The 142832-nt window shown below is 45.4% G+C and overlaps 4 protein-coding genes and 1 long non-coding RNA gene across 11 annotated transcripts; 3 read left to right on the forward strand and 2 right to left on the reverse strand.

Moving 5' to 3' along the window:
* Positions 1 to 16419: 16419 nt before the first annotated feature.
* On the reverse strand, positions 16420 to 24670 carry CKB (creatine kinase B). Of its 2 annotated transcripts, none has more exons than XM_080396088.1 (8): positions 24533 to 24670; positions 23444 to 23656; positions 22158 to 22312; positions 21131 to 21263; positions 20046 to 20217; positions 18284 to 18407; positions 17371 to 17560; positions 16420 to 16786 (listed from the first exon to the last, which is right to left on the reverse strand). In XM_080396088.1, exons 2-8 carry the CDS (start codon positions 23634 to 23636, stop codon positions 16608 to 16610), a joined length of 1146 nt encoding a protein of 381 aa, XP_080252214.1. In that variant the 5' UTR covers positions 23637 to 23656; positions 24533 to 24670; the 3' UTR covers positions 16420 to 16607. The 2 variants fall into 2 exon arrangements, with proteins under 2 accessions (XP_080252214.1, XP_080252215.1); XM_080396089.1 differs by lacking the exon at positions 23444 to 23656 and adding an exon at positions 22790 to 22977 and having other exon boundaries at positions 24533 to 24664.
* Positions 24671 to 28756: 4086 nt separating this feature from the next.
* TRMT61A (tRNA methyltransferase 61A) lies at positions 28757 to 56895 on the forward strand. Of its 6 annotated transcripts, XR_013929566.1 has the most exons (6): positions 28757 to 29108; positions 31766 to 32130; positions 41798 to 42064; positions 51274 to 51392; positions 54298 to 55918; positions 56399 to 56895. XR_013929566.1 is itself a non-coding variant. In XM_080396094.1 (5 exons), exons 2-5 carry the CDS (start codon positions 31800 to 31802, stop codon positions 54313 to 54315), a joined length of 735 nt encoding a protein of 244 aa, XP_080252220.1. In that variant the 5' UTR covers positions 28757 to 29108; positions 31766 to 31799; the 3' UTR covers positions 54316 to 56895. The 6 variants fall into 6 exon arrangements, 5 of the variants coding, with proteins under 5 accessions (XP_080252220.1, XP_080252221.1, XP_080252222.1 ...); XM_080396094.1 differs by having other exon boundaries at positions 54298 to 56895; XM_080396095.1 differs by lacking the exons at positions 54298 to 55918; positions 56399 to 56895 and adding an exon at positions 45036 to 45100 and having other exon boundaries at positions 51274 to 51409.
* Positions 56896 to 95126: 38231 nt separating this feature from the next.
* Positions 95127 to 121977, forward strand: LOC308066919. Its single transcript, XR_013929368.1, has 2 exons — positions 95127 to 110259; positions 116683 to 121977. It is a non-coding gene; the product is annotated as an uncharacterized lncRNA (long non-coding RNA).
* BAG5 (BAG cochaperone 5) lies at positions 119502 to 124894 on the reverse strand. Its single transcript, XM_080394864.1, has 2 exons — positions 124734 to 124894; positions 119502 to 123985 (listed from the first exon to the last, which is right to left on the reverse strand). The coding sequence occupies exon 2, from the start codon at positions 123955 to 123957 to the stop codon at positions 122605 to 122607; it is 1353 nt and encodes a 450-aa protein (XP_080250990.1). The 5' UTR covers positions 123958 to 123985; positions 124734 to 124894; the 3' UTR covers positions 119502 to 122604.
* Positions 124895 to 124922: 28 nt separating this feature from the next.
* On the forward strand, positions 124923 to 133277 carry COA8 (cytochrome c oxidase assembly factor 8). The gene is made up of 5 exons (XM_080394876.1): positions 124923 to 125094; positions 125769 to 125966; positions 127235 to 127298; positions 129207 to 129297; positions 131959 to 133277. The coding sequence occupies exons 1-5, from the start codon at positions 124972 to 124974 to the stop codon at positions 132062 to 132064; spliced, it is 582 nt and encodes a 193-aa protein (XP_080251002.1). The 5' UTR covers positions 124923 to 124971; the 3' UTR covers positions 132065 to 133277.
* The last annotated feature ends 9555 nt before the right edge of the window (positions 133278 to 142832 follow it).

The raw sequence follows: 142832 nt of genomic DNA on the forward strand, positions 1-142832 counted from the left end.
CAGTGCATGGCTACATAAGGCTTGTTTCTCTGGGAAACCAGCCTAAAACCATGACAGTTCACAGCAGGGACCAGATCTGCCCATCAAGAGGCAGCTGTCCTTAAAAGGTCACTTTTAAGTTGGAGCCACACTTGGGGTGAATCCTGATGGAATAGGGGTGAATTCTGCTCGGCACAAAGGAGAGCTGGGCTCTAGTTTGTGCACCTAATAGCTTGGGTAATTTAAAAGACCAAAGATAGTTCTCCGATTTTCTTTCTGTTCCTGACATTATTAGCTTGGTCTGCCAGGGTGAGTGTTGCATGATGTAAGACACATTTTTTTTTTTCTTTCTTGACTATTTCACATCTGTTTGATTTCGCTGAAGAAGCAGGGAAATGTGGAACCACCTTTGCAAAGCAGTAAAAGTAAAGGCAGTGACAAAAGCATTTGTCAAGGATAAAAGTAAAGCAGAGGGATGAGAGCCAAGGTTTATGGGGAGGCATGCTGTTTGTTTAACCAGCAGCCAGTATCTCTCATTAACTTACTGTTACCTCTACCTTACCCTCCCCTTCTGTCCTACAACAACATGTGAGAAAAAAGAATGTTTCATCCTTGCCTTGTTTTGTCACTTGGATGATGCCTTTTCCCAGTTTTCTGTCTTGGAAGCAGTAGCATTCAGCATCTCACTGCAAAGCTGAGTTACATTGATTTAGCAGCTGAGTTCAGGGAAGGCAGGCGATGGAAACACATCCTAAATTTGGACTGAACCAAAGATAGACATGCTGCTAAATGGAAGACCAAAATCCTGGGAGGTAAAGCTCTGGATCAGCATGGTATTGCATTGAAATTTGTGGTTATGCTAATTGCTCGCTGCTGTAACAGGCCCTTTTGTCTTTACTTACGGCAAGTGCAAGTGTCCTGGCTGGGGATGTGGAACGTGGTGGCAGTCACCTCTTCTGCAGGATCAGCTGGTTGCAGAAAATGGGGGTTTATGCTACTCAATTCACTGGTGATAGAGTAACCTCGTGGGCAGGGTACTGCAGACTTTGTGGGCTCGATTCTGGCCTCTGAAGGGGTCTGATTCCCCCCTACTGACTCTCAAGGGCTGTGCGGGACACTGCTGGGACTCTGCTCCTGCCAGCAGGGCTCAACCTTCGCAGCTTATTAGAGCAAGGATTATATGTGCCTGGAGACAGAAAATGGTAGTTTCTTGCCTTTATTTAGCAAGTCTAAGCTACACTGGCCTGCTCCAGCCAGAGCTCTGGAGAGATCCACTTCTACACGGCTTTAACCTGCAGAAGCCCCATGGCCTGAGAGGTGGGAGACCTTGATTCAGTTCGAAAGTGGCTTCCCACCAAATACAGGAAGAGAACTAAGGAAGGAGGGGCAGGGGGGAAGCTGTGCTGGGCCATCTCTGTTAGGAGTTCAGTATCGCTTTTCCAACAGCTCAAACCTTTTTACCAACATCTGCTCAAATTCGTGTGTACTTTTGGTATGACATCCAAACGTTTATTGAACCCCGGTGGTGGGGCTGGGATACCTGAAGCCCTGGCCTCTACCCAGCCTAAGCACCCTGCAGCCTGCCAGGGTGGCAGATCCTGGAGCTTCCACTTCTCCATGTCCACAGCAATGTCTTGGAAGCAATAGTGTCAGTCAGTCTTTTCAAATGAAATTACTTTAGTGCTGGAGACAGCTCTGAAAATTACAGCAAACTGAGCCATGCACCACCAATGCTCATTGCTGTAACTTGCCTTTTCTTTAATCACCATGTAGACAGGCGTGCTGATTGAGGACATCTCCAACATGTGGGTCATGCTGGCAAGGACCTCTTGTGCAGTATTGGCCATGTTGAACTTGCTGTGCCAGAGGATTTTCTGGATACCTCCTATGCTATAAAGCTAGGCTCTACAGTTGTGTAAGTGCAGTGCAAGAGAGGAGGCATCACCAGTCCTGGTGGTGACTGCCTGTGCTGGAGTACCTGACATTCATGCTTGTACCGAGATGAGAGGAGACCCAAGCCTCAGCCTTTTTTCCAAGGGGTACCTGACACCCACCCTGGCTGCAGAGCACCCTCCAGCTTGGCTTCTGGTGCAAGAGCAAAGGGCTGAGGCATGAGCAGCCACTTTGTGCAGCTTAAGAGGACCTCTGCCAGCTCTCTGGTGTGCTGAGGAACTGGTGTGCTGATGAGCAGCTTGTGCCCATTTAGAAATCGGCATATGCACGAAGAAAACGCAGTCACCAACAACTCTGAGCTCCCAAACCAGTTCTTCAGTTTGTAGCACGGCAAACTGCCTGTGCTTGCATGGTGCTGTACAATTTGCTGTTGAGCCTAAAGGGCACGTAGCCTCCTTTCCCCACCTTTCTGGGGCAGACAGCAAAGGAAATGAGGTGTTAAACCCAGTAGAAGCTAGAACGCAGCCCTGCTCAGCCTTGATGCCATCGGAGACAAAAAGGCCTGCCAGCAATCCCACTCACCAGCTGCCGTGTGGAAAATCCCGGAGTGGGCTGAGAATCAGGAAAAGGTACTAAAATCTGTCTTTGTGGGTGTCGGGGCTCCCTAACTAGGCCATCTCCCAAAGCAGGAGGCCGGGCAGAAGTGGAGCAGAGTCCAGAAGAGGGAAAGGCTGGAGCGATCTGATCTCTGCCTCTATTCTGTGTTCAGGTAGTTATGATAGATCAATGGATTTTAAAATGTTCTAGCAGCAGTTCCTTCCCTCGACACCCTCCTACCAGGCAGTGCTGGAGGATTGGGTCAGATTTTAGGACAGTTGCTTGTTCCACATCCCTGTCTAGTGCTTGCAACAGCCCCCCCCCCCCTCATGCTGCACCCAGCTGGGGCAATCCCTGTGCAACCAGTGCATGGCCACCGGTGGTCACTGCTGCTTGCCCGCAGCAAGGGTCCGGCCTGGGATGTGTGGGGGAGTACCCAAAGAAATAAGATCATCCAGTGGCACGTCCTTCTCTAGTAATGGTTCTCCACAAAAGAACACCCTGGTCCGCTGCTGTCTTACCCTACATCGCAGTAGCTGTGGCTGGCAGGGCAGATGCTGCCCCAGGACAAAGGCAAGGTGGCGGGTGAAGGACAAGCTGCTGCCTAATCATAACAAAAAGCCTCTTCCTATCTCGGCTGCTTTCATTTCTCTGTTCTGGCCTGAATCCAGGCTGGGTTGGGGCTGGGATGCTTCCTAGCCCTGGTTTCTTGTCTAGCTGCTAGATCAACTTCTCCTTTGCCTGGCTGGGGGCTCTTCTGGCCACTCCTCAGAAGGACCTTCCCTGCGTCCCAGCCTAGACCCTGTGCGAAAGAGGAAGGGAAGGGAAGGTCCTGGCCTCACACGCGGGGAGTGGTGCAGCTTGTGCAAGTGTCTGTCACAAGGCAGGAAGAGTAGGAGTCAGACTTTCCCAAGTCTCAAGTTAGATCTCTTCCTGGCCGCCGCAATGAGTGTGGGTAGGCTGACGTGTAGGACAACAAAAGCTCTCTGTTGGTAGATGTAAGCAGAGTAGTTTGAGAAAGTCCCAAATTTTTTTCTCAGCAAAGCAATAATTTTTCAGTGTTTTGTGAACTTTGCTGAAACTTTCCCTCCTGGAGAAGGCAAAGGGAAGGGGTTCACAGCATCCAAGGACACTATCAGGAGGACCTTCAAGCTTGTATTATAGTCATACAGCTCAGCAAAGAACTAGGAGGAGGCACAACACATCAATTCCATTGTTATTTGTCTGTGTACAAGATGCTGCTATCCTTTCTGGATGTCATAAATATTCAGAGTCAACTCAGGAAGATGGTCTGCCAGTGATGTCTCTGGGGACCCAGAGAGCCTCTCGGATCCTCACTGTGAGGAACTGGTATCTGTTTGAAGCAGTGCTGAAAAAGGCTGTCCAGCTCACTGACAGCCCTGGCTATGGCCAAAGCGTGGCCACCTGTGCCAGCTGGACCAGAGATGTCCTGTGCACATCCCAGGGAGGGAGCTGGGGGATGTACGCTGAAGCCTCCCTGGCTGGATAACTGTGACCATCTCACCGCCACCGCTGAAGGAAGCAGCAAGCTGGTTTGTGAATCTCTTAGCCTGCTCAACCCAGGAAAACCTCGAGCACTGGCGCTTGCTTAGACTGTCATACGCTTGAATTCCAGCAAAGTTTTCTCCCTTGGCAGAGGAGTGAAGCCACCCTCTGGTTCGGTGCTACCCAGGAGCTGAACTTTCCCTCCTGCCCCAGCCCAAGTGGTTCCTGGACTGGCCACCTATGGGCCGTGCCTCCTACCATGGCCCCTGCCAGGGTCCTGCTCCCTTAGGCAGCTCCTCCCCACGTAAGACATGCTGCAGATGACGTCCCAGGAGGATCCAAGGGTAGGAGCACTCCCTACCAGGAAGGACAGGTCTCTCAGATGCCTTTTGAAACCTCTGAGCCCCAGGAGCAGGCAGGGCTGAAGTAATGTGTTCCCAGAACAGGAACATGTCGGAAGTCTGGAGGAAAAACTGTTATGGAAATAACAACAGTGACAATCAGATCAGATGGGATTGAGCTCAACACAATGACAGTGCGTCGGCTGAAGCAGTCCTCTGTTTCCGTGGAAAAAGTAATCTGCTGCTGTGATGAGCCTGTGCCTCTCCTTGCCTTTGAGGAGCTGGGAGGAGAAGACAGGAGGGACAGAAGTGGCTCAGCATGCTGGCAGCCAGACCTGCCCATGTCTGAGCTAAAGGCAAAGCTCAATGCCCTGTTGTGCATGTAGGAAAAAGCAAGGGAGCTCTTTTCCCTGCTGACTGCTCCTGGACGATGTCAGCTATGGCTTTTGTGAACCTGTGGGCCAAGATGAACCTCAGTAGGGTGAACATGTCAGCAGAAACCCTAATGCTTTGCAGGAAACATCATGTCAGGTTTGGCCCCATTCAGCGTGGTCAGCTCTGAAGTGATGCTAAGGACAATCTGTGGTTTAAAACGGGTCAGCCCCAAACCACAGCAACCTGTGGTAGCCCTGGGTTTGTAGCCTGCAGATGGATGGGCTGGAAATACAGCTCCAAAGGTGAGTGGAGACCCCTCTGCACACCACCGCTGTGGACTCAGCCTGGGTTTGGAGGACAACGGCGTTGGAAGTAACCAAATCCTGGACAGAGGGCTGTGCCTGGCCTGCTGGCAGCATTCGGTCATGGCTAATGGTGGTGGCAGCCTTCACCACCTGCTAGGCTAAGTGTCCCTGAGCCTAGCCCAAATCCAGCCGGCTGCTGGCGTTCCCGGTGGTAGGTGCACTTGTGTGCTGTGACCCTGCTCACTGCAAGCAGCGCAGTCCCCTGCTGCCAGCTCCTTGTGTCTGGTGGGTGCTCACTTGACCTGTCCATCCTCCGTGGTGGAGGTTGTCCAGCAGGACCTCAAGGGGCTGCTGCCATGTCCCCCTTTCCTGGGCTTGAAAGCCCCCACCAGTGGGGGGCTGCCCCGCGGAAGCACCACCCAAGCACTGGGAGGGGGGCTCAGTCCCCAGGACCCATCAGCTCTGCAGCAACACCCTGCTGCAGTTCAGAGCTGCACCCTTCACAAAAACACGAGCATCCCGAAACAGACCTGAGGTCCCAATGATATTTGCCAAGGATTTCTGCTGGGCTGCAGCTTCCAGCTTGCATGAACATCAGCCCAGCTGGAGATTAAACAATATCCTTTAATAGAACAGACAGGCACCTGTTTCTAGCACAGGGAGAAAAGAGCTTTCCCCATTCAGAGCTCACGCGCAGGTGGTGCAAGGCTGGGGGGGGACCGAGATGCCCTGATTTGGAAGTCTCTTGCTCAACCCGACTACTCGAAAAGCGGCTATTTCCTGCGGTTGGGCCAAGGGAGGTTTTTTTTAGAAGATTCCTTGCCTGCTCAGCACAGAGGGGAAGTCAGAAGACACCAGCTCTCACTCCTGGCCTCTGCCGAGTGTGACTTAGACCTGCAACAGATACAGGAGTTAATACCGGCTCGTCAGAAGCTCCTCGGCACGCGGGCTGGGGCTTGCCAGCACTGCCATTCATGGGGCTCCGGCCATCACCCTGATTAGATAGCGCTTGCCCAGGGCAGGGGCACCCTCCCTCCTATGCCGCCCCATTGCCTCGCTCCTCGAAGGCCACCCAGGGGTCCTGCCGGGGGGAGCCCCCAGGAAGGGGGCTGCTGAAACGCTCGCCAACATAAACAGGAGCCGCCCTTAAAAATAAACGAAGAAAACAGCCAAGCTGGAGGGCATCGCTCCTGTTTCCATGAGAACAAGGGAATGCAGCCTGCCAGGCTTCCCAGCCCCGGTTTTACCCTGCAAGGAGATTTCTCCCTGACTCTTCCCTGCTTTTACCCCCTTTCCTTGTTTGGGCTCCTTCGGGTGGACCCTCGCTGTGGTCCCTGCTCTCTGCAATGCCTCCTGCTGCCCCACAAGCCCTCCGAGCCTACCTGGGGTGGCACAGACCCATCCTGCATCCCAGGGCGTAGGGCACAAGGCGGCCCACACTCCAAATTGGCCAAAACTTGGGGGGCAAAGCTTGGCACAAGGAGTTGTGGGGCTGAGGACCAGGAGCTGGCCACATCTGCTGCAGGGGTTTATTGCTGCCAGAGGCTGGGTTGGCACAAGGGTCTGCCCTGAGCTGGGTTGGAAGGTGATGTCCCCTTTGGTGCCCTCCCCACACTGGTGGGAGGTGACCCGTAGTGGGGAGCAGGGTCTCCGGCTGCAAGTGGACCATTGGAATCTTTACCTCCATTCATGTGCTTTTTACAGCCTTTTCCATTCCCAAGAGAAATTCTGCAGGAATTTTCTGTTTGTGCAGGAGAGGCAGCAGGGAGAGGAAAGGTTGAGCTCTTGAGACCTTTGTACTTTATTTTTACTTTTGTTGTTGTGGTGGTTTCTTTAATCTTGAGGAAGGAACAGACTAAAAGGGGCATAAATACAATCCAGCTAGCTGGGACAAAAATACTTGGTTGAAATCCTTGCTCAGGGCAGTGAGTGAGTTTGTATGTGAGAGAGAACTCAGCTAAGGGAGGAATCTGCACCTCAAACCAGGGGTTTTTTTTCTTCCTATATTCCATTTGGAGAAGAAGAGTGACCAGGCTAACCCTCATCTCTGGGGAGGGTGAGTGGGAAGGCAGAGGGCTACGTCCAAGAGCCACCTTGGCCACCCTGTCCCCAGCCTCAGCAAAGCTGCTTCCTCCATGCTGTAAAATGGGGCTAATGATAAAAGCCTGCATGATGCTTTGCTAAATGCAACATCGTACAAGTGCAAAGTAGTGTTAGCACAAACCCGGAGTAAGCTGAAGGAGTGATCCTGTTTCCTTTTCCAAATCAGAGTCTGGGGTTTCACTGTTGTTGGAGCCCCCAAAGCCCAGCCCTGGAGGTTTTCTTCTGCCAGCTTAGCATCGTGTTCCCTTGCCTGAGGGGTGGCAGGAGGCTTTTCTGCTTTGGAAAGGAAAGAAAATACTGCCAAGCTTTTAGCTGTTTCTAAAATATGATTAAGCTGCACGCTTCATGCAGAGTGTAAGTGCCATTGCTTAAAATAAATATATGTCTTTAATTTCCTTGTCTTATTTTCCAAGGATCCCACAGTCTTAGTGCAGCTTGATAATAGTCTCTCACCACCAGTTACCTTTCCCGAGAGGCTCATTTCCAAGTCCCAAAATATCTCCCACAACAGCTCGTTTGGAAACTGCAGCCCCTCGGCCACAGCCACCGTGTCCCGGTGGGAGCACAGGCTGGCCGCTGCCGGCAGCTGGCTGCTGCTGCCCACAGGTACCCCTGCCGGCACGCCAGGGCTTTTCTCAGTGGGGTGGAACGACAAGAAAGAACACGCTGAGAAACAGCAAACAGAGAATTATGTGCCAAGTTCAAAGATTAGTGGTTGTCTTATTAGGTTTTCCCCTCAGCTCAGTATTAAGTAATGCGAAATGACCCACACAGAAAACAGAAGGGAGGATTAATAAAGGTTTAATGGTGGATGTTTGTGTTTGAAAGTGTCATGGGACTAAGAGAACTGGCAAACAACAAAGTGTTTCCCCCCTCACAGGTACCCATGTGGAGATGTTTCTTAGTATCTTAAATTTTTTTGTATCTTAAAAATTTTTGCCTTGCTTCCTAGTTTTGCGAGTCTTTTTAGTAACTGTTCCTACGCCCATTCAGCCTCCAATAGCTCTTGCATTTATAAATGTATTTCACTGTTTCTCTATTTCTTTTTCGATGTGTTTATTCCAAATCCCTTTTAGGTAATCTGTGTAATCTCGCTCAAGGCTGGCTTTAGCCGAAGGTGAATAAACTGAGCCGAAAGGCCCATCAGCCGGGTGTTTAAACAACTCCTATATGAGATGATGTCTCTCTAGAGTTCTTGCTCTTGATGGAGGCTTCACTCTTGAACTAAGTTGAATGAAGAATCCCAATGTGGCCACATCAATGGCAAGTGAAATGGAAATGATCTCAAAAAAGATGGATGGTGTACAGGTACACAGGAAAGTAAAGGCTGAAAGGGCACATAGACTAACCACAAAGACATGCCATTGCTGGCTTTGACGGTGATTATATAAAAGTATTTGGAAAAGATACACTGGCCATCTGCTGTCTTATAGCTCTTCGGGGGCTCCCGCTGACCCACCGCTTGGTGTCATTGCTCATAAATACCGCTCAAGGGCCTCTTATTCCTTGTGAGGAAAAACAAAATAGAACTTTTGTCTGCTTTTAAAACTGTCTTTTAGCCTACGTGCAAGGGTCTTCCCAGCCACGCCTTCAGGGCTGCCATGTCCAGGCATCAGGACCACCCAAATCAATGCAAAGGCATTTTGAGGGGAGCAGGAAGGGGCTGCAGGGAGGGGTGCTCAGCCCCTGGAGACATCCTGGTCCCCCCAGGAAAGGAGTGGGACGTGGCATCTCTCAGCATTGGGTAGCAGCCCAGGGCTAGATCCTGAAACATGCAATCCTGTTGCTTGTGTGAGGACACAAGTAACCACCCGGATGAAAAGCTGCCAAGCATCTGCGACTGCTGGGTGGGGAAGAGGCTGGATGCTCTAGGGGCAGCTGCTGGGGCCAGACTGGCAATTCCCCACTGGGACTGGGGCCTGGTTTTATCCAAAATTTGTGTTTCAGCTGGGAAGTGAGGCACAGGCACCAAGGCAGAGCTCTGTGCTGCCTCACGGATCCTTTCCCTGTGACATACTTGGAAACCAGCCCCCATGCTGAGGGGTGCTGCCCCACAGCAGCAAGTGGCAGGTCCAGTGGAGACAGACCTTCTCTGTCCCCTTGTTGTCCTCATCACCTTGTTCTGGCTCTGCAGTGACACAGGCTGTTGCCTGCAAACCGAAGCAGGCAGCTCCCCCCGTGTTAAGCTGCACAGTCTCCACCCTGCTGACAAGTCTCTTTGCAAACCACAGGGCTCACTGAAAATGGAAACCACCAAAAAAAAAAAAAAAAAAAGAGCTCCAAAAAAAGCCAAACCACCAAGTCACAGAAAATAAAGCTTACAACTCTATTGGTCTGTCCCCCGCTTGCTGGCTGTGAGGTTAGCTCAGCCTTTTGCCTAGATAAGCCCTCAGCCCTGCCCCACTTCATAGCACCCCACAGAATGAGTAAGTCAGAGCGAGCGCTTTGGTAAGATAACTAGTGGGCAGTTCAGCTGTTGCACAAGGTTGGCTGATGCTCAGATGCAAGGTGCGATACACACCAGCTGCTGCAGTAGGTGCTTCTCACACAGCCCTGCGGAGAGCCAGCTGGTGCAACCCCTACTTTCTCACCTCCAAGATGCTATCAACCTGACTCTCTTCCACGTTAATGCAATCAGGAGGTGCCTTGCAGTGAGAAATGGTCTGTATGGTCACCGGTGGCCAGGGACACTGCCAGGACACGGCCCTTTGGGACATCACTGCGGTGGGGAAGCGTACACTTCCCCAGAACTTACCTCCTGCTGCTGGGATGAAGCGTCACAAGGGTTTGATAGAGGTGAAGGATGGACCTTCTGGGATGCTGTGAGAGCCAGTGCAGGCTGGGGATCAGCCTCCAGAGAGCCACAGGCAGAATGGGGACGTGCCCAGAGCACCCGGTGGACTCTGAGGCTGAGTGCCAGGGGCAGATGGGTACATGGAAGCACTTGCACATGCATTCGTGCATGCCTGGCCTTGCATTCCCTCCTCTGCTTTCCTCTGGCCTCCAGGACAGCTGTAAGAAATACTCAAGCCTCTCCTGAGGCTTTCAGCAGTGGGAGTAGCTGAGCTGTTGATTTCTCATGGTCCTTTCCACCCTCTAGGTAGATGCAAGTTTTGGGGCACTGCTGGGGCCCCACCAATTACCCTTCCATGGGAGCAGAGAGCACCCCGTGCCACCCACTAGACAGAGGAAAGGAAGCGGTGCTGGCATCAGTGTGTCCCCTTGGCCGGGCAGAGGCCACATCCCAGAGGCAGAGGGAAGGGAGTAAGGAATTTATTCCATTATTCCAGCTCCTGAGGAAAGAGCATCCTCAAGATGCTCAGCGATGCTTTGCCTTAAAACAATGACTTATAAAAAAACCCAGCCATTCATCACTCTTCCATGGCAAGGAGCTGACGCTCTGGGGGCCTGGAGTACTCCCGTCCATGGCAATCCTCTTCTTGTGCATGAGAGAAGTTCCCACGGGTATCCCTGGAGCCGTCTCTCCCCAGACAAGTCCCAACTCGGAGGCTGTTACAGCAGCGATCCGATCCGATGGTATCCTGATGCCCTTTGCTGAAGATAGCCCACTCATGGAGCAGCATGGTCCCACAGACCTCCTGGTGTCCATTCCCACCGGAGTCCTTGCCTCTCATGCCCACCTGGACATGTTCAGTCACTCACTCTTGGCATGGCCCTCTGGTTTGGCACCACCAGCACAGCACAGGACGGCTCTGCTGGCTTCCCGGCAATGGCAGGCGTGCTCTGCCCAGCAGCCCGGGAACATCAGCAGCCTGAGCGGTGAGTAGTGATGATTCAGGGCATTTCACCACAGCCGTGGAGGGAGACCAGCCAGTTTCTGCAGGCAGGCAGCAAGGACACAGCCTGGCCCACGCTTACTGAAACACCAGCTTTCCTGCCCAAGATGACTTCACCACCCAGTGCCCTAAAGCCATCTCATTTGTGTCTCACTGTTGTGGTCACCTCCAGCTTGTCCCTGGCCAGCTGGGGCAGTGAAGCAGGAGAAATCCCCTCTGTGCTGAAGCTGGTGCACAGCCTCCGTCAGTTCCCATGGGCAGGGCTGGCACCAGCACTGAACCTGCTCTTGGTTTTCCCTCCAGTTTCACCATGCTTTGAACGTGCAGCAGCATTTGAACTGCAAACAGCCACTATTTACATGCAAAACCCCCTGTCCTCGATGTATGCACTAACTGCTCTGCCCGACCAGGCTAAAGAACATGGTGTTTTAGTTGAGTTAATTCACTTATTTTCCAGTGTCACTCATTCCCAAGTAATCCAGGAAAGCTTTGCTGTGCTCGAGTACTACCATCAAACACCATCATGATAAGTCACTGCAAAATTATAAGCTGACACTTCCAAGGTCTCCTCAGCACAGGTTATTCTGTTTTACTCTCTCGTCATCAATAATGGATGTGGAAAGAGCAATTGGACAGCACTAAACACAGTGAGAAGCCGAGGTCTTTACATAGATCTGGGGCTTGCACATGTGCCTGTCAAATTAATCTTCAATTCTGGTTTTATTCTGTAATTGCACCATAGAAAGCTTGGGGTTGCCCATTCCATATTTTTAGCTAAAGCTTTTGACATTCACTAAAAACCTCAACATTCACATTTTTCTAAGTGTTACCCTTTCTATCCATTTTTTCAGGTGTTGAGCATGAGACATTTTGCCCTTTGAAAGTTTGTATTCATACACACACACACACACACTTTTATATATAAAAACAAACATTATATATAAATATACACATGTATATGTATTATATGGTTTCTCATAGTCTTACTTACTGTCTGGGGGAGGAAAACAAAAATCTTTTGTAGGTTTGGATGCATCTCTCTTTATTTTTACCCTGTCTGGTAATGCAGATTTTCCCCGTTAATTGTCAATCCCAGTGGGAGCCCATGCTGCCAACCGAATTACTAGACCCACGCTGTGGGTGTACTAGATACAGCTTCTCACCTGGCACACTCAACCTGGCTCCGTGCAGGAGGACAGGACAAAAAAAAGCGATGGTTTTTCAAAAGGCAGGGGAAACCCAGTGCCTTCACCTATGAATGCTTCTGCAGCCCAAGGACACCCCTGACCACCAGTTTTCCCATGTGGTGGCCAGCAGCTCGCAGCCCATGAGGCAGAGGTGCCGTGGGGCCAGGAACCCAGGGCAAGCAGGCCATGGCTTGGAACGGAGCTGATCAGGAGTGTAATTTCTGTGTAAGAAAATAGATCCTAACGCATTAAAACCAGTGGGAAAGGGGCAAGCGATGCAAGAGAACTGGTCCTGATTAACCTCTCATCTAAGCATCTCGGGCTATGGGGTGTCCTCCTCCATCACTGGGCTTGGCTCCCCCTTCGCTGGGAGGGACGGACAAATAAAATCTGACAGAGGTGGAGGGCTGGGCCAGGCGGTCACCCGGGCTATTTCCAGCTTTGTAACTATGATTTTTTTAGGAGAGGTGGGAAGGCAGACTAGCCGGAGAAACGTGGAGCAGCCAAAGGAGCCTGCTGGCAGGCTGCTTCCCCAGGGGAAAAAGCAAAGCAAACAGGAGATGAAAAGGCTGTGATGCCGTCTCCCTTCTCCGAAGCATGCCCGCCCACCACGCTACCGCAGTTTTTGTGTGTGGGTGGGTGGGTGGAGCAAAAACAAACAACACCAAAAAAAACGCAAAAAAAAAAATCACTCAAACTCTCCTGCTCAAGCTATTTCATGTTGCGCAAAAAATATGGTAATGTTCACCTGAGGACAGGCTGGAGCCTAAACCTCCTCCCTCCCAGATAGGTGCCGGAGACATTAGGCAATAGCACCTTCCTTTTTCTTCTTGGCCGAGTGATGGATGAATTGTGGTAGGCAAGGTGGAAAGCCGGTGGACGGCATTGCCCTGCCCTGGGCCGAGCCGAGCCGAGCGAGGTGAGGATCCCCGGTGGACAGCAGGACTGGAGCAGCAGCCTCCCACGCCCCGGGCAGCACTCTCACCGGGCAGCCAGCAGGCAAAGCCACTTTGCTCCACACTTTGTTTTCATGAGAGACGAATCGCAGGGTTTGGCCACATCATCCCGGGAAGCAGGAGCCTCCCTGGTGCAGCCAGACCTCCTCGGGAAGCAGCTGCCCCATCCTCTTGCCTGGCTGGGGGTGCAAGGGGGTGTATGGGGAGCTTGACCACTTCACTCAGGCCGGGGAGCTTCCCACGGTGTGGCGGGGTGCCCAGGGTCCGCGCCATAACGCTGGGCTTACCACCAGCCTTTGTGTGGCTTAGTCTGCAAGCGGGTGAAAGACCATGAATAATTTCCCAGCTGACAGCACGGAAGTGGAACGAGGAGCATTTACGGGCAGTCTGTTGCTGGTTAAGTGTAATGCGAGAGCCAAAAGGTTTCACAAGAATCTTGGTTTCTTGACTAAGGACACCAGGGTCCCAGCAAGCAGGGCGATGCCTGTGCCACAAGGGAAGGGGACCGGGCTGGCTGGGTGCTGCTGACACGGGCATGGCCCCACACGGGCATCGCACGCAGGCTGGGGCCAGGTGGCTGCTCCCCGGAGGAAAGCAGAAATGTTCAGAACACAAAGACAAAAAGAAATTCCCCTTGAAAATGTTATAAGGACAGAGCGTGTTTTGAGTGACAAGCCGGCAGCCGGGGAACAGCATGGCGGCTGCGGAGGCAGGGTGCGCAGAGGTGGCCACCACCACAAGGCCCACATACGGCCAGCAGAGCTCGGCTGCTCTCCCTGCCCGAGCAGCGGCCATCATTGCTCCTGAACCTCTGCGTGACTGAAATGTAGAGGCTGAAATGTCGCTGGAAAGCCCAGAGATGCAACACGCTCCGCTTGGCCTGAAGGGCTTCCCGACCTCTCTCCTCCCCCAGCCTGCACCCACCATCAGCACCCTCGGCCGATGGAGAGGCCCATGCACCGCTCCTGGCCCGGGCAGCAGCACCGTCACCACTGGGTGTGATGCAGCACATGAAGTCACCCACCCAGAAGGCTCCTCTGGCCGTGCCAGCTCCCGCATCCTTCCCAGAAGCTACGTGACACGGGTGGCTCTGCTGGCAAGGCTAATTGCTGTGCCCCTGTATAAAGCACAGCAGCGGCTGACGGCCTCCGGGTCGTCCCTTCAGTTTAAGGCTGAGGCACCCCGGAGCCACGGCGGCTCGCCATTGCCCAGCACCACCCCAGGCGCCCAAGGCATGAGCGAGCAGCTGGTCCACGCAAGCTACCTCGTGTGGCCGCAGTATCTGAGTGACCTGCGGTGCCCAGGGCGCGACGGTAAGTAACGCTGAGAATCAAACCAAAGCTTTTGAGGCAAGCGGATCGGAGGTTTAATTTCTCTCTCGATCACAGGTTTTTAACAAGTCCCAGCTGGGGTAGGTGGCTGTGTCCAGCCTTTTGCCGTGACAGGTTCATTCTCTGAAATATTTTCAATTGCTTTGTACAAGATGAAGCAAAAGCACAGTCGTGTTATTCCTTGTGGCAGCAACAGGCGGGAACATAGCAAAGGTGGTGGCTGGGAAGGGAAACCAATTAAAAAGAAATATTTTCTAGATGGATGCAAGCATTAAAGACTAGCTTGCTGCTTTGACCGTAATTTTTTGGCCAGCTGCAGGTCCTGCCTCAGACTGCAGGGACCCAGGGGCTAAAACAACACAGATGTAGCTCTGATGTGCTAAGTACACAGGAGAAACAAGATGCATAGGGAAAGAGATGTTTTTATTAGTTCAGCTGATATAGCTCAAAAAAATAGGTAAGTTTTCAGGAATCTCCTTCCATTAATTGCTGTGAGTGCAGTAATGACGCCGTGTTGAGGAAAGGCACCACTAAATGAACATTCTCTGATTACAAGATGCAGCACCAGCTATTTGCCAAGCGTCTGTGAACAGTGACACAAAGCACAGCAAGGGGGATCTAAAGAATATACAGAACCAACCGGTTGCCTCTTGCACCGTTTTCCCTTCCCTGCTCTCACAAGCCTCATGAAGAAAAATCCCTGTGCTGATTAACTCAAGTACAGGAACATCATTCAGCACAGAACAAAACTCTTACATGTGATCTCCTCTCTCCCACCCAGTTAAATCTGAATCATATAGAAAGCTACATTAAAAAAAAAAAATATCTGATTGGAGATGTTCACTCAGCTTTTCCCTCTCCAAAATTTAATTAGCTTACCCCAACTAGAATCATCACTTCAGCTAAGTGACAGCCTGCAATCACAGCCTTAGAAATATCACAGCCTCTACAAAAGAAAGCTTCAGTTATCTGCTCAAACCTATATAAAGCTACACGCTGTGAAGCTATGTATCAGCCTCTCATTGTGCTCCCTCCATAAAAGCCAGGTTTTAGCAGCGGGTAGAGCTGTTGACCAGGTGCTGTTTCCCAGGTTGCACGAGCTGCAGAAGGTGTTGTTACTAAGGGTCTGATGTTCCTAGCTATCAATATTTCTGGAAAACATTGCTCTTGTAGGTTAATAATGTAATGCTTCCATACAGCAAACACACGTGTACGCTGACTACAGCCGTTCTGGAGAACAGACTCGCTTGATACAACCCCGTAAGCTCACACCCAGAGAACAGCTTGAGCTTGCAAGCCAGACCCAGTGTGGAAAAAAAACCCTAACTACTTTGCATGTTTTAATTGACTACACTGCTTCTTTTCAGGTTCACAGGACAACTGGTACATGGGCCAAGGGCCAGCTGAAGAAAGCTCGTTATCTGGTATTTTCCTGTAACTGGCAGCTTACAGCCCTCATCTCTTCCCTGGCTGAGCTGAAACCCACTTAGAGAGAAGCATGGATTTAATTGGTTTCACTTCACTCCTTACCCCCAGAAGAGCAATTAGTTGTTTACACCAACTAGCTACACATCTCCAGATTAGAGATGTGATCTTCTCCACACAAACTAGCTTAGTGTCAGTATTATTATGGGCAGAAATCTAACCTCAGAGCATTGCCCTGCAGCCCCAGGATGACCCATCTGAGAACAGTCATCCTTTGCACCCAGATCTGTCTCCCCTCCCTGTACAGGAGTCAGCCTGGTTTGCTGTAGTCAGGATAATGACAGTTTACAGTTGCCATGAGCAGATGCACAAGTCAAAGCCTTGCAGGTAGGGCATGTGTGCAGTGACTCATATTTAACACTACTTCTCAGGTTTACAGCAACTGCAATCAAGTTAAAGGTTCACTTTTGACACTGCTTTAACCACACAAACTCAAGCAGACTACAGCAGCACGGGCAGGAAGATGGGTTGGTTTTGTCCACTACCACTTCTAGCATAACAAAGAAAAAAAAAAACCTCAAGTCACTTAAATCTCAAAGACATTCAGTTAACACATCTAAGACATCTCAGGCCAAAACAATAGTTTATTTCATTTTCAGCAACATCTCAGCCATCAAAAAAATAAACTCTAACACAGATGGATGGAAGACTTCTCTACAGTGTAACTAAGTGGGCTCTGACCCCAGGGGCTTGAATTGGAGTGACATTTTATTATTCATCCAATAAGTTAGGAAGCATGAGAATAAAGTGCTTTATTTCTGAGCTGGTATGAGGTCATCAATGGACTGGCCTTTTTCAAGGCGTTTTTCCATTTCAATGAGCAGCTTCACACCATCCACCACCATCTGCACCAGCTCCACCTCTGAGAAGCCAAGACGATCAGCATTGGAGACATCAAACACTCCTCCAACAGCAGCTGTGTCCACACCACCTGGAGCAAGAGATTTAGTTAGTACATTGACCACTGCTGGAGCAGGTCAGCCTACCTTTCTTCCCTCACTAGCCTGAGGTGGGAACGCAGCAAGACAATTCTCTACAAGTTGCCACTGCTGCCTCCTCCTACATGTAGGGCGATAAAGCTGCACGTGGTTGCCAACACGAGCTACTGAGGATGGCATTAGGCCAGCTCTTTATTCTTTTAACCCATGAGCAATCTAACCCATGGTCAGAAGCACCTGCTGTAGCTATTTTCTAGCCAGAAGCTGAATCAGGATTCCCATCCCTGCTTACAACAGGAACAGCTGCCACCAGGTCTACCTTATCTGGCACTCAAAATACCACATAGGACACATGTAGATATCCAGATACAGTAAGGTATAAGCAGAGCGCTGGCATCCTCAGCTCCTCCAGGATATGATTTTAAGGCTTGGTTCTTTCCATGTGCTTTACAAGGGTACCCTTGGGATGGTCTGACAGGCCCTGCACCATGTGAACCAGACATGGCTCTGGCTATAGCCAGGCATCTGCTGGTGTCTTAGGGCAGGCTGACTAGGGCATCACTGTATCATCTCTCACCTGTGCCTCGTTTCTGCAGCCGAAGCCTCTTGAGGACTTCTCCAAACTTCTCATGCTTCCCAAGGTTTGGTAGCTTGATGTGCACACCAGCACGGAGCCCTGTTCCAAGGTTGGATGGGCAGGTCAGGATGTAGCCCAAGTGTGGATTCCACATGAACTCATAGTTTTTAGACTTGAAGAGAGTTTCTATCTATAAATAGAGAGAATGGATGTTTAGAGATTGTTCTCTGCCTGAAGGATGTAGGTCATCCATTAGTACTCATTTACAGCTTCAGTTACGTAGCAACAGGCACAACAGTTTGAACAGCTATTTAAGTCAGTCACATAAGTCCCCTCCCTTTAGGAAAAAAGGGCCACTAACAAGGGGCTTTTAAGGCCTTAAATTTAGCCTGTCTGACTGCTAGGAGCAAGATTAAGCTACACTACAAAATATGAAGTCACTATCTGTTGGGAAGCTTGATTTAGTACATGTCGAGCTGGCACGTCCATTAGGATTAAGGAAGGGGCTGGTAAGGCTCAAGTTCATATCAAGACTAGAAGGTGAGGAAAAGCATTCAACCTAGAAACTTCAGTCCAGCTTTGCCCATCTACATTTGAGCAACTTCTCCTCCCACCCAGGGTATCACAGTGCTTGATTTATAGAACCATGCAGAAATCCTTTAAGTACAGTTTAGACTCTTGGATAAAGGTGCCACATCAGAGGATTTTTCTAGATTTCACAGCCACAATGCTTTGCCAGTATAGCTGTTTCAGAACCTTCACAAGCTCTGGACCTCATCAGAGTATTCCCAGAGACCCAGGCTATGAAGCTCCACTATGCAGGACTCCAGAGGGGCATGAAAGTTTGCATTCTCAGCTCTAACCAGAGAAATATGTGCCATGTGAACCTACAGCTCAGGCGATATTGATTTACCTGTGTTAGCCCAGTACAGAAGCGGGTAAATACTTCCTTCATGTTGCCACCTTTCTGCATGGAAATAACTCTAAGGTGATCCTCCTCATTGATCCAGACAAGGAAAGTCTTGTTATCATTGTGCCTAGGAGACAAGATACACAACTTGCTGTCTGTCCCACCTGACATTTTCAAGATAATTGTAATAGCACCAAATTACTCATCACTGAAGCTTTTATTTCAAGAGGCTCACTTAGTTGCTTCTTCAAAGCAATTAATCTTACTTCTTTTGTCCACACAGGACCTAATAGAGTTCAACTAGTAGTCTCTACCTTGCTCTTTTCAAGCGGTAGTTTGAATTGGCCTGCATCTAAACAGGTCAGAAGTAGTAATAACATGACATTAGCCAGCCTTACAGCATTGAACTGTAAAATCCAGTCATCCCCCTAGCTCACTTGTGGCCCAAGTTTACAAATTTAAGAGATTTCATCTGTTCGACAGAGTTTGCAGAAGGAGTGATTGGTACAGACTTCAAAGCAGCCCTGTACAGTGATGTTCATAATGACACCAAGCTGACAATGTACAGCAAAGCCTTTTATCAGAATTTTGTCAGATTTTGTTAAACCATACATTGTACCTTAGAGAACTAAGTTGAGTTTTCACTATTAATTTTAGATCAATCAGGCTTTTCAGAGATGCTGTAAAAATCTCTGAACACCAATGAGCCCCTCTTGTCCTAGCTTGCAGCTGGTGGCAAGTACTATCACCAATATTTGTCATGCTGATAATTTCTCAGCTTGATTAGGATCAAAAATTAACCAGTACCTGAGGAAAGTTATTTATGCAGGCAACACCGAGACTTTACACTTCAAGCCTGTAGATTAGTCATGCTCATATGACAGCGCTATCTAGTGCTGGCAATCTGCAGGTAAATGATGCAATCTTAAAGGTGACCTACAGAAACAAAGCATGCTTCCTCTGGGCTGTATTGAAGCAGCTGCAGTAATAAGATTGGAGTATACCAGCTGATAAAAACCTAGCCCTTAGCTTACAAGGGAGCAAGTTAAATATGCTACAGAAGCTCCTGAGATGCAGCATTTTATACAGGGGACCTACATCTGACAAGCAGAATCCTTCTATTCCACATGTCTGCATCAGTCAACTCATGTCACCTAGTCTCTGAGGGCAGGGGGCGAAAATCTTATCACTAGTACAGGTGAAGCCATACTAGTCCAGCATCAGTGAGTTTCTGCAAGCAGAAGTGTTGAGACTACAAGGGAGCAGCTATGCATCCAGTATCCAGCTTGAGCTAAGCCAGTGTTGTAGCGTTGTGTGTGGGTTTTTTGTGTTTTGGTGTTTTTTTTTTGTTTTTGGGGTTTGTGGGGGTTTTTTGTTTGGTTTTTTTATTTATTTACAGGTTACACTAAGCTCCCAAGACAAGAGCTGAATGTAGTGGCACAACTAGTCCTTCAGAAGTGATCTACTTTCATAAGCTGATTCAATTATTGTCTGGTGCTTCGCTAACCTGTGCTGGATGGGTAGCCTCTGGTTACAGGCTAGCCAAACTGGCTTGATCCTCCTACCAGCCCTATGTGGTGCATGGTAACACTTGTCCAAGTTATGCTGGTTTAGATGCAACTTCCCCAGAGGATATCACACAAGTTTCTCATTAGATTCAATAATATGAATTCAATAGCTGCCATTCTGCCCAACAGTACAAGCCAAAACTACAAGATTTTTTTGCAGGCATTTCATATGATTCCTCACTTCCAGACATACTTACCAGATACCTCTGGCATCAGGCCAATCTCGTGCCATCCCAGATGCCAACAGAAGAGGAGAAACTGGCTTGTCAAACAAGAAGTGATCATCAATCAGCTGCTGCTGCTCTGCATCAGTCATGTTCCTCAGAGCATAATACTTCCCCTTGAGATCACCTTCCAGACTACCCAGAGCTGAAAGAGAGAGTCACTTTTTAGGATGGGACCAAAGGGGCTAGACATTCCCAGCACTTTAGAGACCACACACAAAGTACAGCAATGTCTGATCTGCTGGGTTTGGTTCCTCCCTTGCTTTCATCTGCAATGGCAATGCCTTTGTGGCATTGCAGAACTTAAGGCAGTATCAGATGATTTGTCTGCACCTTCCAGGCTTATACAAGTAGCCTTTGTTCCCTTACATGCAGTATAGAATCATTAGTGCTGCTTAACTGTAGAAGTTGAGTGCTTTCTTCCAAGGAGAATCAAGGTCATGAATGTAACAAACAGTATTATTCTACTCAAGGGCAAGGTAACAGTCCTTGACAGGTTTTGGAACCACACTCTATAAAGTCCGCAGAACTGCACCTTGAGTGTATCCTTTCCTTTCACTTGATGAATTTGGGAGGCAATAAAAAAAAACCCCGCAGCTGAGGAGTTCCACTGAAAACTAAATCTCACTCTAGTCAACTGCACATTTGGAGCAAGACTACACCTCTAAGCTGAACATTAATGAAAGTCAATTAAAAAACAGCCACAAAATACTGCAACCATGACTCAAGCCCTGAAGTTGCTACATACCTGTTACATTTCAGGTTCAAAATATGATGAACCAACCTCTTTCCCCACACACATATGAAGAAGCTTTCAAGATGAGCAAAGGTCAACTTAATGCAGTCCAGCTTCCCTCTGACACGCGCTCTTGCTCTCAGCTACAAACTGCAGTGCTGAGGCAGCTGTAACGTAATGAGCCTTTTTCAGGGAAGGCTCCATGTTCAGACCAAGTCTTGAGGGAGGCAGCTTTTACCAGCTGCCTCCATTTTCAAACTGCAAAGAACAGCGCTTGCGCAAAGGACTTCAGTTCCCCAAAGGCACCAAGTTCTCACTTTACCTTCAACAGAGAGCTTTTCAATAGCCCGCCTCTCTCCTCGACTACAGTGCGGGGGGAGACAGAATCCACGGATGCTTCTACCCGTTCTGACACGGGAACTTAGCACGTAATTGGGATCCAGGTCGTCACCTCCCTAAAAATTAGGAAACCAGTGAGTACAACACTGTTGCCAAGATACCTACTCTGAATACATATAGCTCCCATACATTTCAGTGTGCACCTTATACTTTGATATTGACTACTTGGTCTGTAAGCCAGTACTGGTCTTACTCCAGGACTACTTTCTTCAGCAGTAGCTCAAGTACCTGTGTAACACAACCCTTGTTTTGAGGCTAAGGCTACTAAGTAGTGCTAGAAAACAGGGGTACCACCTGACCATCAGTTTTCTGTTCACTTCAGAGTACGGTCTGGGCTTCTGTTACCCCTTCCAATCTGCAATCTAGAGGTATTAACACAAGGCAAGTGCTTGTTTTTCAGGTAGGTGTTTACTCTTGCAAATTAGAATTATTCACTACTGTCATCTAGAGTCTCTTATTTTCAAGACAAGCTATGCCTAGCCAATCAACATGGCATTAGGAATTCCTAGAGTCTACAGTAACATTTGCAATCCACGAAATATGCAGAACCCCCTACTCCTAGCCATAACAATGCCTATTCTATAGTACGATACCACCAACTGATATTTAAGGTCAAAGATCAGATAGTAGAAACCGTTAAGTTTATGACAGTCCTTCACTCCTAGGACAGCATTGTTCAGCTTTACTACTACAACCTACAGCTCATGGCCCACGTTGCAGCAGCAGCACACGGAGCAAGCTCCTCCTGGGTGCCAGCTGCCCTGTTCTATCCAGGCACTAACACCCTACAGCAGCAAGCTCAAGCCTGATTGCACTGGACACACAGCCCATGTATCTGTGCCGTGTGCAAGTGAAGGGGCCAGAGCCTGAGCAATCAGTTTAGGCAGCTGTCAACAACTTTACCCACTCCTCAGACCAGTAGGCATCAGTAATTGATGAAGAGTTTGTACCTGCAGGTTATCAGCATTCAGGTCGGTCTTATGCTCATCAGTTGGTTTGTAGCCACCATGCCTGTCTTCAATAACTGGATCAAAGAGTTCTTTAAACACATCATAGGATTCTTCATCACCGGCTACGCATCCTACTGTCATTATGAAGGGATGGCCTGGAGTGGTAATAAAGTCAGAAGAGCTAAGTTTGGGTGATGTTTGGCTGTACTCCAGCACAGCACTAACCAAGCAAGTTCTCCAGTGGTAGGTCTAGTCACTTAGAAATGCATTCTTACATAAAAAGATTTGGAAAGACCCTACATTTTACACTTCATCCAGTTAGTCAAATGCAGTACTATGGAAACCCACAGCTGTTGCCATTAAACCACACTCATTTGTCAGGCTTTGTTTAGGACAGATCTGCACAGCACATCCAACTTCACTAGCTAATTTAGACCACCAGATAAAACTATGTCTAAACAATCATGCTTTGCTGTAAGCAAGCATGCTTCACTTTTTGTTCCTTCTGCTACAGAGCTGCATTGCTGTAGCGTGCTCAAATACCACCTCCACACGATTAGTTTTAAGTCACTGTATTCAAAAGCACCAGTTACTTCAGCTGGCTCACACAGAATATTCTCAACGCATTTTACCAGGATTATCAACCCCAGTCTGAATGACATCATCCAGGGTGAAGCCACTGGGCGTGACTCTGTCTCTCAGTTTCTTGTATAAATCCAGGGTTAGAACTTTAGCCATGTGGTTGTTGTGGGTGCTCAGGTCCGGGTACTCCTCATCAGGAGGCAGTCTCTGATTATTTAGTTGGGCCATTTTGATATTGCTAGAGTAAAAATAAATACTGTAATGTTAACATGTAAACACATCTGCTCCCCCTTTTTTCATAGAAGTGCTACAGAACATCACATAACCAGTTTGGAATAGGAATAGACCAGAACAGCCAGGTAAGCCAACATTATATTTTTTTTCCCCCCCGGTTGTGTTATAATTAGAATGCATTTGGTTTGGGTTTTTTTTACCCCCTCTTTTTTTTTTTTTAGACTGAAAGTATTTAGCAGAGCAGTTACATAATTGAAGCGTCTGGGAATTGATATGTCAGATCACAGCACGGAACATGGCTTGATAGAACCAGGCCTCTTTTTACAGTCACACATTCAGAGCCGTCTCTCAATGCTTTATGAGATTTGCCTCTCAGCAGCTCAAGAGCTTTGGGTGCCATTGTCAAGAAGCACTTCCAGGAAGGAGGGAGAACAGATTGTCACGCACATCTAACGGTCCCCAGCCATTACCTGGGTTGTCTACCCCAGTCTGGATGACATCATCCAGCGTAAATCCACTGGAAGTCTGTTTATCCCTCAGCTTCTTGTACAGGTCCAGGGTCAGCACCTTGGCCATGTGATTGTTGTGAACACTCAGGTCAGGGAACTCATCATCAGCAGAGTACTTCATCTTCAGGAGGTTGTGGCTGTTTGAGAAGGGCATGTCTGACCCTACCGCAGTCACTAGGGGAGAAAGAGGGGAAGCCTATCACTGGGGGCTCCGCAGGCCTCCACACCGTTCGGGGGAAAGCCAGGCACCCAGGCAAGGTCACCTTGGCTGTCGTTCCACCCGTGCCTTTCACACCTCTGCTGCTACACCACCTCCCACACGAGCCAGGAAGGAGGAAAGAAAAGAGTTCTTCACCTCCACCAGCCTTGCCCCATCCTTAAACATCCCCGCCGCAAGGGCAGGGGCTCTCCCCGCTCCTCCGCGGCACCGCCCGGATGAAGGGACGCGCCCAAGGTCGCACGGAGCGGCCGTGGCAGCGCCGGGCAGACCCCGCCGGCGGCTCTGGGGCGGGGGGGGCGGCCGGGGGGGGGGGGACCCCGGGCCGGGTGGCAGGTGAGCGGGGCGGCACCGCGATGCCCTCGGTATGCTGTCGCGCCTTCTCCCGCCGCTGCCGTGCCAGGGCTAGGGGTGCCCCGCCTCGGCCCCAGCAGCGGTAGCGCCCGGCGCCCTCCGCGCCCGCGGAGCCCCGGCTGCTCCCAGACTTAGGAATGGAGGGGTGGGAAGCATCCAACAAGCCATTACACAACAGACGGCTCCCTCAGGGGACCTGGTTGGGGGGAGCATATGTAACTACCCTGCTAAATACCGGGTTAATCTGGTTTTAGAGCGGGGCCCTCTCCAGCTGGGGGCAAGCCTGGTAAGCACCTGCACCCCGTCCCCCGCTCCGGCTGCACGCCGGGCGCCCCTGCCCCGCACCGCCCCCCCCCCACCGCACCCCCGCTCCCCCTCCTCAGCCGGACCGGCTCCACCCCACGTAGCAGAAAAATAATAATAACAAAAAAATAATCTTATTGAAAGCTGCAGGAAGGCTCGGCTGCCCCGGGACTTACCGAGGGCTCCGCAGCTAAAGCAAGGACCTCCGCGCCCGCTCAGCGACCCGCTGCTGCCCTAGCCGGAGTGGAGCCGCGGCACTCCTGCCGCGCCTCTTTTATATAGACCGCGACCCGCCGCCCCATTGGCCGCTATTTATAGGCCATTCATTCCATTGGGCCAGGCGCGGGAGGGCGGGGCGAGCGCCCCGCCGCCGGCCGGGCCGAGACTTGCCGCCATTTTGCTTGGCCTCGGGGAGGCAGGACGGCGTGGCGCTCCGCCGGGGCAGCCCCCTGCAGCCGAGCGGCGACGGCGACCTCGGTGGCTTCATTGAACGTGGACATGCGTGCGGAAATACGTCCCTGCGTGCCATAGGCCAAGGCCTGTCCACAGGTGGCGGTGCCTTTGCAGAGTGACGCAGGTGCGCGGCCTGGTGCCATTCAGGCATCGCACCTTGGATGAGGAGTCAGTAACGGGAGCAATAACCAGCCGTCCTGAAAATAAGGGCTTTGTGTTGTTGGAGCTGGCACACCCTGAGTTGCGTGAGCGATTAACTGTCCTCGAGTTGGCTCAGCAGAAGCCACCGACATGGCTGTGGATCAGGTGCTTGGGCCCCGGCACCAGAGAGCGGCGCCTTGTTCGGCAGAGGAGGGGCCGGCCCCTCGCCCTGTGCCTCGCCTCCAGCGCCTGGGAAGCCACGAGCTCAATTTACAGTTTAATTTGAAAGGACATAGGGTGGTTGAGTAAGGCACAGTGAGTCTCCTCCTCATGAGCCAAAAAAAAAAGTTTTTAGGAGTGGAGAGTGGCCAATTTCTCCCTGACGACAAAAGCAGGAAGGTTGGGATCTGACCCATTTAAAGCTCACCTGCAATTCACGAAAACAGTGACTTCCACTGGTCTCTTTGTATGGATGAGCTGGGGTTGTCACAAAGCTAAGATGCAGCTGAGAATCCCATTGTTTGCAGAAATAAATACATTAACGACGTGACTATCTTGATCTGACTTTCACCTTTACATAATGGTTTCTTTATCTTTCTCTGACGTGTATTTCTCACAACAGAACCCAAGTTTATCCTCCTGTCCAAACACTGTACTTACCCGTGTGGACACAGATCTGAGTCACAGGGTTGCTCTCTTTGACACCAGTCATGAATGTCAGGAGACATCGGTTGAAACTCCCACCACAACTCTTTCAGCACCACAACCAGTACCCTTACCCCAACAACGAGAAGTGTATGCACTTTACAGAACTGCTTAGGATTTAAAAAAAGTAAAATAGATATAGAGGAAATAAATAATTAGAAAATAAAAAGCACAGGCTGCTTCAAATAAAAATGTGTTGTGTTTGGCTGCCATCCAGATTTCCAAGTTATTCCAGGTCTGATAGTCTGAGATGCTGAGTACACAGATCTTCAGTAGAAGCCACGGGCTCGGCATCTGTGCAAGTCCGGTCTCTTAGCTCCCGGATCAAAGAACAAATCCTCTCTCTAGGTCTCTTTTGCCTTTTTAACCTCACAAAATCTTCCCATACGTTTTACTGGCTTCACACAATGCTCTTGCTTCAGAACAGTGTAAACTGCAAATAATGGCATCACTAAGCAAGTATTAAATGAATGGAAGTGTAAAATCATACCCAGAGTCCTCAAAATACACGTAATATTGCTGGATGACCTCAGATGCAAACAGAGTTCTGGTTTGGGGGTTTTTTAAATGCAAAACATTCAGGTTTTATTTTTAATTTAGAACAATAGAAAGAAAACTTAGAGCATTTGCTTATATTACACTATACTTTTGTGGTGTTTTTCTTCACAAAAAAAAAAAAAAAAGCAAATCAGGGTCAGTACTGAAGGCTCCTTTTGTCTTATTTCATAATCTATTGCCACACAAACACAGAAGCAACCAACTGCTCTGTAATATAATTGTTCTGTAAATTCACGGAGTCAAGGTCACGTCAAAAACCAAAATCCAAGGATCTATTTCTATTCATTGGATATGCTCTTTCCCTCCCAGTCTTGCAGAACAGGGAATACCAGTCATTATTATAAGCTGGTAGTAGTCTCAATGTGCCATTCATTACAGCACTTCCGACACAAACAGACACCTCTTCTTCACAAAACTTTTTTCTGAAAAGAAGACATGGAAAGAGAGACACAGGCTCAAAACCAAAATACATCCAATTTACATGTTTAATAAACAGTGGACCCACTACCCCCTTTTCCTTACCACTATTTGACAAATTTCTAGCATGCAGTAAGTCAGAAGTGGCTATTACCTCACTGAGTTTTATTCAGACAGCATTTTAAGGTTTGCTGAAAGCTGTGTAGATTGGATCCTACCTTTGTTACAGCATCCCATCCCAGCTTCCTTAGTGACTTAATTATAGATGCTGTGCTGTGTGTCAACTGCCTCTGATCAACTGTTTTATCTAGCTCATCTGCTGAGAGAATATTTTCTTTGGATAAGCCTGTATGGCCTGTTAGACTGTGATAAAGGCACCAGTACTTATTTTCCGTGCTGGGATGACATCTTAGTGCATACTGACATACGCTATATTGCTGTTCTGCAGCTCAGGATGGAAAGGTGGGGTGATTACTCCAGAGATCTCTGCACTGAGCTTTAACAATAACGAATTAAGGGAAGTTAATCATGGGCCATGCAGCTATCTTCCTAAGAGGCTTAATTATAAATGTTGTGCAGTGTACAACTGCAAGAGGAGATGGGTGTTAGCTAGTGAATGTGTCTTCTGAAATTACCTGCGTGAACCTAAGATGAACCTGAAGAATTAGGGGATAAACATCTTCTTGAAAATCTAGAAGAATATTCCAAATTAGGAAACAGCAAGAGAAAGTGGTGTGCTACAAACAACTGAATTGTTTCCAGTTCCTAACTGCTAACTAAACGGCACTTGAAAATTAAATGTAACACTCATGGTTGCAACTGCATCTGCTTAACTTAAATGCTCAAATGAAACTTCTCTTCCCATTTACATTTATCACTTAAAATATATTTGCCTAGTTATTATCCTTGGTATATTTTTTCAGGCTGCTTGGGTAGTCTGTTGAAAATTACTGATCATTGCCAGTGAGCTGAGTGCCTGTGGAAACTAGGAGTTGCTAAGTGTCTTGGTCTCGCATACAGTCAGCCCAGTGATCCGAACAGCAGTTCATCATGGGAAAGAAAGGACGCAAGAACATAAACAATGATAAATATAACCAATGACACTAAAAATGACAGAGAAAAAACAAGGTAGGTGCAAATATAAAGGCACAGTAGAGCCATGATTGCCAGTCAGAAAAACAGCTGAGTAGGAGTTCGCCGTTTAAGAAACCTCTGAAACTGCATACATTATGTTTAGATTAGATGGAGAGGAGTTTCATAACTAAATAACAAAGACTACTGCAATTACAATATGGGCAGGTCAACAGCATAACAAAAAATATGTTCTTACTGAAGAGAATGAGCAAAAATTCCCTTATACTTGATGGAATCACATTCATTTAAAAAATCACAAATTGTCACCTAAACGGCACTCCATTATGTTCTTGATTGTGGAAGGAAGACTTTTCCTCCACTACTGTGCCTTACAAGTTACCGGTGAACACAGCACGGTACAGAGTGTTATCTGATTTAGCTGGGAACGTTACCTGCACGTCCAGGGTGATTCACATGCTCTCTGCTATGCCCATACCCCTCCCATGCCAGGTGGCTTGGGCTTGTTGCAAGCAGAAGATGAAGCGATACTCTCCTCCTTGCCTCCTAACTACATCCCCCATACCACCAGGACACACAAGGCTCTCCACATCACTTCAATCCTAAACATGAGACAGAAGTAGGAGTTAGTACCATGCTATTTGGGGTTTAGATAACGATTCTGCTGCTTCTGAGCCCACATTGTGGTTTCTCCTACAGCCTTACGAAACCCATATGAAGAACTTGGTCTGCCTTGAGCTGCCTCTCCCCCGAGCAGGCTGCCCTGGGGGAGGGCAGGCAGAGCTTTCTGGAAGCCACCTGAGGTGAGGCCCAGCTCCAAAGGCAGAGCTATTCCCAGGGGAATGGGCTCACCCCTGCTGGCAGTGGCCCTCAAGACTAGCCACAGGCACACTCGATGGGTGATGATGAGCTCCCACTGGGCCCATCAGTCCCCATCACAGCTGACCACGGCGACCCGCCACCCACTGGGCCCCCTCAGGTTTCACTGAGGGTGACTGCCCCACCGCCCCCTTCCCCCCCCCCGGCAGGACCACCCCGGCCGGCTCGGCTCGGTGCCCGGAGAGCAGCCGAGGGCGGTCGGTGACCGTTCCCCTCCCCGGGGACCCAGCAAGGAGCGCGGAGAGGACGCGCAGCGGGGCGGCGGGCTGCGGGGCCCGGCGCCTTGGTGGGTTGCGGGGCCTGAGGGGCCGGGCGGCGGCTGCTGGGGCTGACCGCGCCGGGCACGGGCGGCGGCGACAAGCCGGCTCCCGGCAGGGCTGGCGGGGGCGGAGGCGGGAGCGTCAGCAGCTTGCGACCGGGGCGGAAGGAGGCGCTGGGCGGGCACCGCGTGTGAGGAGAGCCGGGCCGGGCCGGGCCGGGCCTGCTGGCGGGGCTCAGCCCCGGGAGGTAACGGCTGTGGGGACGGGGGGACGCGAGGCCCTGAGGAGCGGCGGGCGCTCCGGGGCGAGGGCGCTGCCGCTGCCGCTGCCTGGGGAGCCGCCGCCCGCACCCGTCACGGGTTAATGCTGCTCTCCGGCGGGCTAATCCCTCCTCTGACCCCGCGGCGGGCTCTGTCCCCTTCCCTGCCGGGTCCGTGCTTTTCCACCCCCACGCCAGCAAATACCGAAGGAAATCAATCAGCCGTGGGGCCGGCCCGGGCAGCCGTTGGGTTGCCGGGTCCGCAGCGGTGGGCTCGGGCGCGGCCCGGGCGCGGCGGGAAGCGGCCCGCGGAGGGGGGGTACCCGCCACCGGGGGCGGCCCTTCTGCTGGCCAGGTAGCCGGTTCACCAGCCTCCGTGTTACCGGGGGGCTTGTGCAGGCTGTGCCTGCCGCCTCCTCCTCCTTCTCCGCCTCGGGAGGTTTCCCCTGCTGCCGCCTCAGGCAGCCGGGCCTCTGGAGAGGGGAGAGGCAGCCTGCCAGGTCTGTGTGGAAGCCGCTCGGGAGAGGCACAGGCGTTTCTGGGGTTTGGTGAAGGGAACACGGAATCCTTGTTGTGGTTTGAATTTGGGAGGCTGCGAGGGGGTTACCCGTGTCATTGAGCGTAGGTCGCTGCCGTCCGGGCAAGCCCATGGAAAAGCCCTGACCCCTGGCCAGCGGGCACTGCCTCGCCTTCCCCTCCCGCTCCACAGCACCCTGTGGCAGGCGCCATGCTGGGCCCGGACACCTACGTGCTGCCCAGAGGGTGAAGGAGAGACATGTAACAGCAGTGCGTGAGGCGCTGCGTTGGCAGGGAATGGGAAAATGATTGAAAATTATGGCAAATGAATGCAAATGAGTGTGGATCGCTGTGCTCCTTGCCGTAGGGAGACATGGAGAAACTAGCCAGGCTCCTCACAGACCCCAAGTTTACCCCAAGTGTATGAATATAACGTGCCAGGTGAGATCCGAGCCTGGAAGATTCGTCACTTGGGATGTCAGTGTACACAGTGGTGACAATTAGCTGTGGTAAGTGGAGAGGCTCAAAGGAAGGCAAAGAAACGAAAAGCCAGTTTGTGTAATCAAATGGAGAATAGTTTTCTCCATGTCCCTGCAGACATGCTGCAGGAATGTTGCTTTTGCACAGGAATGTAACTACAGTGTAAATACTGTGAAAGAAATGGATTACAGCTGATGTCCTTTCCCATGCTACTGTTCTAAGAGCTGAAAACTGCATTGCATTATTAGTATCCAGAATGAGAACTACTGTTGTCATTTATGAAAGATTAAAATGTGAATATAATTGGAAGGTGCAAGCTGTAAAACACGGTTAAGCATTTGTACTATCTCACAAAGTCCAGTACGTATACATTCCTGAATTCATGGGATGCCCTTCCTACTATTTCATCATATGTCCAGACAGGCCTATTCTGCTTTGGCATCTGAATACCTTATGCAATAAGCATGTCATAATCTTTGGAAGTTTTGGCCACAAGCACATCTGTTTATCAGTCTCAGTGACTGCAGTGGAAAACATAAGTCTAGCAGGTTGACAGCAAATTGAACTACAGCAAGTTTTGGTCAACAAAAACAGACTAGAATTTGAGAGCTAAAAGTTTTTAATTACAATTATGAAGTAGGACCAAGCTGTTATACATTGAATACAAAAACACCGGAATCAAATGAATATTCTGAAACTGAAAGTAAAATTGCTTTTAATTCTCTCAGGGAAGAAGTACCAGAAATCTGACTTTCAGAGCCTTCTGTGTAGGCTTTCATTTCTAACTTTGGGGTGACTGTTACTTCATTGAACAATTCCTTCCATGAACCTGCAGCTTAGGTAGTTAGCTGCCTTATCTGAAAGGCAATGCCAGATTTCATTGTAAGCTGCCCTCTAATTTCTAGATTGTCTTCTCAAAGACAACAAAATTTAATTATAATTCTCTAAACGGTTCTGAGACCATGGGGCTAAAGTAATACAACTGTTTGCATTAGCTCACAAATGGTTGTTTACATTTCGTTACAGCACAGATCACTTCCCAGACAATTACTTTGCACCTTCAATGGCAAATTAAAGGTCATGATAGTTTTTTTTCCTTGTAGTTAGTCAAATTTATACATAAATTAATGCAGATACTATCTTTATCCTATCTCTAAACCTTCATTTGGAAAACTTTCAAATAAACTTTTGTAGCGGACCTAGTAATTAATATCCAGGCAAGTAACAGTTGTCATATATTGTAGATCACCAGGGATAAGCCAGTAGTTACTACATAACAACATACGCTGAGAGCTTGTGAACTGGAATTGAACAGAGTGCTGAAATTGGTACTAACTTGCAGGTTTTCAGTAGTGTTGTAGAGCAGGTTGAGTAAATTATAATGAATTTCCTAAATTTTCTTTAAAATGTATCATAAAATGGGAAAAATACTGGTTATATTCAAATATGTGGGATCGTTCCATTGATTTTACTTGAGTGCAGGGCGGGGGTAGGTCCCTGAACTTCATGGAATTCTCTTGCTAACATCTTATTTGCATAGCGTGGTTTTGTTCTGTACTGGGGAAAATAAAGTTACTTGGTTTTGTGTTTGTAGTTTCAGCTCCATTGTGATCCTGCAAAGCTCTCTTAATGTATTTATTCTCTTCTAGGTGACAACTATCAGCCAACTGCAAGACTGTCACAATGAGTTTTGTTGAGTATGAAGATACAATAAAGGATGGTGACACAGCTATTGTGTTCCTGGGCCATGAATCCATGTTTCCTGTGAAAGTCCAGCATGGCACGGTAACTCAGACTAAGTACGGGGTCATCAGGCATTCCACGGATCTCATAGGCAAGAAGTACGGCTCTAAAGTGACCTGCAGTAAAGGGGGATGGGTGTTTATTCTTCATCCAACTCCAGAACTATGGACCATGAATCTTCCACACAGGACGCAGATTCTGTATTCCACTGACATCTCTATAATCACCATGATGTTAGAACTGAAGCCAGGCTCCATAGTATGTGAATCAGGTAATAATTAATATGTTGAAATCCTTTATTAAAAACTAACATCAACACTTTCATGAAAAAACAGGCTTATCTTTACATTTTGCGAAAACTTTTTTTTTCATTATGATACAATTTTCCCAGCCTGCACATCAAGTAATTCTATTTCATGTGCACATGTTATCAGCTGCTCTTTCTTCAACAAGTGATGTTACCTTGGTACGCTGGCCTCACGTATGGGTATACCTTTGCGTATGTGTTTGATTAACTTATCTTCTTAGAAAAAATATATACATGTTTTTCTTTCCCTTTTCTAAATCTGTTGTTAAGTACTTCAAAAATACTCTTAACTACATGATTTCAGTCAAAATTCAGGCTGTGAATTTTCAGTTTCAGAAAACATAGTTGACATAACCCAGTGAAAGAGACTGATGATAGGGTGTTGAACTAACAATGGAAGTAAGTAGATATAAATAAATAGATATAAATGTAAATAACATTGTACCATGTAAGTACATATACTTTGTCTTTCTCTTCCAAAGTGTGATCCACTTGTAGCACTGCAACTGCATGCAAAATGACTGTAGCTGTATAATACAGTGCTTGATGTGTTCATCACAGGGCTGTGTTTTTCTAAACTTGGTTTAATTTATTACAGCTTCTATGATTTTGCTTCATTTGCAAGTAAGGAGTGAATTTTTATATTAATAAATGTTTTCCTGATTAAATACGGTTTATAATAATGCCTTCATGACTTTATTACTGCAGGCAGTATGAGGCTTGCTTGATTTGAGTGCATCTCGGTGATTTGGAAAAAACCAAACTGAAATAGTTTGTCTTTGTTTTTTCTGGCTATTTCCTTTGAGTGTTTTTGTGAAGCAGTTTCATACACTTCCCTCTCAAGCATAGATATGGCAAAGGATCGACATGGTGGGGTTGTGCTGCACTGTATTTTCTTACATTTAACATTTCCACATCCCATCCAAGCATAATTTGGGGCAGCTTTTCAGGCATAATGACCGCTTTCCAACACAACTGAAACACCACTTATCTCAGCATCCAGTTGCACCGTTCAAGGAACAGGTGGTATATGGTGCTGCTTGCTGTATGGCAGCACTTGAAACAGCCAAAGCCATATGCAGAAGTACTGCTAAAATGGTTGGGTCCTGTGAGTTTATAATTTGATCTGTAGGATGATCAGGCATTTTTAGGTTTGTCATGGGAAGTAGCTGTAGTATTCATTGGGCAGCTTTTCCCTGCTATGTTTAGGCAGGATGGGAAAAATAAACACAGCAAATTACTCAGGGTAGAGGAGATTTTAATTGCTCCATGCTCTGCCGCACTTGGAACAGGCAAATAAAGCTACACATAAAATGTTTTCAGTAACATCAAAGGTACCTAGAAAGGGTGAAAATGTTCAAAAGCTCATTTGTCTAAACTGCTAAGAAATGGAAACACTTGATGAGGTAACCTGTTCAGATTCCCAAAAATGCTATGAGTCAAAAGTCCTAGCCACAAATAATCCTTTTTGCTAATGGGAAACCATTCCCAAGTTTATTTTACTGTCTATGCTGTCAAAGTATTATAACTTCAGCTTTCCAGGAAAAGTAAATGGTATTACTGCTATAGTTGTCCTTGAAAGGGTCGCTGTTCACAAAGAAGGAAGGAAAGAGTATGGCATCAAATTAATCTGGTTAACCTTGAAGCAAGAGAACTTACTGCAAATTTGCTTGCAACTGACCAGAAGCGGTGATTTGAATTAAAAATTTTACAGGTATTGACAACCAGAGCCTCCAGTGTGATGATGTAACCTGCTTTGGTGCCATCCTAAATTAGACAGTATTCAGTGATCCAAAATCATTAGTTCTAGATTAACCTTGTGTGGCCTAGACGGAACCAGTCCAATGGCAATTAATAGAAACAAGACAGGAAATCTGGTCTAGTAATGACGTTTGAGTCTGCTTCCTGCTGATGCTGGTTTTAGATATATTTTGAGCATTAATTAGCATGGAGGTCTGTCTTGTTTTATTATTTGAAATTGAACTGTTACACATAGTTGCTGTATGGACTGGCAAAGAGGGCATCGTAAAGAGGCCAGGCTCTTTTCCTCTGGTCTTACTAATTAGACCATGGAGAGTGCCCTGCATTTACTCAGTGCAAGCAAGCAGAATTGTGGATTAGTCTCCACAAATGTATGAAGAAACGTTTGAAAAACTAAGATGAAATACCCTCTGTGTCATGTTATAATGCTGTGAATACAAGTATAAATGATCTTTTGTGTGTGATGATAAAAATTCAGTAGAATGGTCAGAAGGCTTAATTCTATATCGCTTGAATTATGCAGTTTAAATTGATTAGTTATGATGGGTCATAAATGATATAAACATATTAATATAGTTTTTACTATTTTTAATCGTCTTTAATAAATACATAAAGAGCAAGCTTGTCAGCAGTGCATGCATAATTAAAATGATCCAAGTATACTCTATTGAGGCTATAAGGGAACTCGACATCTGCCTGATGTTTCATGACGGAGGTGTAGGAATATGATCCTTTTACTATCTTCTGCTAATTTCTAATTTATAAAGGTAGGTTGAGATTTAAAAACTGGTAGCACTGTTACTGGAGCTGAGATCTCTTGAAAGCATTGCTCACTGGTCTGAGGAATTCCCCACTCTGATACAGTCTTGAACAGCCTGATCTTCCTAGAATTAAAGGATACTTGAGATAGCTGCTAAAATACCTGCTGTGAGCGGCCCAGTGGCATGAAACTTGAATTCTCATCAGGTAACTTTGATCCCATTTGTGTTCATTGCATGTGCAGCCACTGTCTAGATAAAGGAATAAGCTGGATCTTTTTATTTTTGTGTTGCCACACTCTCCAAAACTATTCTTGATGTCAACTTCCCAGGCAAAGTTATTTTCAGTCCACTGGTTACAGCTGCCTGTAGTGTAACAACTCCATTTGACAACAGGTTTTGAGGTTTTTGCATTTATTTTTACACTGCATTGGAACCAATATGAAACCTTTCAGATATTTTTTCCAAACAAAAGTGCACGGAACCCTTTTGTTTGTTTCTTTTTCTTTCCAGTTGACATGTTTCAAGGCTTTTTTACTGTCCTCTCTCCTGGTGAGACCTAAAGAAGTGTCTGTCCTAGCCCTCAGAATTACTCAGAGAATACAGTACGGCACTGTGAAACCTCATTTAATCTGATAAATCTCAGAAATATTTTGGCTTCAATCAAGCATAGTATTTAGACAAAATGTAATTTAGTCAAAAGTATTCTAACCACCGTCCCAGCCATCCTTCAGCACATTCAGCAAAATCAGACTCACATGAGCAAAAAGGTTAATTGGACTTTTTGTTCCCCTTCAGCTAAATCCCAAATTAAAAATTGCTAAACCCTGTTCATTGCGACATAGCAATGGGTTTCTGAGCCCATAGACAGGATTTCTGAAGGCTGAGAACAGTATTCTGGGTCCTCATGGTTTCTCTGTGGAGGAGTAACAAGAGCTGCCAGCCAGCCTTACACTAGAGCTTCTCAAAAAGTTATGAAATTTTCAAACTCACAGCCTGGGTATAGATTTTGTTAAGAGTACACTCATAAAAAAATAATGAGGACTTAATGATTAATGGATACTTAATAAATGATTAATAGTTTATTGTGGAGTCCCAGCAAGTCAGCTGTATGTTTATGAGTCTTCTGAAGTGCTTATAGACTTTTTGACAAATACTGCTCATGTCTTTATAGTTTTTGTGGGAGAAGTGTATGTAAACTGTTTGCAGCTCTATCTTTAGTGTAAAGCACAGACCGGAGTTTGTATTAATTTGATTTTGGAACGTGTTCATAGGAGTTAAGTCTATGTTTTGTAATTTCTCCCTTATCTACCTCTTAGCACCTGTTAAGGTTAGACTGAAAGAAGAATTAAAAAAACCAATCCTTGTATAGGACCTTTTGAAGTATACAAAAGGCCTCATCAGTACAAATGTCAGAGAGCATAGTATTCCCTTGACATACCAAAGAACTGAACCAAAACTGTGGCCACATGAGGCATCGCTCTAATGAATTCAGACTTGTGGCTGACATGCAGCTCATGAGGAATGCTGTTCATTCTCTAAAGTGTTTGTTTTCAGACTTCCTGGACTCACTTTCATCTTATCATTTCACTTAACCACCAGGCACATTTCTCTTGCAGCTCTGAACATAACAATATTATGCCTGATCTGCAGAAGATCCCTCCCTAAAAAGTTCTGACTGAACCTCTAAAGAAAAACTCAGTCTTCACATTCCCATTCCTTTTGTAGGAAGTGCCAGCCTTTAAAAATTCCCTAACCATCCTTTCCCCAGCTCTTCAATCTGGTCAGTAAGCACTGGCCCTCTTTGACCTCCAGCCTGCTGCCTAAAATGCCTATTTCAGCATGGTGTCCACAACAGATGGGCTGAAGGAAGAGCTAACTTTGTGTAAAGGGAATTTCTTAATTTGCTATTTCCTTTTTCAGCTCTCTTTCCCTCTTGTCCTCCCTCTCTCTGCCTCTGCTCTTGCTGTGTCTCACCTCTGCTACCAATGATTTGTGCCCTTGAGTATCTTCGCAGTAAGGTCTTTGGGTTAGTTTCCATCAGATGCTTAATCTCTCTTCATATATTTGCTAAAAATCATAAATGATTCTCCAGTTACATAAACTTGTCATTTACAATGAGCAGACTTCTCCTGATCAGTGTTTCTTGACAAATATTAGCTGTGGAGTTGTTAGCTCTGTCTAAAGATTAATTTTCCTTTGGTTTTGAGGCTCCTTCCGTTCTCATGGCTGACTCATGACCTGTCTTACTAATGCTAGGTCTAAGTGGTGTAGCTAGGAGACAAATACAGCAACACTGTCATTATTTTGTTGTATTTACTCATTTTGGAATATCTTAGGTAGCCAGATTTAGCAGCAGAAACTTCAGTTAAAATGTTGCTAGATATTGTAGAGACTCAGTATTAAATAACACTCTGCACACTTTTAGCTTTTCCTGTTTCTAAATAATATGAACTATGTATACACTTCAGCTTCTTCAGCTTTATTCCAAAATGCTTTTGCTTATGACAACTGTAAACATCTGTAGGTCCTAAATCACGTTTTGTAGTTCCTTTTTTAAAAAGAAGCACCCATGATGAGAAATTTTTACGGAAAACAAGCCAAGCGATAGCCTGCAGTGAGGAAGTGTAGTGGAGTACTACATACTGTAGCAGAACATGGGTGGGATTCCAGGAGGCTGGGCAAATATCCTTTGTGATAAAAAAACCAGATTAAACAGAAAACGTTATGAAAATGTAGTCTTAGTCAGTTACCAGTCTAGGTGCTGTGCTAGATGCTGTGGTAACGCTCATGTTTCTCTTGACGGCGTTCTGATGTGTGTCTATGCTGTGTTGAAATAGCACGTGTTATTTTTTAACAGCTCAGGTGTTGTCCACTGCAGCTTTGAAAAGGTGAGAATCAATCTTAATGTGGACATTGTCTCACGATGGCTGAGGTGCGTGGAGGCTTCTCTGTGGAAAACCTGTCACTTGAACAAGCTGAGAGTGAGAGGAACAGATGTGTTTGAGATCAGGGCAATGATCGAGGAGTTAATCTGATCAATACTTTCTTGTTTACAAATGAAGTATCAGTAGGTGCTGAGCTAGAGTGTTTCATCTAGGTGTCCACTTGTTAGGATTGAAATCCTTCTAAAACTGCAGTGTTTTCCTTGTCTTGGGAGAGGGCAGAAACACTCCCCTGAGCTTTGATGTATCAGAGAAGAGTGGAGTGTGCTTGAGCCCAAGAAGGGAAGGATACATCCGTCTGCAGGGCCGTTAGCCACCTAACTCGTGATTTTAAGACAGGATCTTAATTCATGTCTTTGGACTGAGATCATAGAATCATAGAATCATTTGAGTTGGAAAAGACCTTTGAAATCATCAAGTCCAACTGTTAACCCAGGACTAGCAAGTTCATCACTAAACCATGTCCCTAGGCACTGCATCTACGTGCTTTTTAAACACTTCCAGGGAGGGTGATTCCTTTCCTAATCTACATGTTGATCCGTAGTGCCTCCTTCTCAGATTTTGAACTCTGAGTATGGCATACTGGGGACCCTGGGGTGTCTCATTAAATGCTTGCAATGCAGAGGTCTGCTTATTGATGAAGTTGTTTAAGATCACAGAATAGTCGGTGTAAAAGAGCATCATATTTTCCAAAGGCATTAGCAATGACCTAAGTACTCACCTAGTAGCAGCTGTGGTGTTAAGAATGTCTCCAGCACAGTTTGAATTATCGTTGTTTTACCTCTCTTCTGTAGAGTCCATTCATGATTAATATGCTGTAGTTACATGGACGTTGTCCTGTGGTAGAGCTAACAGTTTCTAAGGCTATTTATAGTACAAGCTGCCAGAAAGGCAAGCATCCTGGTGTAAAAATTATAAACTATGTATTTGTTCTAGAAATTGTCTTACCTTCTGCTTTCTAGGTCAGATCAGGACCATAGGTATTTCACTGCACCTATATGAGAATGAAAATCTATTTAAGTCCATCCAGTTCTTAACTTGCCTCTTCTGATACAACATACTCATTTTTGAGCATTCAGGTTTTTTGTTTGTTTCTAGACATGTAATTCAGCTATGATATTTCAGGTTTGCTAGCATTCTAGTCCACATCTTCAGTAGTACCTCTTGCATTTTGCTGCTCTCCTGACTGATTCTGTATCATGCTAAGGATACCTTTCATTTCCCAAGGAAACCTGAATCTGACTAGAACTTTCCAAACTGGTTCCTAAGACTCTTTAAGTCAGTAATATTTTGCTGAATGCTGCTTTTTTCAGTAGTGATTTTGAAATAAGGACAAAGAGAAATTGAAAAGGAATTGAGAAGGTAGTGGGAGGACTCAAATGGTGAATGTTGCAGATTTGCAGGGGAGAAGGTGAATATAAATATTCATTTCCCCTTCAACATCAGAGAAACACAGGCTTGAACCCCTGCCTTGTGTAGACAGTGCTGATTGGGCTTTAGGTGTTGACTATGGACTCATGCTGAACTGCCAGACTCTCATATTCTTGATAAATCACATCAAGCGTGCTGAACTATCAGGCACATGAGAGTTGAGGATCATCATCATTTCACAGGACTGGGCTCAGGATCTGTCATCTTTTCAAGGAGAGATTTTGCCATGGTGGGTGATTCATAACGGTTTTGTTCTTTGTTTCCTGCCGTTTTGAGAGTGTTGTCACGGTGAAGGCAGGCAGCATTTTCAGAAATACTGTCATTAATGATGTTAGGGGATAGAATTTGATATGTTAAAATATGATACATATGTATTATTCTCATGCATGCGGTAGTCTGTCAACAATAAATAATTCCTGGCAACCTTTTTTAACAAAAGCTTAGTCTGTAATACGCCTGCAAGTGGTGACTTCCAACATCCTGGTTTCAGTTCAGGGTTTGGCTTGGAATGTTTGTGGATAAAAAAAAGAGTACCAGAAAAGAAGCAAAAAAAATTCTTAACGAGTTTTCCTAGGAAGGACACAAACAGTGTCTTCTGTGGTGTTTTTAAGAGCAGATTTAAAAGGAAAATGAATAAAAATGTAAAAGAAAATGAGCAAGGAAACTGGATACATGCACATGCTACCTCTCTGTTCTGTTTACAGCCCAGCTGTGCTAACAGGCCTTCTGTTCACTTCAGATTAGCAGAGAAAGATGCAGAAAGTGTGCAGCATTACCCATTTGAGTGGTAAAATAGTTAAATTCCATCAGTTTGGAAAAGTTCTCAGTTGTGCAATCCTGCCTTTTGGCATGAAATGTAAAGGCAGAATTTCAGTCATTTTAGCATCCTGTGGCAAATAGTTCCCTGCTCTTGTCATTTAAAAAACCCCAAACCACCAAAACCCAAACTATGATATGCTATTTCTTTGCTATGCACATATATCAAGCTTTTAAAACTACCTGGCTCCTGTCCGATCATTACTTCTTTTGACCAGGGAAAAGTTTTATGTTGACATTTAGAGCCTGCAGATGCCGTGGCCAGATAGTTTTTAATGTGTGCACTTTTAAGTGTCTTTTGCCTGTTGTTTGCTTTATTTTAATACTGGCATGAATTAATGGATTTTCACTTTAAATAAATACATGTGTGTCAGTTTCTCTCATTCCTTGGACCTCTCTGAGGCTGGTGCCAGAATCTGGAGGTCCTCCCTCCTCTCTAATCTGCCCCATTAAAGCTGGGGGGAGAGTGCTAGTCTGCCTGTTGGGGTCAGAGCCCTCTCAGAGGGAAGCAGAGGAGCAGTGCTGATTCTGCAGTGCAGTTGGTTGATCCAGTGGCAAACAAGGGCGCTGAGCTCTGTTTACAGTCTGAATGGCTCCCCTTTCAGAGCTGTCGGATTAAATACAGTGCCACGACGATGTTTCTCCCTTTATGTGACTAGAGGGCAAAAACCTTGGATCCCTCAGTATGCTCTAACTTCCTGTGAGGTTACGGAAAATACTGCTGCAATTAGACAGCTGTACCAGCCCCTGTGTTCCCTAATTAATTTCCTTTCTACTAGTTTCTCAGCTTTTTCCACCACTGCTGTACTTCAGGTTCTGTCCTTTCTAAGTTTTTTCAAGATCTACGTTAGTTGAAAGAACTTGCTTCAGGCTGAAATTTAGCTTGAACAGTCATTGAAGATAGCTAGAAATAGATTTTCTATCTACAGGAGAAATGTGTTCTAAGTACAGAATTATAAATCAGTAAACACAGATAATTTGGGGTTGCTGTGGAGTTTTGAGTTTGGGGGGTTATTCTGCTAAATGCCACTTGAGTGAGTAATTTGCAATGTGAATTGCTATATGGGTGTTTTCTTCAGTGAAAACGGTGGTTATTAGTCACTCATCTATTTAATATGCCAGTGGATCATTTAAAATAAGTTCTATAAATTATCAGACTAAAACAAGGGAAAAAATGTCTCCTAATAGTCCCTGGTTGTCCATGGCAATTGTACTTACATGCAATTTCAGGTGGTGTGAGGGATCTCATTAGACTAAGTTAAGATTGTGTAGGCATGTATGTGTGTAAGTCACCTGTGAAAAGCGGGTCATTTGTTCAGTGTGACTGCAAGAAGCCAAGAGACCTTAGTTTTGGATAATTTCAGTGGGAGCTGAGGATAGCCAGCATCTCTTTAAGAGGCCTGGGCAAAACAGAGTCCATATTCTGAAGGCCATTTGTTTGCATGGATACCAACAGGCTTTTCAAGCACAGACCCTTGCCAGCATCTCTTCTTTATTTTAATGAAGTATAAGGTTTTGAAAATATGTTAAAATTTGAAAGAAAGGCACTTTGAAAGAAACCTCTCTGGTTAATTTCCCAGAATTTTTCCTGTTGCATTTACTTCCTTGTGTTCTCTTGTGGCACTTGTTTGAGCTACGGCTGACCCTTGTCATCAGTTTTCTGCTCCAGGGAGATAGGACAGGTCCTGCGTTTCCCAGATTTTTAATTAATGCTTGAGGTCCCTGAAGACTGTTTCCTAGGTCATTTAGTCCCTCTTCCCTTGTGAAGGAAGGACTGTTCTCTTTCAGTAGTTTAACCAATCATTTCTGTTCATTTGCATTTTGAGTGAGTGTTCCAAGCAGGAGGACTCATGGAGAAGAACTTTGTTCTAATGTTTAGCACTGTCAAAAGGCATTTCATGCATTCTTTGTCTTTTCTAGGTACTGGCAGTGGCTCCCTCTCCCATGCTCTCATCAGGACAGTGGCTCCCACAGGGCATCTGTACACGGTGGAGTTCCACCAACAAAGGGCTGAGAAGGCCAGGCAGGAGTTTCGAGAGCATGGGGTGGAGCATCTGGTTACCGTGACCAACCAGGATGTCTGCAAAAATGGGTTTGGTGTCTCAAATATTGCAGATGCGGTGTTCCTAGATATTCCGTCTCCATGGGAAGCCATAGGACACGCAAAGTCAGCGTTAAAAGCTGAAGGTAACTGCACTTATCTTTTTCTGTTCAGGAAGTCCTGTGTATGCACACATCTCTGCCTTTGAGCCTTACGCCAGATCTGCTCCCTTCCATACGATCACTGTTCTCAAATGTCAAAGTCTCTAGGCATTTCTAAGGCTGAAAAAACTTCAAAAGAGGTCTTGAATTTACAGTGGAGATTTGAAAGGAGGACAACCTTTTCCTACAGGCCTGTGCTAGCTGCTACAATTAGCATGGGCAGTTCATAAAAACCCCTTTGAACCTTTGTCAAGTACATTTTGCTAGATCTGAGGTGTGTGGGAAGCAGTAAATGCTGAAAGCAAATTTCTTTGGCAATTCAGGGAAAGGTGTTTGTATAAAAGGTGTTCAGATGCACTTCACATCAATCATTGATTGGACCTATTTAACAGAGCACCCCATCAGTAATGTTAAAGAAAATGCGGTTATACTTAAATGTGCTGGCCAATTTCCGCCTTAAATCTCTGCTGTTTGAGCTCATGAGAAGTTTGCCATGGGTTGCAGTGGGAATGGAACATAAAGGTTGTTCTAGCTTACGCCACTTACTCTGCGGTTGTGACAGCAAGTGAGAACTGCTGTTGAGGTATTGGATGGATTTTGTCAGTTTATTGTAAATCTTTTCCCTGGTGAAAAATAAGCTTCAGTGAATAAATTGTTCTTTTATCCTGGAATAAGTTTTCCCCTAATTAATGTTATACTAGTGTAACTATAACTAGTGTGGATCTGAACTACCTTGTGCCAGATCACTTCTGTCTATAAAAGTCACTTTTCTAATCAAAAGAGCATGGAGTGCTGAACAGTGCCTGTGCCAGGATGTGAGTTTAGTAAAACTTGCTTATGTGCCAAGGACCAGTTCTTTTCTTAAAATATGTAATCACAGGCTTAACTTTAAGTGAATTGCTAGGTCTTGATATCACAGGATTTAAGCTGGTTCTTAAAGGTCGTTGAATGTGCATTACGTTGCTGAGTCAGGACTAGCCCAGCTGTTAGGCTACCTCAACTACTACTGAAAATTTTCTAGAAGGCTTTCCGATACTAACATTAGCACACGCTTTCTTTAAAAAGAAAATAGAGACTTGTTAGTGCTCTGTACCTGCAAGGGTTACAGCTCAATTTGTAGCTGCTTTCCAGTGTGTCCTGGGAAAAAAATAATTTTCACTGCACTGTACGATGCCCTTCCCATGCTCAAATTATCTAATCTAGTGAGCACAACACTCAGCTGACTTCCCAGCTTAGAAGGCGCTGCATTGCGCAGTCCAATTTGAATTATTTAAGTGGTGCATGTTTAGAATACTAAGCAGAGCTGCATGAACAGTTCCAAGTTTTGAATTGTCTCACTCCAGCAATTGAAATCCTGGAAAAGGTATTATGGTTCCAAACTGGCCATACCATCTGGCTGTACATTTTTGCACTGTGCTACAAGGTTACATCTGGCAATATAAATAATACTTCAAAATCCCACGTTTTTGTGTTTGTGAAGTGGCATCATGCATTTTATGTACCAGTCAGAAGGCGAAGTTGCTGATCCTTGCTGCAGTTTTTGCTGCAAACAGCTACCAGTGTCTAAGATCTGACAGTGGTTGAAAGCTCATCTTTTGTGTTTCATAGTATCTGACTTGAGCTGGGGGCATTTTTTGTATTTTGCTGTTTTGCATATAAACAAAAGCTGGTTTTCTTTTTCATATAAAATCTAATTGATTGCATTAGTAATGGGTACAAGCTTACACATTTCTCTTTTATTCCAAATCACATGGGTAGTTTTGTTATGTTTTTTTTTTACTGCTGTAAAATCTAAAATATGATAGAAGGATATCTGTAACTGCTTCCCTTTCCCTACCACAGGCAGATAACTTTATAGTGCTCCTTTGTTTTGTTTTCAGATAGTTAAAGCTCTTCCGCAGTAGGAACAGTCTGTGCACATACTGCAATTGTTCAGCACCGTTGCAAGGGTTAGTATAGTGATAGAGCATTACTAGAGAAAATGAGCCATTCCACTCCTTTCCCTCCACACCCTCCCTCTCACATCTGGACGGGGTCACATTTGAACCATTCACACTTGGGTTTTATTGTGATGTGCCATGCAAATATTGCAGCTGTACTGCCAGATAGTGGTAATTTAGTCCCTAAAGTCTTAAGGCACTTTGAAATCAGAGCTAAGTGAATTCAATATATAGCATCATCTAGCCTCCTCTTTAAAAGCACAGAATTCGTTATAGATCGTTCATCTGAAACAGTACGTAAGAGAGAGTTCTTAACCTTAACAAAACCTTATCAAATCAGTGTTTTCTCTCTTACTTAAGCTCAAAGTCCTGAATAGTTGCAGCTCCTAGTAGGCTGAGTGTTAATGATCCTCTTTACAGAGTACATCTATCACTCATGTTATGCCTTGCAGTATGCTGTAAATACACCACTTAACAGTAGCTTGGCCTCCCATTTAAAGCACTGCCAATCTCTGAAGAGCTAAAAGAATGAAATGGCACAGTAGGTTTGTGACTAGAAGGTTCCTGTTCTCTGGGGATGTGCTTGGCCAATGCTCAGCCTTGCATCTCAGCTGCATCCTTCTGCACTGATTTCACCAGTCACACTTTCAGAAGAAATGCTGCTCATAATATCTCTCAGGCACTGCTGCACTGCAGAACTTGCTTTCCTTTCCAGACCTGTACTGGTCTTTTGCAGCATCTGCTGATTAATGCTTTTCTATAGTCATAACTGCTGTTTGCAATATCTGACCTTGATGTTTTTGCAAAGTTGCTGTTAGTCCCTTCAGGCTAAAGTTTCAAAAATTAAAAAAAGGAAAAAAACCTATGAGGTAACAAAAATATCCTCAATAGTCTACAGTTCTTAAATGCCCTGAAACTTTTGACTCACAGTCATTTCACAGCTGAATACTGTAGTACTTTGAATATAATTCTGCACCCACCTACTCTACTCTCATAAATATTGTCTTTTTTTTCAGGGCTGTGGAAGATGAGGCAGAAACCCATTTGTACAATAATTTTCATACAGATTTTAAGTTTTCAGGTAGGGAGATGGAAAAATACAGCCATGTATTAAGTTGGATTGGCCTCTTGCATTATAAATTGGTCCTTGGTGGTATTTAAATTAACAGTCTGAGTCACAAAATTATTAAAACCAGCCCTCTTATTTCCTTTCTTTCTTTTAAAGATTTTACTCTTGAACTCGGACTTGCCACTCTCTTGAGCTTCATAAAAACCCTAAATTATGAGTTTTTGAGATTGTGATCCTTGAGATATCACCTGAATCAGATAACATGGTGCTGTCAGGTCTCCCCACAAAACTCTGTAGGGGAAGTTCCCTCTGAAGATCTCCCTGTTTGGGCCTCTGCATTTCCTGCCTTCACAGAAGCCCTTCAGCAGTACTCTGCTCTCTGTAGTAGTAGTTGGTTTTCATTTTCAAAGTCTTATACTTGTTTCGTTTGTACATAGTGGACTTAAAATGAGTCTTGTTTTGCTTCCCACCCCTACCCCCCTTAGCATAGTCATTGATTGTTGTCCTAACCTGTCAGGCTTGGTTATTACAGATGCTGTGTAAGAGAGTAAATAATATCTCATCCTCCTAGTAGCCTGTGGTGCAGGTAAGGCATTGCCTGGTTTAGCTATGTTGAGTTTTCATTTGGGCTCCTCCCCTGAGCTTTAAGGGAATACCACATCCATGTAGAAAGTCTCACTGGCTATTTTTCCTGAGCCCCAGAGGTTATTCATGGTCCCATTTCTAAACCACCCAGGTGTGGCTTTGAGGAGCAGCTGAAATCCCTGGCCACAAGTCTCACGCCTGTGGTATCTGGGTAGACAGCACCCCAGGCTGAATCACACTGAGAAGAGGGCAGTGACTTCAAGGCTGATGTTGTTTGGGCTCAGGCTACCTCAAGAACGCTCAGGGAATGTGTTAGGGCAGGAAGTGGAGCCTGACAGTCTAGTGTGCTGCCATCCTCCACCCATGCAAGTGGTACTCAAAAGTTGGTATCAACGCTTCTCATGTCCCCAGGAGATTGTTTTGGAGTAAATGGATGAAGCAATAAGTGCTTGCTAAAATGACGGCACCAGCCTTTGCTTGCTAGTGTGTACCTGCTTTGATTTGAAGGAGAATTAACTCAAGGTGAGGTTGAAGATCCAGAAACTAATTTTAAGTTGAAGCATATCCTCTCGACATTGAGGAGCCATCTGGTCTAGTGCAAAGCTGCCCTGCTAGGATGTAGGACTGGGTGCTAACCCACAAAGCAGCTTCATCTGGTTCCCAAGCACTGGCTGCTTGCTGAGCCAGCCCCAGTTGTTGTAACTCATTGGAGGGCATTAACGTAGCTCCAGTCTGTCAGGCGTTGGTAGGTCAGGTGCACATGATGGGCCTGGCCTGAAGTAAAAGTGATTTTCTCATGTCTCAAGAGTCAAGCAGAAGGATTCCTGCATCATAATCCATGCTGTGGAATGCTGGCGAAAGCTATTGGCCTTTACACAGCTTGTAGGAAGTAGTTTGGGATGAAGGGAACCTTAAAGGAAGTCATTAGATATACTTCCCCAGTTTGGAGCCAACCAATTTTTTAATTTCCTTGTTGCATGCTTTTGCCAGCCCATAATAGTGAGCAGGAATAAATTCCTTTTGCAGGATGCTCCTACAAATGTAGAGGTTAAGGTCACATTTGCAGAAAATCACATCGAGCTCCTATTAATGAGTTGGCAAGTCTTTTGGAGAAAATTTTCATTTCTGAATCAAGAAACATCCTTTCATTTCTTCCAACAGCCAAATCCTCTAATTTCACTTGTCAGGGAAGCTACATCAAATCGCCCACGAGCACGCTCACTTAAAGGACGTTCTGTCCCCTTTTACAGAGGCAATATTTTTAGTGTCCTACTAGCACAGAGTAAATGCCACAGTGATGCTGCTCAGTGACTCTCCTGCCTCACCCCTACATAATGATGCCTGTGTGATTTTTTTTCTTCCATGAGATCTTTGTAATATAATCTTCCAATTATGACACTGCACTGAAGTCCCAAAGACCAGAGCAGTCTTTTTTACCAGGGATAAAAATGCTGTGTTGTATTCTTTACATCAAAGAGTAATTTCTAAAATTACAGGCCTTTTTCCCTGGAACTTAATGGTGCTGCACTACATATGTTCTTTTTGCATCTTCTGAATAATACTGAGATGATGAAAAAACTTGCCAGAGCACTTGTGACATATACTATAACCTACAGAAGTGAGAGCACATAACTTGGACGTGTTTTCTATATTGGAAGCGTGCACTGAAGTTCTTGTCAATCGGGTAGCACTGCCACATCTTCCATACTTGAAACTTGATGCAGTTGTTAGCTAAATAGAACTGGTAGAGGTGTTAGTCCTTGCTCAGACAAACCAGAAACAAAATTATTTGTTGGAGTTGCACAGGAACCTCCTACGAACTGCTCTTGAAGGAGTAGCAAGTTTCAAGGCACTGACCTCTTGTAAAGATGCAAGGGTGTGTCCCTTGATTACAAATTAGATACTGTCTGGTAAAATGTACAGTGCTATGTGGATGCAAATCTTCTTTATTTCCCCTTCCCTTAAGCTCTCTTCTCTAATCATTCCAGTCTGAATTGTACTTAAGTTTTCATATCCTCTCGACCCTGTTGCTGGTTACAATGACTGCCAGGACGGTGTGGGCTTGTTCCAGCCTACGGGTTTGGGAGATTTAACCTCTCCGTTAAATGTTTCAAACTAACTCACTCCGTGTAAAACTGAAGATAGAAAAAAATTTCAAGTCTTTCATACAGTCTCATTATTCTCTTCTCCTCAACTGAAGCACTTGTCAGATGCATTATACATGAATAAACACATTTTTAGACAGCTCTTCAGATCAAAAAGCTCACACAGCTTCCTAATGTGAACAGGATTAATCTCAGTTAATTACTATATCAATTTATGATGACACACAGATCTCATTAACCAAATTTAGGAACGGTAGTTTTCCTAAAAGGAGGGCTCTGCAAGATAACAAACTCAGTTTGTACTAAAAAGCTTCCGTTTGGTTGTTTTCACTGCTCTCTAGTCTAGTCCTCCCCTTTGTGATCCACAGACAGAGCAGTGTGCCCCTGTGAGTGGAGAGGGAGGGAGTACATGTCTTTTCTTCATTCACTAAGGAATCCTTGGCATGGCCAAGACAAAGCAATGCATATTCAAGTCCTCTAAGCCCTAAATGCCTCTTGATGTGTAAAGGACAAGAGGGCTCTTAGAGAATCTGAGAATTGTGAATGCTGAAATCTAGATTTATATCTGTTTGGTGACTGTGACAGAAGGGGTGTTGCCTAGCTGGTAATCTGACAGGGGTACAGAGGGCAGCCCACAGTGCAGAGAATTCAGAAGCATCTGGTCTGTTGAAGATGATGGCATCTCTGCTCCTAGAACAGATGAGCATGTCCTTTTTAGTGCTGATTTTCTACTGCTCAGTCCGCTTTTTTTTTGCTGGTCTAAACACACCATGGCAATTGAATTTTCCTAAATCTTTCTATTTTAGACAGCCTCTCACAGTCTGGAACAGCAGGTTTTTTTGCCTTCCAACCTTCTGCTAATTGTAGCTTTCCAATCTTCTCTTAATATCTGCTTAATCAAACAAGTCCACAGCCTGCAAGTCAGATCTGGCCTGCCTGATGGCATGTACAGGACAAAGCAGAGGAGACACCTCTCCCACTTGTTAATATCCATAAAGACAGATGCTCGGTGGTTCTGCTTCTAAGCTATCTGTAGGTATATTTATGTGGGAGGGATGTATAATAATAACCAGAACAGTAGGTATGAAAGGGAAAAAATAAAATTGGCAGGACTACTAAACCCCACTGGCTGCTCTTAGTTATATGAAATACCAGCTGTTACGCTGTTTTCTCACTCTTCATACCAGAGAAGTCTTCCAGCAGTGCATTAAATAAAGTAACATTTTTTTGCGCTTCCGTTCTGGATATTAGCTATTGCAAGCAAGAGCTTTCTTCTCTACCAAGTGGCTTGAAAGCCTATTTTCTGTAACCCTGCTTCCCAAGCAGTCTGCTTTGCAAGGAAGCAGTCTGATAAATCATAACCAAGCTTGGTGTCGACATGCTGTGCTCAGCTGACCATCCCGAGGCAAAATGAAGGGTGCTCTGCCTTTAACTGAAGGCTTGACAAGAGCTGTGGGTGGCTCTGCAGCTTGTATGGCAACAGCTGTGTGCAGGCTTCTTAGTTTTTGCTGTAAATCTGCAGCATGTGAATTCAAAAGCCTAAGCATATCTTGAAACCCTCATACTCAGAATAAATAAGAACAGTCTTACTGTAAATGTAAATATATTTCCCTTTTTTATTGCAATATAAAACACCAAAACCAAAAAGCCTGAATGAAATAGTAAGTCTCTGGTCTCTCTGGAAATTCTTGCTTTGCAGACAAAGAGTTATTGTGAACTGACATTTAGCTAAGTTAGACATTTGTTCAGTTCCCTACACAATAAGAATATAACATTTTTCTTTGTAACATATGTGCATCATAGTAGCTTTCTAATTATGTAACAGAAATTTCTTGCTGAACTTTTCTCTTTTATATCTGCAAACGTGGTAGAAATGTATATTGCTTTGGCCAGAAAAGATTAACTGCCTGATCCAGAATCATTTTGGTAGCTCTGGCTATCCTGATGAACATATAAATCTAATTTCACGGGAGCTAGCGGACTAGGTGTGCAATTAAATCAGCATCAACAGGTTAATAATGACACATACCAGCATTAATTTTGCAGATGATTATTAGATTAGTTTTTTAATTGTCACTCCGGGGAATTAGTTGTCCAGGGTACTTCGTTCTGAAGATGCGTGATAAGAACCCCTGGCTGTGGAGACTTTATTTCAGGACTAAAATTAAATCCTACTTAGTGTATGCTGTAATGGTCTTGGAAAGTGTTCTTCCCCAGCCGGTACCCGGCACATCATGGCTGCACAGTAACTAGAGTGCTTCAGTGATGCTTTCAGACCTGATGCTTTCTTTTTATAGAGATGTGACTTTAGAAACGAAAAAGGAAAAAAAAAAAGGGGAGTTTGAGATAAAGCAGGCTTCATGTAGTCCCAGTATAGCCTCTATTTTTAGCAGGATGCTTTGCTCTCACTTGCACGGGTTCTTTAACTACTTAGACAACTGGTGTTGGAAGGCTTGACTGGATGAGCCTGGGGGAGGGCTGGGAAGGAATGCAAATCAGGTCAGCAAGCATTTTCATCTGATTGTAGTAAGTAAAACAATAGCTGAAGCTGCATTGCCCAGTGTTCCTTCCCCCAGCACAAAAGCTTTTCAGGAAGGGCAGTTGCCTTGTGGGACACTATGTCCTGGGTGAAAGCACATGCCCTGGCTTTATGGCAGACAGTGTCCTTATAATTCTTTGATCTGATTTGGCTGTGGCTTTTCAGAGTAAATCTGAATCGTTCTATTCTCAGCTGTTAAGGTGACATTGTAGGACTCAGAAAGTTGTAGGGGGCCTATTAATACTCTGTATTTAGAATTAAAAATCTGAACTGCACAGACAAGGAGACAAGTGTTAGTTTATCACTTAAAAGTCCTGTCCTAGAATAGTTTTGAAGCATTGGCTGTAAACCTGCCCCATGTGATATCCAGTAAACTTTAATGCTCAGGAGACATGCCAGTCAGCTTAACTAAAAGGGTAGAAGCCTTAACAGCACTCCATCTATGGCCTGGAGAGATTACTTTATTCTGTACACGCATACCATCATTCCCAAGTAAACACAGCCGCTTTTGTCAGAGGGTGTGTGCGTGCGCGCTTATATTCTAATAGGCAACTCTGTACAGTGTGTGGAGAATGACTTCTGGCTTTGTGTAGGTGCCAACTTCAGTTTGGTGTCTCAGTCCAGAATAGTAGATAGTGATTCCAAAAGAGTCACTGCTCTAAAGGGATCAACTTTAATGGTTTTTTTTTCGTGAAAAAGTGTGGTGGGCAATGCTGGATTTGGAAAATCAATGAATTTGCTGATGCAGTTTTTAAAGGGTCTGAAGCATCTTGTAGGGTTGTCCATGTGTGATTTTGTGCTGACACTTTAAACCTGCATAGTTGCCTCATGGAGATTTTCGTGAAGAATGGTTTCACTTTGTATGATAGAAATTCTATGGGCATCTGGGATAATTTGATTGAAAGTGCTTTGTTTTGGTTTTTGCCCTCTTTTCCACTGCTTCTCTTGTTTTGCAGGCGGCCGCATTTGCTCTTTCTCCCCCTGCATCGAACAAGTCCAAAGAACCTGCCTAGCGATGGAAGAATGTGGTTTTACAGAGATTAACACCTTGGAAATTCTGCTCCGAGTGTACAATGTAAGGACAATTAGCTTGCAAATCCCTGACCTTGGAAAAGCAGCTGAGGATAATTCTAGCACTGACTTTGACAGCAGCAACACATCAAACCAAGGTAGCCCGTGCACTAATCTGCAGCCAGGAACTGTGCAGTTCAAAAGTGGCGTACCACTCAGGGAGATGGTTGGTCACACTGGGTACCTGACCTTTGCCACCAAGAGCCTGTTTTAGTACACGTTGAGTTGGTGTTTGGAGTGTTCTGTGGGTTTGTGTGTGTATTCTGTTTTCATGGTTCTTTTTTGTAGGGCATCCAAATTTTTACTTGTCAGGGAATTCCATATATAGTCAGATTTGGTTGGAATATGCTTTGTTTAAATAGCACACAAGCATTAACCAGAGCAGCATCAAGGGAATGTTGAAGCTTTGGAATGGTGCTTCACTTGCTGTCAGAAAGAAGATAAATGAATAGTGAATGACCATTCATTGGAATGTGCAGAATAAAGATCTCTCCCAATAAGAAAGCAAAACAAACAGCACACAAATTGCAAATAAGTTGGGGTTTTTTCCTCCTCTTTTCTGAATTACTTTCCGAGGTCTCTGTTTTTATTTTTTCCTAGCACCACTAGACACTTTTTTTTCCTACTTTTCTAGTGACTGTGTTGCTCTTAGGAATGTGAAAGTGCCTAATTGCTTCATTTTCGATACGAAAGTTGCAAGGTTATAGGGTTGCCAGCATGACTGATCACAGAATTAGTGTTTCCTTGGAATAGTGTTCAGCTACCCAGAGGTTTATTGGCAGCCCTCAGGAACGCAACCTCTTACTCCATTCCAGGCTGGCATCTGCAAATCATTTTGATTACACAGAGGTCAAAAAAGTGTGCTAATTGTTGAATTTGGTTTCAATTGGTGTATTGTGCTCATCAATTTATAGTAGAAATTTGGACCTGAATTCATGCTGTAGTCTTCTAGTAGATCATCCACTTTCATGGTTGATGAATCCACTGTGAAAATTCACTGAACAGCTGGTTAATATTATCTGAACACCTCTTTGTAAGTGGTGTGGCTGAGGTCCCATTTGTTTGGTGTTTTATGTGTGATGGTCTATTATTTGCCTGCAGCTGAATGACAGAAAGATTGCTTTTGGCAGGATTTCTGTCTCCAAATTACATCAATAATGCAAACTTAGTAAAATCTTCAACCAGCCTTCCTAATGAAGTTTTCAGCATATTTACTCTTTGGTCTTCTATACAGAGCTGATAGGTGTGATGAACTATTTGAATGCTGGATTAAATTTTGTATTTATAGATTGAAATACTTACGCAAATTCATGCAGTTCCTTTTTTTTTTCTGTTTTTAAATAGTAAATTCACAGATATTTTCATTCCAGCCACTAGTACTGTCTCTTGAAGCGTTTAGCTGTGCCTTGTATTCGGTACCTGGATATATTGATTGCCATGTAAGAAAAACAGCCATTCATAAACTGCTGTCTGAACATTTGAACCTGATATCCCTCCCCCATTCTTGACAAAAATAAACAAAGCTAAGCTTTTAACGTGTTATAGCAGAACGCTAATCCGTAATGGTTTAAAGAAAGCTCAACCGATCACGGCAGCAAAGATAAACTGTTGAGCAGATTAAAGGCAGAAAGCAGTTCTGTTGAACTAAATCAGTTATGTAAGTTGGCCTACAACTGTAGGATTTCTCCAGAAATTATGCGAAAGTTCTTTCTGCTGCTGCTGCTGTCCTCCAGAAAGGCGTGCAGTAAACTGCTAACACAGTGGATATGGTTTGGTAGCTGTGTTGTAATGACATGCTTGCATGTGTATTCATACGCATGTTTGTGTGTGCATAAAGCACCCCTGTAGAAGTACAGCTGAGGTGCTACCATAAGCCAAAAGAAAGGATGGGGAAACACAATGTTAATGCTACAAGGTTGCTCTTGACTTCCTTCAAGGTGATTCTCGTTCACCAACAAGTAGGATCCCCAGGCTTCCCCAGGGTAATTCCAGCCCTAGACTTGAATGTTTTTTCCTGACAGACCTTATTTTAAAATAGTGTAACATTTAAACAGGATTAAAGAGGAACAAAGTCACATTTCTGTCCTACAAATAGACGTGGAATGGAAATACCGATGTGTCTTCATGGAGTTTGAAACAAGGCTGATGCCTTTTTGCCTACAAAGCCCAATTCAAAACCCTTTGAAATAAACCATTGACTTTGCATGGTCCCATATTGATTTGATCCCTGCTGAGGAAGGGCAAGCATTGCATAAGAGGAGAAGGATTTCATTTCTGTCTTTGCAATATTAAAAAGGCTTCTGTGTTTTTGTCGCCAATCACAGCCACGGCCAGCAGCACCACACCGCTTCCTGCTGTTGCTTTGTTGTCAGGGTCACAGGGAGGATCCCACACCGTCCAGCATGGACAGTACTGTGCTGCCAAACCCCCCACAGTTTAATTTTGCTTACAGTCACCAGATTACGTTCTGGCTGTATTCCCTGACAAAAGTAGTAAATCAGAAACATGGGTCTTTACCACCACACTGGGGGAATCTGCCTGGGCCATGCTTTCAGAGTCTCATTTCTCTCTTTAATACGTTTAGTCTTCAGTCTGGAATGAAACATCTCTTCTTCCTGCCTTGACACAGTCCAGTTACACATTGGCAGGCTGCACCTTTTATTGCCGCTGTGCACTTGGATCCCTCAGTTGTTGTGGACAAGCACCAGCACACTGTTTACCTGTGCTTTAATTAAAGCATTACAGATCTGTATCTCACTGTGGTTGTTTCCTGCTTACCTGTTAGCACAACACTGTTTTCCTCTGAAGATGTGATCATAAATCTTGCCTGAGAGCCTTAAAGGGATAAAGTAGCAAAAATGCTGGGAACTCACTCTTCAGCTTAATTTCCTGCTCTATCTTCTCCTTAGGTACTTTGGGATACGTGATGGTGAGGGGATGGTTCTTCCTGAGAAGCGTTCCAGAGAAGAGGGTTCTGGTTCATGCTCACTCCCTCGAGAGTACATCTGTGCTCCGTTAGTCCTGGTGAACTGGATGATTGCGGAAGTCATGGTGACCTAGAAAGGAAGGGGGTCCAGAGATGCAGCGAGCCTAGATCTACTTGTAAATAATAGTGCTTGTCCCAGCAAAGTCTGCATCATTTATGTGGATGAGTGCATTGGGCGGCCCACATGTTCATGCCTTACCGGGTTCCTTCTGGACAGAGGCCGGAGAAAACTGCCCTCCTGGGCTGCAGTTTACTGGTGTTCAGTGCTCCCAGCTCACCTCTGATGCTGGTGGGAGCAGTGCAGGCTCAGAATAGGAAAGTTGGGAAAAGTCTGGGCTCTTGGAGGCTGTTGCCAGGCTCCGTCTCAGCTTCTGCTTGCACAAATAAGACAGAGGTACAATAAGAGCAAAGTGGGAGAGTCAGCATTGCATAACCATGATGTTACACCAAAGGTACGTGCAGCTGTGACTGGTCAAAGGAAAGAAGGGGGTTACTCTAGTACCAAAAAGTTCTGTCTGTGTCACCATGAGGGAAAGCTTACATGCTGCTGGCCTCTTGAGTGCTCGTGAGGAACTATGTTGTTCAGATGCCAAAAGAGGGGAGCCAGATTGTGTTATTTCCTTTCTCCCTACGTGACAGCTTCTGAACTGGAATGAATCTGCATCGGTATCAACGCAGGGAACAAATAAACCTTGAAATAAATAGTCAAAAGCAATCCTCCTCACTGGTATCCAGCCTTCTACCTGCATATCTCACCCAGGAGTGCTGTGTCCTTTCGTGGGCTGTTCAGGACACGCTGTTCTCTTCTGCCACAGGGCAACAGCTTTGAACTCTGAGGTTAGCTGGCTGATATGCTGGTAGAAATAAATGCAAAAGCCAGCTGGGAACATTGGCCTGTGGGGCATCTCACTATACCGGCATGTTTCCACCTGGCTGCTAAGGTAGATTGCCTGCAACAGGGTTTCCCTTACCATGGAGTGGTCCCTTCCCATCCATCATCTTCCTCCTTCTGCCCTCAAATCCAAAGCTAACAGCTGTGCTGCTAGCAGGCACCAGCTCTTCCTGGCCCTCCGAGGCAACTCACATTGCACAGTCGGGTTTTTGGCAGAGGCGAGCATTTTCCTCTTCTCTTTTCTGGACCACAAGGCAGGAGTAAAGGCTGTTTTTTGCCACCCATTCAGGACACGCAGCCACAGAGGCCCTGCAGGTACGGCTGCTGCAAGGTGCTGTGGTGAGAAGCCGCCTGACTGCCCTTGACCCTGGGCACCCTGCGAGAGCCTGGTGCTGCCACGGCAGCAGCACAGCATCATTCAAGCTGCTGAAGACCTCAACCTGAAGCTGTTTTGGTGGGGTCAGGGTGGGTTGATGCTGCGTATCTTATTTCTTTGTAGTTCTTAAGAGGATGATTTTCATGAATGGTTCCAGTGGAGCTGTGGAGGAACTCTCCCCAGGGGTCTGGATAGCTGCAGGAAATGTCAGAGACCAGGACTGAGTGAATTCAGAGCTGCTGCTCCCAGAGGTGCTGGCTGAGCAGTCAAAGCTATGTAAGTAGAGGAAGAAGCTTTTTCCATCTTTTTTTGACAGTGCTGATACTGATTCAGCACGAAGCCTGTGTGCATGACTAGGTCTAGTCAGCTGGGAGAAACTGCTGCTTTAGCAACCTCCCTTTGTATTAGGCACCATGCAGGAAGGGAAAGCCTGCAGTGGGATTTTCCTCTCTCATGTTCTTCTGGGGGGCTGTAGTCCCCCCTCCTTCCCTGAGTCAAAAGTACATTAGCAGTAGTTACCCCTAACACAGGTGTCTGCGACTTGGCGTGGCTGGTCCCTGGGCACGTGGAGTGATAGTTTGTGATGCCAAAATATTCTGAGCCGGAACTTATTTTATTCCACTTGAGGGGGGTGAGGGAGATGATGAGATTGTAGGCTTTGTGGTACTTTTACATTGGTCCCCCATGCCCTTAGAAATTGTCCATAAAGCTGTATTTCAGAATAATTTAAAAAAATCAAAACCCACCTATTTGTAGGAATCAGCTGGATTTGAGAACCTAACTGCTTGGAGGAAGAACTGGAAGAAGCAGCAGCAAGGTAGAGAATGATTTCTGCGAGAAGACTCCTCTTTTTCTGGCCTTTTGCAATGAAGAGGCAATTCCCCAGAAGGTTCCAGCTGCTCCCCTTGAAAGCCGTGGATCAGAAATGCCCCTTAGTGAGGATGCTGGTTCAGTCAGGCTGTTTTAACAGGGCATGTATGCTGGGATCTACAGCTGATGGAGTGGAAAGGAGGGAAAAAGAGGAAAAAGTTATTTTAGAGTGCAGTCAGCTCAACCTGTTGGTTATTTCATGCTGTTATTACAAGAGTCGCGGTATGGTCTAAATTACCCTAACAAAATATACAATGTACTTACATATGATACAGAAAAGAATTACCCACTTCAATACATTGTTGGGCAAAGGCATGGGACAAGAGATTTGATTGCCTGTGTTGAGAAATCAGGTTTAAATAAGAAACCAGCTGCAGTTTCTGCATGTTCTCTTGCTGTGTTTTTGTGTCCTCTTCAGACAAGGTAGAAACATTTAAGAAAACACATAATACTTGGGTGGAATATATACCCCACAAGTACACAGATGAGATTGACTTCCAGTTTTTACCACCCAGTGCTCCCAGGAGGATCCTTCATTGACAACATTTCCTCATCGATCTTAGCAGCACTTTAAAGAGAAAGGAAATTGCCCTTTTCCAGCAGAGGAAGCAGGTAGATATTCACATGGTTACAGCGATTACCAGCCTGTGAACACAGGCCAGACCAAGGACAGCAGTGCTGGACTTCTTAAGGTTTCTTATATAGACTATAAACGGGACTGTATCCGCCCTTAACGAGTTGCTGGCACTACACCCAACCCCTACATGTTGCTAGCATTATAGCAACACCAAGAGGCCCAGGTGGGCTAAACACTGCACATAGAGCCTGTCCTGAAGAGCTCACCAGCTGAGCAAGCCACGGGCAGAACAGACATGGTGTGACCGGCACACCCACACAGCGTGTCAGCTAGCCCAGGGCGTTCTCCCAACCTCAGGAACAGCACTGGGTCTTGTGCATTACCCTTCGGAGCATTTTCTGCCTCCAAGGGAATACACAGGGCTTGGTGCTTCCTTCAGACTGAGCAAGCACTTTTGCACCTGCCAGCTCCTTCTGTACCATTTCTGACAGAGGCGTAAGAGTCAAGGTGCAACATACCTCCCTAGCAGAAGAAAATGCAATTCTTCCATATGATAAATCTCTGGAAGAGACATGATTTCTGCTTCCGAAGGGAACAGTTCTTCATTTCTCATGCAGTTTGATTTTGATCCTGCAAACATTTACTCAGGGAGGGGAAGGGATGTAAAATGGCTGCGGCAGGAGGTGGAAGTATCTGCTGCTGTAATGAGAGCATGGTGGTACCTCTGTGTTAGGGAGCTGCAGGCTGCCTGAAGAAAGAGCAGATTTCTCAGAGGTGAAGAGATTTCACGTCCCAGCTCCTACCAACTCCTTACTCATTTATTTCAGTAGGATTTCAGCACAACTGCCTTGATGACCTGGGCCCTGGTTGCACAGGCTTCTTGGGGAATCATACGGCACCATGCTCATTTTAAAGGCTGATGCGTAAGGGGACTGTGCAAGTCAGCGGCAGGGTAGAAAACAGGACCTGACGTCCCAGATTTTCCCTCTGCTAGAAGGGTCACAGCTCCTTCCTAAGTAGCAGTGCTCTTCTATCGCTAAGCCAGAATCTCCTCCAGAGCAAAGCTTTCACATGGCAGCATCTCGTGGCCCACAAGTTCTCACAGTACCTTGAAGCAAATACAGACAGTTGGGTCATGTTCATTGTGTCATGACTCATTACCAAATGAGAGCAAGCAGCCATATCAATGCTTAACGATCTTCTGAAACTTTAATTCATTTTACTCTGTAGCCGTTTTCATTAATTAGCTGGATTGATTTTATACAGATTAAAAATGTAAGTCAATCTCTTTGAAGCAGAAAAGTAGCATTTTAAAATCTATATTCTGTCCCAAGCCTATAAATACATCTGCCTCATAGAAATCAGCTGTTTATGGTTGTTCTTACAGCAGAGAGGATGACTCAAAGAGGCTTATGCACTGCATTGTTTTTATCAGAGCTGAAAAATATCCCAAATTCCCTGGGAATTAGAAAGATCAGTGACTATAGATAGATCCTGTGCTTTTCCCCCATCAGATGAAACAGGGCACTGGTTTCAGATAGTCTGGAGTCACACTAGCAGCAGTCACATTTGGTTGCACTTTTATAGAATACCAGCCAGCATTTTATTTCCTCAAGTAAAAATGCACAAAGCAGAAATACCACATAGGCTGCTAATTGCTCAAAACACCACATAGCCAGCAGTTTCCTCTCTCCCTGCCCCACTTTGTTACAGAGCACCTAAGAGTGGTTGAATTCAATTACACACCCCAAAATAATATTAAAAAACCATGAGCAAGGCTGCAGAGCCACCCGTGCAAAAAGCTAGGGAATCTAATAGAATTAAGGCACTTTCTGAAGCCATTAGTTGTAGGATAAAAAAGGCTAAGTAATGAGTTCATGGATAAGGGACAGAGGGTACAGGTCCTGGCTGGGTCTCACAGGAGCATGGAAGTCACGAATGGCATCCCAGCGTCCGTGCTCGTACTTGAGCAGCTCAACATTGTTACAAATGACCTGGAAAAAGGGCTGAGCACTTAGCCGAGGAAGTCTGCTGATGGCACGAAGTTATTTCTGGCCGTAAGGAGGGGACAGGTTGTGAAGAACTACAGAAGCACTTTACAGGTGAGTCCTTATGAATGACTGACTGGGCAATAAAGTGCAGGTGAAACTCAGTGTAGATAAATGCAAAAGGCTACCAGGGTGAGGGGAAGGGGGGCAATCCTCTCAGGAAGTGTGAGCTGATGGGTGCCAGGCATTGGGGCTGCAGGACGGAGAGAGAAGCTCAGTGGCAGCTCAGAGCGGCAGCTGTTCCAGGCTGAGCCGCACTGCCGAGAGGAGCACTGCCACCCTCTCCAAGGGAAGGGCAAGCTCATTCCTTTTCACAGGAGCTGTTTTAAACCTCCTACCTAAGCGTGACTAAACGAAGCTAATCTAGGAACTCATACCCATTTACTCCAAGGTCCCTCTGTACCTTCCTGGCAGTGATGCTCTAAAGCTCTGTGGCACTTCCCAAAACATGTAATGGCTGTTTGCTGAAAGTCAGAGCCAAGTTCCAGTTGTGTTTTCAACCACAGTAATGAGATTTATATTGCAAAACTCTAGTGGTTCTTAACAGCACATTTGCCCACTTGTAAGATGGGAGGTTTTCATTATTGACTTTGTTTCCTAAACATTTGAAAGCCTTTGAAAAGCAGAGGGCTTGCTCAGCTGTGTCCATAAACATGCAAATTATGCTTGACTTGTTTTCTACCCTGTATTTATCCTCTGAGTATGCATGTTGCTGTTTAGCAAGTGCAGCAGTCCTGTGAGACCAACGATGGAAGGAGCCTCCTACCTGCAGCTCAGCCTGGGGAGCTAAACCTCCTGCTGTCATGCCTAAATTTTTGATGAACTAAAGAGCGAGACTTTTAAATTCCTTCTTTAAACTCTGTTCCACCCCAAAAATGAGGACAGCAACCACCACAGAGCCAGGAAGGGCACCGCCAAGTAGCACCTTTGGTTGCGCTAACTGCTGGAGAGCTGGGCAGCCCTTGTCCTGCGATTGCACCTCCCAGCCCATTTACCCGCACCAGGGTTTGGGCTGCAAGTGGGTGGCTGCAGGGGGAGCAGCCCTGTTCCCCCACTGGGCAGCTCGAGAGACCTTGGGAGATGGCACGGTTCAACAGGAGCGGTCTGTTTTACAGGCGTTAGGATTTTACCAGGAATTTTAAAAGATGGCTCTCTGCCTCGGGAGCAGGCACCGCAGCGAGCACTGCTGCTGGTGCTCTCCCCTGCAAGGCACTGCACAGCTGCGGGAGGTATCTGTTTCACTGCTCCGGATCACAGCTGCCCATAGCATTTCAACTGTTTCTCTGACCAGTAATAATTCCAACTCTTCCACTTCGTTTGGGACAAAAATGCAATAAACAGACACTACAATTTGCATGAAATTTTTCAACAGCCCAGGCTAAAATCAGTCTTTATGTGCTTGGAATTTATTTAAAATAATTGCTATTTATGCTTTTTATTTTTGGCTTTTTACCAATCTAATTAGCATAATTTGACTGTGCTGGAACAAATCTACAAGGTTCCAGAACTGCTTTTGCAGATCATGCAGATTAAACATGAACTAATTAGTAAATTTCTAGTAAAAGCAGACAATGCCCACCAGTCTTCCCACAAGAAGAGAGACAAAACCCAGATGCACCAGTAAAATAGCTACAGATAGAGATATGTGTGAGAACTCTTTGCAAAAGAAAAAAAACCAACCAACAAAGACTTTGGGATATTAAGCAACAGCAGTTAATTTATTATTCTTTTCTTCTAAATATTTCAAGACCTTTTTCTGACTTCAGTTCACTCTTTTGTGGAAATTAAACATGATTCTGTACGAACTAGTAGCCATAAGCCACTGTGGGGTAAAAAAGAAAACGTAGCAGAAGCTAGGAAGACAAATACTGAATTCACCCACGAGTTAGTCCGAGCACGTCCAAAAACCATGACGTCAGTAAAAAGGAAGAAACTCTGACTATCGCCCTGGGAGTGAAACCAAAAAATTCCTTCTCCAATATGCGAAGGCTTCTTGATTCTGAAAGTCGTCTAAAAGTTTCCTCGGGAAGCAACAATAACTCGATCAGAAATGTTCCAGCAGATGATGAAGAACAATAACAGCTGCTCCGAAACTCATGGCAAACAATGGAAAGTCCCCAGCTGATGTGCTCAGTCTTGAACAGCGTCCAAAATTCACAGAATTTCGGAGAAGAGGTAAAAGCAGCTGTCTGCCTGTAAGAGTGGTGTTCGCGCAAGGAGGGAACTGGAATGGCCCCGTAGTTCAAGCCCCATCCAACAACTGCCACTGACAGGCAAAAGCCTAAAAGAATGCACTGGAAAAGTGGGTTCAGCACTGGTCCCAGAGAAGGATGCTGCCTTCCCAGGCTTGGCGTTTGATGGGATAACATGGACAAACTTGGAAAAGTTTCTCTGGAATCAGACCCGTCATGCATGAGGTGACATTGTTAAATGCCAGGCACGTTAAAGTGTTGTTACGTTCCTGTTTGGTTAGTCACACACAGTCGGGGTGCCCTCCTGATCCCACCGGTACCAGTTTTGTGGGAGGTCTCTCGCTTCCATTCGCTGGCGCTGAACTTGCCAAGCTGCCAGTCGGGGCTGATTGGGCCGGACAGGCTCTGCTCTTTGATCTGATCTGATTAACGTCCCACAGCTTTTCCCGTGGGTGGTTACTCGGGGGATATCCGTACACGAGCCTGCTCTAATGAGTTCCCCTTACCGTCACCACCTAAGGCCCTCCTTGCCACACAAGGGCAGGAGGCTGCCACATCTCTGCCCGGAGCCCGGGTTCTCATACCCACTGCAATTAGAGTTAATGAGGAAATCTAAACCAACGGCATCAGAAACGCATTTGGTTCATTACCTTGGAAATACAGATAAAAGAGGCAAGATGGCTTCAAAACCATCTGAAGCATGTCGTGGTGCTGGAGTCTGAGTTTCACGGTGCGGTGCCGGTGCTGCCCCGGCTGCCCGGGATTTGCCCGCTGCCAGCACTCGGGGAATGCTGGGCAGAGCCCTGCGGCAGCACAGGCTGCAGGTGCTGGCACAGCCTTGCAAGGGATTGCGGCTTGTTTAAGAACTGATAGGGAGCTGTGCTGCCATGGGGGCAACAGTGCAAGCCGTGGGGTTTGCTGGTGGAAGGACAAATTCCTCTTTCACCTGCCCAGGACCTGGAGCAACGCTGCGCAGCGAAGCTGTGTGCCCTCCCCACAGTTCAGAGCGGAGCAGCTTTGCACTGCGGTACAGTAGCTGGGGAAAGTCAGCAGGAACAAACTGAAGCCTGGTAACATCACTTCACTTTCATAGCTCTTCCCCCACCACCCACCCCCAAAAAAAGAAGTATTTGGGGAGTCCAAGAGACTTTCCTCATGATACAGCTTCAAAAAAAGAAGATGTGGTTTTAAAAAACAGACCACACTTCTCTGTGAGTGAAGTTTCAACAGCAGAATTATTTCTTTAACAGGAAAATGAAGATAGCATAAAAATTAACCCTTTTCCTGAGCCTTTCACTAAGTATGCGTTTATATTGTCATGTCTTACAAAACTACATAGTCATGTATTTGAAGAGAGCTTGTGTTGCTTATACCCTTTTGGTCAGGTACAATAAATACTCCTAAAATAATCTTAATAAACCTTGTGCAAACAAGCACATTATAAGCACGCTCCCTTCCCCAATTCCTGTCCCTGCCCCATGGAACTGAAATCAGGGTTTCTCCACAACACGGTTAAAGCCTGTGCACAGCCTGAGCAGAGGCTCTGGATCCTCATCCTTGTAGCTAAAATCCCTCTGGAATTTCTGTCAATTTATCCAAAGAGCCACTTGAAAATACTGCACAGGGCTTAAAACCCCCTCCCCCATGCTATTTTCAAGCGCAAGCTCTAGCAGTTCTGAAGCACTTATTCAAATTGCACCCACAACTTTTCATTTTGGACTCTTTTCAATGTGTCAGTTTAAATCTCTTCCCCTTCCTCAGGCAGCTCTCAGGCTGTGCGGTGGCGTTGGGGCTGGTGCCCGAGAGCAGGAACGGTGCAAGGTGCTCTCATGGCAGCGGCACTGCGGGGATGACTTTCCCATCTCGTGGCTTTGCACGTCTTGGTAGGCACGGGGTAGGTCGGTTTCTGCCCCAAAAGGCATGCTGGCGCTTTGGCGTGTGTGAAGCCAATGCAGTCAGTAGCCTTTGCTTTATCTCTTTAATCACCTTTATAGCTTTACCTCCCTGTGTCATGTGCTGCAAATTCAGACATTAGTTACGGATGGGAGTTTCTTGCATTAAAGGTTTTATTTGGGGATAGCGAAGTGGTTGTACCTTTACCACAAATAATTATGCTCCATCATCAGTATGCACTTGCAAAGCAAAAGCTGGGCAGCAGCAGAAAATTCCCCCCTGAGGTGGATGTCCCCCAGAGGCAACACTGCCATGAGCTGCAAAAGCAGGAGGAGGATGCACATGCTGTGCCTGTATGTCCCTGTCACCTCCTGGGACACTGCAGGGATCTGATGTTATCCTGCTGGAGGAACCATCTTCTCTCCCTGCCTGTCTCACCAAGAGCAAGCAGGGAGGAGGAAGCTTCAGAAATCAAGCCCCAGAGCTGGGAAGGCTTTTTCCATGTTCCTTGCTGAAATTGGTCTTTCCACTTCTCTGCCAGCCCTCCTTCTCCCAGTCAGACTGGTCACCGAGGAAATGTTAAACCCCAGGAACGCTGGTGCCAGTCTGGGGAGGGCGCAGGCAGGGAGGCTGCTCCCCTCTGCGGGATGAATCCCTCCAGCTGTGGCAACAGTTTCTTGCAAATTCAAAACCAAGACATCCAGGAAAATGTGATTACCTGTACAGGAAAGCTTCAGCTGATGGAGAGGCGCCAGTGTCCCTGCTTGCTGCTGCCAGACCCGTCTCTGCGTTTGACCTTGGGGGGTCACTCAGGTCCAGCACAGCACCGCCACGGGCAGGAGCTCTGCAGTCTGTCAGCACGAGGCCAGATACTGCTGCTGGCCCTGCCCTTAGCATTCTGCTATCTGTTTATTATTTGTATTAAGCCTTCTAACACACTTGTTTATAACACTAGTTTCTAGTCTACAAAAGCAGCACGGGCATGTGATCGATTATAGGCAAAAAGCAAAGTGAAGGGTGCTTTATAAAGTCAGCGTATTAGCGGTTTATTCAGTAAATTAATGTCTTTTAGAATGCTTGTGTACAATGAAACAAAGATCTGTCATAAATTACGTAGTTCAGGCCTACAATTTATATTTCTGAAAGCCAGGGAATGATCCAATATCATTCAGCCATATCTCTGCACAAAATAAGCAGCTTATACTCTTCATCCAATATGAAAATAAAGTGTTTGGAGGTCTCTGGAGCAGAGTTGCAATAGCCAAGCTCAGCTGTAACACACACTACCTGGAAGCCAGATGAGCTTGTGGTAGCACAGATTAAAAAGGGAACGGTGTGATACAGCCTAGTGCATCCCCTGCCCCTCTCACCTGCATCCTGCTGGCCTGGGTTGCACAGAGGCAATGCTTCAATTTAGGAAAGAAAGTGTTTTTTCATTTTTCTCCGGATCTTCACAAGATATAGCCTGTTCTCAATGTAAATATCAAGAATCTCAAAAATTTCTCCATCACAGCACAGAGAGCTAAATGAAAATGTCTCTTCCTTACAAGCTGGCACTGTTTAAGAAGTCTTAAGGAGCTTCTCTTATTCATAAAAATGCTTTGTTTTTAAAAGCTTGCTGTTTCATATTTAAATAACAGCTTTAAATGTGTCTTTTGCATCTCTCCAAATTAGCAACATTTTTCCTCCCACTTTCTTCCAAAGTCCAGGATATGGAGCATACGTGATATGGTCTTGCAGCTACTTCTGCCTGAGGGAAGTCCAACAACTCACCAAATGGCAACTAGGAGGAAATACCAGGAGGGAAAGTTAATTTTAAGAAGAAAGGAAAAGACCCAGAGACAAAAGTTAAAGCCAGCTTACACTACCAGTGCAATCCACTTGGTCCTGTGGGACCCCTGAAAATCATCCCCAGAGGACTCGACTCATACAAGCACCTTTGCTGGGCTTGCTCTCTAGCCACTTCTTTTAAGGTCCAGCCCAGTATCATGTAACATGGACATCTTGCTACACCTGCATGATGTCTGAATTCTGCCTGCCTGCAAAAAGTTGAAGAATTGGCATTATCTGTTAATTTTTTATCCAAGCAAGAATGATTCTTTTAATTACAGGGTTTAATGTGCTATAATGTCACTCTTGTGCCCTCAGGCACCCTGCTGTGTGCTTTTGCAGAGCAACGGTATGATCCTAGCAGTGATAAGATCTTTATAAACCCGTTGTCCTTGTTAAACAAAGAGGACTTTGATTCTATACTAACATTGCATTTGGTGAAAACTTCATTTGCACAGTCCTTTCCCTTCAGTCTACTAGAAAACTCTACCGTTGACCTTCAAAGGCTTTTGAATTCATGGCTAGCAAAGGAATTGCAAGGTGAGCACCTGACTCCCAGCCTGTTTGCCAGACCTGCCATTGCTGGCCCCACCTCAGCACGTAACCTTCAGCTGCGGACTCTGAGCTTGCAGTCAGCGCTTTTACCACCTGAGCTCCTTGAAATGCCTTTCAACCCCATTGCAAATGGTGATACCGGTGATAGAGAGAGATTAAAGGCCAATGGGGATGTCACAGGAACTATGGTATCTCTCCAGTTCTCTGACAATATTTTCCAGGAGCCTATTTCCTCTTATATCAGGATATATTAAAAAGAAAAATCGATCTGCCTTATGCAAATACTTCTTATCAGCAGATAAATGTACCTGCATCACCAGGCATATGCAATTAAGGAGCCTGGGCTCGAGGTGACACAGTGGTAGCACATGGTACTGTGCAGAACAGCAGGTGGATTCTTTCTGTCTAAGTTATTTGCACTAACTATAAGGAATGAACCATTAAACACAAAAGACCCATTTAGCAAAATGCTTTACAAAGCACCATTGAGTGGACCTTCCAATCTAGCCTATATGTGCCAGTGCAGGATTAGGCCGGGGGGGGGGGGGGGGGGGGAAATGTGGCTTTAATCCCTTAAACTCTTGAGAAAAGCAAAATAATACAAATGTGTATAATGCAAAACTGCATGTCTGTGATTCAAGGTGCTTCTGTGGCACCCAGGAGTTCACCAGCACCAGTTCACCAGCTCTTCCTTTCTTCTCAGGACAGGAATTTGGAGACCAGTTTCCAAGGCTGCCACGTATTAAGTGTTTTTCTCAATGAAACCATGCCCAGGATTTAGGGATCAGATCTAAACCCATGGACGTCATTGGAAACCCTTCTGCTGACTCCAGCAGCCTTTGAATCAGCCCCTCATTTCTGCAGGTGCTGTGGGAACAGGGGTACACGCTGCTCTGCAGCAGTGTTTTTAAAAACGTATTGGGATCATCCCTCCCTCTGGCAACCTTTATTTTAGCAGCTTAATCATCAGACAGGAACATGAGTAGCTGAAAGATCTTCCACCTTCCTGCAATGTTAATTTTCTCCCCTGCTATATTAGCCATCATACATATATATAAAAATATATATATATATATTGTCATTTGTTTCTTTCCCTCCTCCAGATCAGAGTGCTGCTTAATCACTGCTTGTCAACTCCTGCCTTGCCATATTTCAGCCTGATCATTTAAAATGTTGTTATTCACTCCCTGGGCAGCCAGTAGTAAACTAGAGAAACAATCAATAAACGTCCTTAGCTGGAGCTCAGGCTGCAAGCGGAAACATTGTCTAAAACAACAGGGGGAGGATAAATTCTTGTTTCCTTCCCCCAGCACTGCCGATCGCACGTATGCGCTGATTCACTTGTCAGCTTGCCATTAGCAGGCACGCTCTCCCTCCCGAAGAAAGAGGCTGTGGAAGAAGAGAGGGGAAGGCCACACACGGCAGCAGCCATTGCCTGCTTGGGCAAGCTGAGTGTCCTCTCCAGGCTGGGTTCACACCTCCGGGACATCCCTCCCTGGGGAGGGTTTGGGTGCCCACAGCCTGTCCCCGTCTCCGGCACCTGGGAGGGTCTGGCACTGGCTGGGCCACCACAGTCCTGCAGGTGGGCCACCACACCAGGAGAGCCCATGGTAGAGCAGTGGCACACCAGCATCCCTGCTAACGGCTGAGCCTTGCGATTGCCCTGCTCAGCATGGAGCTCACCACCATCATTGCTGGTGCATCTCCCCCGCAGACACCCAGAAGCTGCAGTGCAAGGCGACAGGGTCTTCCCAGCCAGAGCAGGTCCAGCAGGCAGAGGGGCTGGGCAGGGAACATCCTTTGGTGACGCAGCAGGGAAGAGGCACAAGTATCTAAGCAGGGACAAAGGGACAGGGACAAGGCAAGGCACTAACTGCTTTTGCCGCTCCACAAGCTAAACCATCAGTGAACCAAACCCAGGGTGGTCACAGCCACAGCTGCCAGCCCCGTGGACAGGTGCTGGTGGGAGCTGCTGCCCCTTCAGAAGCAAGAAGGAGCTGGTCTCCTCTCCATCGTGACAGCCTGTGCCAGGTGCCACATCCCTCCCCACCTGTTGCCCGCTGCATAGCTCAACAGCGGGAGCCTGGGATTTCCTCCTGGCCTTCAGCAGTACCTCCGTACCCTAAAGCCTCCAGACCCATAACTCTTGTCAGACTTGCAAAGGCCACACAGATGCAAGTGACATCCTCCTCCTCTTGCTCTCCCAGTCCTCCTCTATCAGGATTCTTTGGATGCAAACAAACATAGTTACATTTCCAGAGCCATCCTTTTGGAAACTAGAGAGATTATTCTTCTTACCAGAACTTTACTCTTGGACAATACAACATTCCAAGAAAACAAAAGCAAAAATCCATCCCGTGTTGCCTGTTGCAGTTAAACTCAAAGGCATTGTCCAGACTGGGAAGGTGACTCCTGTTGTAACTTGTCGATTAAATTCAGGTACCAAATGCCCCTTTAAATGGCAACCTAAATAAGGGTTGTTAATTGCACTGGTGGCACAACCAGTAACTGGTGTGGAAAAGGGTGAAAAAATGGTAGAAAAGAGTTTTATTTTGTTCTACCAGTGACAGAGCTCATGTTGGTGACTGTCCCCAGGTGCTCTCTCTCATGTCCAAAGCTCCCACCAGTCAGCACACGGGTCACCACACTCCCATCTGGCCTGAGCTCATGAGCAGATGTTTCAATGCCATTTAATGCCACTGTGATGCACATCATAAGGCATAAAACTGGCATTAGGTGAACAACAGGGACATGAGCTACCCGTTCTGGGGCTGGCGAGGTGCCCGAGCAGCTCCCTGGGGCTGGTGGAGCTGCGTGCTCAGGGACATGCCGCAGGTGGCATTGGAAAGCAGTGGCACAGCCACTTTGTCCCTGGGTGCACAGACTTTAATGCAAAATCAGACTTATTTCCATGCTTGGCGACAAAAGAAGAGAAGCCCCATGCTCTGTGCAACACATGTCTCCAGGTTCATTACAAAGACAAAGAGTTCATCTGTGATCTGTTTGCTGCCAGGGCTCTGCTGCCCTCGCCAGCCTGGGGGCAGAAGTCTGGAGAAAGGAACCTTTGCTACAACACCGCAAGAGAAACAGAACTTGCTACCAGTCATTCATGAAACAAATGAAAAAAAAAATCTGCTTGATTGATATGACCATTTCTTTACTCCCAAACCCCTCGCTCTGCGTGTTTGTAGGCGTGAGCCTGCCAGCAGCACCCACAGCCGCGTGCCCTGGGACCAGGCACTGCTGCGTATCCTTGGCCTGTTGAGCAAAACTGGCACGGAAAGGTGCTGCCCAACCTCAGCAAAGGGGTAAGAAACGCTGTGTCAGCCGCAAGTGGTTGTAGGCTTGAGTCCTGTGTTCAAGCAGCTCCAAATGCCTAATACCAACATCTTGTTAGAGACAGTAGAAAGGCATCAGCCATGTGGAACAGGCTTGCGTGACAACTCTTCTGCCCCAGAGGCATTTCAATGATCACTACATTAATTGCATCCCAGTTTGTACATTTTAGCCCAGCAAAACTAAAAGCAGTATCTGTCTCCTGTGCATATATTTTAAGTCCACTTAAGCATACAAAGCCATGAGAGGTGATTTTCTTTCCTGCTGTCTCTGCGTGGGATTCTGTGTGTGTCTACAAGTGTTTCCATTTGTTCCCCTTATCATAACATTTTCTTGATACAGTAAAATACTAGAGATACCCGTTAGATTTAATGCCAGTCTGTAGGATGGATCTTCTCCAGTTTTAGCCTTATCTTTCTCTGTAAGCCCTCAAAAATGAGTGTTCAAAACTTATTAAGTGTTCCTGTGTTGAACTACAGAGAAAAACTAGGCAAAAGAGGATCGTGGAATGACGTTTCCCTTATAGACACACCTTTTGGGAAAGATTCAAATTAGAAATCATCTATTAAACAAGCAGGATACTTCCCTGTGGGTAAATCAGGCCCTCCAAACAGGGAGTTCCAGAATTTAGGAACTGGAAAATACAGCTGATTTTCACACCTGATCATAATGGAGGTGGTTTAGTGGTGGACTTGACAGTGTTGGGTTTACAGCTGGACTTGATGAGCTTAAAGGTCTTTTCTAACCGAAATAATTCTGTAATTCTATGATCGCGCTTCATTGCAATAGCCTGAAATGGTTTGGTGGGATCTGCTTGTTTCAGTAGCCTAATGTGGTCTCTGTTGAACTCTGTATGTGCAGATGCCACTTAGTTATTTTATTTATAATTCATTACTTGTACTCTGATCATCACTGTTGACCCGAATCTAGCATGATAATTCTCCTACAAAGCACAGAGACAGTTCGATGAGAAGTCTCTTCCAAAGGAACCTGACTGTCCCAAGTCAGCAGACGGGTTCCCCAGGGGTGCTAAAGCAGATCCAAAGCAGGCTTGTGATACAACAGCTGCAAGTAATGGAAGGAAGGAATACTGTAGGAAAAGAGTAAGGGAAACAGAAAGTTACACAGATTGCTCAAACTATCCCTTCATTCCTGCCAGATACTATTCAGTCTTGTCTCCAACCACAACACATCTTCCACTAAAGCAGCCCTACGAAACACCGTTCTCAGTCCTCCTTCTCTAAATCTGCCTTGACACCAGAAGCTGGGAGCAGGGACCCATGCTGTTCCATTTGCAGCTGCCAAGGTGAAGAGAAAAATTCAAGCAATCCCAGCTGACCTGCTCACGTCTCAGTCATCAGCTGTCAGCAGTGAGACACTGGCTGTCCATGTTGTTCTGTCCCATACACACCCTGAAACCAGAGAGCTGCACACACAGATGGACCTGGCCCACACTTGGAATGATTTTTTCCCTCTGCCTTCATCTTCTCTTGCAACAAACCAGCTCCCAGGCAGCTCATGCTACAGAAATACTCCACTGCAACAGCTCTTTGATACAACTGAAGTTTGAGAGATGCTACCGTGGTGCTGGCTGGAAGACAACAGGTCTTGTCAACTCTGTTCTCAGGTGACAATGTGTCACATGAATCATCACCATCCCAGCCAGAGAGCACTATTAGTGGCAGGGAGAATAACAAAGAAGGTAAGGAGGGCAGAAGAGCACATGCAGCCCACTCTATACTCCCATGACAAACAAGTCAATTCATCAGTGTGCAAAACAGTGTAAAGCTGAAGAAAGCACGCCTTAATCCCTGACAGAGAGGGAGGAAGCCTTTATCAGCAAAACAAAGCTTCAAATGCAGTGTGAAAAGTTGTCTGAAGCTGTGCTGGCCACACTGTGCCCTTGGGTTACCTTGGATAAACCTCCTTTTTGCAAAATAGGGATGATGCCTCCTTTCCTGCAGCGTTGCCCACCTGTGTTTGGTGTGTTTTGAAGTTCTCCTGGTACGTGACCACCCTCGGCCCAGCACGGAGGAGCTCCAACCTCTAAGCAGGAATCCCCAAAGCCTAAATAACAATCTGCATAAACTATGCTCCCCTGCATTAAATGTAGAGGCACCGGGGCAAGAGGGTCTGCAGTGGGCTGAAGATTACTAGATGTACTGCCTGGGACCAGGACATCCCTGTGAGGAGATGGAAAGCATCCTGTTTAGTGCCCTTGCTCCAACACAATCACCATTACTGTTCAAGAATATTCCTCTTTCTATTCCTCCCTCCCGTCTCTACTTCAAAGGGCCTGTGACATGTCACCAAACTGGCAGAGAACCACATTGTTCAAGCAGCTTTTCAATCAACCCATGCAATGAGGGTCCTTTGCTCCTCATTCTGCCAGCCAGGGATACCTGCTGTCGTCATCTGTTAACGCCCTCTGCTCCAGAGCAAAGGTATCAGCTCAGGTCCTGATTCAGGCCCTCCGCATCTGCAAAGGAACAACTATGTCACAACCTGATTCAGAGCCTCCTGATGCTCAGGAGAAGGGCTCGTTCCAGTCTTGATTCATGCTGTCGTGATCTGATTCAAAGCCTCCTGGCCCAGCAGGGAAGTGGGGCCATGACTCAGACGTCTGGGTTGGGAGCAGGGTGACTCAGAACCCCCACAAACGACACCTGGGACAACTTCTCCAAAACCACATCTTCTCTTCTGCTACCTACTGGGGGACACTCTACTGCCTGGGCACTTAGGATGAGCTGTTCCAAGATGCACTTTGGACCCGATCAGTACAAAGAAGCTGCATGTTCGGAGAAGGTGGGCACCAGGATCCTCAGGCTGAAGTTGCCCCATGGGTACATAGATGCCAATCCTTCTCTGGTGATCACTGCACCTTCAACCTGTTGCAAGAACCTGCCCGGCACCACCCCTCCTTCTGGCACAGTGCCAGGTCTTGTTCTCCAGATGCTGCTGGATTGATGCCCTTTGTATCCTACCTTGAAGAATTCCGTGCACTTTTTCAGCATCAGCAGCTCAGGGCTGCTGGGTTTTGTACTTTGTGCTTACACTTATGGGACCTGACAGTGGCTCTTTAATTCTTAATCCTTCTGAGAAGCAGACTGTGTGTTCCTTCCAACTCAGATCAGTCTGGACCTCATCAGCTCTTCTCACTTGCCTGTGCCTAGAGGAGGTAGCAGACCTGCAGACCCAGGCAAAGTTGCAGTCCTTTGCTATGGTGCTACTGCAATCAAACCCCGTGATTTTTACACTAAATTGGAACTGAACTCCTAGGTGAAGCCCCTGTGACTTCCTCAGCATTTCTGATTTCCCTTGTGGAGGTTGGGGTGGGCCACAGGATGCAAACTGCTGATGCAGTCCCTCCAGGGGCCCTTACTCTCAGTAGTGGTGGGTTTGACCAGACCCACATCTTCAGGGACAGGTCTCTGGGTGTCCCAATACCCTCCCCCGGAACAGAGACACATTGCCTATTGGTATGTACTTAGATAGGGTTGGCTCACCTTTCCCTTGGTGTCTCAGATCTGCAAACCATGCTTAATTTCCCCAATTTCTGGATGGGGGATTAACCTGATGTCATCTTAGAATTTGAAAAGAGGAGAGAGGAGAGGAGCGGAGTGGAGAGGAGAGAGGAGAAAGGAGAGGAGAAAAGAAGAGAGAACCTTCTCCTGCAGAAAGATTTGTAACTTATAGCTGCTTTGCAGAAAAAATTATCTGGGATGGGGTGGGCTGTGAACTTCTGCAGCCAATTTGGGACAATTGGGACTACCCTGGCACCAACAAGCACCATGGCTGCAGTTTGGGCTTGTGGAAGCTGTTAGCCAGACAGGTTCTCTAAGAGGACCAATACTGATCAAAACTATCCACACATAAAAATGTCACTAAACATAGTGGTGTTTGAACCCTCCCCACCAGCCTGGGAGTTAGGAACCGAAGGTGGAGAGTGGGGTGTCTCCAGCATCAACTGCCTCTGGCTGTTGGCAGAGGGCAAGAGCAAGGGACTCAGCTCTTCATCTTGAAGCCTTCACACCCCCCACAAGGAGAACTGGGGCTTCGGAAATCCAGTTCATAGCAGACCCCAAGATGTGGTGAGAGCAGTAAGCACTTCTAACGTGGGATTTTATAGCGAGAAATGCAGAGTTTCCTTCTGCTCTTTAAGTCTGCTTCTGTAGAGTAGTTTCTAGTTCAGAAAGGGAAAAAAATGCCTGGCACGCCTGAGCGCTGCCAGAGCACTCATCATGGAAAGAGGCAGAGCTTTTCCTGGGCACCGCAGCCCTGCCATTGTTTACCTTACTAAAAAAAGTGATCCTAACTTGGCTTAACCCTGAGATCCCCAGCGCGTTCCCCAGTGCATCAGGGCGGTTGCAGGGAGCCAAGGCTGAGGGCTCGGCGTGGTGATGGCCGGCCAAGCGGGAACAGCGCGCTCGCTGTTACACAACGTGGATGGCAGGGTCCCCAGCTCAAGAAAAGTAAAATCCCAGCTCTATGGGCAACAGAAAACGAGCAGAGCCATTTGTCAAGGGGAAGCAGGATTTGGGGCAGGCTTTCCAAAGGGGCAGGCATGGACCAGAGCCAGGCACCAGCATCACTTCTTAAAAAATCCACCTTCTAAGATCTGGGAAATGCTGCTTTTCTCTCAGCCCTGTTATGCTAAGCATGGCAGCGTCAGAAACTGGGGGGGGAGGGGGGAAGAAGCCGTGTTGAGGAGTTAAGCGTGCTTTCACACTGTATCTCAGGGAAACAGTATTTCCCTCATGTTGTCTATACTGTGGGATTTCAAAACACACCAGAGTCTGGGATACTTAACACCAGCCTCCAAACAGTTAATGCAAACCAAACTGTAGCATGGTTAAGTAATTTCTTTTTTACATGATGCAGCTGCATTTTGTTCTTCATTTTCATTAAAACCAAAGAGGCTGGAAGTAAATTGTTTTAGTGAAATTGGGACAGAGCTCAGTGACCAACAGTCCCGCTGCTGTGTCAGCTCTGAATGTATTTTTTCCCCCCCCAGAGACTGATGCAGGCTGAGATATTTGCATTTGCTCACTTGTTCTCACATGATCAACGTTGTTCCGCTCACCCAATTTTCATCACGAGAGGTATATTAGCAGGTAACTCATCTATGCAGTTATATTACCATTTTCCTCCCTGAAGAGCAGCATGCACACTGCAACAAAGTACAGAAACCCACACCTCTGGGCTGCAGTGACAGCAGAGGTAACAGCCTGGCTTTGCAATATTGGCTCTCCTTCCAGTTATGTTCAGCACCCTTGGGCAACCTTGCTAACATTTCAAGTAACACACGCCATTTATCTGAGCAACGTGTAAGCCAAATGTAAGCCTGCATACAATAAACTGAGCCGCACACTGCCTGAGTGAGAGCTACATATTTCCACGTTTCCCTTTTTCTAGTAAAATATTTCCTGGCACCTTTTCCAATAGGGGCAAAACTGGTAGATTGGGCAGGACCAATACAAGTACAGTCAATCTGAAAACAGTCAAACAAATGACTGGCCATGCAGTTTATGCTGAATTAATAACCTGGGCCTCAGCTGGTTTACGTGAGTGTAGCTCCACTGGTTTCACTGCCCTCTGCCTGTTTCTGTGAACTTTCATTCTGGCTCATGCGCTCCAGAGCATTTTGTTGAAAGGCTGCAGCACAGCACCTCTCCATCACCACTGCACCTGTACCCTGCCCTGTTCCCAGCCTCATCTCAAGCACAAGCCTGCTGATGCTAAGGGTCTTTGCACGCTGCAGAGGTCTGCTGGCATTGAAGTCACCCCCAAGATTTTTATTTTTTTTTTTTACATCAAGAAAACAAAAGAAAGTACATTCATCAGAGAAAGTATGTTTTTATATTATCCACTGCCCATCTCTTGAAGATCAAGGTATAAGAAAAATGTTGTTTGTGAAATAGAGATGTCACCATAGACTTTAGCTGAAAGACATTCAGACTCTTGTTCCTGAATCAGAGAAATCCCACCTTAGTTATTAAAGTCAGGATCATCTTCCTTTACTTCTGATTTTTTGGCCAAATATATGCACAAGTTTCCAGCCCCTGCTCTTGCCTGACCTTTACCAAATGACCCTTCTTAGACCTGGCTATGCGGTACCATGCTGTCAGGCATCTCTCCTTCACCAGCTGCATGGGAGCTGATTTACTTACCCTTTAAAAAAAAAAAAAAATCATCTTCCCCTAGACATTCCTTCTTCTAATTACCCAAACCTTTGTTTCCTCTCCACTGCCTGGTAAGTGCTATTTATAACCACAGCTGCTGAAGTATCTTCTTCCCGATAGCAGGTGAAGAAGATTCCAATCACAGCACATGCTTTAAAAATCCTAATCTGTTTTCTGAAGTCATTTGATGCTACCTGTCTTTTGCCTTGTGGAAACTGCCTCTCTGTATTTTGGTAACATGCACAGAATGACAGGAATGTCCCTGGGGCAGAGAGTGGGGGAGCAATGACAATTAAAGGAAAGCCCTGGGACAATACAGCTAAGCTGGTTGCAGAGCTGAAAATCATGGTCCTACCTCCCCTCCAATGAAGCACTGAGGCTTCTCCAGCTTTACTGGCATTTTACTGGCACAAGAGGAAAAGTGGAAGCAGCAAGGGGAGAAGATGGTGGAAGAAACACCCCTGCCAGCAACAGCTATGCTTGGGTTTGGCTATCTCTGTCCTGGGGTAGTTAATTTGATGGAGTTATAAATCTGCCCCAAACTCAGAGGAGGCATGTGGAATGGTCATACAGGAGGTCAGTTGCTTCTGGCCTTGTAGCCTGTGCTGCAAACCTCGTCCTACGCTGCCAACAAACCGCAGGCCATGCTGCAAACCTCACGTAGACCCATTCTACACAGCTACACCCAGGCAAACATTCCCAAGGTTAGCAACACCTGTGCTGCAAAGCCCAGGGTTAGATTTTCAGCTTCTTCTCTGCAGTATCAAGAGAAACAAACCTTTGTTGCACCTGGGGATTTTGAGTTCTGCCATGTGCTCATCCTACCACAGAGCAGAATTCACACCTGAACTCCTGTGGGCTTGGTTCCCTTTTGTGTAGGTCAGACTTCAAAACAAATGTAGTTAAAATTGAAACGTGTGTTAAAACTGATGCTCGTGTTAGCAATTTCACTGCAGTTATGGAGAACCTTCTCCACTTAACCTGGCACAACAAAGCCTGCAGGCTCAGCTGTGTGACCAGTGATTAAAATTAATAATGCCATTCCAGACAAATGAAGAACACCACCATTGAACCGGCTGAGACAGGACCGTAAGCCCAGCACTCTGTAGCTGAAGGGATGTTTTTTGCCACATGGAAATTTGCAGACAAAAGGGCAGAGGCTTTGGTAAGAGCGTTGAACTTACCCACTGCAGCTGTATGTCAGGCAACACAACTGTTTTGGACTCAGTCCCATAGGTATCTCGGTGAGATGCATCCAAGAGAGCTGTCACAGGATTCAACCTTCAAAATCTCTGCAAACTGCATGAGTATATGGAAGAGAACCGATGTGCAGCAATCAGTCCTCAGTCATTAAAAGTTTGCTCCATCCGGAGAGAGGTCAGCAAGCTGCACCCCAGCAAACTGTCGATCTGATGATGATCTCTGCTGGCTTCAGCTTTATCAGGCTCCTTCCAGGCACCGATGTGCTACAGCAATTAGTTTTAATTCAAGTGCAGGCACCTTGTGCTCAAGTTCAATGTACTGGCATCTCATGTGAGACCGACAAGATGTATTGCTGCTCTGGGAGCTCTCTTTGTAACACTCCACTGCCAAGTATTTTAAAGGGGTGTTGATGCTAAGGAGATGCTCTGAGTTATTTGCACCAGAAGCAGCTGGCGGACCCACTGTAACATACGTGGGGACAACCCACAAAATAACCATGAAAAGTACAGAAGATGCAATCATGTGTCACATGAAAACAAAAAGCAGACTCTGCTGTGATACCCAAGCTAAGGGCCATGAAGAGGAGCAACAACTCCCTATAAAAACGGTTACAAAGTTATCCACCGAGGGAAAAGGGGAAGAAGTCAAAACAAAGCCATGACAAGAGAAGAATGTAAGAAATTAAGAAAAAGTCTTCACGGTGAGATGAGCCATGGGGAGCAGACCGACCTGTGGAAGGCAGCTGAAACAGCACAATGAGAGCAATTGAATAGACCTCGATATGACCACGTGCATCTGGCTTCTGAGGGCAAAAGCTCTGCAAACACCTCTGCCATGACACGTTTGTCATGGTTTTTACCTACCCTGCCAGGCCAGCACACCAGTCCCCGTGCATCACTGACTGACACCAGTTAGGCAGCCGCTGTAAATCATGGGCACATTGGTGACAAGGAAATACCTAGTGACATCTTACATGTTATGGGAACCTAATAATCTCTACTGACAAGAGTCACTCTGATTTTGGACCTCTCTGCCTTGGAAAACCAAGCCTAGCACACATGAAAATGTTCTGAGAAACTACCTGGTAAAAAACACCCAGACCTTGCCGCAGCTTTTGCCGAGACCCACCAGCTGCATTCCCCAGTAAGCAGCACGTGGGCCAGCAGGAGGGATGGCCTTTCCTCTGCAGAAAGGACACATCAGTAAAAGTCCCTCCGTGCCATGGGCTGACAAGGGCAAGGGTGAGCAAATGCCCTTTGCATTTGCTAGGATCTGTTGCCTCTCTGGGTGCAATGTCAGGGCCATTATTCACAAATATTTTATAAACAAAGGTGTTTGCTGCAGCATGTTCCCAGCTGGGCTGGTCCGAGCTGCCCTGGCCGGGAGCACTTGCCTTTCGTGTGCTGCAAGACGTGTGCTTGTGGCATGGTGCCAGCAGCAGCCACACTGCGGGGTTAGAGGCTCTTCGCCGTTCCTAGGAAGAGGCCTGCACTCCCCAGGTGGGGCTACAAGGGATCCCTGTCCGCCCCCACAGCGCCCGTGCACATCCACATTTATCTGTGGGTGCAGGGGAGCTCCCCCTGCAAGGTGCTCTGAGCTCCCGCGGGCCAGTGCTGGCCCCCAGCAACCGCGTGCACCCCCTTGCTCCTCAAAGCATCCCTTCAATTTTCACCCAAGTGACCTGGCCTCAGTGGCAGTAGCCTCTCCACAGGTGGCACACACAGACACCTGTGGCTGTGCCCAAGAGCCTCTGACAGTGCCCAGCCAGCGAGGCTTCCCTCCGCCCCCGCAACAGCCCAGCACTGGCTATAAGGGGTCCCGTCTGCCCCGTCCCTTCCCAGGACAGATTTGCATATTGGGTCAGGCAAGTGTGTCCAGCTGCTTGATTTCCAGGGGGTAATATTATTCATGAAACTATTTGCAGTCCCCAAATTTTTAGTTGCTGTTTGTTTGTTGCTTCTTTCTCACTCCCTCTTCCCTGCTTTTTACTACCCCTTGGCTGTTTGTTAAAAAAAGAAAGTTTCCCTTGGCTGTACTTTCAGTAGGACATTTCAAAGTCAGGCTGAGATGGGTATTAAATGAGGATAGATGCCAGGCTCCTTTTTGCTACATCCAAACTACTAGAATAGCACTGAAAGCTATAAATTAGGTCAGCTTTCCACAAGAGCTTCCCGAGCCTTTGCTGGGAGCGATGCTGCGCAGCCTTCGGGTGAGTATCGCTTTAAACAGATCTGGTGCAGTTTGTCTTGGGGGACTGGTGTGATGCAGTGAGACCTCTCACAGGGCTGCCCCCTCCCCTATATAGACACAATTTGGGACTCAGACCTGCTTCTCTGGGGGCACACAGTCAGGGGAAGGCACAGGAGCCCCATGGCACCCCAAGACTGATGTCTGATAGACAAAGGAGATAGTGAGCATGGATATGGGGCAGAGTCCCAGCCCTCCGAGGAGAGAGGCTGCACACGGGCAAGACGGGCAGCAGGAGCAGCAGCTCTTGGATGAACAGCAACAGGCTGAGCAGCAATGTTGACAACTGAGATTGCCTGGGGGAGCTTCCCATCAAGTCCTGTGTGGCTTCCAGCACCTCGGTGTAGAGGCTCAAAATGCCTTTTCAGGTACAACTGGTGAACCAGGGGGATTGTTGGTGCCCAGATGATGCATCCTGTACCTGTGAGCAGAAGGATGGGCAACCATCCAAGCATGCTTTCTTGCCAGTTAAGCCATTGCCACCTTAGTACACCATCCACAAGGTGAAGCCGGTTCCTTGCTCCCTGCGGTGGAAGATGAGCTCCCTGATTTTGGAAACCTGGAAGCAAGCAAGTGGGGATATGGCAAGGGATATTTTGAGGGAGATTCCTGTGGAAGGCAGTTCATACGACTTTCCTGACTTTGCAGAGCACTTGCTGGTACAGCATGGAGAAGAGCTAAAGAGTAAAAATATATGCTCCTTCCCCAGAACACTCACCAGCTGCCTCTGACCCACAGCTCAGGGGTGTCCCCATTTAGGGCGGATGTCTGTGTGTTTATATTTGCCTTCAGCGAGTTTGCTTCTTGAACCTACGTAATTGTGGGCCAGTGTGTCCCACCCTTCACATTCGTGTTTGGGGAACACGCAGGCTGTCTCCTCTCTGCTCACTAGGATTTTGGAGTCCTGCCCCGTCCCATGCGGCACCCTCAGCACTTACTCTGCCTGGGGCAGGATCATCTCCTGGGCTGCGGACAGGTACGCCAAGAAGAGAGAAGGAAGGAGGAATGAGTCCAAGCCCTCAGCCATTAATGGAAATGCAGGAGCATGAGGAATGTAATTAGTGTCTTGGCATGGTGCTTGGGAAAGCCAGAGAGGCACGTCAGAGAGTGGAGGAGGAAGGGATCAGAGCATAAGCCAGAGAGCAGAGATCACAAAGACAGAAAGCAAAACAAGGGGCCAACATTGTGAGGCTCCTAAAAGCTTCAGCAGCTCCACTGGTGGCTTCACGCACCCGTGGGGCCTCTGGGGATGCAGGAGACAAAGCCTATGGTGCAAAAGGCTTCTTCAAGGACCTGCAATCCTTTCTAAACCCTTTCTACCCTGAACACCACTTCTGCAGTTTCCATGGAGATGTCATCAATGGGATGGAGAGCAGGGGTCCACGAGTGAGTCCTGGGTGGGAAGGGAGGGACTGGCAAGAGCAGTCTCACTCTCTTGTGCCTATTACAAGTCTAAGCAAGTAAATAGATACAGATTAGCTAGGGAATCTTCTCACTGCCCTGATGCTTGCAGGAAGCACAGCAGAGGTTCACACGTGGTGTCCCCTTGAGATCTCTGCATGCTGGAGACAGGCAAGAGGAGATGGAGAGCTCCTCACCACCTCCAGCTGAGCTCCCCAGTGGCGACATGGTCCAAAACAATGAGACGCTTTCTACCCTAAATGGCAACAGCAGACCTTCAGCAAAGCCTTGCATTTGCTGAAACAGCACCAGTGAGCTGCGGCTTGGCTCGCCAAGGCCACCTGTCCCCGCTCCCTCCCAAACGGCACAGACACCTTCCCTGCCGCATGGCCATGGCACTCCGGGATGGGGCGGTTGGTGAACAGGGAGGAGGGAAGGCTCGGACCTCGCCACGGAGTGTTTATTTGCAAGATGCTGCTGTGTTTGGATAGAGCTCCGGGCAGGATGTGCCTGCAGTAAACACAGGAAAAGGACTGACGCTGGAGCTGAGTGGAAGGGCTGGCGATAGTTTCAAGTTTTAATTAAAATGGCCTCTCTTGGGGTAGCATGTGATTCCTGAGATGATGACGGTTGTGAAGGCAGGCAGGTTGCTGGGGGCTCCCTCTTCAGGGTGCTGTGGAGGTGCCTCGGTCATTTGAGTTTCCTTTCTAGAAACAGCCCAAGGAGACACCAGGTACATCTGGGAAAACACAAACACGGATTTAGACACCGGAACATCACCTGATAGTTTTCTTTAACCTCCAAATCAAGCATGTGTCTGAGACAGAAGCAAACCCTACGTTGTGCAGCGTCAGTTGTGCACAAGCCCGCCTCGTTGCAAGTGCTGCCTCTCAGCCAGGGAATTAGAGGGACTTTATAGAAACCCCAGGCTGCCATGTCAAGCCCTGTAATTTCACAATTCCCCTGCGCAAGACGCGCGCGGGCCTGTGGGCGGATTTTCCATGGAGCACTGCCCCCTGCTGCGAGCTCGCCATTCCCACACATCTCTCGCCTCACAGACCCTCCTGGTAGGAATAATCTGCAAAATAATGGTGGTCTCATGAAATTTTGGGCCATTTGCCGCCTCTGTGTCTTCTCGATGTCCTGCAGGTCTCTCACAAAGCAGAGGCTTCCTCAGAATGTGACGAGGAAGAAATACCAACGGAACAAAAGGGAGGAACGAGGGGCCAGGAATTCGGTCAACGTATCTCTTTACCTCAAGGAAATCCCTGGCTGAGACCTGAGATCTGGGGGCATCTGGGTCTGCAGCAGCTGCAGCCCAGGCCTTTGACACCAGGGCTTGCCCCGCTGCGAAGGCACGTTGTGTGACTAATGTGGCAGGTGGGGATGGATGGGACCAGTTTAGCACAGTTGCTGGTGCCACTGGGGCAAGCCCATATGTATGTGAAGGGCTCCAGCAACTTTACTGCTCTACAGCGATGGTGGGAATACACATCTCTAAAGCATCGCTTGTCTTCGTGCTAATAAGGTGGGTTGGGTCGAACCCCCAGCCGTGATGCTCGGGGAGTTACGGTCCTGTACCAGCAGTGGGAGAGGCACCCCAGGAAAGCACAGGCTGCTCATGGGGAGCAGCTTTGTAGGAGCCGTGTCCAACAAAATGCTGCTATCAGCACTCTAACAACATTTTCCCTACCAGTCAGGACACAAAAATGCACCCCGATGACATTATATTTGCAGCAGCCAAACCCTCCCATGAGGCTATCCCACTTGCTGGCGTTCAGCAAGTTTATTTGGCACAATAACATGACTTTCACAATAGACTGTTTTTTCAGCATTGCCAGGGCTAATGTTTAAAATCTTCTCAACAATTTAGCCATGCTCAGGCTAAGTCTGGTAACTCAAAAGTCTGAGTTCTGGTAACTCAATCTGTTGTTGAGTGAGCGGTCTGCCTGCAGCTGTGCTGCTGCACGGCCCTATTTTTACGGTGGATAATGTATTTCAGAGGTGCCCTCACATCCCGTGGAGGTGATGCTGTTCTTCTCATTTCTGGTAAATGAACACGGTAGCTAAAGACCCAGCCTTTCACCTGCTGAAGTCCATCACAGCTTTGCCCTTGTCTTCAGAGAAGCTGGTAGCGACTTTCAGTTGAAAAAGGAAGAGAAAAGGCAGAAGAATGAAATAAAGTCCCGTTAGCGTCCAAGCTGCAGGAGGAAAAGCTGCAATTTTTGTAGACAGGGGACACAGAGAGGACAGGAAGTTTCGGAAACCTGCATGCATCCTAGATTAAACGAGCGTAGCGTGCTTTTACTCTCAATAAACCGTGAAATGTCTTGGCAAAAGTCTACCCTACAGTAGATTGTAAAGTACTATAGTGTAGGTTATAAAATGACTAGTTGGAGAATACTTTGATTGGCAGATAAGAAGAGGTGGCTGCTCTAGTGCGATTCGCAAAACGAAGCCCCAGGGCACTGCTACCTACAAAACAGCAAATTCACCCACACTGCCAAGACACGGCTGCAAGGGAAGGGAGAGGAGGGTTTCTCACACAATTGCAACTGGGACCCTGGGGAAGCAGGGGTGGAGATGGCTCTGGCACAGGGGGTTTCATCCAGGAAGAAGGCTTTTTTGGTTGACATTCATACTGGGAAAACCTGTTGGTGTTAGTGAATCGCCGAAGACTATGAGAACCATCGTGGCATTCCCCGTTGGTCTGGGAAACACTAGGTTTGATTCTGCAGCCTGGCTTATTATTCCCCACATCAGCAACTCCCACCAGAAGGTATAGAATTGACCTTTATAGTGATGTCTGTGGCTGAGCTAGGAACTGAAGTATCAGGTGCTGAGGAACATCTCTGCTGGCCTGGAAAAGTCACCATGGCGATGCAGTGTAAAGTATATTTCTGCATCCTCCAACCATTTTGCAAAAATCTCTTTGAGAAACTTGAAATAAAAAGTTTGGGCCTTTTTTTTTTACCTCTTCTGCCATTTATTTTCTCGATGCGACTTACTGTTGCCATTAAATTAAATGTATCCAGGTTACAGGAGAGTGAATTTATGCAGGGATTAAAATAGGCTAACATTAGGCCATTGAAAAATCACTTAGCTTGCTACTGAATGAAAGCTCAGTGCTGACCTGCACAAATATTTCTGCCCAGGAATGAAAACAGGTCTAAAAGACAGAAATGAGAAGACAGCTGGCAGGATGAGATGAAGAAAGAGAGAATGTCAGCTGCCTCTCTGGGGACCAGGTGTCTTTGAAATGAGCCCTGCCAGACAAAATAGAAGTTCTGTTGCTGGGCTCTAACAAAAATATTAGCAAAGGCCAGATCCTGTATGCCTCAAGGCTGGCATGTATCAATATAAGGTAAAAGTGAAAAACAGGGGTGGAACGTGAGTGCTCCGGCTCAGCATTAATGTTCATGTCCCACCGGCCTCTGCTCCTCAGCACAGCCAAGAGAAAAGGAACAAGTTTGCCATGGCCCTAACACTGGCACCCACCGACGCTGAGGGCAATCCCTGGTGTCTCCCTCATGCTAACCCCCTGCGAAGGACCAGGGACAAGAAACTATGCCCAGTGCATCAGGAAGATGGACAGAGGGATCCAGTATGGGTCTTTTCCTCACACTGCCATGATGATCGGTCTCAGGTTTAAATAGGAGTTCCCACTGACAAGCCACGCTGTTGGCTGATGTAGGTGGACTTCACATGAGCTGAGGAGCTTATTGAAATGTCCCAAAATAAAAGGAAGGTTTTTCCTTTACCATACTTGTATGGTTGAAATCTCAAAGGGTTTTGGACTGAAGAGGATCCTAACCCACCTCCAGCCATAATTACTTCAACATGGCTGCTCAGACAGGACGAGGGCAGTCTTTGTCCTGCCATAATTATTCTCGGCAAGGTATGGTTTTTTACTGATATATCCAGGAAACAAACTGTTGTAGGATGCTTCATACTGCCATACCGTGTCTGCTACATGGGATAGATTAATAACAGACCTGTACTTATTTCAGTACAAATAAGAATAAATATTCATCCTAGCAGCTGGTAAATCCTGTTTCAACCACTGTATATAGTCATATGGCTACCTCCCACTACAGTGCATAAATTGTACTGGTATAACTGGTATATATGTTTTAGATGGGGAGAGTTATTCCGTTACTGTACAGCATTAGGTATCCCGATACAGATGTATTTATACCAGCACATCTGTGCCCAGTCGAAAGGAGTTTTACCACATTAACTGTGTGCACAGCTCAGCATGAGGGCATCTTCCAGTCAGCAGAAGCTATCAAAAAGAATGCAGTCTACTATAACACATGCTCTTCTGCAAGCCATGATGAGCACCCTTCCTCCAGCAACAAGCGGGTGACCAAGAAATAGAGCCAGTGCTGAAAAAAAAAGTAAAACAAGCGATGTCTAACATCAGGAGAGCTTCTTCAAAGAAATCCTGTCTTTTCTCCCATGGGGAAAGTAGAGTTGTTTACTCCTTTTTGGGTCCAACGGTAGTGGGTGTAATTAAAGGCAGACAAAAGCACGGTCTGATTTGTTTGACTCATTGACAGCCTGAATAGCTGCCTCATGTTTGGTTCAGCCACACCAGAAGCCAGCCTGTTTTGCAGGGTGACGCAAGGCCAGGTACAGTGGATGAATAGCCTTCTTTCTAAGGAGCCCCTCTTTTCCCCCTGAACTACCAGCATCTTTTAGCATTCGACATTTCTGGAGATTTTTCCCCCCCGTGGGTTTTCCATATTGCTATTTTGGGGAGATTTCAGAAGTGCAGCACAACCTTCGCCTGTTCAGCTTCTCTCTGACTGTAAAAAAGCCTCCCTGCACCACTAACCATCTAAGCCTTTGGTATTAAATTATCCATCAGAGCTCCTTTGGTAGCAGAGGGAGCTGATTGCACTGTCTTTACGGAGGATAAAAATAGCAAACATCACAGGCGAGGGCAGCAGGGAGGGCTGAGGCAAGGCTAACGAAGGCAGCGGTGCTTCCAGCGTGGCTGAAGTTTGTATCTTCACCTGCAGAGAGTGGGGACTGGTAAAAAGGCATCTAGTTTCTGAAATTGATTAAAATGTAAACGGCAGTGTCTGGATTTGTGCTGATGACCTTCATCTGTTAGGCAGGGAACGAGACACTGGATACTGCATATTTCCCCACAGCAGCCTGAAAACTCCCAGTTACCAGCCTAAAACCTCCGCCTGCTTCTTCAACTGCCTCCAGACCACCCTGCTTCCCTTGCTTGCACATCCCAGCATTTCAGCAGGCACGACAAGCTCCCTGGGCTCCAACAGCAGGGAAACCAGCTCCTTGCAATTTCCACAGCTGTTAAATACGTGGGGCACTCTCCTACCCTGCCCCACCAAACCCCTGGCCCCCGCCTGTCCCCCTCCAGCTGCTCTGCTCCTAATCCAGGCTCTGACATCCTCGCTCCACCAAGCCCACCGGCATCGTTGACCCAGTGTGGCAGCTCTCCCTCCAGACCTCGCTGAGAACCCACAAACTCACTGTTGCTTGTAGCCCAGGGGCAGGGCTGACACGCAGAGCCGGGCATTATTTGCAGACAGCGTGTCCTGAAGCAGGGAGGAGGTGGGATTTGCCTCCTTGGCCCACGTACCGGCCAGCCTGAGGTCACCAGCATGACTCGTGCCACCTTCCCTGCTCCCTGCAATGGGCTGGCCCAGCGGAGCGCAGCCATCTGGCAGCTCCCTTGTGTGAATGACGCCGCTAACGAAATGAGGATTTCACATTCCTTTTTTTGCCGAAGTGCCAATCAAGCATGTGCTACTTGGGCTGGGAAGATAGTTTAAGAAGTCTGCCAGGATTAATAGAGCTTCATATCAGCTCAGTGGGGAAAAAAAATAATCAATAGGAGCACACTTCCCTGCAAGTCCAGGTACTTTTGGGCCCAGAATTCAGCTTTTCTGGGGCTAAAGCTCTTCATGGGTATAGAAAGGACCCAGTTATCAGCAGCATTTCAGGAGACAGCAGAATACAGTGCAGAAATTTTACTTGAGTACAGGTCAAAGTGCAGCTTTGGGTAGTGAGCTTATATTCTTTATCTAGAGACGGGGATGTGCTCTGGTAGCAGAGCAGGATCAGATCTCCTTTTCACTGCTATGAGGGACTGGTGGCACAAATTTCAGGGATCTGAACCTACATCCTGTGGTACAAGAGCTGAAAAAAATAGGTAGTGAATCCTTTAGTGTTCCCTGGCACCTTCTAGGGCACTGTCAGAAATCCCACACCCCCATGGACACACACCTGTTCAGCAAGGACACACCAGGGACATACCATTTATTTACCTGTGATCACTTTCTTGCAATATTAAGCTTTTATTAATCAATAATTGGGTAGCTGTACCTCAGAAATGTTGATGCTCCGCTATTTCGGCACTGTATATATAACCAACGGCAATCTTTCCCCAGAAAGGAATGAACTCAGTCCACCCACAACTCACGTGCCTTTCTAGGAGTACCTGTGCTCTCCTAGCTCAAGGAGTCTCTGAGAGCATGTTTCATGCTTTCATATGCAAAAAGCTGTGGATAATGTTAGAAATTAGATATAGTACTGAATTCCCAGGGACTTGCTTGGGAAGCACAGAGCCAAACCACCCCAGCAAAGTGTCAGTGCCACGGGCCAGCTCCTGAAGCTGTGACTCATGTGAAAAGAGTTCAGTGATCCTGCGTGGGTGCGAAGGAACAGGATTTGACACAGGCAGACATCTGCACTCTCAGATGGGACTCAAACACAAGATATATCGAGCCCCCCATCCTTCCAACAGCTCAAACATTTCCAGGGTAAGTGCTGAACACAGAAGACCATGGGGCAGGGGACCGAGTGGCTGCACTTAGGCTGAATTTGGTGCACAGAAACTGTGAGAATCTGCCTTCTCGTTTGTATGACTAATCACAAGTTACGTATTTCAGCCCTAGCAAAATTTTTCAACTGATGGCGACACACTAAAGCACTGAGGAGAAACAGTTCAAGATGATCCTGCTTTGCTAGAAGTTACATCTGCAACTTATAAAGCAAATTGCCATGGTAAATAGCTATCAGTAAGGCTGAATCATCTCCCCATCCTCTGCACAATTTCACTTTGACATTTGCTGTCCTTCTTCTTCTGTTTAATGAGCGAGTGAAATATGTTTGAAACTTGTGTCGGTGCATACTAGCAGTTGAAAAACTATTTTAATGAAACAAATACATTTAAAACTGCTTAAAGCTTCTCAGTGTAAAGAAAGTACATAGAATGATTCACCTGTGCTATTGTGCATTTTACTTTGGTCTGCAGCAAATCAGAAATAATAAATCTGAAGATCCAAAGCCATTAATACCTCATTTTCTCCCTGCCTTTCATTGGCATCAGCTCCACTAAGCATTGACACACTAAGCTTTACTTGGGTAAACTAAGCTTTGATACCTCAGCTTTACATATTTTGCATATGAGATATGCATTTATATATATATACACACACATACCCCAATATCTTGAGATATATATCTCAATCATGAGATAGATTATTTAGGAGAAAACTCAAGGTTAACGACACCTGTAAAAAAGCATTTCATACATCTGCATTTCATACAGGTGAGTTTTGTGAAGACAGCGATGTGGTGGCTGGTCTCTGGGTTACGAACACTCCATTAGCCCTTTTTCCAGCCCATTACTAAATGAGGAAAAATGTGTCTTTCTGAATAACCTTCATTTGGCTGCAGTGTCACCGAGATCTTCACAAGACAAATATCAAATGCAAAGAGCTCCAGCCTCTGCATAAGGCAAACCAAGCCACTTGACGTTATAACTTTTCTGCAGACAACACTGCTTTCTTTTTCAAATGGGAATAAATTGTTGGAAATTCACGGACAAAGTTATTGCTAGTATAAACTAGCAACTCCTTGCTGACTTGAACAATATAGCAGGACCAAATCAGACCTAAAGCCAACCTGATGGCTTTAGGTGAAACTACAAATTAGAAAAAGCCCTAAATGGAAAAATCAAGCATGGCCAAAAGTGATTCTAAAAACAATTTTAATAGAATGTGATAACACGACATAAATCAGCAGGAAAATCCAGTCAACATTTTTTTCTGCAAACAGACAGCCAAAGCAAAACAGTGAAACCTGCATGTTTACCAGTGCAGGAGCTGAACCCAGGAGCTCTGCGTGGAAAGCGTGGAGCAGCCCACACACAGCGTAACCGAAACTGCTGTGGGACCTTAGACGTGGTGATCAGGGGCGACTGGGAGCAGTGACTTGTTTTGCAGAGAGGAGCTATGCCATGACGCATAGAGCTGTGGGCTCAGTTATTTATGAATCGTTGGGAGATCAGTGGGGATCCTTGTCAAAAGCCGAGAATGTGTTGGAAACATGAAAAAGGAGCTCATTACACAAATACAGAGCTCTGCTTGTTACCCAGTGACAGCAGGACCTCACCTAGGAAAACCACTAATATGCTTTTCCAGATTCCACAAGGTGATGATCAGAAATGTCATGGAGCATCGCACTGAGGCTGAATTAGGGGATTAATGCCACTTACGGAATTACCTATGCCAGCGGGTAATGCAAATGCATGGACTGAGCTCATAGATGTGCAGCCCCGGTGTGCCTGACCTGCAAGAGTTAGCGAGACATGGAGCCTGAGAGCACAACAGCGGGCAGAGACGCTTGTGGCAGAGAAATATGTTCCTTGCGAAAACTGTCTGCCAGCAAGCAAGCCAGCTGGACAGTCGGGTATATCAGCTCAAGGGAAACAAAGGTGCACGCAAGCAGGAGGAAAGGAGAGATAGGCAAGGCATGGTATGAATCAGCTGTTCCTACTATTAAAGTGCAAATTTAAACAACAGGTGGATATTAATATTAATAGACAGAGTGCATAGCTGGTAATTGCTGAGATTTGGCTGGTAACTTTCTGTACAAAAAGCAGAAGATGAGCCCAGCCAGTTATAGCTTGAAGGGAGTCCTACAGATAAGACCTCTAAGTCATTCCCTAGTTAGCTCCAGATACAACCAGCATCCTGTTGCCTGAAATTCCAGAGGGAAATCAAACTCGTGACGCATCCTCATCTTGCCCAAAGCTCCCGTGGTTGCCATGTCCCACAATCCCAGTGACACCTGAGGCCCTTCCCTTGCACAGAAACACCCGCTGCCCAGCAAGGCACAGGATTTGCCAACAGCAGTACTTGAAGCAATACATATTCCACGCACAATTTTTTTCCTTATACTCAGACTGCCCTTTTATTTACAAGGGGAAGAAGAAAAAGTATTTTCTCCCCAGCCCAGGGAAATGCTGTAATCAGGTCATACATCACTGAGTAGGAAAGTCTAATAATTATTCCCTTAACAGAGGTACACCGCTCTTTGCAGATAACACTTAGTTATTTTCTCAGTGCCCAAGGCATCACACTTTTCCAGTGATATCAGCGCTGGCAAGATATTTATCCTAGGGCTTGTAGGGCTCTGTGTTATTTTTCATAACTCACAGACATAAAATTTGTCCTTGTGACCTCGTGACATTTCATGCCAACACAAAATCAATAAAGCACACTGAATCACCAGACGGCTTAAAAAAAATAACCCAGCTGCAAGCATCGTTGTAACAGCGACAGAAGAGCGCTACTATTAAACAGTCAGAAGTGTCATTTGTCCCCAACCTGGTCCATTGCTCAAGTCTTTGGGGTATTTCAGAGCGGTTCCTTTCCATCGTGTCACTTAAGCAGTAAAGGGGAATCTTTTATAAGCTGAGAAAGGGCCGCAGCAGCAGCTGACATGATTTATGTTTAATAAAGGCCCTTTAACGCCAGGAAAGAGGGGCCCTGCCAAATCTCAGGCGTCTCCCAAGCCGCTGCTATTGTCCCTGGGGCAGGAGCACTTTTTAGGTTCCCTCTCCATCTCTGTAAACAAAAGGACAGCTGTACGCTTGGCTGGCTCTGGACGGGGCTCTTTGTGCGCGATTAGTACCCCGCGCACATCATTCATCGCTCTTGAATAAAGATGACCTCTCGCAGGATGGGCTGGGGGAAAAAAAGCCTCTTTATTCAGCGGGGCTTGAATTAGCATAAAGGCAAGGAAACCGTTCCTTGGATGTCACAGGAAGAGCTAGATAAATAAATAAGCAAACTACAGGTTCCCTGCAAATACTCGGAGCTCAGGGGTTGGGCCTGAGAACTGTAAAATCCAAGGGAAGTTGTCCCCACTCACAGTCACCAACGCGTCACCTTGCTCTCCACTCCGAGCTCCATATGGCCCAGCCATACGTCTGCAGCTGGGAAAACACTTTGTCACAGAGGTTATAGCCCAAAAGGAGGAGAAATGAAGCATGCAACGTGGCCAGTGTGAACTAATTTCCAGCATCTGATCCCTCCACCTCTCTCAGCCAGGCAGGACGATGCCTTGGTCAATGGCTCTTGGAGTGGCAATAATATTTGCTTTTATTTTCCCAGTCCTGTGTGCAGACTGGCGGGTCAGGCAGCGAGCTGTGCAAACAGACAATGACATACTGAATTTTTTCACATGCTGGGTTTCCTGGCCGATGAAAGGCAATTCAGCAGCTTATCACCATGTATGCTGCTGCAATTAAGAGCCCTGGGAGCAGTGGCAAATGAAGCTCTCCTCCCCCAGCCCCCTCCACCTCCCATCCCTCCCCCATGCCCATAGGAACAGGCTGTCTCTCACCACCCACCACACCAGCACAATCGCAACCCTTATTCTCGGCGCTGAGCTCCACCGAATTCACCCTGACCCAGCAGCCAGGGGCACGGCAATAAACACCAGGGTGTCCTCCGGACCCAACCTTCACATCAGATTAGTTTTCAGCTGAAGTCCTGCTGTGTCAACTGTAATGGCCCTTAGAAACATGAATTTCTCTTCTGGAAGGCTTAGCAACAGCAGAGTTAGCTTGGGTTTAAAATTAGCTAAAGGCAGACAAGAAATGAAACGGGGTTTAAAATTAAATTAAATTCCAGAACTGTTTTTAATGCAGCGTTGCTACCTTCTTTGGTTTTATCAGTGCTCACGGTAGTTAATGGGTTTGGTGCGGGTCTCACCTGCTGAAAATTATTCCATCCCTCTTTCTTCCTCTTTAGCTGTACCCTTTTTGCTGAAAAAAAACCCTGAAAATGTGTCCCCGGCTGTAGCCAGAGGCTCCAAATGGGGGAGGCAAACAAATGAAAAAATAGACATTATTATATGACTTGTGATTTTCAAGTCAGTCTCATTACTTCTAGCCCTCTGCAGCTGCCAGCACAATGAACAAGCCAGAGTCTTCACTGTCACTCTTGTGTTCTGTAAGAGTTTCACGAGTCTCCAAAGAAGCTGCAGCAGAAAAATGCATAAAAACACAAAACAAGGTTAATTGCTAAGCCAGCATCAGCCTCCTCCAGTGGTCTGGATTACTTTGGGGAGGAGATAAACACAGGGCAGCCCTAGCTGTAAGTAGTAACGTGATTTGCACAGGTGGGCATTATCCCCCTCATCCTCAAAAGCATGACAGGCCAAGCATCTTGGCCCAGTGGTGTGGTTTGTTACTGGAAAACTGAGGAGTAGGACATTACACTTTTGTGTAAACTGTGCACCCACATAGAAGGACACAAAACATCGAAGTCTTCTGACAGTGTGTGGCCAAGGGATATTGCTGGAGTAAAGACATTCCTGTTGTGCATTAGCCTTTGGCCTTCAAATGACAGAAAATGAGCCGTTTGAAAGTTACTTCCATGAAAACCATTTGCAAGTTCCTCCCACTCTTGCCTTCTTCCTGCTCCCTGCCCCGCGTCTCACATTTGTCTTTGTTTCTGTTCATCTCTGATGGGGAAAAAAAGAATATTCTGAGCTAATGAAAGGGGCTAAACTCAACATTTACAACAGGTATCTGTGATCTATGTGATAACTACATGTCTGCACCATTAACAGCCCTGTTGGAGTTGCAGCAAGTCAATGAATGAGTCTGTAAGGGCTGGAATACAATAAAAGTCTGTGAATGGGGCTGTAAGACAGCTCAAGTGCATCAAAGGGGAAGCAGTAAAACTGAATGAAGTGACTTCTGAGAAGAGTAGCTAGTAAGAAAATATTATCAAAAGTGCGTGTTATTTAAGAATGTTATTAATCCTGCCAGCCTTAGAGGTACTCTGCCTCTCTGCTTCATTATGGAAATGCTTCCCTCAGGCACCGTCTGTCTGGTTTTCTGCTGCAGATGAAGTTGACCCAAAGGGAATTCATTACGACACATCTCCTACGGCAAAGCAAGCTTTGCTGCAAATCAGGCAGCACAGCCTGATGAATGCTGCCTGAAGAGGCTCTGACAAACGCATGGCAGACGGGACTCCACCATCAAAAGGATTCTCATGTGACAGTTTCTGCTTCCTCCTCATGCAGCTGGACATCTTGGCAGCGGGCAGGGGGTTTGGGAGGGTGATATGACTCACGTAGGATTTTTGCTGGGAACATGCTCCAGCAGGACAGAAATAATAGCGTATGCTTGGCTCAGGTACTGTCCTGGATGCAGGCAGGACTGAAAGGTATATGCAAAGGAGATGGCTCTACTGGAGAAACCAGGCAAAATGCTGGAGGTCCCAATAAGGGGAGATAGATATAGATATAGATATAGATATAGATATAGATATAGATATAGATATAGATATAGATTTATCTCTCATCTTCCATCACTTTTCTATAAGCATTCACAGATAAACCACCCAATACAGCTGGGAGTACTAAGGCAGGCTTCACTAGTCAGTGTTAGCAGAAAAAACTGGGGCATGAAACACAAAGTACTTCATTAAAGGCCAACAAGAAGTCACAGACAGACCTCCTGCCTGTTTTCCAATATTCATGACAAAACCCAAACAAAGAGCCAAGTTAGGCTTTGCCAGCTTGAAAGAGAAAGATGAAATATGAAGGGACATACACACTCGGGAGTAAAAGAAAATCCCCATGTGAGGCAGAGGGGTGAGACCCTCAACCTATGAGTAAAGCCAGGGCACACCTGACCATCAGATTTCAAATACGTGGCACCTTTTAAATATATAAGTGGATTAGACAAAATGAATAATCTCATGGTTTGTATGTGTCATAAATCAGGGAGATGAGAGGTGGGTAGGAGCTTTATGTCAAGCTTTGACTTTAATGAGGAGGATTAGCACAGCACCCAGACTATCTGGTGAACCCCATGCCAGCTACAGTTGAGTTGGGTCAAGCAAGCCATTGAAGTTAGTTTCCTGCCAAGAGGCTCAGTCACATAAAAACTGTCTATAACGTTACACACCCATATGACTCAGGCTCCTAGCATCTTCAGCTTTATTCCACAATAAAAAGAAATACAAATGTGAGCCTCTACAACAAAGGCCCTCGCAGCCGTAGCCAACAGTATTTATGAGGGTCTATCACCCTGCAGGTTATAGTGCCAGACCAGATGTCTTTGCTCTGGTCCTCGGTTCTCCAGCTGGGATGGCTGGACCTACAAAAAGGAGATGTTCAATGTTTCTGGGAGACTTTGCTTTGCTAAGCCCTGTGGTTCCTCTGTTGCTGTTTTAAGAGGGCGAGGGCCTGGCGGAGGACACATGGCATGCGCCTGCAAGTTGCCAGGAGTATTCCCAGCAGAGGATGAGCTCAGCACCTTCTCCAGCACGATGTCAGGCAAACATCATCCTGGGAGTGGTTTGGAGAAGGCAATTCCCTCCTCTCTGAGGCATGCCTGCTCCGAGCTCTGGAGTACCACATCCTGCAAGAGGTCACTCCAAGCAAAAGGGACCATTGCCTCCTCTCCACTGTGCCAACAGTTAGCAACGTGCAGTGGTCAGTTTTTTCACATACCCATGGAGCCGGCTTCCTGGTGTTCCATGTTTTTTCCATCTTTACTAAACCCCAGTAGCGGCTGAGGGATGCGGTCCTGCGGGACACGGATGGGAGCAGGGGGAGCAGGAAGGAGTGCAGCAGCATGGAGGGAGCAGGGCACATGGAAGATATTCCATGGCGCCAGCAGGAGACGCAGCCTGGAAATAGGGGATTTCAAGGGTTGTTTTCTGCATCTTGATTATAAACCTTGAGATTTATAATCTGTTGCAGTGGGAAAGCTGCGTCACTTTGCCCGTCTCCTGCCAGCTTCATGTTGACTTTCTCCATCTCCTTGAGTTTATAACCTGCTTCTTGCTTAAAAGCCTTCATTTCAGTGTGGAGCCATGAACTCAGTCTGAGTCTGGTCTGTGGCACGAGCCACATGAAGAGCGATCGTAGAAACATATTTTCTAGTGAGATGGCATTTCTGTGTCACCAGGTGGAAAGAGAAGTCCAGGAGGCCATGCATCTCTTGCACTGCCCTTAGCTGTAGAACATCCAGCGCGAAAATACAGGCAGACTCACACACCCAAATCATACTTCTTGGCGCATGAGCAGTCCTCAAAGACCTCAACAAAAAAGAGTTGCTTCAAGCCTCAACATAGGCTTTAAAGCAATGAATCCTAGTCTTTGCTGTAGTATGGCAAATTGATGCAGTGTTTACAAACATTTGCAAGCATAGCATGGTAAAACAAATGCCGCCAGTCCTCCAGCAAAATGAATGATTTATTTTCTATTTCACACACAAATATTTGTGCTCTTCTGTCTTGGAGAGCTGCTGAGCGAGAGCAGCGAAGCAGTCTCTCCAGCCGGCTCAGCCCGGGAGCGCTGGCTGTATGTGGCGCCTCAAGCTCCATGCGAGTGCAGAGATGATGCAAGTGGCCAAACTGGGACCTAGCCTGGCTCCTGCAGTGGCAAATCATCCTGTAAAACTTCATTTTTGTACAGGCTGTTATCTTTCTGAATAGGAGAAAGGTTATTTTTATACTAAATAAAATCCAACAGGGCTTTTTTCTTTTTTTTTTTTTTTTTCTAAGAAATATTAAGATAGACTTTATAGTTTATCTCTTTGCTGTGATGGACAGAACTTGTGACAAATATATGAGGGAAATTTAATGAAAACCTTGCATGCATCTGCTGTGAGAATATGAGAATACCCCAAAATGGTCCTGTCCCATCCCGTCCTTCTCCCACCTCCTCCCACCTCCGCTGCTGCCCTCAGCGTTGCTGAAGGGCTGTGTGGGCAGCAGGGCTGTGGAGGGGATGCCCAGTCCCTCTGCCCCATGGCGTGCCAGCTTACGGGGGGGGGGGGGGGGGGGGGGGGGGGGCGGGGACGGGACACAGACGGACACACGACACGACACCAGCAAGGGAGCATTTTATTTCTTCTCCCACCCTCCCAGCACCAAAGCAGCTTATAGAGGATGTGGGGGGAAACAGCTCATGCAGACCATCAAACCACGAGCTGAAAAAAGTGCAGATAAATGCAAACATGGTTTCCTTCTTGTCCATGGCATTTGTAAAGGGTTTTCACCGCAAGCGGATGGGGTAGGAATATAAATACATTTACAGCTCGGGGGAATCTGCTGCATCACCTCCACTGCTGCAAGCCTTTCTGCAGGTTCCTGTTTCAGGGAGATCATTTCCCGTGAGCCCCACGGAGGGCAGCTGCCCTTGCCAGGGTAGGCTTTATGTGAGGATGCGGCTGTCAAAAAAGTCAGTTTTGGGGGGGCTTGGCATCCTCACCCTCAAAAGGCAGCAGGGGAGACAGGTCAGCAGGATACCGGCACTAAACAGTGGAAGCACATCAGGGCTGATGCAGGTGCACATAGCATCTGCAGAAACTGGGAGGGCTCAGCTCCCTCAGACTGGGGCAGGTCTCTGAGCTTCTTAGGTTTCGTGCATGTGACAGGGAATCGGCCTTTATTTCTCCCCTAAAGCATGTTTCCACTCAGCACTGCTTCTGTATCCATGCTCCTTTTGTTTGGGCCAATGGCACGATCCCTGTCTGAGCTGCTCATCTTTACTGACCAGGGCAGGCTCAGCTGGGGAGGGGATGAGACCCTGCAGATCTCTTCTGCCCACCACACACTTCAGTTCAGCCCTCCCTTCCGCAGACAGATCCAGGCAGCTCATCCCTCCATCTGGGGACTATTGGAAGGATTAGTTAGCGTACATGACATGGTTACCTGAGATAGCCCAGGGCTGGATTCGTGACTCAGGAGCTCCCTCTGTTTCTAATGTTTGCACAGACTTTCAAGACAGAAGCGCTAAGCACCACCCCTTAGCATGTTTGCTGAGGGCCAGATGCTTACAGCAAACTGGGACATGGCTGGGGAACGCTGCCAATGGATATGATGAACTGTTGTGAGGAAGGGGTTGGAGCCTGGCCATTAGCAGGCACAACAGTGCACACATACCTTTCATGTATTTCCCCTTGCAGAAGGTGCCCATGGTGGAGTTTGCATCCCAGGGGCCCTCCACAGCTGTGGGTGCAGCACCCCGGGATGCTGGAGCTGAATGCACCAGGCATTTGACATGGTGTCCCCTCTCCAGGGACCTTCCGAGGCTACCCTCAACCTGCCACCCTCTCCATGCCCTGTGGGCAGTGAGACACGGAGCCACTCTGAGGGCAGGCATGAGGAAAGGGGAGATGACAGCGACAGTGGCAAGAGAAAGGGGGTGCTGTGACAGCCCTGCGCCCCAGCACCAACCCCGGACAGGCACTGCTTGCCATAAAAGTTGGGTCACATTTGTCAGACACAGGTGATTTTTATTTCTTTTCCTGCCTGAACTGTGTCTAACTGCCTGCCCATATGTTGGCTCGCTGGCGGCTCTGGGCGCCCGGGGTGCAGTCTGCCTGTGGTCAGATGGCGAGTGGCTTCACCCATGCAGGGAGCTGGCTCTGAGCTGCGTCCTCAGGTCGTGGCTCTGCTTTCCCATCTCCCATGTCACCAGCTTTCAGCTCAAGCCAGCCCTAACTATGGCATTATGCCCTGTCACTGGGGGCTCCTGCTACAGCTTACAGACCTGGCAGTATTCAAATATTGGCCTCTTTGGGATGCTTAAAATGAACGGAGCAGCCTGCCCCATTTTACAGGTTACTACTGGCCTGAGTCTGTCCCACTCTTACACTTAACTGGGAGTTTGCCTGGTTTCTGTGATAACTTCATTGCTATTTCCGTGCTATGCTCCCAACCTCCCAACCTGAAGATGCAAATATCTGTAAAAAAGCAAACCCTGTGCAAGCATAATTTCCACAGTGTCTTATAGCCCTGAATAATATTGAAATTGCCAAACCCAGGACTGCTTTGTGGCCATTATCCAGCTGTGACTTCAAGGGGGCTGAGAGAGATGCCGTGCTAAAAAGCCTTCCCCGCTTGCTTCTCGGGAAGAAAGGAAAGAGAACAACCAGCCCTGATTAAAAGCTTTTTTTATTTTATTTTTTTTTTCTAAAGCGATCTTTGCATGCAAAGATTTGGTTCAAGGAGCATTAAAATCACTGCTGTCAGTTCAGAAAGAAGGGACTGAAGGAAATCTGGGCCATTGGCATTGTGCGAGGGTTGCTATGGCAATCCCCGCAGAAAGGCGGCTTAATAGGCTTTCTTCCCAGGAAACTCAAAACTGCAGCTCGCAGGCTGCGAAGCAGCGCGTGCAAAAATATTTTCATGAATAGCATTTCTGTGGAAAATTTTGTTGGCTGTTTACGGCCTCCCTTCAGAAGCAGGGTGGCAAGGAAGGTGTTTGAAGATCACCTAGCGGTGGCTGGTGACACAAAGGGGTACAGGAGATGTTGCAAAGGGACCCGCGGGCGGCAGCAGGGGTGCAAAGGGAATGGCAAATTTCTCTGCATGAAACAGGCGTTGTGAGCAACTTAAAAACACGTACTGTCATGATCTGGCTTTGCACACCAAGAGATGCTTGAGTAAAGACAGGACCAATGAGCCGTTTGCCGTGAATTCTGTGACTCCGCACAATGCTATTCCTGAAAGCAGCAAAACGCAAATTATGCTGTCTCTCAGCTCTTCCCTGTGATATTTATCACATTAAAAAAATAATGACATTGGCTAAAATATTCATGAATGCTCACACTCTGCTTTTCTCAGTGGAAGCTTCAGAGAATACCAGTGATTCAGGGCTTACCTGAAAAAAAACCCTACCCTTAAATATAGTGGATTAGGGAAACATATTTCATCTTAATGGAACAAAAGAAAGACTAGGGATTAAAACATGAGACTGCAAGAGAGGATATCTCTGGCGTCTGGCAGACCTTCATTTCATGACGTCTAGCAAGTCACATAAATCCCTCTGTGCTTCTGTTCCTCTGTATCACCTGTAAGCTGGTAATATTACAAGCCATGATTTACTTTCCCAGGTACTACAAAATTTAATTATTTTGGTGGTTTTGACTGCATGTTAGTAATATAATATATAATTTAACATGAAGAAATGATAGTCAAATATGTACATGTGCATCTTATTGGGAAAAATAAAACTCCTCCCCAGCCTGGCATATGACAAGGAAGATTGTCCTTTTTCTTCAGCAGTAAATACTTTGTGCTTTGGAGCAAAGAGATCTGAGTATATCTCTGGTAAAGCCAGGAAATTCCACGTTATCGCAATGTGTAGCACAGAGCTAACCCACAAGTCTTAAAATGTCATGAGTTAGGTTTAACCTGCTGTACATTTTGCTGTGGGTCTATTATCCATTTCATCTGCAATTCTAGTGATGCTCTCTCTTGAGGCAGTGATAATTAGTGCATTGGCTGAATAAAACCTGCACTTATTGCAAGACAGCTGTGTGGCCAGGAGAAAAAAAATAAACCAGAATCATACCATATTTAAAAATTAGAAAGAAACATAGAAAAAATGACTTGCAATGACTCAGGATGGGAAAACAATAGGTAAGGTCTGAATGCTTCGCTCTCCACCAAGTTTGTGGCCGTCTGGCAGAATCATGCCATTTCCCCATGTTATGTAAAGACATTACTGACCTCACAACATTAAGAGGAGAGTCTGAGCTCCTAATTTCTAGATTCAACGTCGGGCTCACATTATGAAACTGGAATCAGAAAAGTGTGAAGATCTTGGCATCTGTGACGTTTCTTTTGTAGGTTCATCTCAGCTATAGGGAAGTTTTAAAGACTCATTACAAAAAAGGGAAAAAACGGTGTGCATGTCTTTTACTTCTCTGTTAACTGGGACAAGTCAGACGTAGGAAATCCCAAACAAGCTATAGCAATCCTTCCTCTGTCACCCACGGACAAGGATGTGACAACAGCATAATTTTTAATGGTTGGGAAAAATGATCCATGGAGGAGCAAAGCAAGTCTCCCAAGGCCCCACAGCAAATTACAAATAAAGCTTTGAAGATTTATTGAACTCCAACACTGAACTTCCTTCTCAAGTTGATTATATAATTGAATTAGATTATTTAACACTAAAAATTCAGAAGTTAGTCTGTTCTTTAACATACAAGTTAATGAAAAGATGGGATGGAAGCTGAGCTAGAGCTGCTTCATTTCTACCCAGGTGTGCAGTTGGAAAACTACTGGCTGGTTAATTCTGTTCTTGGTAGTGAATGACTGCAGGACAGTGCCCTCTGTTCATCCTTCAAGCCCTTTCAGGTAGTTAATACACAAAAGGCATCAGTTGCTTGATCTTCAGGAGCCAGGCAGCACGCATCATTTTATCAAAGTTTTGTGCTTTGGAGCTGCAGATGAAGGAGAGACTATAGACCTTTAGGGACCTCAAGCAGGTCTCTAAATTGAAAGCTATGTTGAATCCAATTTAAAAAATGCAATTTACATGTGATTATAGCTCATCTGCATAAAATGCAGTTGTTTCGCTGCTATTTTTGGCAAGCTTAAGCTTCAAGAAGTCCTTTCCTTCGCACTTTCAAAATTACTCATTTGCATTTCTCATTTTCTCACCTTTGTTTCCCTGAAGCCCTAAATGTCAGAGGATCAAAGGATAATCAGGGTTACCTGGCTGCACGGGTGCCTGAAGACTATGCTGGGACCTGCCTTCCCCGAGCCACTAAGAAGTCTTGTATTTGGAGCTGAAACACAACTGTGTTATCTGAATAACCAGGGCTTCCCTGCATTCAAAAAAACCTATTCTTACATCAGATACGAGGACTTAATCCACTCAGTTTTGTTCCCTGAAGATTCAACCAAAGTTTATCCAGCACTAGCTTGTCTGAAGGCATTCAGAAATTGTCACAAAACCTCCTTTGGAGCCGCAGCTAAAGGGGCCCGGTGATGACAATGGATGAGCTCATGCTTTTCCTTGCAACAAGCAGGGCTTTGTTCAGCTCTGGGGATGGGAGCCGTGAATGGCAGGGAATACACCAAGTGTCAGGGTCAGATGACGCAGGAGCAAGAACTTCAGTTGTTTTCAGTGGTGGGTTAGTTAGAAAGGTTAAAAAATATGTTTTACAAACGTGCTGGGGAGGAGGGGAGAGTTTTGTGCAAAAGCCATCCAGCCCCGCTTTCTTCTGCGGGTGAGGAGTGTTTGCCCATGCACCACAGAGCCTGGTCTCTCTCCCACTGACGCCTGTGACAAAATTCTGGCTTTAAGCAGCAGAACAGCGATTTGATAGTCTGCAGTGCTGTTCTGCGGCACTAACCATGACTCCTTTAATTTCACCCTTCAATTGCCATAACCACAATTTTTCCTATAGAAACAGTAATGTAGAACCAACACAGTAATAATATCCTACTGCTTGTGTATCAAAGTGGAAGACGCTCTACTGAAAAAAAAATAATTTAAAAAAATCCAGGAACTAACCAGGAAGGCATTTTAAGTACCATGGTTTTATCTTTTGTGTATTATTTTTTGTGTAATCCCAAAATAAAAGCTCTCAAGTGAAATTCTTCCCAAGTGAAACCTCATGTAGAACAATAGCAGAGACTGCAAATACTGTTAAACGGCTGAAAAGGTTAAGAAGGGATTTACGTGAAAAACCCGGAGACCATTAATTCAGGTTCCTATTTTGAGATCGGCTTGATGATAAGCGATTAAGACAAAGACAGAAACAAACTCATAACAGATGCCAAGATATGCTGGTTTACTACCGAGAACAAATAGTGGAATTATCTGCTTCAGCAAAAAAACTGAGCCACATAATAAATATTTAGATAAAGAAACATTAAGAAATCATGGAGTTGCTGTACTTCTTTTCCTTGGACTCCCGTGTTTTAAAACAATGCAATAAATATAGCTGGATGATTAATTTTGCAGAAATAAAGAAAGGGTGTTAACCTGAAATGAATCACAGCTCATGAAGTTTATGTCATATTACTGAATTGAAGGAATTTCCTCCAGCCCAGGAACATTTTGAGTGACACCGCCGCCGAACGGCATGCTCAGAGTGCCACCTGATGGCTGAGCCTTGCTTTCTTCTCACCCAGCTGCCTTCAAAATGTAATAGGGCCGTCCGTGATCTCATCGCTGTTCTCTAAAGCTACAAGAAAAAGCTTCTGCTTAAATTAAAAATGCTCATTTGCTCAGGAAGGGGCATCTTCGGTGTTACGTTCCTACCCACTATTGTCAGTTTGATCCAGCAGACTGCTCTGCTCCCGACCTTCATTGCAGCGGGTGTATCTGGGGGATGCCCTGTGGTGCTCGGGGGGGCTCAGTGGCTTGGGGATTGGCTTGAGATGGGGGAGCACCACATCATCTGGGGAGGAGAGGCCTGGGAGATCAGCCACAGCTCCAGGTCGTTCCCAGACAGGAAGAGTCAGCTCCAACCTTCAGAGAATGAGAGGCCTATGGAATTTCAAAAGACACCTCAAAATTCACATTTTGTGCATTAAATAAAGCCACCCTCAGTTTCCACTCCATTCTGCCTTCTAAAATTCCCACAGATTTGGAAATGGGGATGACTCCTGCCGGGAGCACAGGCTGGATGAAGCAGGTAACACCCACCAAGCTGCAGCCTGGATCGCATTCCTCTGTATTGACACTGCAGAGAAAACACAAGTTTTTTGCCTGATCTCTGCCAAGACAGCAGAACAGCCTCTTCCTTCGGCACTCCGTGTTGGAGTCAGACAAGATCACGTCCTTGAACGCCTCATCCAGGTGGTGGAAACAGGGCCGTGGTCCCACCTTCCCTTGCACTCATGGGCAGGCTCTGACAGAGGGGAAGGAGAGTGTTTGCTCTTCCCCACGGAGGACAGGCAGCAGGCGTGAACTTGCTTTCTGGGCAGGGGATGTCCAGGTCCCCTTCCAGACAGAGGCACTATTCCAATTGGCTGCTATAAGAAAAAGATCTCATTCTGTTTGATATCCAGTTTTCACGTAGATGGGCTCGGCGTTGCCACTTGCATTGGCCAGTACCTGCTAAGACACACTGCAGTCTGAGGTTTGGCTTTCTAGCTGGAAGAGGTGATCACAGAACAGCTGCAGAGGCTGTTCAAGCTGCCAGAATATAAAATAAGTATGATTGAAATATTGCTTTGTGTTCTTACGTATCTCTGGTTCTTAGGAGAAACTGCAGGCAACGCTTGCATACAGCAAGTTACAGTTTGATCTTTCCCAGAAGGGACCAAGAAAGCAGCTCATCATTATTTTTCAAATAACTATATTTAGTCTTTAAAACAGTGTCTCTCATTCCACTACTAGGGCATGAAGCTGATAAGAATTCAGAAAAGGTATTCATTATGGCACCGTTTGTAGGAAACGAACATCAAGGATGATCTCACTTCATTTGAGGATCCTTGGGGGGTAAAACACAAATCCCTCCAGAATCTCATACTCTCTGCAGAAAAACAGAAGAGGTAGCAGTCTTACAAGCCAGGTGTATAAGCAGAAGATAGATATCCGGGCTGATATATAACAGAACAGTATTTTCCTATGATGGCAATGAGACACTGGAGCAGAGGCCCAGAAACAGGTAGACTTTCCATCCCTGAAGATTCTGAAAACTCAACTGGAAAGTGTCTTGAGCAACTCCACCTAACTTCAGTCAGGCCTGTTTTGAGCAGGAGGCTGGACTAGATGACCTCCAGGGGTCCCTTCCAACCCAGATTATTCCCTGCCTTGGTGATACAGACAAGGGGAACGTCCACCCTTCCGCTCAGACCAGCAGTCGATGAATTTAATGTTGCCTTTCTCTCCATGGGAAGGTTGCACCAACCCAGCCAGAGCTAAGAAGCTGCTGAATCACCCCGCAGTCATGTCAGGCCAAGTCCTGCAGCATCACCCTTTAGGAAACTCTTCTAGCTGAGGCTGACCAACATGAGTGTGCGTCATCCCTCATTACAGTAAACTCCCAGAGGCCATTACCTTTAAGCAAACACAGTATTTCAAATCCAACTGACAAAGCAAAGTTTGGGGACTATCTAGCACACCCTTTCTTTTTGAAAATCCCCATTAAACACAGGCACATTTCTTACTCATCACACTAGCTTTCCTGCAAAACCTTCTTCCAACCTGTCCATCAGAGCTGAGCCCCTTTTCACCATCCAAAAGCAAAGCTTCTTCATTAATAGCAGCTGTCAGTTTGTCCAGCTGGGCCAAACTGCAGCTCTTGTTGAGCCTGTGTGGACCTTACAAAATGCCCAAACAGCATTTTGTTTCAATTGCTTCCCTAAAGCCCATCTGAGTTGGATGACGTCGGAAGATGGACAACAAGGAGATGTCTTCCCTCCATTCTCTTAGAGAAAACACTCCTCAGGTTTTCTTCAGGTCAAGGTTACATTTATTATCAAAGCTATTTCTGCTTTGTCATTGCATCCTGTGGATGCATGGTCCTATGAATACAATCACATTTCCACAGTGGATCTCTGCTGTGTTTTTTGACCAGTTTTGATTGGAAAATTCCTGACCTAACACCTTTTTCTGCTCAATTTTCACTTTATATTTGCCTGATTTTACAGAGTTAACTGCTACGCACTGTAGAACCCTTTGTGGTCTGAAAAGCTTGGAGATGGCCTGTGAAGGGGCACTGGGACATGCCTGAAAGGACACCCAGTGTCCCCTTGCAGACAATGGTTAACCCCACAAATTTCAACATGATGGTGCAAAGGGAGTGAGCAACCCCTCCACAGCACACAGCATGTGGCCAGGCACGAAGGCAGGGCAGGCTGGACCATCCCCTGACTCTGCTGCTGCTGGGGGTCCCCCTCAGTGAGGTCCCCAAGGACGAGAGTAGACCAGGGCTAACAGCATCTGCTGCCTACCCTCCTGACCCTGCTTCAATTACTCTCCTGCTGCCAGACGTGATTCACAGACTGAAAACCAGAGGGACTGCTGCAGCACTGTGGTGTGACTCCTGCACAGCACAAGCCAGAGTCTCTGCCACTAACCCCTGCAGCAGAAGAGAATTATTTTTCCCTTGTTACATGAACATGTATCTTCTGGGACTCAAGCTCATGACATGCTGCATTATGTACTTACCAGCAAGGAAAATAAATGGGCTGTATGTCATTCTCAGAGATTAATTAAATGGCTACTGAGCAGCCCAGGTTCCTCGGCTAGGAAAAATCTTCAGGAGGTACTGGAACACATCAACCTCCAGTAATGTGTAATACTATCACTCTTGTCACCATCCTCCCTCACCGAGGTCAACAAAACATTTTGCAATGCACTGGTGCTTTCATATCCCCTCTGGGAAGAGCGTGATCAGCTGAGCTACCAGCTGACACCTTGTTCTGCTTCAAAAATCTTGAGGTTTTAATAGGGCCCTGGAAGCAAAAGAAGGGAGGCAATGAGCCCATCACAGTGTGCCCTGCCATTTCTGGAGGCACGTTCACTCAGATGCAGACTCGCTGAGGACTTGTGTTTGCTGCTCATCAAAGCAACACCAGAAACAAACCTGCCAACTGAAACGCTGTGTTCATGCAAGCCAAAGCAAGTACCAGCCGCACGAGGACTGACTTTGTAACTGACTTCACTTCTTTCCATTAGCTCACACAAACAGCTGCAAGCCGTCTCTGAAAGTCAGCCCTGGCTTCAGCGGAGGTGAAATAGAAATGGGGGGAAATGCACGCAGGAGCTGGTGGTGGCAGAGGTAGCCTGCAAATGCAGTCGCTGGCTGCAGCGGTGTTAATGTACCCGCAGAACAAGTTTATAAATTATTTCAGCAATCTTCGTGCTAAGTCTCAACTCTGAAAAATCTGTGAATGAGCTGATAACTTGTACAAAGTGTACAAGAGCAGGAGGCATGGACAGAGTTTGCTCCTTCTTCAAGCATCCCAAGGTCCCCATGGAGCCCCCCAGCCATCACACCAGCAGCGCAGGGTTGAGCTCGCCCGGTGCCTGGGGTGCAGCCCCTCCATTTGGGGCTGCCAGGGCACGTGCAACTCCCAGAGCAGCAATTCTTGTCCAGCCCCAGGCTGGCCAAAAAGCCTAGTAGGAAGAGGTAGAAATATTGCAGGGGACAAAGGCAGGTGGCTGAGGGGACTAGGGCTCCAGTGGTGGCTTGCTTGGGTCTGAGCCTTATGGACCTCAATACCTTGACCAGATGCTACTGAAAAGCATCCTTCATGTCTGCCACTGATTTTGCTGCTCCAGTCAAGACTCAGCAGTTCCAGGGAACTGTCTCAAAACCAGAGGGGATGTTACCTTGGTTGCATGCAGTACTGAGGAACTGCTGCGAACATTCATCTTAGGGGCTTAGAAGACAGAAAGCTCTTACAGTGGAAAACACAGAAGATAAAAGGTGGACTTAACCTGAAGGACATGTCTAGACTGCCCCACGCGAAGCACAGTGCAGAAAATGCCAGCAGCGGGATTCAGGGAAACATCAATATATTGGTGCAGCTCAAGGCATGGGGGTAAACTTATACTTTGTGCAGAGCTGGTGTTTCTGAGTTCCCTTTTCATTGCAGGGAACAGAAAAGGCTGTCTGGTGGGACCGCTTGTGTGGATAGTGCTATGGCTGTCATCACTGCTGTCCTTGGGAAGGGAGGCACAGCTGCGAGACATACCCTGCTGATTTGTTAGTTGAATTTGCAAGAATAATTAAATACATATAAAGCAGAGGACAGGCACGAATTTCCTTTCGTTTATTCCTCAAAATAAGTACATTAAAAAAATGTAAATGCTTTCAGGTTTCAGCCATGGGGAAAAATCCAGGAAGTCTGTTTTTCCTTGCCTTTCCATGCCCTCCCATGACATTTACGAGGTCTCATCTGCTTCATCGCCATCCCAACCACACAAATGATGCTCTGTTCTCTCTCTGTTCACCCAGTCTCCCTTACCTGGCACTCAAAGGCACAAATACACAGCGTGGTTACAGCTGGAGCCACAGCTTGCACAATCAATACTCCCATCACTCAGAGACAGAAAAACCCAGAGCAGAAAGACTGTGACATTGCAGAGGGCATTCATGGAAACAAGTGAACCGGCAGTTATCTGCCAGACCATGACTGCCCACTTCCAGGCTGCTTTGGGCATCTAACACCAGAGCTCTGTGGCTAAGCAGGGAATTTGGATTTCCCTCTTGAGCCCTGAGCCACAAGCACACTGATGCCCGCAGCAGGAATGTGACTGCCCCCATTTCTCTTTGCAGGTGGAGCAAATGTGCTAAAAGACCTTCTAGCATCTCATGTTGTTTTGCAGACAGAGGGCTGTCAGGCCTGGCTGTCACTTGTCCTCATTCCCGAGGCAGATCCGCGTTGGCAGAGAGGTGGAAAACTGCTGCTTCCCCTCTTTGCTTTTATTCAGGGAGGCTCAAAAAAAAAAAAAAAAGATGCTTACTGGCAAAATTTGTGGAGTTAACTATAAGAGATCAATAGCTGCAGGATTTTCATACCATTTGAGACTACTCAGCACAAGGATAACAGCTGCTTTTGGCTTCTGAGAAAGGTCTGGAAAGAAACTGTCACTCAGCTATTCAGCCAGATGCTGTTTATCAAACAAAAAGTTATTTGCTTCACAAATAAACGCTCCTGAATTTGATTTCACCTCATCAAGAGGGTACCAAGTACCTGCACTATATGCTGCAAAGAAGCTCAGAATTAAAATCCAGCCCTCACATGCGTCAAATAATGGTCTAGAGAGGGTGGGCACCGGTGGGGTAAAAAATGAGCAAGTGCAATATCAACAAGGGGGAATGAACATTAAACAGTGCTGTGTGCAGGTACATGTGTGATGGCAGTACATCTTCTGCAGTAAGCCCTGTACAACCCTATTTTTATCACTCTTCTGTGACCCAAATACTGCAAACACAACACTCTGGAACTGTCTCCACACAGCAGGGCTGGTTCGTGAAACAACGTCCCTGTTAAACCATCTGCACCCCTCACACCTACCAGCTTATATTCAGCATTTCTGGAGCAAGTGGGCAGTTTTCCAGCCTCCTGTGCAGGAGAAAGAGGATTTTTTTTCTCAGTACCCTTGGAAACAGTAGCTGTGTGCAGCAGGTTGGTGTCTCAGAGGGCTGAACAGCAGGCAAGTCTCAGGCTCTCCACGGGGCAGTGGGGATGCAGGGAAGAGCGGCAACATCTCCCTGTGACCCTTAACTGATGCTCCTCGGTTGGCCTGAACTCACAGAGATAGACTGGAGATGATGGTAGGCAAAGCAGCCAGGAATTAATTAATGTATAAACAAAACTCTTTCAGAGGAAACATGAGCGACCTTTGCAGAAACAGTGAGGAAATTATTTATTGAGGAACAATCCTGGCACACCCGGGCTGGCAAAATGTGCCCACGTGCCTGAAGACAGAGACCCTGAGGAAATCCTGCACAAACCGTGCTGCGGAGGGCTGCGACGTAAACCCAAACCCACCCAGGGGAGGATATGCTTTTGAAGCTAAAAGGCAAAACCAAAGCACAAGGACAAATGGTTATAAACTGATCATCAGCAATCTTAGGCGGGACACTGCAAGACTGCGACTAGCTGGGACGTTTGAGAACAGGGTGGCAGGAGCAAAAATAATCCCTTTCAGGAAGAGGCTTGATGAGTTTATGGAGGGGATTTGTACAAATAGGTGTTTGCTATAGCCAGGGTCATCAGGCAGTGACCCCCAAAGCGCCAGCCAGCGTGGCACTGCTGCGTGTTGGCTCTTGACCCTGCAAGGGCACAGGACGGTGCCTACCCTGTGGCTAAGCTGTGTGCCTGGACACGAGCCTCTGCTCCGTGCTAGGTGATTCCATGTGAAGGGGCTGTGCTCACATCTGGCAGCTGTGGAGCTGTTTGCTAGAGATAGAACAGCTGAGGACCTGGAAGGGTGCCCTGGGTGTTGGCCCATTGCCTATCACAGGGACTGAGGGCCTGAAATTGCCTTTATTTGCTTAACCTCTTATAAAAAACAAGACGGAAAGCATTTCTTGGAAGTGCTACCCGCCTCCTTATGCTAAACCAAGAGGAGCAGAACAAATCCCTTGGGTCAGCACGTTGAACTTCACAAGCAGAAACTCAGGACCACATTTTTCACCAAGACTTCCTATGGTCCACTGCTGTTTGGCCATGGTTATATTTATTTTTTGTTGTTATTGAAAGGTAAACCTTCTGTTGTTTTACCATTGGTATGAGGTGTTCTCAGCCAGTAAAAGTTGGCTTAGGCTGAGTCTTTAGGTCATATCAACACTAAAGTAAAAGCTTACAGTCCCAGGCAGTGTTTGATCTTCTAACCAAGTTGTAATGCAGTTAGCATCTTGCCTTTCGAGATGTCTCCTGTGCATAGGTTTGCACATACAAATTACTTTGCTGGCTGAAGTCACAGATTTTGCATTTCTGCAGCCAGAAACAACCAAGAGACAAAAAAAAAAAAAAAAAAAAAGCTGGCTAAGCTTTAGCCTCATTACATTTTTTGAAAAGACCTCTATTAACCTAAACCTCTTGCTCACTGAGCTTCTTAGTGTTTCTCCTACCATTTACATTTGTGAAGGGCTTTTAAAAACCACTTTACATGCCAGCATTTATGTTGATGAGTTGTAGTTAAGAAATCTACTCAGTCTGAAAAATGCAGACACATTCCTCTGCTTCCATTTTGTGGTTTCATTTTTGCAAAATCACAACCTTTTTCTCTTCACCTGGCACTCAATGAGAACAGCGGCAGTGTCCTGTCTGAGCAGTTTATTAGACACCTCACAGCCTCACATCTTTAGGAACTTAACACCAGTGGCTAAAGACGTATCAGCACCCTATAAACATCTGCCAGTGCATTCTTGGCACTGTGAGCAGACAGGCTGTCCTCTCCCTCCACACAGGCCAGGCCACTGAAAGTGAGGAGGGGCTGAAGATTTTGCAAGACTGGATGCAGACTCCCTGATAGCTTTGGAGAATCATGCGTTGCGAGACAGAACTCAGAGCCGGGTTCTCCCGCTAAATGACAGAGCTGAATCCTTCTCCCTACAAATCACAGAATCATAGAATGGGTTGGGTTGGAAAAGACCTTAAAGATCATCTAGTTCCAACCCCCTGCCATGGGCAGGGACACCTTCCACTAGCCCAAATTGCTCAAAGCCCCATCCAACCTGTCCTTGAGCACTTCCAAGGATGGGGCATCCATAAGCAATAATAAATCCACAGGCAATAATCCCTCTTCTTGCACTGCCAAAATGCCATTAGACAATATTTATTTTCTTTGTACAACTAGCTGTTTTGTAAAATTGTGAAGCCAACAAAGAAGTCTAAGCCCTGCTGTTTTCAGTTAGAAAAGTGACAAGTCAGGTCAGCAATAAATGCCCTCATGAAAGCTGAGGAACTGCATTTCTGCACACCGTGACAATACAGCAGCCACTAACTACTGCATCTTATTTTGGGAAGTGTGTCATGCACTCCAGTTATATATAGAAAACAGTAGATTAGGTGATGCCCTGTTCTTTCAAGACTCCCATGAGATTTAGGGGACCAAGCACGCATCTGGTGCCCAAGCACAGGAGCATGTCAGGCAAAACGGGTAAGCAGAGAAGAGAAGAAATGGAATTGTTAACAACCTGTAAGGCAGCAGCTGTGCATGGTGGAGAGCAAGGATCTGGAGCAGCGTACAGAAATAGAAAGCTGGTACCGTCCCTCCTGCTTCCTTCTCAAATGAAACCTACTTCCATCAAACTGTAATAACACTGCAACCAAGGGAGCCTGTGGCTTCGTGCTTCACAGCAGAACCATTCTGGTGAGATTTAAGAGTTACAGCAAGTATTGAATCACAAAGAAAATCAAGGAGCAGCACAAGACACTGCTAGGTGTTGCCAAAGGTGGGTTTTCCACCCACAGGGAGGAGGGGTGAGACAACCTACAGCAGAGGGTGACCTTCTGCCTTGAAGGGAAGAACAATGGTCAGTGCATGTAGAGGAATGAAGCTGGGTTAATTAGCATTGATAATATACAGCTGTGGGCTGGCTTCAGGGGTGGTGGGTTGGCTGATGTAGATAAGGTGCAGCTGTGGCTGGTGCTGTTAAGTGGTTGAGAGCCAATGAAGAGGGAGCAGCCGAGGAAGAAGGAAAGAGAGGAAGAAGCAAGAGAAGAGAGAGTGGGCTTGGGATGAGTAGAAGGCAGCAAAGGTATTGTATGAAGTGTATGCTGGTATGAGGTGGTGAAAGACCTTGTTGCAGCTTGATAGTTTGGAGGGTGCTGCAACAAGTGCAGACAATAGACACTCCCAACACACCCAGCAGCTCGTACCATGGCTGGAAGTATCCAGGTGCCTGTTGCAAAGAAATGAAGCGTTTAACTCTTTGACATGAGGAACAGGGTAGCTTTCATCCATATGAGTTGCACAAATGGCCAGAGTTGCCTTGCATTCATACGTTAGCTGGCTTCTGCAGGTGGGCTGGTGGTCTTGCATCCCTGTGGGAGGTAGGACCCACCAGGGGACAAGCCACTTCTTAAAAGGCGACTTCATCTGAAGGAGAGGCTGAGCTTAAGCTCAGGTTGGCAATCACAAGTAGGGACTGTAGTGCAGATGTTTGTGCAGGAGGGCATGCATCTCACGGAAAGGCCTTGGAGAGAGCAAAGCTAACTGCGTTACTGCTGGGGAAGGCTGCTCTGCTGTTGGTTGTGGTGGCTTATCTCAGCAGTGCCTCCATCCAGATGCAGCTGGTGTCGGAGCTGAGGTGGGCCACTGAGGTCAGGCTGGGAACGCCAGTTCAGCTCATGGGTTCAGACTGAAGCAGGTATGCGAGTCAGCACAGCCATCTCCCCTGCTCCCCGGTGTCACTGGTCTAACTCCTCATCGTGCTGGGTATTGAACCAATACATAGAAAGATCTAACCGCTAACCCAGGAACCGGCAACTCAAAGGCCAGATAGCAAAACAAGATTTTTCTGGGCCTGTGGTAATGACTGCCACCCACAAACACTACTCCCTTGCAAGCTAGAACACAGACCAGAAATACAGAGCACACAGAGAAAGCTTCACCTTAAACACACAGCCTGGCAATCACTAATGTAAGTGATGCAATGCACTGTCTACCTTAATCCAGCTTATGTGGAAGAGAATGTATTCATTGTCAATGTGCTACACAAGCCTATAAAACCCCCGCGAAGGAGTGCTCTTTGTTGCATGAGAACTCCAGCACGCCATAAAGCAAGAGGCACTCCTATTTTTGGCAGCTGAACACGTAAAACCACGGAAGGGTGTGGGAATCAGGAGAATAGTCAGCAACATGAAAAGAAGCAAGATTTTAATGTGCTTCTAGTGAGTATCGAGATTTTTTTTTTACGTGCCCTGTCAAAGCTCTGTGAGCAGTACTTTGTCTTCAGAAAACATTTGGGAGCTGTCTCTGAATGAGGCCTTCTCTGGAGGTTTCAGATGGAGCAGCTGAAACATGCCTCCCCCTCCAGCTGCCAGCCTTAATAAATCAGGGAAGTTTCCACGTGAGTCCTTTCTGCCTGTTGAACTTCCAGAAGATCACAGGATCAGAAGATGAACAGGAAAGGGTCTGGGAGGTTGCAGGTTTTCCAAGCATGCCCAGAAGTTAACGGCACATCAGGATCCCCAGCTGGGTAGGAGCCATCCAGCACCTCCATTCACGTGATGGGGCAGCAAGCGCAGCTCCAGGGTGCCACAGGAGCGGTCATCTCCTCTGGGGGGTGGCTAGCAGCTGGTACAGCCTTGGCCAGTGAGTCACTGGTGGTGGCAACCAGCTGTGGCTGGCGTGCGGAGCCAGGGAGGCTCTGCCTGGCACAGCAGACCGCTCTCACCCTAGCTGCCGGCAGGCCAGGGGCAGAAGCCGGTGGCATCAATCCTGCATGTGATGTGTGAGATCAGGCAGGTCCAGGCTCATGCGGGAGCATAGGCTGAATGTGAGTCAACCCTGTGATGCTCTTGCAAGGAGGGTGCTCTTGGCTGTATTTATAGAACTAATAGCTAAAATATGAGAAGCAATTATGCCACGCTGCTAATTACTAATGGCTCCTCAGCTTTAGTTCTGTGTCCATTTTTGGGAACAGTGCTTCAAGAAACAGGCCCGTGGTGAGCATCTATGGGAAAGCCACCTCAGCACCAGAAATTTAAATAAGGTGTGATGTTATTCTGTGATGGAATACTGAAGCTGTTTGGGTGCTTAACCTATGAAAGCAAATGCTAAAAGGGGAGCTGGAGAAACAGCTGTTTTCTGTGAATAATAGGAGATTAGTTATTTATTACTAATGATTACTTAATTACTTTCTAGATTTATGGGGATAGAGTAAGAAGGGGAAAAAATCAGTATTATTTAAATCTTTAGATGAAGAGTGAACCTGTTAGGAAAAACTTGCTAGCTATAGAAGTAGTAAAAACCTAGAAAAGGCTACCTGCAGAGGATGTGGATTCTCTGAGAAGGTTACACAAATATTGGTCTCTCATGATCTGTTGATATTAATCCTCTTTTAACACAAAGGTATTCATGAGATGATCCCCTTAGGTCCCTCCCAAGCTGATTCTGTGACTTAGTGACTGCCAGGTGTCTGTTTTCTGTGTTTCCTATTAAAAAGCATCTTCATTTGGTGGCTGTGGGCTCCTGAAGTGTGCTCCCACACAGCCAGTGAAGGCATGTTAGAGGTGCCCATCAAAATTTTAACATCCTGTGTAGTAAGTATAGTGCAGCCTCTCACACCAACTGGTGTCCAAAGCCAGTTAGGAACAAGGAACAACAACACAACCCGAGCTCTCACGGGTGCTCTGAAATCAAACTCATCAGTGTCAGTGAAATCTGCTGAGGCTGTGATGAAACTAGTAATGGTATAGTACAGAGTAGGATTTATATTATTTGTGGGAAACTATATAAATGTGAAGCCAGATATTGAATAAGGAGTTTCAAGATAAATATTTAATAACTTTTCATACACTGTTAAAAAAGGGTAATTACAACCTGTGTGCATTGGGCAGCTGAATTAAAGTGCATTTCCTAAGTTAAAGTACACTTCCTAAGTTTTGAGGGCACCTTGAGGGCTTTACTTAGCCACATTACCATCACAGCACGGCTTCCTGTCTGTAAGAATTTAACAGAACCTTATAGCTACTTTAAAGTGGATGATGCATTAATTTCCAAAGAAGAGTAAGCTAAATAGAAATATTATTTCTAATAATAATAATAATAATAAAAATAAAAATGACCTGTACTAGAAGACTTAGGAGTGAAGATACTCAAGGAATCAAAGGTATCTTTGGGGTAACCAAGTCAAGGCAACATCTCATATAGTTTCCTTCAGAAATTCTCTCTTCTCATTCCCAGACTGGCTCACTTCTATCTATCGGTATTTCTGCCCTCAGCATCCATTAACTTAAGTAATTGCTTTTTCATCTTTGATACTTACCCTACTATTTAGAGAGAGCAATCATACATTTTTTCCTCAGCTTTCATTTCTCTGGGCTACAAAACCCAGCTCCTTTAATGCCTTCCACTAAAGCAGGTCCTTCACTGTCCTGGTCTGTTTTGCACCTCTTGTAGTCATTAAGCTTCCCTGAGTGGGAATGACCAAAAGTGCATATGATATTTCATATTGCATATGATATTTCAAAGGGGGTTTCCCTACTGCCCTGTGCAATGACAGTCATGCTTCCCTTTCTGTACTGGAGATATTGTCTCTGGTGCATTGTAGGAACATCTTCACATTTATGGCCACACTGTAGGGACAGCTGTGTAGAAATACATGAGAAAGCTCTCCGTGAGGTAGTGCCAAAACTGAAAGTGATACTGTAGTGACCACTCAAATTTCCATATCAGGTTCTGTGCAGCTTCTGTGAGTCAAGATCAATTGGCCTTGCATTACGTATAAATATTGCATCTGCCAGTCTCCAGTCATATGGCATCATCCTATATAGCATCATCCCCTAGGAAGCAAGTGGGAATGCAATTGCATCATGAACTGGTAGATGTGCTGGTATGTGGCTGTTTTTGTATCATATGATCAGAAATTGCACAGTTACTGAAAGTCCAGACCTTTTCCATGCTCAGGTCCTTGAGATATTCAGCTGATTTTGCTGAACAGCTCTCTGAATTTATAGGAATACAGCCTTATGAGCTGAGATCAAACCCAAATCTCCCAGGGTTTATCCTTGTGCTGACTCAATCACTGATTATTTTCTACTACCACCTCTTCAGTGACCCCCTAACCTAATAGGAAAACCTGCCTAAATCATTGTCATATGACTGTTACCATCCTTGATTATTTGGACTCACTGACTGGGGCCCTGACCCCAACTTGCCGGTTTAACCTCAGACCTGCCTTATCATCAGACCTGTCTGACGATCCGGACTCCTGGGACAGCCTGAATATTGTCACTGCCCTGCCCTGCCGTCATGCTGGCTCCTGACGCCCCATTCCACACCCCGTCCCCCGACTCCTTCCATCAGCTGCGTATATCAGCAATATTACTATTTTTTAGTCACCTGGTTCACAGTTCTTCTACCCTCTCATGCTTTCTTATTTGTTGTTACAATCTCCTAATGTCCTCTTTTTCTGCTCATAAAGTCCTCCCAGCTGTCTTGCATTTTAGTTTAAATGGTTTCTTCACAACTACCAGAGCCTTGGTCCCAGAGATCCATGACTCGTCCACTCGTGTAGACTGCATGTATTTTTTCAGGGTCTCCAGTTTGACCAAATGAGTAAAATTTATCTTTTCCAGAAAACTCAACTAAAAAATGCACCCTGAATGTAAACTGTAAGGTTTCCACCAGGACAGAGAAATAATTCAGCCATTGGTGAAGTGGTGGAAACAGCATACACAAAAGAATTAGTAACTTGGGAAGCAACTCATGCTTGGGAAGAACAAGATAAACCAGAAACAGAACTTAAGAAACCTGCCACAAAACTGAATTAAGGGTTATAACAAAAGACAGAGACAAAATACATCAGAAAGTCAAAGCTCTGTAGAAACAAGAGACAATAAATTGGATTCTTTCCTGAAAACAGGGGTGCTGAGAAGCTGTGCAGAGGTTTCACTGGCTGTACTGCATTTCTGTAATTTATTATTTATTTTAGATTACTTGCCCTCATTGCTGTAAATTTATGTAAACCTTGCAGGGAGCCACCTCACAACTAGTCTTCTGCAGACTCCCAGCGATCCCTGGCATCCTTTTAGAAGCTCCCAAAAGGCAACTCTTGTCAGTAGATTTTAATTTGCCATATGTATTTCTTTTGAGTTTCTAATTTGAGGAAGGTTGGAAAACACAGCACACACACCATATGAATGTTCATGTGTATGTATGTTCAGCAAGATATTCTGTAAGTTATTAGATATTTTTTCTTAAGACTTTTGTACTCAATTCAAATTTGAAAGCACATCTATACATCATAGCAATGTAAATCATCCTTCTACACTAAGGCCACACTTCATGAACAGTGTCCTCTTTTAACTGATGATTTCAAAGATCTTTGTGATGAATTGGGGTGGACTCTCCCCGCGGAAGCTTTTGATCTAGTTTGGATTCTATTGTACTTGCCTAAAACCCCTCATGCTTATAGCCAAGTGAAACCATCAGTGACAGCTGCTGATCTAAAAACCACTGACACATGGTTCCTCAAGCAACACACCTACTGTTGCTAAAAAAATACCTAGTAGAGGTTGAAAATGTTTCCACTCCTTTTCTGCAGGCCACTCAAAATTATTGATTGCTAGAATATCCAAACAGCAAAACAGGCTGGGCATGAAGACAATGCCATGAAGAAAGTACTAAAAATACATAGTTCAGTTTTTCACATTTGCGGTGCTACAAATGTGATACAACTTTTTTTTTTTTAGACTTCTTTTAAACAATGCATCAAACAATGTACCTGTATGGACTCCTACCTCAGGGACAGGAAAAACTCTTGAAAAAAATTGAAAAAGACTATTAAGAATTTGCTTTGGATTCAGAAAGGAGAGTTTTTCAAAGGAGCTCAGCCTGTTTGGGTGTATTTGCTTGGTAGCCAAGCAAAACAGGAGCCGAGAGGCAATTCAGCTCTGCCCTATAAATGTATTCTAGACTACACACTAAGGGAGAAGAAAAGCTTCTCATGAATATGTTTATGCTGGAAATTAGGTTACTCAATCCTCACAGCAATGATGCTTTGGAACAATCTTTCACTGGAGGAGTAAGGCAAAGCCATTCTAAGCTGCAGCTTGATTAGCTGCAAGGATGATCCTGTGGTTGTCTGTGACAAGAAATGACAGGGTGTGTGGGTCTATGGATGGACTCTTTCCAAAGCATGGCTTTACTTGTCACAGTGGGAACTTTGGGATGCTAAGTATTCTGGAAAATCTGGCTTTTACTAGCTGTCTGAAAGTGAGCAGAGGCCATTCATTAATATCCATAGACGGCGGAGCTCTTCAAACCTCCTTTTCATGTGGTAATAGCATGACACACCTGGAAGGTAAGAAACAGGCATTCGATTATAGGCTACAGGTTGATTTGAATAAAACAATGTTATGAAGAATTTTCTTTAAAAAACTAAAGAAATTCAGCAAATGATAATTTACTCAGACTTGCTACCAGTTATTATACCATCCTTTCCATTTACCAGTTCATTACAGGATATAACCTTCGTGTTGCACTCTGTCTTCTGCAAGCCACGCTGATATTCCGAGCGCATGCTAAGGAATTGCCATGACCAGACATTTCAGAAAGAACGAAGGTAATTATGGCATCCCTAGAGATGGGTGGCACAGTCTTGCCCAAGGGTGCACCAAGGCTAACCCTCATCAGCTAGAGGTCGGACCATGCCCAGGAGGAGCACTTAGGGTGGAAAACAATGTTGAACTGCAGGGTGTGGGCTAGGTGTAACTGCAACAGGGCAACAGGGAGCTTTGCTTTGCTTGCTTTTCTTACACTATAAATCTAAAAGGAGTTGGTCAAACCACAGCTGGACAACTTTACTAGGTTTTTGTTTTGTTTTCCTCCAGCCTTTCTTGTCTCTTTGCTTCTTCGGGTTTTTTATTTGGCTTATAGACCTCTTGGTGGTCATGACCACAGATTTGGTTTTGGGTATCTCTGCCGGAGTTGATACAGTCGGGGAGGGAGGTAAGACAGGACGTTACTAAGAACATTGCACTGCATCGTTGTGTTTCTTCCCTCATGAGATGCTTTTGATTAGCTGCCTGAAATACAGGTTTCACAAGGAACTCCTGTGGCACAGAAGTTTGTCTAGCAAAACTAATTGAGGAGAAATAGCCCAATTAAGAAACTCATTGCACTTTTCCATTTTTAATAGCTACAATTTATGTCCTGTAGAAAGAGTTTGCCGACTTAGGGTCCTCATTATTTTTGAACTGACAAGCGTGCAATTCATGCATTCACCTGTGTTTGGCAGTCCCCAGAACCAAGTGCTGCAGAGAGAAAGGGGAAGTATTGTGCAAAGCCTTCAACAAAAACACACCTCATCCTCAGCTTCTTCAGTTAATGACCAGCTTTCAGCTGACATGCACATGCCTACTAATATAACTGAAAGCACCATCTACACAATTGTTCCGTCCAGCAAAAGAGAACGATACCCAGACCAGCCAACAACAAGTACATGCCCTGCTGTGGCTCAGCAAAAGCCTTGAACACAATGTCTCAGCTTTGTCTAAAACAGAAAGCCTGACAGTATTTCAAGGAATACTCCCCCACGAATCCACTTTTTCAATGAAAGCTCATAAGCAACAGGGGAACAGACACAGAGCTCACCCAAAACATCAGCTCTGAACATTTGGTCGTGTCTCTGCTAGCAGTTTCCTCTAGCAGGAATGTTTTCCTGGATCCTGCCACTTATATGTCTCCTGCTGGCAACCAGCTTAAACCCCCAGGTCTTCAATCCGTAAGTTCAGTACTGAAGTCCTACTCCTTCAAGTTCTCAGCTGAGAATTCTCCGGAGAGGAGGATACACCTATATGGAAATAAAATACAGTTCTTCCAGTTAAACCATTTCAGGCACCAAAATCTGCCTGGCCCAAACACAGGCAAAAAAAAATCTTAGCAAAGCAAGTTCTCTCCTTTGACAAATAAACATTTGATCAAGACAAACAGGTCAGCAGCCAGGTTAGCAACATAAAGGGCCATTGCCCAGCTGATGTGCTTGTCTTTGAAGAGCCCATTTCCTTCAAATAAGCTACATTGTTACAAGGGAGAAAAAGAAGACGCAGTGAAATTGTTACCTGTAAGAACATTCAACCTTTATAAACCTTATTCTTATCAAATGTCTTCTGGGTAAAACTTTCCCAGATTGTGTACAGCACTTCAACAGGATCACTTGTGTATTTTTTACTGCATGAATTTACTATGTAACACACAAGACAAATGAAAGCAACGGGTTTATTTTCCACACGATTCACTTGCATTGCCTTCATCATATCCCATTACAAAGGCAGCAAATTCCTACTTGTGTGTAGGAGTTGATAGCGCCACCTTCTTTCTTTCCTTCTCCTCCAGACATTTAACTGCGCAGGTTGATCCAATGACTTAACCGCTATTGAAAATCTTAAAATTGCTGCATGACCCACCCATTCATTTTGCAGTAGTTCTGGCCCTCATGCCTTTCTACAAGCAAATTTGACCCACTAAGCCCACAGAAAACTCCCTACTCCATTCTCGTTAAGTCTGTTTTCTCCTGTTGGATTAAATCAGCTCATAGGAGATGGCCAAGCAGCAGAAACTGCACAAAGCCAGCAGCTTTCTGGGCAGAAACAGAATTTCTGATTTCCATCGGCAGTGAACTGCTAACTTGGTTTACTGCATCTTGAGCAAACATACTGAGCCATCAGGACGATCATGTGAATATGCCTCATCTACACCATTTAAACTCAGATTGCCTTAACTCCTACCAAAGGTTCCTTAATCCACATTGATTTTGCACATGAAGAGACTTCACACCATCGGTTTTGCAAGCTCATCTGTTAAGGCAGCATCCTTCAACAGAAAAGTGGCGGAATCTTAGAACAGCCACAAGCATTTTTGCAGTGATCATCCAGCTGAAGCCCAGGAGCATGCAAAGCCACTGCTCGAGAAAGAATGCGAGCAATGACTGATGTTTCTATGATACAGAACACCTATTTATATGATCCAATGTAATGATTGTAATGTAAGGTTCAATGCAGAGAAAACCAAAAGGCATCAGATTTAGCAAGTAGAGGTAGGAGTGGTTTCCACACAAAGAACTTTATTTTTATAAATACAGCTGTGAAAACCCAAACTTTTAAAGGAGAAAAAAACCCAAAACAAACCCAACAAAACAAAAAAGGGAGCTTTATGTCTACATGTTTAATAAAAACACTTTCTCTAAGATGAAAATAATTTACATTCTGATAACTCACATTCAAAAATAAACAGAGAAAGGCAGCAGGGCACAACATTCAAATGAATACCTAATAAAAGGTAGTAATGTATTTTTATTAATAATCAAGAATATAACACTGCAATATTTAATCTTGAGTTTGCATATACAAATGCCATATCCTACACAGCAATAAATCAAGACATATACACCATAAGGAACACATAATATAATTTCTGTTAAATTGAGAAAGTAGGAATCATATTTAACAAAAATCTCCAAACTGATAAAATAGAAAAACCACTTAGAGTGGTAAACAACAAAAATAAACACTGAAATAACTAAAGAAAACTAATTTTAAAAGGAATACAATTAACAAATAGGAATCATGAAGTAGGACTGTCTCTCCCCCAAATATCCAATTATTTATTTTGCTCTAAGTTAAGTAACACAGCACATAGAAAAGTTATCATATTTCAGTATAGTATTAAAATGCAGGCTTCTGCAATCTGATCTATTTACATTTTGCTGATTATTTCAGCCTGCTGTATAGGAAAGAAAAGTTGTGTGTCCCTCAATCTTTGGATATAAAAAACAGAAATTACATTCTTCAGGACAAGATCTCGAGAAATCTGTGCATTAATTTTTTGGTTACGCATATTTAGTTTACTACTTTCATTCATGCAAAAACTGAATTAATCCCATTCCAGATGAGGATTTTACCATAGAATTGAAATAGCCGATTTATTAGATTACAGAACAATGGAAAAAAACTTAATTCACATAACTTGCAAATGAACTCTACTCAGTCAAAATTACACTAACCTTACACATTGGCCTTTTTAGAGACACAGGCGTAATAATTCATTCAGAAAAGCTAAAAGACATAGAAATTTAAAATAGAACAGATCTGAAAACTATACTTACTCATTTTATCTGAGTGCATCAAACATTTATAAAGCCACACATAACCTCCAATGAACACAGACACTAAATTGTGAAACGTTTAAACAAGTAACCACTGCAGACCTGACAGTAATACTAAAGAAAAAAGAACACCACCATTACACTACCAAATTCTTTCATTTCCTAAAAACATAAGTGCAAATCAGAAGTTGCAGTTTGAACAAGAAGAAAGCTTGAAATGAGTAAAATAATTCAGGTGTATAACATTGTTAATATTCTAATAAAATAGCCACATAATATATAAATAGATTGGAATTTTAACTAGGGGATATGATTTTTTTGAGGTAAAAAGAGATAAATTCAATGGGGTTGTACCTCTGAAGGAGCAGAGAATCCTCCAACAAACATTATGTCATTGCCAAACTGTGCCTCAGGCACTGTACTCAGTTGAAAAAATAGATCATTTTTGGCAAGTAAATTTGCAAAGCTATCACCTGTACAATCACAAACAAAATATATTCACACTCTGAAGTTACACAGCCTTTCATCCACATCTCAAAGCATGTTGTGGAGCAAACATATCCTCTCCTTCCTGTAGCAATAGGCACAAAAGACCTGCCCCAAGTCCCCCATCCCCATGTCAATGCATTCGTTTATAAGCAGAACACTTATTTCCCAAATTCGATATTCATTCTCAGGATTCTAGAGAACAATTTTCAACTATTACATTAATTTGACAGATATTATAGTAGAATTATATATATCTATATGTGAGAAATCCAGTTTGCAAAGATTACAAATATATCAAGCTGCCAGTAAACAGTTCCTATATCTACATATGACGGTGCAAGTTAGTGGTGTCATAAAGGCACTTGTCTCTCACAGACAGTACTGTCATCTCTAATCAGTCAAAAATAGATCTAAAAATATTTATTTTAACATCCGAAATGGTTTTTACTCCTTAAAGTGGTGCAAATCATCATCTATAGAACAATAATTCATTAATTCAACATGAAGGAGCTAAGTGCAAAAATATCCATAATTCAATATATCTTTATAATTAATTCATTTCAATGCCATGCTCTCAAAAAAATGCCAAAAAACATGCTCCAGTAGAAATGTGATTGGCACTAGCAGCCACAAATAAAAAGGTAGGTACATACAATAGTACAAGCAAGCTTATTTATGAAGTTTTTAAAACAATTAAGTGATGAGTTGCAAAGAGAGACATTTGCCACAAGTCCTTTCCAAGACATATTTGAAACCACACCTGACCAGTATAAAATATGTAACACACATTTACATCGAGGACATCTTTATAGCTCGCTACCTAATTTTACAAAAATAATTCCAAAATGCTCATTCACTTCAAAGTGAATTTCTGTTCCTGTTTTCTTGTGAAAAGAAAAGTCGAAACCAGATCTAACAACCGAGTTTAAAAAGACACCAAAGCAGCCCCTAAATAAAGTTCAGTGCAGTTTTCAGGGGTTTATGGATGGCAGCTGAAATCCTCAACATCCGTTTATCTGACCAGTATGTATGTACAGATCTTCCTCTCCAAGCCTCAGTACCTTAAAGGAGTAATTTGAAAGACTTTTCCCTAACAAAAGACCTGGTTTTGCAAATCAAAGGGCTCTGGTATTAAAAAAAGAAAAAAAAAAAAAAGACCTAATTGGCTTTGCCTATGTAAATGTTAATTTGCAGTTGGCATTCCAGCTCCATTAACTTAGAAATCTAAACACCCAGAAAGGTGTGATGGATGGAATAAATCAAGTACAACCCAAAAGCCAGCAGGTTTTTTGCCCTTAATACTTTGTCGTAACAGCACATTAAGAGTATATCCAGACTGCTGTGAAGTTGCTGGATGGAGCCTCATGCTTGAAAACTAATTTTCATATCCAGTCTTTTTAAAATAGTTTTGCCAGCACTGTACCATAAGGAAGATTCCCCACATTTAATAAATCTGCACTCGCTGAACATTGCACAAGGTTATTAAAACAAAAACGGGGTGGGGGGGTCGGGGGGGAAGCCACCATTTGATCAAGTATTAAACTATTCCTTCAGAGAATTGCACTTCTTTGCTTGTAGCAATGACCAGAATTGCTGATGGTGTACTGACAGTTGCCATGGCAAGTGGGTGACTGCGTGGGATAGCAGACATATAGCCAAGTCAACTGCTTATGCAATCTCGTGATTTAAGCAAGCACAGAACACACCACTTTTATTATGCGCTGCCAGTGATCTACATAAAGTGCCAAAGGAAAAAATGTTCTGTGTTAGGCCATGGCTGTTTCAGTATTCCCATTCATCTGTTTTCATGTCCAGATAGTAAAGAATATTCTGCGCAAGCTTTACTGCTTGCTTTCTGGCAGCCTTACACCGCTCGTCACCTTGTGGATCAACAGCATCAAGTGCTAGAAGTTGTTTCGTAAGAAGTTCTTCCAATCTCATGTAATTTTTATCCGTTCTGTTTCCATCAAATGAAATCACCTCCTGCTGAATTTGAGACAAGTTTCCAAGAACAGTCCAAACTGCTTTATGAGACTGATGTTCGGCAGCAGTTTGCTCAGAATACATTTGCCTTTTTTCAAGTGCTTCCTTCAAATCAATGTATGTTATAAGAGTTTGAACTTCTATTACTGCTCTTCTTCTGGCTTCTCTAATACAGGGGTTTTTTCCTGGACTCACCTCATCTAAGTGGGCAATTAACCCCTGCAATTCTGCTTTGGATCCTAAATACAAATCAGAAGCATTTTCTGTTTTTAAAAGTAATGAATTAACTTCCTTCATTTTCTTACGGATCTCTTCTATTTTTAGAATGGACTGGTTTTGTGCCAAATCATAAGCGTGAGTAGAATTTGCTTCTTCTTCCAAGTCCAGGTACTTCTGCAATTTATTGATCTCTTCTACGACTTCCTTTCTGTAATTTCTTATTTCCGTGTGACCACAGACATCTAAAGCATCCAAATCAGCAATGAGGCCTGTAAGCACACAGGACAGATGCTTGCAGGTATCATTACTACTCACTCCCATAAGAAGCGCAATAAGAGTTCCTCTTGCTTTGTTCACATCACACATTACAGAGTTAATTTTGGAGACCGAAGGATGCGCATCATTAGAGAGTGGCAGGGACAGCTGTTGCTTTACACCGCTTTCTATAATCTCCTGAACAGCACATACTTTTGTCAGAGTGCGATATCTTGCTTTGCGTAAAGAAACTTTCCCTCCGGTTTTCACCTGGGTGAGCCTCAACACAATGTCCTGAATACCTTCTTCAAATTCGTCGCTTATACAGTTACCTCCTTCGTAAAAGGGTGTGATCTCACGTTCCACAAGTGACTGTGCCTCCTTGAATATAGCCTCTATTTCCAGTCTGCGCGGATGGTTTGCATTTTGTTCCAGCTCCTTAAGCAGCCTCTCTGCTTCCTGAGCAGCTCGCTTCCTGGCTTGCTGAATATCCCCCTTTCCTTCGGTGTCTACAGAATCAATCTCAAAGAGCTGTTTAGTAAGACTCCTTTCTAATTTCTTGTAATCTCGATCAGTAGAGAGACCACTGAAGACAACCACTTGCTGTTCAATCTCTTTGACTTCCTTCTGTATTTCATGCAACCGTTTTATGGATGGGTGTTGGTTACCCATATCCATTCTCTTCTTTTGTCCAGTTTCAGATGAACTACAAGGAAAGTGAGAAGACCGGTCATTAATAAAGTGCTATGCAAGCACATACCGCAACTTAAACGACATTCTGAAGCACTTCAGCATTACAGCTATTTTAAATATGTGTAGCGACAGGAATAAACCGCTCGGCTGGTATTTCATAGCCATTCCTCTACCGCCGCACACCTCCTCCTCCCGCTCGGGCTGCAGGGGTGATGCTTTAGTTACCACACGCCAGCTCTCCGCCTTTACCCGCCGCCTGCAGCTCTCCCCGCCCGCTCGGCCTCTGCAGGCGCCGCCGCACGGACCGGCCGCCCGCAGCCCGCGGGAACAGCGGCAAAGGCCGCCCGCCCCCGGGGCGCACGGCCCCCGGCACGACCCCCCCGCCCCCGGGGCGCACAAACCCCGGCAGGCCCCCCCCCCGCCCCCGGGGCGCACGGCCCCCCCGCCCCCGGGCGCACGGCCCCGGCAGGGCCCTTCCCGGCCCCCGGGGCACACGGCCACCGGCAGGGTCCCCCCTGCCCGCGCCCCGCGGCCCCGCAGCACCCGCCGGCCCGGCCCCTCCATGGCAGCCACCTCCCGCCCGCACCCCCCGGCGATGGGGCCCCAGGAAGCGGGGAGTGGCGATGACACCGGGCCACCCCGGGGGAGCCCAGGGCACGCTGAGCAGAGGCTCGGCGGCCGCCGCCTCCCCCCCGCCCCCGCCGCAAATCCCCTCACCGCCGCCGCCCGGTACACTCTCCCTCCCTCCCGGCCCGCCTCACCCGCCGGTCGCCCGGCCGAGGGATCCGCTGCCCGGCCCGGCGCTGCGCCACGGGCCGAGCGGGACGCACACCGGTAGCCCCGCCCCGCCCCGCCCCGCCGGGCGGGCGGCCACGGGGGGCAGGAACGGCGCGGCCGAGCGACGCGGCCCCTTCCCAGCACCGCCCCCGGCCGCCGCCCCGCGCCCCGCCCGCCCCTGCCTTTGCGACACCGCCGTAAAGCGCCAGGCGCCGGCAGACGATGGCGGCTGCCAGGGTGCTGCGGTGGGGTGGCTGCCGCCGCCGCCTCCTCCTCTCTTCCGCTCCCTTCTCCTCCTCCGCCGGCGGCCCCGCCGCTGGACGCGGAGAGCGGCAGGAGAACGCGGTAAATCTGGGCGGGGAGCAGCTCCTGCGCCCTGGAGCCGGCCTGCCGCGGGGAGGCCTCGGGATCTCCCGCCCTCACGGAGCTCTGAGGGGGGAGCGGGGGAGGCCGCCCCCGCGGCAGCGCGTCCCGGTAAAAGCCTGCCTTTCCCGCGGCCTCGCGTTGTTTACGTGTTTTCCAGCGCCCCCGGTGTTTGTAAATCCCAGGCGGGCCTCCGCGGGTGGGGTGCGGGGGCACACGGGAGGTAAAACGCGCTCACAAACGGAGCGGTAAGTCACGGGCTGTTGGAGCAGATCTCACTAAGCCCGGCCTGAAAAGCTGCACGCTTCTGCGTGTTTGCAGGGATGCACGAAGAAAGTAGCATTATGAAGACTTACGTACTTGCTAGTTCGTGCCATCAAATATTTTAAGGAAGTAGAACATCAGTGATAGAAAAATTTTAGAAAAAAAGTTGCTTTTTGGAAATAACAAAGATTTGCGTCTGTTGGAAGAGTTGAAGGTATCTTTTCTGTAGCGTACTTCTAAATAAACATAAATTTTAAATGTATCACATTGCTTTCAGTCGGGGTAAATGAATGCGCACAATTCTGAACTTGTTATGCTGTTATGTTTGAAGGTTGTGTGGAGTTTTGGAGTCTGTCTCATTGGTTGTAATGAATTCTGCCTGTATTTTCAAGGGCCTGGGTTTCAGCCCCCCTGCACACTCGCGTAATGACTGGATTGGCCCCCCCGACACACGTTCCAACCTGCGCCCGGTCATCTTCTACGTGCCCCCTGAGGAGTCACCCCTGGAGCGGCGGCTGCGGGAGGCACGGCAGGAGTCCCAGGCCTGTGACCAGCGCTTCTGGGCACTGCACAACTGCGCCTTCCGCCAGGTGAGCCCACTGCAACACCCTGTGCTGCTCAGCTCCGGCACACCCACCTGAAATCAGGCAGTTTGGTCTCTGTGAAGTAATATTCAGTTCTCCTGCTGTTACTGGGTGGTAATTGATACTGTTTCTTTTAGTAAGCACAGAGCCTTTGTGGAATTTTTTTGTCATTCATTTCTTTAAAATGACATACAAAACTAAACTTATTGCTGCTTAGTGGCATATAATGATATTAGCCGTTTTCCTGTCTTGCACTGAAAATAAAAAGTAGCCACCCTACATGCAAGACCTGTCTGTGACTAGAGTGGCTGTTGAAGATGGTTCTGCAGCTCTTGCTCTGTCGTGAGAGAAACTGGGTATAATCACCAAGGGTAAATCGGGGACGTGCCCTGTTTCACTGGCAGTAAACCCCAACAAAGCTAAAAGCACAGACTTTTCAGTCATGGTCTGTCTTCTTTCCTGATCGCAGCATTGGTTAAAGACACTGAATTTTGTTGGAAGAACTGTAACAGTTCAGGAGTGCACCATAGTTTGTGATGGTCTTTGATCATCATACCCTCCCCAACTTGCAAAGATCTCAGAGGACAAAACAAAGCTTGTTTTTTAATTCCATAGAACTGCTTTTTAAGTTTGAAAAGCTTATGTACAAATAACTATTCTGTTTCGATCTAAGAAACTTCAGTTTTTAAAGGCTGCATGTTTTTCTCTACTCAAATTAACTTGAGACTACAGTACATGGAATCATGGAATGGTTTGGGTTGGAAGGGACCTCAAAGATCATCTAGTTCCAACCCTCTGCCATGAGCAGGGGCACCTTCCACCAGCCCAGGTTGCTCCCAGCCCCATCCAGCCTGGCCCTGAGCACTCCCAGGGATGGGGCATCCACAGCTTCGCTGGGCAGCTGTTCCAATGCCTCACCACCCTCACAGTAAAGAATTTCTTCCTTATATCCAATCTAAGCCTACCCTTTTTCAGTTTAAAGCCATCTTAATAGTTTCTTACAAACTGAATGTTCAGATCCTGTCAAGCAATACTGAGTGGTTTCAGTAGAACACTTACTTGAATGCATGCACGTAGCAGGATCTAAGTGACAAAGTTACCAGTTTAACTAACTCGCTGGATTCAGGAAAATGTTTTGGTGATGTTTCCAAGTATAGTGAATATTGCTGGTTATTTCAGAAGGTGTTAAGCACTACACTGCTATGTGATTAAAAACAATGGTTAATTTCAAGGACTAAGGACATCAGATTCTAATGTGGAAAACCTTGTTTCAGGAAAAAGAAGAATTTATTTATTCAAGACTTAAAGCCAAGGGTCTGGAAATGAGAGATGAAACAGGTTAGTGAGATGTTTGTTTATAGTTTAGGATGCATTCTGTTTAACTTGGAATTCTGTTTGTGCTCTTTGTGATCTGTCACAAGTAAATCTTGAGGGCAGAATTAAGAACTGTTTTCAGGAGAATGATAAAAAGAGGGGAGGAGCTCTTCAGAGATGTGCATGTGGGCATCAGATCATCTGTTGCACTGTTCATCCCTAATTCCTTCCCCGCAGCTGATGTGCTGAAATTGTAGCCAAGTAATACAATAATTCTGTAGTCTAGTCTAAGGAGGAAGGAGCTTTTTCCTTTCATACCTCCTAAGCCAATAGAGCATTTTTTGGCTTCAGGTCCATAGTGTATGCAATTAATACAATATTTTTCCTTGAGGAAGAATAAGACAGCTTCTGAGGAGACAGCAGCTGCTATTTGCCTGAGCACAGTTGCTGTGAAATAGTTGCTTCTCTAATTCATCATGTGAAATTGAAAACGAGATGCCTTCATAGTGACAGTGAATTGGCCATTGTAGTATGAGGTTGAACATTTTGTTCACAGAATAATGATCTGTTTGAGTTTACTAAAGTATCTGTTCTGACATTGTGTATATCACGGACTATTATTTTCCCCTTCTGTTTGTATCCTGGTGATCACTGTATTGTTGAGAAATAATTTTAATTAAGTTCTGTGTTGTTTCAAAAATGCTTCTTTTGTATTGCTGTTTTGGTTTGGCTTGCTTTTATAGCCTAGAAATAAAAAGTAAAAATAGTAAGCATGTACATCTCTTAGAAATATGTTGATTAACTCTGTTCTATAATACAGCTGCATGTGTGTATATAAAAATAAAGAGAAATAACAATATATGTGAAGTGTTGGAATAAAACTTACTTTCTTTATATGTAAGTGAATCTACAATCAGTTCTGCTGATACCAGTATGAAGAAACAAATTAACTACAGGTGTTAAGTAGGCAGCCTTCGAATAGTTGTAGAATAAACTTATCCCATAGTTTATTAATCCATTGTAATATACTAGCTTTGTAAATAATGACAAATAGAACTGATCAATAATTTAAATTTCTGTGATCAGTCTCAGGAGCCCTAAAGAGCATTTTGGAACAGCAACAAGTTGAATATCACAATTCCATCTCCTTCATTGTGTTCGTGTCCCCTGGAACATTTAAATTTCATCCTGACTTTAGAAACACTGAAAGTGCCAGGAAGTTTGCATAGTAATTACCTGGTAGGCTGAGAATATGTGCTGGTTCTCAGGATTCTACATGTGTGCTGTAGCCACAGGTTTTCTTTTCTTAGTCTGTGGAGAGAATCCATCTCCTCTTGTATTCTGCTTATGAGAGTGGCATATTCAAAGTCATCTGTTGTACTTGCTTCTTCAAAAAATAATTGTCTACTATACTGTTAATAAATCTGACATCTCAGAACATACACTACTTTAAGTTACTTGAAATTTATCAGTAGCAACAGAAGAAAATGTACATCTGAAAATACCATGTCAGTCATGGATAGTGACTATATTTATTGACTTGCTTTACAGGGGGGAATTTAAGTTACTAAGTGCTCTTACTGGTGCTGTTTAGACTTCAGCCACACAAGGGATTAACTTTACTCAAAGGATAGATACTTTTCTATCAGAGTCCACTAGTTCCTTAAATAATCTAAGATCTGATAAACATGGTGACTTGCAGAAGTAATAAGGGCTTAAGAGTTATGCTATCTTCAAGGTGATGGTATTTTTAATCTGCTGTGTTCCCTATATAAGTTTTAAAAAGCCAGAGGATAAAAGCATATGCATTTGTTCAGGGTTACAAAGGAAACTTGTAGGAGCAAGGAGTCAGACCTAACTCTCCTGCATCTGAACCCAGTGCTTTAATGCAAATAATTAGCTTGACACTGTTATGCCAAAACTTATTTTCAGGTCAAAAAACAACACTGAATGCAGAAGAAATGGCTGACTTCTACAAGGACTTTCTAAGTAAAAATTTTAGAAAGCATATGCAGTATAACAGGTATGTAGAAGGTATTTGTTGGTTATTACACATTACAGTCTAAAGGCGTAAGATTGAATTTAAAATTTGAACTTTTTTCCCTGTAATTGGTAAAACAGCACCTAAAACTGTCTAATTTTCACTTTAGAAAATTATTTTTTTAAAATGCTGTTAGCATTTGACAGAAATTTGTATTATCATTTGAGTTTTTCCACTGCTTATTGTTGATTTAGTAGCGAGATGAATCTCGTGTCTAAGATTCAGAGAGACAAGATCAGGCACTCAGTTGTTTCTCTTACGGCGTGGATCTTTTCATGCTGCGAACTGACTCTGATAAATATGTGAACAAAACTTGAAATTTCAATATAACAGATTCTAGTTGACTTAAGGCCTAGTAAATACGATTAATCTCAAAGGAAAATTGTTTAATGAAAATAATATTTAACATTCTTAGTTTTGTCATTTTGCAAGCACACAGTAAAAGCGAAAGTGATTAGCCTTGAGTTTCAGGGGGTTTTATGTGGCAAAGCTAGTGCTAAAGCTAGTAAAATGATTGCATAAACTCATCCTGTGTAGAACCTCAGCTACAGCTGGGTAAGCCTAGTTCCACTGTGCTTCTTCACAACATCTACTGCATTGTTTCAGTCTTACTGTTTATACAACAGCTTGATAAACGGGGTTTGGAATCCAAAATGACTGAGAAATGACTTGCAAACACACGTTACCCTGCAAGTAGCTGTGCACACTTGGTAGAGGGCTAGAAATGAGGAAGGAATGGGAAGCTGGGGGAGGATAGCACTTAATCCAGTTACAGTAGCACTGCCCACTGAATATGAAACCACAACTTCAGTTCTTTCTCTGTATTGGATTGAAAGATTATTGGGCTCAAAGGTGTCAAGTGTAACTGCATTCCTAGTGGTGTAATGCTAGTGAGAATTCTACCATCGTTATAACTGATCTATAACAAATTGTGGTTTAGGGTTCTCTGTATGTATTGTGTGTATACCATAACATACTACACCGTAATAACAATTTCCCTGTAACAAATATTTAAATCTGCACATCTTGTCTTGTCCATGGGGCTGGGAGGAATCTCACCATAAACCTAAGCAACGGCATGAAAAGATGGAAAATTAAAAATAATTTTTTACAAGATGATTATTGTTCAAATTGCCTATAGCTGATGAGAAAGCAAATTGTTTATCTTAGAACTGGTCACCAGTTGCCATTGTTGCAGCAACCTCGGGACAGTATCCTGTCTTCATGGTAAGACAGTTCAGGCTTTGTGTCTAAACATGACCTTCCTTGTTGCTGCCTTGTAAAATCAGGTAGTGTCAGCTGCATTGTAGTTTCAAAGTGGAACTGCACAGCCCTGGAAGCGGCGGAGCTTTTTCCAGGCACTAGGATTTTTGAGGCGTCATATTTATAAAAATCTGTTTATGCATCCAGCTGTGTGTTCTTTTGCGGTGTTGCGAGCTGGCCTGAAAACTGGCCGCTGAAGTGTGTAACTTCTAAAATTGTATTAAAATTGAAGCAATGACTGTGCATAGATGCCATGAATATTTAGTTCAGGGTACACAGACTAGAACTACAGTCTAGTTTAGGGGAAAAAATTTGAGAAGGGTACAGGAAATGAGGCATGAAAGGGTAAAAGAAAGAGTTGTGATATTAACATGATGTTTTGATTCAACATGACATCTGAGGGGGTAGCTCAGTGCTGCTTGTCAGCATGATCTTGGCTACTATCCTTACTGAGAGGTTAGTATCTCAGGTTTATGTTAGATCTCTACATGCAAGGTTTCCCACAGAGATCTCAAGAGAAGACCTAAATCCCAGTGTTTAATATTCCCTGCTAGTTCTACAATATTTTGCTGCTTCTATGACATTTTACAAAATGGGGGTGGGGTACTTGTTAGAAACCAGAAAAAAATTGTGATGTTAGTTTGTAACAGGGGCAAGAATTTGAAGCAAGTTCTGAGACGTTAGAAAGGGCTGATACAGACTCTCCTATCTATATCTTGAATTGGTTTCAGAAGCTATGCATGCTTCATAAAAACTATTTAAAGATGCAAAGGCTAACTTTGGCAATATAAAAGGCATCATCTTTAAAGGTACTGCATTATATTTCTAATATATTTTTTTCTTTCTAGAAAAAAAATCCTGTTTTGAGTTATACAATTAGTCTTTGAGGTGTGACTTCTATTTTATTTTTTTCCATAGTTATAGGTGACCAACTATGCCCTTCCCAACACATGCATCTTCATGCATGCACAAACAAGTCTTACCCATAGCACAGCACTGGCAGGAAATTCTTCTAGATAGCTTGATGATCGGCTTTACTTCTGAAACATGAGATATGGTTACAGTTATTTTATCTTACCTGACTTCAGATACAGTTGGTCATAAAACTATCCATCCCTTAACTTTTTTACAGTTAAGCTCTCAATGATTGTAGCCCTACAGTCCCCATGTTATCTGTTTGTGGATGTGGATAGTCACATAGACCTTTTCATAGGTTATTTAACTGTCATTAAGCAGGAAAAGTGTTCCCACAAAGAATGGAAAATGCAGGTCATCCCTGAATTGTCATTTGTCGATGCCAAAGGGTATTTTATTATAATTGTGTACCTTTTCCTGTTCTTGTTCTGTGTGCTGATAATTTTCCTGGCTTTGGAATCCTAGAGACTGGTATAAACGTAACTTTACTATCACATTCCTCATGGGACAAGTAGCACTGGCAAGAGCTCTGAGGTGCCTTCGTTGGAAAAAGAAAAATGTTGGAAATTAATCACAGCTCCAGGAAGAATGTGACACTAGTTAGGCCTGCTATAAACTAATGATGTTCAGAGTCTGAATGGTTAATGTAACAATTGCTTGAATCTGTTTGTTAAACTCTGTAAATAAAAGTTGTCATTGGTCTTAATTTATAATCACTATGTAAATTTCCTTTACCTTTTATTCCAAGAATATCTAAAATATTTCCCAATCAAAACACATCTGAGAAAGCTATTAAAAGCTGTTCCTCATTTACATTAAATGGAGTGGATCACAGCTGTCACATTTTTACCAGAGTCACAACTGCAAAATAACATGTGATTCAGTGTGCTGCACCGGAACTCCAGTCAGATAATGTTGTCTCCACTAGCCATATTAGTATAGAAGACAAAAATGCCTCATTTTGCAGCAGTTGTCTGTCTGGGGCAGTAACTATCCGTAAGTAATAAAACATGGCTGAAGGAAAAAGTATGATTTGTGAGTGTATATATATATATATATATAAAATCAGTTTGGAATAATCCTCTTTCAGTGTGATTATTTACTATTTGTAATAAAGATTTAAGATGTTTTCACATAAATTACTAATTCAGTAGGATCTTCTTAGATAATTTTGTTTTAATTAAAAGGAATTTGGCCCCCTTGGACCTCTAACATTGCTGAGCAATGAAACTGATGCATTGCTAATAGGAAAGGAAACCGATACTTGGCTGTATGGAGGAGAACAACATTAGTACTAATATGCACTGCTTTATACTGGTTCATTTCTTTCAAAAAATGTGCTATTCTCGCCAGTTTCTCTGAGGCACTCCAGCTCGCCTGAGGGTGATTTTTCTGGCCTCCAGGTATGTAACATCAATGGGAAGGTGTAAGTAAAGACTCAAAATACTATGCCATGTATCTGTAATTTAAAATAATTTCTCTTCCTCGGAATGTTCTCCCTGTCCCATTTATACAGTGCAATTGTTTTGGTACAGTACCTACTAAGAGGATTCTGTTATAAAGAATATATGTTATCTAATGAAATGTGTTTTCCTAAAGCTATGCAGTAGGGAAGGTTCTGCTTTTGGAAATGTCAGCTCAGTAGTCATTGATCTGTTTTTCGTATCTAAACATGACATGATTTATTCACAGGCTTTTTCAGCTGGAGCAATAAGAGCTTTTTCAGTATCAACAGTAGTAATTTCTTTGCAAGATGAAATAAATATTGATGATATAGTAGAGGATCACACTGTTTCTTACAATGATGATATCATTGGGGCTAAAACAGTCACTGGATTGTGGTTTTTAACTGTTGTGTTATTAGTAAATTAATAATGTTTGCTGAGGTGATAACCAACACTTGTAGGAAAATATTTGTGAATGTTATTTACTGCACTGGTACTGTAAAAGTTATATATTTATTAGAAAGTTAGAAAATGCCATGTTTCTTCAGGAAAATAAGTTTTTGAAGTACACTGCTGTGGGTATGTAATGTAATTCTTCAGAGCTTTACAGTAGATTGTATCTTACAGTATATAAGCTTTGACCACAATGCAAATGCACACTTATTAAATAGTTACAATGTAAAAGAATGATTGGATAACACAAGAAAATATCCCTGAAAGGCAGAGGCCAGAACCCCAGTGGACTGGTAGCTGATAGCCGTATGTTCTTACACCCTATGCATAAGATCCCTAAGGTAGTTTCACATATGCTTTAAGTGGGTAGAGATTAGTCAAAAGAAGCATTTTCATCTTCTGAGCTGCTCACTTTTATTAACAGATGTTTTTGTGTCTGCTGTACCAGATCAGGAAATTGATTTACTACTAGAACTAGTCCAAGGAAAAAGGTGTTACATGTCAGTTGAATTATCATGCAGATCTAAGTGTTCTGCTGTTGGCATGGGGAGATGTAGGAATTCAGACGGAAGGTTTGGATTGAGCTTCAGTCAATTCACAGTTATAACTGTTTTCTTAACATGTAATTTTAGAGTTGGTCACCCAAAAGTAGTATAATCAGCATATGATGGATCACACTAGGATTCTGCTCTGAGCTGCTTGTAGGTAAAGTTAATGCCTTTATGGCATTGCCTTAGTAGAATAGAATAATTTAGGTTGGAAAAGACCTTTAAGATCATGGAGTCCAACCATTACCCTAGCACTGCCAAGCCCACCACTAAACCATGTCCCTAAGTGTCACATCTACGCATCTTTTAAATGCCTCCAGGGATGGTGACTCCACCATTGCCCTGGGCAGCCTGTTCCAACACTTGACAGCCCTTTTCAGTGAAGAACTTTTTCTTAATATCCAATTTAAACCTTCCCTGGACAACTTGAGGCCATTTCCTCTTGTTCTCTCATTATCTGGGAGAAGAGACGAACACCCCCTCACTACAACCTCATTTCAGGTGGTTGTAGAGAGCAATATGGTCCCCGCTGAGCCTCCTCGTCTCCATGCTAAACAACCCCAGTTCCCTCAGCCACTCCTATGTTCTCTAGACCAGCTTTGCTGCCCTTCTTTGGACACACTCCAGCACCTCAATGTCTGTCTTGTGGTGAGTGGCCCAAACCTGAACCCAGTGCGAGTACAGGGGGGCATCACTTCCCTAGTCCTGCTGGCCACGCTGTTTCAGATACAAGCCAGGATGCTGTTGGTTGTCTTGGCCACCTGGGCACACTGCTGGCCTGTATTCAGCCAATACCCCCAGGTCCTTTTCCGCGGGGCAGCTTTCCAGGCACTCTGGCCCCAGGCTGTAGCGTTACATTGGGTTGTTGTGACCCGAGTGCAGGACCCAGCACTGAGCCCTGTGGAACCTCATACAGTCAACTGGGACCTCCCGGGTTAGCCAGGACTGCTGATAAATGATGGAAAGCAGCTCGGTGAGCACTCCCACCCGCTCCCTCAGCACCCTTGGGTGGATCCCATCTGGCCCCATAGGCTTATGTGTGTCTAAGTGGTGTAGCAGGTCACTAACCACTTCCCCTGGGATTATGGGGGCTTCATTCTGCTCCCTGTCCCTGTCTTCCAGCTCAGGGGGCTGGGTACCAGGAGAACAACTGGTCTTGCTATTAAAGCAAAAGGTGGCACTAAGTACCTCAGCCTTTTCCTCCTCTGTGTCGTGGTTTAATCCCAGCCAGCTACGTGGCACCATGTAGCGACCAGCCACCCTGATGGGATGGAGGAGACAATTGGAAAAGTGAAAGTGAGAAAGCTTGTGGGTTGAGATAAAGACAGTTTAGTAAGTAAAGCAAAAGCCACATGCACAAGCAAAGCCAAACAAGGAGTTCATTCACCGCTTCCCATCAGCAGGCAGGGGTTCAGCCATCTCCAAGGGAAGGTGGGCTCCATCATGCACAACAGGTACTTGGGAAGACAAAACACCAGAAGTCCAAACATTCCTCTTTCATTCTTCTTCCCCCAGCTTTTTATGCTGAACGCAGTGTTGTATGGTATGGGATATCCCCTGCATCAGCTGGTGTCAGCTGTCCCGGCTGTGTCCCCTCCCAACTCCTTGTGCACCCCCAGCCCGCTCACTGCTGGGGTGGGCTGGGAGGCAGAAGAGACCTGACCCCGTGTAAGCACTGCACAGCAGTAACGAAAACATCCTGCGCTACCAGCGCTCTTCCCAGCACAAAGCCAACACAGCCCATGCTAACTGCTATGAAGAAAATTAACCCTACCCCAGCCAAAATCAGCACATTCTGCACTGTGTTTTTCCCCTCACATCCAAGAAAGGCTGGAGATTCTCCTTAGTCCTCCTTTTGTTACTAATGTATTTATAGAAACTTTTTTTTATTGTCTTTTAAGGCAATAGACAGATTAATTTCTCGTTGGGTTTTGGCCCTTCTAATTTTCTCTTTGGATAACCTCACAACATCCTTGTAGTCCTCCTGAGTTGCCCCTTCTTCCAAAGGTCATAAACTCTTCTTTTTTTCCTGAGTTCCAGCCAAAGCTCTCTGTTCAGCCAGGCTGATGTGGCACATGGAGACAGCCTGCTCCTGCACATGTAAGATTTCCTTCTTGAAGAATGTTCAGTCTTCCTGGACTTTTTTGCACTTCAGAACTGCCTCCCAAGGGGATCTGTCAACCAGGCTCCTAAACAAGCCAAGATCTGCCCTTTGGATATTTAAGGTTCTGCTGATCCCCTTCTTACTTCTCCGAGACTCTAAAACTCTGTAATTTTGTGATCGCTGTGCCCGAGATGGCCTCCAACCATCACGTTACCCACCAGTCCTTCTCTGGTCACAAGCAACAGGTCCAGCTGGCACCTTCCCTTGCTGGCTCCCTCACCAGCTGTGCAAGGCAGTTGTCATCCACACACTCCAGGAACCTCCTGGACTTTTCCCTCTCTGTGATATTGTATTTCCAGGAGGCACCTGGTAAGTTGAAGTCCCCCACAAGAACAAGGGTAGCAATTGCGAGACTTCTCCCAGCTGCTTGTAGAATATTTCATCTGCCTCTTCATCCTGGTTGGGTGGTCTGTAACAGACTCCCACCATGGTGTCTTGTTGGTCTTCCCCCTGATTCTTACCCATAAACACGCAACTCCATTGGCACCATCATTAAACTCTAGACAACCAGAACACTCCCTAACATACAGAGCTACCCCACCTCCTCTCCTTCCTTGCCTATCCCTTCTGAAGGGTTTATAGCTACCCACTGCAGCACTCCAGTTGCACGAGCAATCCCACCATGTTTCTGTGATGGCAGGTTTATCAGTTTTCCTGCTGCACACTGGCTTCCAGCTCCTCCTGCCTCTTGCCCATGCTGCTTGCACTGGTGTGGATGCACTTCAGTTGGGCTGTTGATCCTGCCATCCTTTTGCGGGGAGAAGCCCTAATTCCTACGGGATCATTCTCAAGCGCTTCCGTGGTTTCTAATGCATCAGTAACCCTTGTGTCTTTGATGCCGCTTGGATCTCCATCCTCTACGTCCACTGAGATGGCAGACCAAAGGACCTCGCTAGCACGCCATCCCTCAAACACTGCCGTGCTGCCCCCAGGCTTATCTCTGGCAAGCCTGGTTCTGCCCCTGTTCATTAAGATTCTGTGTGCAGTGCTGGGTCCCTTCATCTAAAGCCTATTGAAGGAGTGAGGTATTTATTAGGTAAGTGTTGAGCTCTGATTTAGAGTATCTAATAAAGCCTCTGTGAAAAGATGTTGTTAATAATAATAATCCATCTGAAATGTTGAGACTCATTACCAAACCCACATACATTTACTGAGATAATTACATTTTCTGAGCAGCCAAAGACTATCGTTTTTGCCAGAGTTGCATTACTTTTGGTAGTTTTTTTCTTGACTCAGAGCAGCTGTACTAATGCCAGCTGCTTTCAGATACTATTGATCATAAATCCTTTTACATCAAAGGAAGACTAAGGAGCTGCCACAGACTACTAAAAATATTTTTTTTATGTATACAAAGGCCTGCTACAGTAAGTGAAGCTAGTGAAATAGATCAAAGAGTGACTTTTCTGTGCACATTTTCTGAGTATAGGAAAAATACAGGGGAGCGTTCTTATCATTTAGGTATTTAGCTAATCCTGTCAGAAGGAACAGCAGTATTTCATATTTAGTAATGTCACCATGTGCCTTTTTAATCTGTCTCATGCACTCAGTAAGTGCATAACAAAGCAACATTATTTTGGCAATAGTCACATAATTTTAGATAGTTTGTATTGACTTGCAGTGGTTATGTTCTGATAATCTCTGTGGGGTTTTCTTATTCACTGAATTTCTCTACTGGAGCATTAATTTTGATATAATACCAGAGGAGTAAGAGGAAGTATCGAATGGGGATTGAGAGGCAGACCGACTAATGGTTAGGTTGAAGTGATTGTAGTACCTTTGGAAATGATTAATAAAGAACTGTACATCTTAAGGAAAAATAAATGCATTTTTCAATTTCATTATGAGTTTGAGAAGTGATGGTAGCAACTACTGAGAAGACAGCTTCTACACTGAACATTCTTAGGGATAAAATTAAAATTTAGTTCAAAACTCAGATTTCTAATTCAGAAGCTGACCCTTCCTGGCCCCATTTTAAGGGGACTGTTCTGCTTGCAATTTTTAGCTTCCACTATTACTGACTAAGACTGGTATCCTACAGGGTAATCAGATTTAGCCAAACAAGAATTTAATTTACATCCTGCACAGAGCCCATAGGCCAGTCTTTTGCATAAAGAATGGGAGACTGAAATGTTTTCAGGAAAGGATAATATATGCCGGGAACTGTAATATGCATGAATAACATTTTCATACTAAAAATTATATTCACTGATTCCTGTAAACTGATTCACAGAGTAATAACCCCATAACTGAATATTCAGGTTCATTTCTCAGAAAAAAAATAGTAAGGGAAATACAAGATAATTTATTTCTTATGAGTTTATTTGTTAAAAAGAGTTTATAAGTCCATGGAATGTAATCATCTTGAATACATACTCATTAATATTTATTATTATATAAATCACTTCTTTGTGCCTTGACTTTGCATTCATTAACAGATTAAGATTTACCCACATATTGTGAGATTTAATTGACTGATATATTCAAATAGCAGATGCTGTGGAAGTGCAAAAGCAATACTTCTGGCTAGAAAAGGCAAAGAGTTAGATGATCGCTTTTTAAGTGTGATCTTACTCAGAAGAAATATTATTTTATAGTACTGCCCACAGTCAAAATCAGTCTTAGAAGCCATGTAAATGCTTTGAAGACATAGTCCCTGTTTCATACAGCTGCTTGTGTTTTACTAGTTCAAACCAGATACCCGTTTAAATGAGTTCCTTGTATTTTGCACAGTGGTTCTGCTTTCTGGTGCATGCAGATTCTCACCCTTAGGGGTGGTCCCAGGTGTGTTGTAACCAGGGCCTGAGACAGCAGGAGGCAGCAAGAGTGACTGTATGCATCTCCTGAGACTGCCAGGATGCAGTTGGCCTTCAGCCTAAGCTGGAGTAGCCCTGAAGCTACTTTGCTGGACCATGAGTGGCATGAGTTTCCAGCAGCTCCCATGCCAGTCAAGAACTGCTGGCATTCAGCAATACTCTGTTCACACCACTGCCTCCAAAGAACCCACTGATATGATTCAGCTGCAGAATTGGCTGTGTTAACTTTCATCATCTGAGCCAAAATACATTAACAGGCAAAATGCAAGTTTCAGAATCATAAGAAATTCAGGTCACTATTCATACCTTATTGCTAAAGAACTTCCTGGTGACAAATTTTGGCTCTATCTTTGTAAGAAATCCCTGCTGTGGAAAATTTTTTCATCTAATGATCAGTGTGTAGTATACATTGGCTGTTTTTAAAGGGTTCCAGAAAAGTTACAGATTTTCATTTCTAGAATGATTTGAATGATTAGAAATCTAGATTATTTGGGGGAGGAGGGGATGTTTTACAAAACAGATATTGTGGTCAAGGCTATATTAGAAGACAAAACCCATTAATTGCAAATTTCAAAAGAAATTAATTGACTGCCTCGATTGCTCTCCAAGTGATTTTATTATTCAGGAATGTCATATAGAAAACAGATGGTATGACACAGCATAAATATTACGTAACAAACCAAGTCAAGACAGTTCTGACCTTAATAGCCATCAAAACTATAAATAGGTAGAAAACTCTTTACTTGTCCAGAATTGTATGAGATTGAAAGACAAAATGGAAACTAAATTCCAATGAGTATGTAACAAAATGTCTTCTGAATTTACCAATATTCTGCTCACATTTACCAAAATAATACTTTCAATGTCATGTCTGGAAAGCCTCCCATTTCCCCAGGCCTCCTGAAAAATTCCACTATGAAAACCAGAACAAAATACTAAACTGGCATATGAGTAAATAGCCACAGGTGCTAGTTTGTATCAAAGGAGAACTCAAGCCCGCTTCAAAGGAAAAATCAGCTCTGCTGTAGGATTACTGAGCAATTTTAATTTACAAGAGATGCTCAAAATTAATTCATTTGCTATGCTCCTCTGCTGCGGCTTCTCTAGTGCTGCTTTTGCTGCTGGGGAAAGAGAGGTTTATTCAGTGTGACACCTGGAGGCTTGCTGGGAATGCTTAACAGTTACCACGGCATCGCAGCCATAAATCCGGCTGCCATGAGACTAAGCAAAATAGGCTGATGATGGGAGAATGTGCCTGAAGAGTTGCCACTGGACAGAGCATGCTTCCTTCTTAGAAAGATTTTTCTCAGGCTTTTGAATCATCAGGTTCACGCTTTCTCTAAAAGCAGCAAAGAAGTTTAGTACTTACTGTCTTGAGTCTATAATTTATAGATATTCTCTAACAGCCACTTAGCACTCAATGTTCAATTTCATTTGTACTTAATGTCTTTTCAACTAACTTTTAGTTGTATTATATGTTTGCACGTAAATTAGAAAAACAACCTCACTTATTTACAATATGAACTTTGGTTTTGGGCACTACTCAATAGAGTTTACAACCACAAATTCAAAGGGAAAGAAGATAATTCAAATTAATGAGAATGCCGGTAACACAGCATTCCAGCCTCCTTTGGTTGCAAAATGAGTGGGATGGGAAATGACAAATGTGTGAATCTTCCTTTAAATATATTTAGAGTGCTTTCTGCATTGGTGCACAATAAACCTGGCAGTAACATTTTACGGTTATGTAGTTAGTTATAAGGATATGGGGCATGTTAAATTGTTGCCCACAACAGAACCATTTACTGGGTAGATTTCTGGTCACTGTTAGACGCTGATGAGGGAAGATACTATTATTCATCAGCCTATTCCATGTGAGTCATGACAGTTTTATAACATATGGTGATAGTGTACTTTGTGACCCGTCAGCATGTAATAACAAGTGTAACACTGTGTAGGCAGTACATTTCACTTTCATGGCTAATTTATATGTATCAGCTGTTCCCAGCTTTCTCCTAGTGTTTATTGAGGCATGTTTCAGTTCCTGTTTACAGTCGCTTTATTTTCAATACCTACGGTTTGATAAACGATGTAAAACTGCACTATATATGTCTTTGAAACAATTTCAATGTATTTCAGCTTTCATTAAAGCATAATTTTTATTTTAAATATTAAAAAATAATTTTACGTTAGAATACACAGATTCAAAATGTAAAGTACGGCATATGGAAGTTCCCCAGAACTTCCCCAGGAGACTGTTGTTAACTGATGTGATGGAGTGAACTGCTTTGTGTAATCTCCTCGAACGGTCCAGGTGTTTTAGGTGACACTGGTGGTGTAGAGAACCGTGGTGGCATGGATATTTTCCTTGAAAGAAATTACTACAAGCTCTACTTTCTGCGAATCGTACTATGCCCAGCTGGCCACCAAAGACAAAAGTCAGGGAGTCCTGCTTTAAATTCCTATATTCAGTTATTTGTCCTCTGAAGCAAAATTGCAGCCTTAGAATGTCTGTGATGATCTACACACTGATGAGGTAACTGCTGCCTTAGCCAGTTTCTGCATAAATTACAATGCACCTAAACTGAGTCTAGCCTTTTTGGCACAAGGAAAACCTTCAGAACATGATGTGATGCAGCAGAATCTGCCAGATTTAACAAATAGATAGCATCCCCTCACTGTTTTTTTTGTACACGGGTCTCCAAAACACCTGTGCACAGATGTATGAGGAATTAATTTCTTCAGAAACTGACACCTACAAGGCTAGTTTCTAAGGTCTCCTTTCACATCCCCTAATATAGGGGGTATACCAAGTGTGTGTGGGCTGGGTTACAGATGGACCCCCATGGAGGTCCTGTGCAGAACTATCACATGGAAGCTAGGTCCTTGTGGTTGTGTAAGTCACTCAGGGAGCAGGGAATAGCATAGGATTGGGAGGGCACAGAGATGATTTCAAACCCTTCTCTCAAACCCTTTTCATCTGGGTTTGATGAGACTGTTCATCAGACTCTGATCTAGACCTTTGGGAGACTGCCCAAAGATTGAGTTCTTCAAGAATATTTGCTCTCAGGTAACTGACAGACAAGTTTGTTGAGATCAAACACACCATCCATCCTGTAGGAGTGAATTACACAATCACCTCACCAATGTTTTAAGTCTAAGAGTTGATAGCAGCGATGTACTTATCAATTTTTTTCTGTACCACTGTGAAGACACCGGAGAAGTGAAGAGTGAGTCCTTGGCATGTCCTTGGCATGTCTTTGAACTTAAGACTTTGCAATGGATTTCTCTGTGAAGTGAAAAAAAAATGTTTCATTAAAGCAGATAAAAAAAGACTGAATTAGAACAGGAAAGACGGGAATTACAACATCTGAAACTGAAGGAAAAACTTCACAGTACATTCATATCCAAACCCCTGGGAATAAGATCATCTCTCTTTATCCTGCATCTGCTCTATTTCCCAAGTAGACAGGATGAGGCACAAAATATCTGGCACAGGCAGTTCTGTTTGCTATTGATTTCTAGAGTGACTCTGCCCTTCTCAGCCCCACGTACTGTATACCGTCCATCTAGCCACAGGCATATTCACAGAAGCCATTTTCTGTAGAGACAAAATTGGTCATTGGCACAGAAACTACAGAAACAACTGTCACCCAGCAGAAACATTTCCATTTCCCTTTCCCTTCGGGCAAAACGTATTACCACGAATTTGTCAGCCCAGTGCAGCTGAGTCCTGCCTTGGTTTGAGTACCCGCTTAACCAAAGTAAACTCCGGCAATGAAAGGCAGATGTAAAATGGCTTCCCATAAAAAATAAAAAAATTCCTTAGATTTTAAAAAAACTACATGGATGCCACATGAATTTGGTGTAATTTCATATAGAGTATTAGTTGAGGCATTTGGCAATTACTGCGGCA

The sequence above is a fragment of the Falco punctatus genome, assembly GCF_963210335.1.
Source record: "Falco punctatus genome assembly, chromosome: 7".
Classification (NCBI taxonomy): Eukaryota; Metazoa; Chordata; class Aves; order Falconiformes; family Falconidae; genus Falco; species Falco punctatus.

Excerpts from the sequence above, each read along its gene's own strand:
- BAG5 (XM_080394864.1), bottom strand. The coding sequence starts at position 123,957 with ATGGATATGGGTAACCAACACCCATCCATAAAACGGTTGCATGAAATA.
- COA8 (XM_080394876.1), top strand. The coding sequence starts at position 124,972 with ATGGCGGCTGCCAGGGTGCTGCGGTGGGGTGGCTGCCGCCGCCGCCTC. Across the intron at positions 125,095-125,768 it reads GAGAGCGGCAGGAGAACGCG|GGCCTGGGTTTCAGCCCCCC; the intron begins GTAAATCTGGGC and ends TGTATTTTCAAG. Across the intron at positions 125,967-127,234 it reads ACAACTGCGCCTTCCGCCAG|GAAAAAGAAGAATTTATTTA; the intron begins GTGAGCCCACTG and ends ACCTTGTTTCAG.
- CKB (XM_080396088.1), bottom strand. The coding sequence starts at position 23,636 with ATGCCCTTCTCAAACAGCCACAACCTCCTGAAGATGAAGTACTCTGCT. Across the intron at positions 20,218-21,130 it reads TGAAAAGCTCTCTGTTGAAG|CTCTGGGTAGTCTGGAAGGT; the intron begins GTAAAGTGAGAA and ends TCTCTCTTTCAG. Across the intron at positions 16,787-17,370 it reads GCTGCAGAAACGAGGCACAG|GTGGTGTGGACACAGCTGCT; the intron begins GTGAGAGATGAT and ends CTCTTGCTCCAG.
- TRMT61A (XM_080396092.1), top strand. The coding sequence starts at position 31,800 with ATGAGTTTTGTTGAGTATGAAGATACAATAAAGGATGGTGACACAGCT. Across the intron at positions 32,131-41,797 it reads CTCCATAGTATGTGAATCAG|GTACTGGCAGTGGCTCCCTC; the intron begins GTAATAATTAAT and ends TGTCTTTTCTAG. Across the intron at positions 42,065-51,273 it reads GTCAGCGTTAAAAGCTGAAG|GCGGCCGCATTTGCTCTTTC; the intron begins GTAACTGCACTT and ends CTTGTTTTGCAG.